The following is a 144,179-nucleotide window of genomic DNA, read 5'->3' as shown; positions in this document are numbered from 1 at the left end:
TCCAACTGTGGCAGTGAATATATTACCAGAGAAGCAATGTGTGTGGGTTGGATATAAAAAGGGAAAAAACTACTTTGGTAAATAGAGAGTGGGAGCGATGGTGAGACTGACTCCCGTGCCCTGGGTGACACTGCATCATACATTAAGTGTTATTGGGCATGGAGAAAGCATGGCAAAAAGCACGGCAAAAAGTGAGCCAACAAGGAGAGGAGCACTCCTGGACCTAGTACTGACAAACACAGGGGGACTGGTGGAGAACATTAAGGTAGGGGGCACCCTAGGTTGTAGTGATCATGAATTGATAGAGTTCAGGATCATGGGCACTACGCACAAAACAACAAGAAGTAAAATTACAACCTTGGATTTCAGGAGGGCTAACTTTGACCTCTTCAAGAAACTGCTTGGAGAGATCCTGTGGGCTAGGGCTCTGGAAGGCAAAGTGGCTCAAGAGAGCTGGTTGATATTCAAAGGCCACTTCCTCCAAGATCAGGATCGGTGCATCCCTAAGAGCAAGAAATTGGCCAAGGGATGCAGGAGACCTGCATGGTTGAGCAGGGAGCTTCTGAAAAAGCTCAAGTGGAAGAAGGAAATTTACAGTAAGTGGAAGAATGGACTGACCTCTTGGGAGGATTACAAGAATGCTGCCAGAGCGTGCAGGGATGAAACGAGGAAAGCCAAGGCCGCCTTGGAATTAAACCTGGGTAGGGATGTCAGGCTCAACAGGAAGGGCTTCTGCAAGTATATTGGAGGCAAAAAGAAGAACAGAGAAGTTGTGGGCCCACTGTTGAATGAGACAGGAGCCATGGTGATGGAGAAGGCGGAGTTACTGAATGCCTTCTTTGCTTCGATCTTTACTGCTCAGCCCAGCCCTCAGGAGTCCCAGGCTTTGTAGAAAGTAACGGGGGAAGAGGAAGACTTCTCCTGGGTTGAGGAGGATTGAGTGAGGGATCAATTAGGTCAATTAGATATTCACAAGTCCATGGGCCCCCATGGGATGCACCCGAGAGTGCTGAGGGAGGTGGCGGAAGTCATTGCTGGGCCACTCTCCATCATCTTTGAAAGGTCTTGGAGAACAGGCGAGGTGCCTGAGGACTGGAGGAAAGCCAACATCACTCCAGTCTTCAAAAAAGGCAAGAAGGAGGAGCCAGGGAACTACAGGCCAGTCAGCTTCACCTCCATCCCTGGAAAGATGATGGAACAGCTCGTTCTGGGCGTCATCTCAAGGCATGTGGAGGAAAAGAAAGCTATCAGAAGTGGATTCACCAAGGGGAAATCATGTCTGACTAATCTGATAGCCTTCTATGATGGCATGACTGGATGGATAGATGAGGGGAGGGCAGTCGATGTGGTCTACCTTGACTTAAGCAAGGCGTTCAACACGGTCTCCCACCGTGTCTTCCTCATAGGGAAACTTAGGAAGAGTGGGTTCGATGAATGGACAGTGGGGTGGATAGATAACTGGTTGAAAGACAGAGCTCAGAGGGTCGTGATTAGGGGCACAGAGTCTAGTTGGAGGTCAGTGACGAGTGGTGTTACCCAGGGGTCAGTACTGGGTCCAGTCCTCTTCAATCTATTCATCAATGGCCTGGATGAAGGGATACAGTGCACCCTCAGCAAGTTTGCTGATGACACAAAGCTTGGCGGGGGGGGGTGTGACTGACACACCGGAAGGCTGTGCCGCCATACAGAGAGACCTGGACAGGTTGGAGAGTTGGGCAGGGAGGAACCTTATGAAATTCAGTCAGGGCAAGTGTAGGGTGCTGCCCCTGGGGAGGAATAACCCCATGCACCAGTACAGGCTGGGGGAAGACCTGCTGGAGAGCATCTCTGTGGAAAGAGACCTGGGAGTCCTGGTGGACAACAGGATGACCGTGAGCCAGCAATGTGCCCTTGTGGCCAAAAAGGCCAATGGCATCCCAGGGTGCATCAAGAAGAGTGTGGCCAGCACATCGAGGGAGGTCATCCTCCTCTTCTACTCTGCCCTGGTGAGGCCGCACCTGGAGTACTGTGTCCAGTTCTGGGCTCCCCAGTTCAAGAAGGACAGGGAACTGCTGGAGAGGAGGCAGCAAAGGGCTACAAAGATGATTAGGGGACTGGAACATCTGTCTTATGAGGAAAGGCTGAGGGATTCGGGTCTCTTCAGTCTGGAAAAAAGACGGCTGAGGGGGGACCTTATCAACACTTATAAATACTTAAAGGATGGGTGTCAGGAGGATGGGGCCAGGCTCTTTTCAGTGGTGCCCGGCAACAGGACAAGAGGTAATGGGCACAAACTTGAGCATAGGAAGTTCCACCTAAACAGGAGAGGGAACTTCTTTCCTTTGAGGGTGGCAGAGCACTGGAACAGGCTGCCCAGAGAGGTGGTGGAGTCTCCATCTCTGGAGACATTCAAAACCTGCCTGGACGCGTTCCTGTGCAACCTGCTCTAGGTGACCCTGCTCTGGCAGGGGGGTTGGACTAGATGATCTCCAGAGGTCCTTTCCAACCCTATGATTCTATGATCCTATGAAATGGCAGGCATTCATAAAATGTTCAGGTTCTTCTGGCTTAAAAAGTGATCTCTGTTTAAGAGCCAGCACTCAGTCCATCCTTTAGTGGGTGTTTGGATACAGTCAAGCACCAGCACAGCTGGGGTGGGGAGGGGAAGGCAGAGCAGACACCTCCACAAAGTCAAATACTGTAAGGCATGTGGTAACACAAGGGGAACTCTGCCTGGGAATCCCTTTCTGGATCTGCGTGTCCCTCAGAGGGTAGCATGGGGGAAGCATGGGTGGCCCACGAGTGGGAGCAATAGTGACAGATTTTTTCCGTGAGCTCCATGCCCTGGTTCCTTCTGCTGTTTGGTAGCACAGACAGCTTTTGTAGGGATGCATGCAAAGAGTCAGAGCAGGCTGTAAGAAGCAAACTGGAGAGATGTCACAGTATGGTGTAGGGAAAATAAGGGCAGGACAAGGAGAGGATGAAGATCAGAAGCAACAAATGGCTGGGCATCCAAGCCTTCTTCCCAGCACTGGCCATGGAAGAGGCATCAGAAAAACTGGCAAAGTTAAGGTGAGAAAGTGGCATTATTGGTGTGGGATTGAGGTCTTTGTGCAGAAGAGATGCTGAGGTAAAGTGGATGTGAGATGAAAGAAGAGTCCGAAACTGGTCTTTTGCAACACAGGCCTTATGTTTTCACTGGGAGTGTCCTTATGGAGTCTGGCATCTCATGTTGAAAACAGGTCTTATAGAAAGGCATTCAACCTAACTACAGAGATGGAGAACCCACCATTGCCATGGGTATTTTGTTCCAGTAATTAATCATCTGTGCTCCCAAGAAGTCATGCCCCATTACTATGTTAGATTTGCTGGGCTTCACCTTCTGGTAATTAGTTTTTGTTATGCTTCTCTCTGCTAGATTAAAGATCCTTTTTGTATCCAGTATTTTCTCCCCATGTGGGTAATTATACCCTGTAGCCACACCACTTCTCAATCTTGTTTTTGATTAACTAAACTAGATTGAGCTCCTTAAGTCTTTCCCTGAAAGGCAGCAGGCTCTTTTGTTCTTTATCTACCCTCAGTCTTTGAGTTACATTTTGTGACTCTCCTCTCCAGCCTGTCCATTTTGTGGTACCTTTCTAACAAATGGGTGGTAGAACGTGATTCAGTGTTCTTCTGTCAGCAATGCTCATAGTGCATCATCAACCATGCCAGAACTTTTAATTTTAGTATTTTTATAGAAAACAGTATGCTATCATGGTTTTTATTTGTTTGTTTGCTTGCTTTAAAAAACCAAAAACAAAACCCAACATGCTAAACAACCCTCTGGACTCTGAACTCCTGCAGATACTCAGTTATCACCTATTAGCTGCTCCAGGTTGAGGGGCAGAGCTGGCTGTAAAGCTGCTGACGTGCCAGCAGGCAAAGATTTGCTGCAGCATAGGGCACCCTGCTCCTCAGTGCCTCAGGCACTCAGCAAGGACTGTGGGGCTGCCTGATGCACCTAGAGAGGTTTTGAGCTCTGTATTTCTCCCCAGGGAGAGGCAGAGGATTCCACATTCAGAACATACTTCTTCTTCTTCAAGCCTCCTAGCTTACTACTCATGCACAGGAGATGAAGTCTTTTCCATGCATGATTCACTATTCCTTTACAGTTATACACCAAAACTGCTTTAGCTCTGCTGGCCCCAAACAGCTCACGTTCAGCTCTTTATGAATGTTACTACTTTTGGGGGTTTGTTCTATGTCTGACACAGACTTTATAAGCTTCTGTATTGGGTTTTGCATGGCAAGGTTTTGGTAGCAGGAGAGCTACAGTGGTGGCTTCTGTGAGAAGCTGCTAGAAGCTTCCCCCATGTCCAATAGAGCCAATGCCAGCCAGCTCCAAGGTGGACCCACCGCTGGCCAAGGCAGAGCCCATCAGAGACGGTGGTAGCGCCTCTGGGATAACATAGTTAAGAAGGGGAAAAAAAACCCCTGCACAACACCAGCAGCAGTCAGAAGAGAGGAGTGGTGAGTGCAACAGCTCTGCAGACACCAAGGTCAGTGAAGAAGGAAGGGGAGGAGGTGCTCCAGGCACCAGAGCAGAGATTCCCCTGCAGCCTGTGGTGAAGACCATGGTGAGGCAGGCTGTTCCCCTGCAGTCCATAGAGGTTAACAGTGGAGCAGATATCCACCTGCAGCCCATGGAGGACCCCACACCAGAGCAGGTGGATGCTCAAAGGAGGCTGTGACCTCATGGGAAGCCTGCACTGGAGGAGGCTCCTGATAGGAACTGTGGACCCGTGGAGAGAAGAGCCCATGCTGGAGCAGGTCTTCTGTCAGGACTTGTGACCCCATGGAAGACCCACACTGGAGCAGTCTGTGGAAGGGACCCATGCTGGAGAAGTTCATGAGGAACTGCAGCCTGTGGGAAGGAATCACATTGCAGAATTTAATGGAGGACTGTCTCTCATGGGAGGGACCCCATTCTAGAGCAGGGAAAGAGTGTGAAGAGTCCTTCCCCTGAGGAGGAAGGAGCAGCAGAAACAATATGTGTTGAACTGGATGCAGCCCCTATTCCCTGCCCCCCTGCGCAGCTTGGGAGGAGGAGGTAGACAAACCGTGAGTGAAGTTGAGCCTGGGAAGAAGGGAAGGGTCAGGGGAAGGTGGCTTTTTAAGATTTGGTTTTATTTCTCATTATTCTACTCTGTTTTGATGGGTAAAAAATTAAATTAATTTTCCTGAGTTGAGCCTGTTTTGCCTGTGACGGTAATTGCTGAGTGATCTCCCTGCCCTTATCTTGACCCACCAGCCTTTTGCTATATTTTCTCTCTCCGTCCAGCTGAGGAGGGGAGTGATAGAGTGGCTTTGGTGGGCACCTGGCATCCAGCCAGGGCCAACTGGCCACAGCTTCACAGAGAAACCAGGGCTAGTTCTTTTTGTTTGTGTCAATAATCTAGTCTTCAGCTTGTGATATGGAATCACTCAAGCATCTGACAAATAATAAGTTCACTCCACAGTATTAACCAGAGTAATTTGAACACATTAACTGTTTTCTATTCCAGATTCATTAGTTATATATAAGATGTCATCCTATAGCTTTTGTTAATACATTACCTTCAAATATAGAGGGTGTCTAGGCACAAATGAGCTGCTGTTGCAGATATATTGTTATTTTTTGGGATATTTTTGCCTTTGGAGTACTGGATTTCAATACTTTAATGTTGTACTACGGCAAAAGGCTTATGCTAAGGTATGAAAATACAGTCATCACAGTGGATATTCTTCAGGTAAACCTTATCTACAGCAGCAATCACCTAATTCTGATATAATTAAAAATAGACAGAAAGAGAAAAATATTCTCACTAACAGGTTTTTTGTTGATGACATGCGCTGAGGGAAACATCAGAATAAACAGATTTAAGCATGGTTAGGAGCTTAGATCGTATATTATTTCTTTCGGTTTATAACACAAAAGGAAGGGCTCTTTCTGCCAAGCTTGACTGATTGCTTGTGACGGGATTTGGAGGGATGCCTTTAGAACAAATGGAGGTTTTTCTCTTCAGTGTTGCCAGTCTGGGTGCCTCAACTGGGCATCAGTGAAATGTGACACAAAGCTCCCTTGATCATAGAGCAGGCTTGTGAAGGGGGGCGAGATGAACAGTTTTGAGACAGAGCAGGGAAGACGCTCCTGCACTAAGGAAAAAAAGAAAGCCATCCTGTGCTGTACATCAACTGTTCCATGTATGCCATAAAGCCCATCAGGAGCTGTGGCTGGTTGTGTCAACATGATGACCAGTGACACAGGGCATGTCTCCGTGGAGAGGTGTGAGGTGTGAGCCAGGTAAGCACAGCCCTGGTAGCACAGCTGGAAGTAGTGCCTTGTACTAAGAGGTGCCCACTGAAAGACAGAGCAAGCAGAATTACTCCCCCACCGTACAGATGGCAAGCTGATATCCAGATGGCAATGGCCAAAAAAATCCAAATAGCAGCATAGAAAAACTTCATGGTCAAGCAGGGTCTTGAATGTGGGTCTTCCAAGCCCCATGGAGGGGCTGCTGGAGGGGTGGGAGTGGGTGGTGGGAGCGGCGAGGCAGGACTGTCAGGAGCAGTTGAAGCGACTGCAAGACAATAAATTCAGCAGTTGAAAGGAACCGAGGACACACGGACCAAAGCTATGCTGTACTTAATCTGCTTAGATGCTCCCTTTGCTGTGAGCCAGCACCAGGGCATGTGAGACTCACACACTCCTACCCGCCAGCATCAAGAACGCTTTTACGACCACAGTCAACTCCCCTAGGCCGTCAGACACAGTTGTCTAGAATAATCAGATAATAGAGGGGACAGGGAAAGAAAGAGAAAGAAAAGAAAACAAGGTAAAGAAAGGAAATGAGAAAGCTCTTTGATCAAAGCCTTCTATGGATAGGATTTGTTATTATTATTCTAATACCTTTTACCACAGCAGTGGGCCTTTCTCAAGCAGGAGATGCCAGCTGGGACAAAACAGGTGCAAAGCTGGTTCACTTTACAACATGGATTCTTGCCTAATAGGGGCTGAACTCCAGCCATCAAATGCATTTGAATTAGAGTCTCAGATTTGTCCCTGAAATATCAGACCACTCTGTGATTCAGCCAGCTATGCCCATCTTCCAGGTAAAGCCTTTTACTCCATCTGTCGGTCTAAGCAGGCTGATCCAGGACCTGCTCTCTTCCTGTGGCTAATTTGTTGCTCCCATAGGAAGCAGATTGGGGGAGGCGGGGGGGAGTACAAACACCGGAAGGTTTCTGCAGAACGGCTTTGGAAGGGGAGCGCACCCACCCCTACCTCCCCAACCACCTCCCTCTAACAGAGGCAGCATTTCCATGCTTTACTCTAGTAAGATGAGAAGTGAGGTTGAGTTTTCAGGGCAGTCTCCAAAGACCTTGGATGAGCATCCACAGCTTTCTTGGGGTCTAAAGAAAGTCATCGCTGAGGTGGATTCCTGGAAACTGAGACAGTTTTGTCCAGCACAAGCTATCTCATAGCAGGGGGAAGATTGTCATTAATACTGCTTCTGCCAGAGCCTGGTGAGACCATTGCCTCAGCAATTTTCCAACAGGCAGGAAAGGGATTGTCAGCTATAACAACATCAGGCGTGAAGAAGCATCATCCAGGATGTAGGGAAACAGCTGCTGGGTTTCATGAGGTCTGAGAGAGAAGAAGCATTTTTTTCAGCAGGATTCAAGTGACCCCGCAGAGCAAAGGGCAAGACCCCCAGGCGACAAGCTGGTGGGTTGCAGCAGCGATATCAGTAAAACAAATTGTCATCAGCTGACCTTAGCTTCCTGTCGCGTTATCTTTCTGAGCTGAGTGACGCCGTCCCATCAAATGAGGGCAGGAGAAGGAGGGCAGAAGCATCCAGGGCTGCAAACTGCATCTCACTCGGACCTTCCAAGCTAAGATGTTGGTGCTCCTTCTGGATAGAAAAGCGTATTCTCATTTTGCAAATGATAATTTTAAATAGCTTTCCTTAAGCCACGGAGCAAACTCTGGCCATAGCTTTCACTCACCTTTAATTGCACACTTTAACCATTATTATTAAATAGTACTAGGGAAAAGCTAGATACCCTGGCTGGGACAGGAGACCTATTATGTTACATTTTCTGGTAAGTTTATGACATGAGCTATAATAATTTTAGGACTCAGTGGATGAGATGGAAAAAAGGAAAAAGGATATATTCTTATTAGGAGCTAGATAAAGGAATGTCCTGACTAAAACCAGTTTTTGCATAACTGAAATTTTGCCATGAGAAATTTCGAGTTTGACAACAAATTCCAATTTTCCACTGAGAAAATGCAAATGACAGCTGTAGAGCTGCCCGCCTGGCAGGCGTGTGTCAACTTTGTTTTCTGTCTTCAGGGAGGCAGTTGAATCAACAAGAACCATTTCGACAGGCAGAAAGTCAGCAAGCCAAACAATAAAGTAAAAAATTCTGTTTAAAGTTTTCTAAAGACTGTGTATGTGTGGGAATCCTACTTAGATTTTCACTTTTACAGAAAGCATTTGTATTTAATTCCTCCCTTCCAAGTAACTGGGGAGCACGACAGCACTGAGCTTTGTATATGGTGCAACAAGTGAAGAAGTGAGGCACAGAAGAGACTGCAAGCCAGAACTTCCCAAGTGACACTGGCTGCGGAGCCTGGCACACATTTTCAGAAGTGTTTTTGAGCTTTTACCTGAACACCAAAATAGCCAGCCACATCTTAAAATGAAAAACGGTAAAATAATAGATTAATTTAGATCAGAAGGGACAATTCTGTGTCACCTTGTCCAACTCCTTGCTCCAAGTGGGACCAACTAACAAATTAGGTGAGGTTGCTCAGGACCTTATCTACCTGAGCTTTGAAAATCTCACAGATTGCACAGTCCCTCTGGGCCACTCTTGCAGTGCTTTCACCACATGTATGGTGAAAAAAATTCCTTATAGTAAATTGAAATTTCTGTTGTTGCAAATTGTGACCTTTGCCTCTTGTCCTTTTGCTGTACACCCCCTTTATAAGTAGTAGTAGTAGACATGAGTTAGATCCTCCTCAGCCTTACCTTCTCTGGGACATCATTCAGGCAAAATTGGAGGGGAAAAGCACTCCAAGCTCAAGTACCAGCTGTTCAGAAGTATGTGTAGAAATAAAATGAAAACTCCACTTCTGGCTCAGAATGCTATTTTAGTGCAGGACACTGCCTAATCAAACATGGTTTATGATGATTGCTCCAGTCCAGCTAACCTTAACCTGATTTAAAGGTGTGTAATATAACAGGGAGTGGAAAAGTAGCATCACTGATCGAGTCTGTGATTCCCTGTCAGGTTAGTAGACATTAATCACCATGACTGTTATGTTCTCTGCTCCTTAGTTTAAAGTATACTCTTTGCACTCTGGTGTAAGTCTATGAACTGTTAATCTCCTCCTGGTAGGTATTTTTGGCCCAATCTGTACAAAACCACCATGGTGCTTTACTGGGGTTGAGCACGCCAGCTATTTTTCAGTAGCCAACCACTGGTTTACCAGTGACTCCAGCGACAACACACAGGAAAGCGAGGCTAAAAAAGGAAAAGCACAGCATTGTCAGAACTGTTGGGTGGATGTGAGGCTGATCAGAGGCAAAAAAGTTCTTAACAAGTGCGAAGGTTTGCAACGTGAGAGTGATAACTAGCGCAGGGGCAGTGAAAAGGCACGTCCTAAAGACAGGGTGATCAGGGCCACTCTGGCCATGCAGCATACCACGCTCTCGCACTTGCTCTTTCCCCCTTCCCTCTCCTTCTCTCTATCTCCCCAAAGACAAATCTAACCTCATGTTTTCACAGGAGCACTGCCAGCAGAGACCCCCAAAAGGACAAGCCAAACCAGCACATCTCTGGAGTACTCAGAATACTCTCACGTGGCATTTTGCTAGGCTGAACGAGGCATCAATCCATTACTTAATCTTGCTGCCAGTCCAAGATTGTTCCCTGCAGTATATTTTACAGTGCTTTGTCCGGGCTGGTTTTAAAACATCCAGGTGATGAGACTTCCACCGGTTTACTTGGGAGAGCTATTTTACAGGCTAACAGACATCACCATTAGCACTATTTCTTGTCACATGCATCAGCAGCTCTCCCATAAATAATTGCTAACACTACAGCTATTCTACAGGCCCAGGGAAGGTGAAGGAATACAAACAGCGAGTCAATATTCAAGTGAATAAAGGAATAAAAAGATAATGCAGGAACGTTGGGTTATGGACACTTGAATAAGTGACAGTGAGGTAACCAGTTACCTCCACATTCATCCCTGAATAAATGTGAGGTAATCTGAGAGAGCTCAGGCACAGAGAGGAACCGGGCTGCTCAGGCTGCCGAGTTCAGCTGTGCCAGGATATAGCAGAGTTGGCTACAGACGCCCCCATTCCCCTGTAAGTAAATTACCTCACATGTATCATGGGGTAAAAGTATAAGGAGAGCTACTGCAGAGCAGCTTAAAGTGTTCCCTGTTACTTCTATTACATCTAAGGAAATGGACATATGACCAAGTGAGTAATATCTTATTTAATGCACCTTAGATTATTTTATTGAAAAGCTATTTCCTGCTCTTCAACTTCTCCTTCTGCAGAGGTCAGCACCTGACACAATGGGTGAAACCTTACAATCCTGTATGCAGACAGGTCTGAAACGTTCTGTATAAATGAAAAAAAACCCTATCCCTCCTGGCCCCTGCTGGCAAATCAGCACCTTTGGTAAGCAGCAGTCTATTCTGCATGGCTACTAATTCAGCACTGATAATGGCTGTGACACCAGCAGATGCTTTTCAAAACTCCTCACTGCAATATTTCACTCAATGTCCCCCTTTGGCAAGTAATTCAATAGTTTTACTGTAACACACTGGGCAATGCCACCTCCTTTTCCTTTGTTCCTTATTACAAGTCCATGTATCTCAACTCTTAAACAAAGAAAACCTGCTGAATACACCCTGCAGACAGCATTTCTCTTAGAATACAGCCTCCCCCTGAAACAATTAGCAGGCGGAGGCGTACAGCGCCAGTGATAATCTCATTGAATGACACGCACCACAACAGCTTTAAAGACAAGCTGATGCCTCTCTCACAGAAACCAGCAGCAAGCTATTTGGGGAGGATTCAGCAAATACAGAGCAGCCCATGGTCTCTGGCTTTAGAGAGACGCCATCTGACCTCAGGAGTCTGTCCCCTCTTTTGATCAATGTGGAATGGTTCCTTAGCTGTTTTCTTGTAAGGGGACCAGCATAGTTTAAGCAGTCCTGGAGCAATGCTTCCCCAGGGATCTTCTTCCACATCTTACTAGAAAGGAAGAAGTTTTTCTTAACATTCAAACTTCACAAGTTTTCCTTCTCTAAAGTTCATCCTATTATGCAATGCCCCATTGTACTAAGCCTGCACAAAGTCTCTTCCTCTTGGGATTTTCCTTGAATTTATTTGGAGGTGATTATCATATCTCCTCTTAGTTGTTGCTTTGCCAAGATGTACATAGCTTGCTCTTTTAATCTTTCCATATCAATCAAGCCTTCCCGCTACCTAATAATAATTGTGCCTCCTCTCTGAACTCCCTCCAGCTTTTCAGTATCTTTCTAGTGACATAGTGCTCAGCACGGCACAGGAGATGCCAGCGGCATTTGCAGCTGTGTAGAGAAGGTGCTTCATTCATCTGCTCTGCTGCAGAGCACCTCAAACTAGATTGCCCACCTGCCCTACCGCCTCTCATTGCAACACTTCCAAGAGCAAAGGGAAAGCAGGTTTCAGTGCTGGAGAGCTGTCAAACTGGTGGAAAGTTCCTCTGGATATGTTATACCATGTTTCCCCGTAAGAAATGGCACTGTACCCCTCAAGGAACATGTGCTGCCTATTTCTGGGAGGGTACTGACAGCATCATTCTGAACACAGATTAGTTGTTGCACCTCTGCTTTGGTCAGACTTTCTGTGGCAGCACAATCAGAGCCCCAGACGATCAATGATGCAAAGTTTCTGCACAGAAAACAAAAATTATTTTGACTTTTTTAAAGCTGTACGCCACATTATGAAATCTTTTCTGATATACTTATTTACTACTTAATCTAACAAAAAAAAAGTTTGTGAATCATACTTAAGTCAAAGCATTCAATTACCAAGCCAAATTCCTGAAAACCTGAGCATGTGCCCAGTTTAGCATCAAAATGTGTTTGGTATTATAGGAAGAGCTATCAAAGAGAACATACAAAAATGCTTTATCATACTTCTACCACTATTTAGCAAGCAGTTCTCTATTAGGGCTGAGAGGACAACAGATGTCTTTGGTTTCTGCAAGCACTGCCATCTATCAAGTAATTGGTCTGTCCAAGAAGGGAATTCTGTGTCACTAATTGCAGTTCATATCCGAAAAGAGAATCACAAACAGAAGTCATAGGCAAAAGACAAAGAGAAGAGAAAAATGAGAGAACGACAAAGGAAAAATACGAAAAGAGCCTTCAGGTTTGCAAAGGTTTGAACACGCATAAAGGCGGAGATAGAAGAAAATGTATGAAAGCTGGGGTAAAATGGTATTTTGCTGTCTCAGAAGCAGCACAGACAATGTTTAAAGTTGGGTTCAGAGTTCTCCATCTTCACAGTGCTGAATCCACCAGAAGCAGATAGTTACCACAACACGGGTAATATAATACTTTGCCTAATGACTGATTACACAACGCTATAGTTTTAGTCAATAAACCAATTCTGCTGGGTCAATTTGCTTTTTTTCAGGTTTTCTTTCAAACTGTTAACAAAGAGTTAGCATTCACCACGTGAGATCTGTAATTAAGACTGAGTGCATTTCCAAGCGATACGGTCTCATACAACTTAGAATACCCGGCTTCTTAGAGAAATCAACTATTTGGCCTGTATTGCAAAGGGAATGAAATTAAATGGACAACGTGGCATCTTCTTAAGATCCGGAACAGTCATTCTTTCTGAATATTTTTCCCTAAATATTCCAAGCAATATTTAGTAGTTGCATTACTTAAAAAAACCCCAAATAATAAAATAATTCTCTGTCCTTGCACCTCACTTTTTCCTGAATGTTTTTGTTTTTCCTTTTTATTCATCCCTACTAGGATTTGAAACTTCCCCCTCTCCCCCGGATTCAGTATTGAATGTGAATTTCATTAATGCGCTGCTTATTTTTCTTCCAGACCAATTAATGAGGGTGATAAATGAGATAGGACATAACACCAATCCCTGTGGCACCCCAGTAGCTACCTCCCCCAAATTAAAACACTGCCATTTATCATTACCATTTGCTAATGTTCTTTCTGCCAATTTGTAGACCCTGTGGCAGTACTCCTACTGAAGCCAATCTGAATTAATTATTCAAGTACATTCATGGGAGATGCAATATCAAATACTTTATGGAAAACCAAAATGCAGTATACTAACTGAATTTCCAGTAAGCACTACTACTTTAATTCTTTTAAAGCCTTTTATATCTGTTTGTGGAGATTTATTCTTTTATTATTTGTACTTTAGTGGCGCCTGAAGGATCCAACCAGGCTGAAGACCCATTGTCATGTTTATTACTAAAATTTTATCTCCAGCTGTTTAGTGATTCTCCTTCCTCCTCCTGTCTCTCATATTTGCTTCATTTTCACCCCAAGGATAGAATTTAAATTAATGGAACTGTAATTTCTAGGATCGCTGACAATTCCTTTTTTAGGAAATCAGGTACATTTTCTATATTTTGCAATAGTTGCTGCTTCCACTTTGTCTCTTTCAAAAACCCCTTTATTATGAGTCATGTTTGCATGAAAACAGGCTTCTCTCTCTCTTTCTCTAGCATGCATCTGCTCCTGCTGTGCATTCCCCACTGGAGTCCGTATCACTGATAATCCTGTGCCTGAGAAGCCTCAGTAAGTTGTATGGAGATGACTGATGTCACACTTGGAGGATTAAGTAGGGAATAAGCAGCAGGAGCACATCATCCCTCAGGAAATTGAGACCCCATCTTGTCTGTGCCAGAAAATGCCAAAGACAGATTTAAAAAAAAAAGTCATGGTGCTTCTTGATACAAGAAAAAAAGCCTCTATATGCCAAACTGAAAATATACTGGCTTAAAAGGAAAGGGAGAGGAATGGATATTTGAACAAGCCCAGTTACATCCTGAGGCCAAGGACAGATGATCTGTATGAACAGACCTCAGACACCTTTGGAAGAATCACAAGGGGACACTTTGCCTGTAAATTTACAATTTCCTTACTTTTTGGATGTTCTGGTGGGTTTATTTTATTCGGTTGGGTTTTATTTTTTTCTTTTTTCTTTTTTTTTTTTTTTTCCATTTCTTTTAAATAAAGGAGACTAGCTTCTTCACGGTCTTCCCCGTGTTCCCTTTCCTGGGCCAAGCAGGTGGCAATGCCTGACAGAGACTCCATCTTCTCTCTCACTCAGGAGACAGCGCACCCCGGGCTGGAGAATATTTCAAGGAAACACTGCAGAATCTTCTCCTTGGTCAAAGACCAGAGCTTGGAGGAAATATTTTCCCCTACCCACTAAACCCACAGGATCTACCTTACTAAACTAATCTTTCCGTTCCACTCACGCAACAGCAGTCTTCCCAGCACTGCTGAAAGTGTGTCCCACTGTTCCTTTGTAAGGAAACCATTTCATGGTGTCAAAAAATCACAAAGCAGTTGCACTCTGAATTTTTGTAAGATCCTTTATTTCTCACAGGACAAGGAACAAAGGTTTTCAGTCCTACTGTGTTCCTATAGATGCTGCGGAGCTGCTTCCTTAAACAAGGTACTTAGTGCTGTGATGGCATGCTCCTTCGCAGTGCTTGAGGAAACTTGGCTACTCAGCAGCATCTTGCCTGAGTTAGAGCTCTGAGATAGTGCTGGTGCAGGAACCAGATTCAAACCTAGCCCATTCTGACTCCTGGAATGGTGCGTTACTGCCTTTTATTACTCCTCCAAAATAAAGAGAAGTGTTTAGTACCCCTCTTTCAAATAATCTTCATTATAACCAACAGCTGCATTTGTTTTCCTCTCTGCTGACAATTATATGCAGGCTACTGGCCAAAGGAGGCTTTCTTAAGCTCTATACCCATTAAGTAGGCTTGGGCTTCTGCATCTAAAACTGAATTTAACACCTCTCCATTTCAGCAAAGTTGTGGATGTCCCATCCCCGGAAGCGTTAAAGGTCAGGTTGGATGGGATACTGTGCAACTTGATCTAGTAGAAGGATGTCCTGCCCATGGCCGGGGGTTAGACTAGACGATCTTGAAAGGTCCCTTTCAACCCAAAATGGTCTATGATTCTATGACTGAGTTTAGGTTTCTTTGCTGTAGAGGGAACCAAAATAGGGGCATCTGAGTGTGAGCTACAGTTGAGAAAAGCTCTTAACTTTTTCTAACCTGGAGCATACAGTCAGAGTAAACCCATTTCTTTTGATGCTGTAAGCAGGCTGTTTACCCAGAGGGGTTCAAAGCTAGTTTCTGCCAGCTTCTCCCTCATCCTGGTATTATTCAGGAGTCAATAATTCAATTCAAAACAATGCAGTGACAATGAGGTGGAATTGTTTTAATGGTGTTTACTTGTTCTTAATGACGAGCGGTATCCCTGTCTCCCTGGTACAGATAGAAGCAGATGATAAAGAAGGGAGAAACTACACAGTAATGCAGACAGTAAAATCAAAGAAGAGACACTCCTCTTAAGATGAAAGAGACTCCTGCTAGTTTCTGAAAATTCACAAATGTAGGATTTTTACTGCCGCAGTTGAGGTCTTTCTGCCAACAAGGACCTAACCGTAAAACCAAAGAAAAATTCCCCAATTCAGAGCAGTTCAGAACCCTTTTCTGTACAATCATTCTACCACTTAAAGAAAATTTTTGGCCAAAACAGGATAATTGTCTGCTTCCTGTCTCTTTCTCTTTCATTCCAGATTTTGTATTCCCAAATGTGTCATTTTTTCCCCATCTCAGTCGGAGAAAATGACTGTAAAGGGAATGCACTTATGTTCCTTGCCTCAAGAGAGGAGGCAAAGAAGGAAAGGGGTGGAAAAGTGGTGTCTACCATGATTTACACAAGTCCTGAAGGTGTGCCAGTTTGAGCAGCTCAGCAGGGCACAGGAAGCCAGATGGCCAGCTGCAGTGTAAGGGCCCAGGATGTCCTCACAGCCCACCATGCACCCTCCTCCAAGGGTGTGAGGAGAGACAGAGTAGTACCAGTTTTAAGTCTCTGCCTGCCTATTTTGGTCAGCTCTCAAAAGACAACCAAAAAAGGATTTAGTGCAAGCCAGGATGTGCTTCTACCTTTCCATTTTCTTAAACACACTGCATTGATATTTTGCAGTTTCTACTGCCAACTGTTGAGACCACAATGACTGTCATTGCTGCTTCTCCATATTCATGCTCTATTAATTATTTATCTGTGATTGCTGCTGTGCTCTATGTGCCTGTTTGGGTCTCAGAACCCTATCCTAAAGGGGAAGCAGATGTGTTTTTGAGGAGTTTTGTGAGGAGGGTGGGATTACAAGAAACTGCCTGCATATGAGAGACTGTAATGGCAAGATGTGCTGTGGTTATTGCTTCTGAAACATATAGCTATCTGGGCTTGTGGTTCCAGCAAAGGTTGTTTGCTGGTGTCCCTGCAGGCTGAGAAGCAGCAGGTCTCAATGTTTTTCCTTGCTTTCTGTGAAATGCTGGGAAGGAGCTGGGGGCCACCACCCCTGTGAGTGATGTAGAGGGAGAGGTTTTGGAGACAAAATAGCAGGATCTCCTTGGCAGCTATCCAAGAGTCCAAAATACTCCTGGTAATACATGCTAGGCCAGGCCTATGTGAAGAGGTAATGCTTTTGGCAAAATGGTATATGTAAGAGAATTCAATACCATCAAGACTAGAGAGACATCTGGAAGGGAGGGTGCCTGCCCAGCGGAGTTCAAGCTGCCAATGCTGCACAGGAGGGTGCTTACATGAGGGCGCCGAGGAGCGTGGTGGGGGGTTCCGAGGGCACATCCTGACATTACAAGAACTCTTCATCCTCAGGTGAAGCACAGGAGAAAACCTAGAAATTGCCAAGTTACAAACAAATCAACGATGGCACAAATACATAGAAGAAAGCTAGAAGTGATGCATACATCTACCTTTATAATAGAAGCCTAGGGAGACAGGAATATTTAGATTTAAATTAATATAAAGAAATAAAAGACATATTGGAAATCTGGTGGAAGGAGAAGCAGATGGCCAATGTAATACCAATTTGAAAAATTATACTGGAAAGACAAAATGGGCTCTATAGATGAAGGGATGGTACTACAGCCTAAAAGAAGCTCTGAGTCAAATCAGATTAACAATCAAGCAAACCTTGTCAGCAATTAATAGAAACTCTGTGAATCAAACTCCAGTCCCATGTAGGAAAAATACAGCAATAAGGCTGCTTTATAGTCTGGCTGATGAAGATGGTGATAAAGATTGACACACTGAGGGAGAACAAGGAAGGCAGGAATGAACAAAATAAAAGAAGACTACAATTGCCCTCATATATGGGGTAAACTTTCCCGTGGGGTGTGATGTGTGGGCTGAACTTTCAGACACTGCCAATTTCTGTTTTATGGAAGTACTAGACAGCGAAACGAGAAAAGAATAGAAGAGAAGTCCTGACCAATGCACAGGACTTGGTGACCATCACAGAGCTGTCGGGAACAGTGGCAGTACTATATTTAAGTCCAACACCCTATTCTTCTTGCAAGAGACAAGAGGCCTACTACTGTAATTGAATTTTAAAAAAGCTGAACTACACAAAACCAAAGTGATCTTGTTAAAAAGAAGCTAAAATGAATGGTTAAAGTACAAAAATATTTCTTTGGACAGCAGTGAGGCTGTTCAAAAATACCATGCTGGATGATCAGAACAACTGCATACTACCTTTCAATAAATGTTTAAGGAAGACCAAAAGATAACAGGCCTAGCTTAACAGAAGTGTAAGTGAGCTTTCTTAGGAACAAGAAGACGTTCTTCAAAAAACACAAAGCTATGTTCTACTATAAAAAACACCAAACACCCAAACCCCAAAGGAACAATAGTCCGAGAATGATAAAATTCAGTAAGGGACGCCAAAAAAAATGGATTGTGCTTCAACTTGAAAAAACCAGAGACACTAATTATAAATCATGTTGCTACATCTTAGGGGCTAGGAGACCTCTAGGGTGTTTGTAAGGCCAAGAAAAGTTCATGTAGCAGGAGGCTTCAAAGACAACAAAATCGTAGCAGAAAAAACTTAAATCTGCCTGACTGCACTAAACATGAAGATCTTGGGTAAGTTTCCACAACAGAACTTTTTTGGTTCATCTTTCCATGTTGATGTGTGAAGGTAGTTGATATCTGGTGGCTATAGTCCATGTACGCTTCTGAACGGCATTCTACAAGGTCCTCAGTGACAAAAATCCTAATGTATCATGGGATAAAAGCAAACGTCCTCATGTGGACATGTCATAAGTCATAAGTCATGGTCATAAGACAGGAAAGAGAGGGTAAGAGTAAATACTTTTTTGTAGAGAAGGTGGGTGTCAGTGGAATTTCACACAGATCGGTGTTCAGACCCATGCTGTTAATGAGTCCATAAATGATCTAGATGTTTGCTAGTGCTACATTATTCTAAGTAATAAAAGACGTGACTGTGAAACACCGCAAAAGCCTCTCACTGCAGCAAGCAACTGGGTGTAAAGTAACAGCATTGAAAGCAATGCATACTTGGAAAAAATCCTAATTTTACATGTATAATGATGGGTTCTGAGCTGTCTATTACCATCAGGAATGAGATCTTCAGGTAATAGTAGATAGTACTACAAAAATGTCAGTTCAGGGTACAACAGTAGCCAAAAGCAATCAAGATGTCAGAAATTTTGAGGCTGGGATAGCAATCACAATATCTTTATGCCACTAGAAAATCCATTGTGCCTCTGTAGTTTAGAGGCTGAGTGGAGTCTCTGGTCTCTTGGTCTCAGAACATAGCAGAATCAGAGAAGGTGCTACCAAAGTCAGAAAAATAACAAAAGACATCAAATAGCTTTCCCTTTGAGCTATACAAAATATACTAGGACTCTTCAATCTAGAGAAAAGACAGTGGTGAAAAAGTATAATGTAGATTTGTTAAACACAGGAGGCATGGAGGAGTCCTGGCTATTTATTGGTTACTGTAGAAAGCAAACAAGTACTACACCTTACGATGCAAACTTCATAACCTTGGTGCATATCAGGTGTTCACTGAAATAATGAAAAAGTCCAGTAACACAACTTTTACAGTAGAATTAACATTAATTACTGCAGAACCGCTTGAGACGAAAACATTGTGTATGCCTAGATGTCATGATTTTATATCATAAAAGCAGACAACTTAAATGACTTTGTAAGTTCCCAAAGATGTCTATATATGCAGCAAATTGGACTGCCTACCTGGGACTTAGCTTATGAGGAATTACATGGTGAAATAATATTCAAGCAACATTGTAGGAGGAGCTGATATGTTGCACTGGTTTACTTCATAGGCTGAATCCCTGGAAGTCCAGCCAAGCTGAGCTGAAAGCATTCCAGGTTGCCAATTAACACTAGTTAGTTTAATATTATTTTGCATTATGGACTTCCAATTGCAGTATAAATTGAGGCAAGGTAGCAGACGCCGTACGGTTCATTGCATGGTTTTGCAAGTGCACAGCTTGAAATGGACTCTCCTAATACTAAATATTCAGTGACTGTGTCTAGTAAACAAATCCATCGGCTATACTTGTTTATAGAGGATTGAGAGTCCAATTAAAGTTTCCACAGAGAAACGTGCCCCTGCACATACAGACAGGCACACAAACAGAGGAAGTCTGGGAGTTTTTCTGATTCCTGGGATGAATTTGCTATGTGCCTCTTGCACTCAAATAACAGGTGGGATGTACAGGGCACACTCACAAATGAGAAATGCGGTTCCAGCTGAACTGAACCTTATAAAGTACTTGGGAATATGAGTGATACCTGCAACAGCATTTGCAATGGCTTAAGGAAAGGAAGCTGGAGTGGTGAGCTTACAAGAAATAGAGGTGAGGAGGCCAGGGCCTGTCTGTCCTAAAGCAGTGACTCTCACAAGGTAGCTCTTACTGGAATCCATGTTTTAAACCCGTTGTTTTACAGATAGAAGAAAGCATGCCAGGGAAAGCCATTCTCCTGTAGCTGGTTACAACAGCAGCAGCTTAAGCCAATGGGACTGACTCGGTATTCCGCAGCAGGAGAGAAGGACTCCGGGGTCTGTGGTTCAAGTATTTTGTGTGTGGACTTTCTGTCTGTGCTAGAAGGACTTGGCTACAAGCTTGTCAACCTTTCCCAAAACATGAGTCATGGCTGCTCCCATTCTCCCGTCTGTAATTGCTTGTTCATCCCTCTGGAAATATCTATAAATCCAGCACAGGCATTGCCATTAACACATCATATGCCTCTTCCAACTCTGTACTTTGTCTTTCCATATGAAATATCCAACAGAGCCTGATACAGAACCTGTTCCTTCTCCAAGTCCTTCTCAATTACTTGGTACTAGCTAGGCTGAATGCATGTGAAACCCCAACTGCTGCAGGGATGATCCTTCTATATGTGGGGATATATAAAAAGGTTTCCAGTGCTTACACAGGGTGTGTTAAATAAAATATGGTCTTCAGTTCAGGCAGCTGACCGACTGACTGTTAAGGCTTCATCTAACTCAAGGCTTGGGCTCACACTGGAACCTGAACTCCTCAGCTGACAGTATTTACTTATAGGCTGTAATGTGGCAACTTGCTCTATAGGTGAGAAAATGTAGGCAAAGCTCAAGAACGCTTCAGCCCTCCAGCCTTACATCTTCACATGCAGTATTGACCTGGGTGTCTTGAGACACTTAGCTTCACACAGCTCTCAAAGCTTGTAAAAGCCACCCTGTGCTTTCCTTCAGAGAGCTGCTCCTAAGGTCAAAGTCTTATACTAGTGGTCACAAGTGGGTGACCAAACTAAATGAAACCTGTCTTGGAGGAGGCTGAAGAACAGGTTCAGAGGAACAAGAATAACCTGTGAATATTGTCATTTCACATGGCAGTGCCCGACAGTCCTAGGAGAGGCTATGTACTTGCCCCCTTGAGTTTATATGTACAGAAGGCTTTGCAGGTAACTGAGAAGAGAAGGAAAGTTAGCTTCATCTTTACATGATACATTTTTTAATGAGATTATTATGGAGAGAACACTTGAATAAGAAGCTAAGGTCACACATCTAGAGGTATCTGAGTCAGAATAGCGAAGGCTACAAGTAAGAACTGTGTGTTTAATATACTATAATTATAACTGCAAATTGTACTTCAGCTCAAGGCTTTACAGCAAAGCTGTAAAAAGTAAAATCAATTTTAATCTTTAAGGGCACTTTGCTATATTCTTCTTCTTCAAGGCTAAACCCAACTAGGTCAGTCCAGGTAGGAGTTGAAAAAATATGAGCTCTTTCTCCCTGAGCAATAAATATTATCTTCAGTATCAGAAGCTGGATTGCTACCAAGTACACTGCATGGCTCCTTGGGGAAGCTCAGTCCTGGGTCTGTGCATCTATCGGAGCTGAAAAAAAGCATCCAGGGTGGGGGGGAAAGTGCACTAGATCAATAGAGAAGACAATCTTTCACCCACGACCTTTGATGATTATCAGGTAGCAGGAAATGTTGCTGCTTTCTTGGTTTTAATTTGGGTCCATTTACTCTTGCTGTGGATGTACCCTTGGGTGGAAAGTTGCTTATGTGAAACTTATATGAAGTTGCCTATGTGAAACTTATGTGAAACCCTCTTCAGAACCCAACTGAGGAAAGCTCTCTTGATTGGAATTGATGCTAAACCCACGATTGCGCATTGCAAACCCACTAGCCTCTGGTACAAAATCCTCTTGCAGGTCTACTACAGTGAGGGTCAGAAAGCTGAGCTCAGAGTTCAGTGCTCTCTCTGTCCTTGTTTTACACTGGAGATGAGGGAACAGGAACTCAGGCATAATTAAACTTCCTAAGTAAGTTTGTCCTCCTGTACTACTTCATGTGTGGTAGCTTTCATCCTATATGAAAATGGGCATGTTGCTATGGTTTCGGGAATAAAGGATGGCCACCCTTATTCCCTTCTGCTACTGCTTCTGTCTTCTTTTACTCCACTAAAAAGTAAAAACGAATTCTTGAGGTAGAAAGATCATATTTCATCACAATAAGTATTTTATTAGAGATAAGCAAAAAGTCTTCCCAGAAAGCTCAGACGTGCTTATTCGGGCCTCCAGTGGCCATTTAAGAATGCACTTGCTAGTAACTCAGTATTATTAGAGTTGGTTGCATAATATTCAGTGGATAATTTATTTGACAAATGTTACAATTTTTTGAAAACAAATTACTCATCTAGTTTAAAAAATATTATTCACGAAGATATTGGACAGAGTGAGTTATTAAATATATTCATCAAATAAGTTGCTCAAGTTTTGCAATATATCTGAATAAATTATTCATTTTATTCATTATTCATTGAGTTCTAATTATTATTTTAAGCACTTATATAGCAATATTAGTGCACTGGTGTAGTAGTCACCAGCGCACTAGTAGTGCAGTGACCAGTCACCAGTGCACCAGTACACCAGTCACCATAGTAGTAGTCAGTAACAAAAATGACAGGTCTTCTGCTGGATCTGTGCTATAACTAAGGCTGGAATAAAGCATGTGAAAAATGGGTTTCACCCCTATTGAAAGGGGAGATAACTATTAATTTGATGAGCTTTGGATTAGAGGTGACAGATTTGCGCTTATGCTCCTAGTTCCTAGAATCAAAGAACTCCAGAAGTCTTTTTCCCTGTATGATTGGGACAAACACTTTATTCAGATTCAACAAAGCTAAGTACCAGGTCCTGCACTTGGGTCACAACAAGCCCATGCAACGCTACAGGCTTGGGGAAGAGTGGCTGGAGAGCTGCTTGGTGGAAAAGGACCTGGGGGTGCTGGTTAACAGACGGCTGAATACAAGCCGTCAGTGTGTCCAGGTGGCCAAGAAGGCCAATAGCATCCTGGCTTGTATCAGAAATAGTGTGGCCAGCAGGTCTAGGGAAGTGATCACTCCCCTATACGCAGCAGTGGTGAGGCCCCCACCTCAAATACTGTGTTCAGTTTTGGGCCCCTCACTACAAGAAAGACCTTGAGGTGCTGGAGCGTGCCCAGAGAAGGGCAACAAACCTGAAGGGTGTACAGCACAAGCCTTATGAGGAGAAGCTGAGGGAACTGGGGTTGTTTAGCCTGGAGAAAAGGAGGTTGAGGGGAGACCTTATTGCTCTCTATGACTACCTGAAAGAAGGCTGTAGCGAGGTGGGGGTCAGTCTCTTCTCCCAAGTAACAAGTGATAGGACAAGAGGAAATGGCCTCAAGTTGCACCAGGGGAGGTTTAGATTGGATATTAGGAAAAATTTCTTCACCGAAAGGGTTGTCAAGCATTGGAAGAGGCTGCCCAGGGAAGTGTTTGAGTCGCCATCCCTGGAGGTATTTAAAAGATGTGTAGTTGTGGTGCTTACGGATGTGGTTTAGGGGTGGACTCGGCAGTGATAGGTTAACAGTTGGATTCTATGATCTTAAAGGTCTTTTCCAACCTAAATGATTCTATGGAAATTAAAACTGGCGCAGTAATGTCAACCTGAATATGCCAGCAGCATCAACCAGCAGCTTGGAGGACTCTGTTGGAGTGTAATTGCAAACCTACATGTTTGGGAGCAGATGGGGAAAACTTTATTAATCTTAGCTACCTGGGGACATTATTGCAAATCAGATCCCATTGTAGTCCATTAGTTGCCTCCAAGGGATGGGCTGCTGGAAGTAAGAGGATTCAGCCATGAACTGCATAGCCAGAGGGGTCACAGAGTGCTAAGCTGACTCTCCTATGCTTTCCCCTAGCACTGCTGTCCCACCAGGGCTTTGAGCGCCTGGCTCCACAAAAGGCTATGGGAGAAGAAGAGTGGCTGGTAATACATACAGCACACCTGCTTGTCAAAAAAGTATCAAGGTTTCTTTTTTGAAAAGAAAGCTCTTCTTTCAAAGAGCTGATGAGTTACGCTTTGCTGTAGACTTCTTAAGTTCTCGTCTACTCTTTTAGTGGAGAGGCAAGCCAATGAAGTAGAGAACGAGGAACCAGAAATTGTCATGCTGTACTCCCTAAATGGGGCTTTATCAAAGTGAGGCTAAAATTCTTCCCAAGACTCATCTTTGAAACCAACACCAGATAAGATCCATCCTGGATCTCTGCAGCTTTCTGAAAAGAGGGTCAGTTCTTCTGAAAGAACAATATGTAATTCAAAACCTAGTGAATTTGAGTGGAATAGACAAAATTTAATGTTGCAAATGCTCAATTTTATTTTTCAAGCAAATGGTTATTTTCCTTGCTTTTTTCTAACATTGTTGGCATTCGTTTTCTCTAATTTTCTCCATGAGAAACTAGCACATGTACATATATGTGGACATACTGTCCTCTTTTGAGTCTTGCAAATCTTTCACTTTTGCTATTAATTGGAAACCAGAACTTGTGAAACAGCATCTAATGTTACTGAAGTGAGAAACTTCACGGCACAAAGCAGGCTTAAAAATTATTTTTTCAATGACATGGTGCATATCTGAAAAGCCCAGATTGTCATTTTTGGATAATGCCTTGTGGAATAGTTTGCACTAAGTGGAGCTGTCTCCATGGTCCAGCACGTCTCTCCTGTGTCCCAGTTGGGGAAAGTCTTATTATAACCCTGAATACAGAAGGCAATTTACTTGAGACTAGACTGGAAACTTAGAAATGCATCAGGGAGATAAGTTACATCCACAAAATGCAAATCAGGAGAGGAGAATCAGCACACACACCCCCGTATATATATTTATTTATTTTCTGGCCTGAAAGCTTCCTGCTAAACATGAAGGCAATCTTTGAGCACTGAACTGTAATTCTGCTGGGCTGCCTTCTTGTTGATAAAACTTGAAAAAGCAATTTACTCTCTTGGGCCTGTTTAAGAATTTACAGTGCAGAAAAGGGAGGGGTAGAAAGACAAGCCACATCCTCCTACCTCTCTCAAATTCCTGCCTGTTTTTTTAAGAAATGAGATGGAAGGGGGGGAAGTGATACACACCCACCCACACACATTAACCAAGGGAATGACAGTGTTTCCCTTCCTCCTGCATTGTCTTCCTGCCCCTTATTTAGAGTACACTTTGCTCTTCAAGAGGAGAAGCAGGGCAAACATCAGAGCCTCTCCAGGACTGTCTGCAAAGCTGTGAGCTCCAAGGTCACAGAGAACAGACACCTCTGCCCGATCCCCTCCCCTTGCACACATACACACACTCACAACATATTTGCAAATGATAGCACGGAGTCCTGCAAGCGCTTCCATTAAGACAAACACCAGTATTTCTCAGAAGAGCTGTTGGGATAGCTTGGCTGCCAATCGATGCCCTGAGGTAGGAAAAAAACCCAGGATTTGTGAGGATGGGACCCTGAAGTCTTCTGGGGAGGGCAGGGGTTCCTCTGCCTTTTAAAGTTCATTATACTAGAAGGGATTAAAGAATATTAGAGGTTTTTCAAACAGCTCTACTATGCAGAGCTAGCAGCCAGGAAAGAGTACCAGGTTTCCAAGGGACCCTTCTGTGCTGCTTCAACACAGTGGTTCTTTCAACCTAAAGTACAAAAAACTGCCACACACCCAAACCTGAAGTGTCTCCTTAGTTGGTCAAGGGATATGCTCCTTTTTCCTTAGCAGTTCCCTGAAGCTGCTGCACCACTACTTCCAACTTTCTGTCAGGGAAGAGAATTCCTACCGTGAACTAGGACTAGCACACTTGCAAACAGGCCTCTCAGTTATTAAGTGCTGTGGTCAGTCTGGAGCCTGAACCTAGGTTTAACTCCAACATGAGGCTCCAGGATTTGGGTAAACACATTGGCCTTGATTCAGGTGACATGATAGACACTTCATACATCATAATAGGTGTCATGTTGCTCTAGAATTGGTGGATTCACATCCTAAAAGAGCTCCTCTCTGTAAGATGACTCTAGAGAGGTAAGACCAAGATGCCTGCTCTCTGGAAACGCTCCCTTTGATGTGTTCAGCACTTTAAGAGAATCTCCTGACACTGCTTCTTGTGCCAGCGACCAGAAGGGGTGCTCTCTTGTGCTCCCTGAGCCAACAACCCTGCTCCTGCTGGGTTGCGTTGGACAGCATGGCCAATCTGTCTGCTTCTATTCTAGACACCTAATTTTCCCAGAGGCTTCTCTGGGAAAGCAATACAGGTTCTACTCTCCAAGCATTAGATGTTCAATCTGCATCTAACCCGGTAATTATCCTTGCTTTTTGCAAACAGGCTGGTTTTGTGCGCAGATGGTGGGAAGTGGGACAGAGGGGCTGTGCCTGTGTGAAACGACAGGAATTGGCACGACTGCAGATGGAGAGCCAGCCTGTAGGGGGAACAGTGATTCATGGCTCTGTTTCACACTGAGTGCCTCTTTAAGATTTATTTCTTAATATCATTTACAGACATAATATAAAAAAAATCGAAACACTGAAACCCTGAGAGACATTAATTGAGTGACATGAGACAAGTGCACAGCTTAGAAGGAAATGTTACAGGTGCTCTTTAATCCTTCCCATACATTTGCTCTTTTCTTAATTTAGGAAGAGGGATGGAGAAGGAACTTGACCTGGGCTGTAACAAACTCTTCAGAAGTAACTGTCCTGCATGGGATAAAGATTTCTCTTCAGGGTTCCTTTAGGACCCAGGTTTTAAAACCAGAACAAAATCCTAAATCCCATGGCAATGACATCAATACAAAGCCCTTGTGATTTATAGGGTTAATGTCAAATTGCACGAATTGCCACCTGAGGCACAAGGTCTTGCCTTGCATTTATACTCTGTATTGATTTTGTATGATCAGGCTGGAGGCACTGCTCTGGGACGTGTCCTTCAGTCCTCCGGCCCAAAGCCACTTTTCCTTCTAGCAGACCTGCCTGAAGCTTGAGACACTAGGGCACCTTCCAAGAAAACAGGAGAAACGTTCTGGCCTGCACCTCTCCCCTTCATGAAACAAGTGCTAAAAGCTCAGGGAGAGATATTGCTTACAGGCAACTGAGTTGGCTAGCACAGTAACCCTGTGACTACTCTGTATCTTAAAAGTGCTTTGGAAAAAATCTCAGGTAAATAAAAAAGACTACAGAAGGTTAAATCCTCTTTTTGTATCCCAGACATCCCAAGGAAGATGGGTGCTGTTTATTATAAAGTAATGCTGGCAGGCTCCATGCCAAGGAGTACAAGAAACCGTTTAGTGAACTGAAAGCATTGCCAATATGTTTTGGGAAAAGGGACTTTGTCTGGAGTCAAACCGAATGCCTGGTCCTTTGGGATGAGAAGTGTCAGCTAAGTAATGGTGGATGAGTTATGGCAGCTAAAAATAAAGGGTGATCTAGAGGAAGTGATGGAATGAGGAGGATTTGGTGTTGGAGGAATTCTCCAGCTTCCCTTTCTCATCTTCATGAGCCCAACAAGCTCTGCTTGATCCACAGGGCCAGCGCTCCAATTCTTATTAGTTCCTTCTAATGCAGCATCTTCAGAGACCCCGGCACGTAGTTGCTTCTTTGGTGTGCCGCGCTCCAGTCGCAGCCTTCCTCCCCTGCTGCATGCTCCTGTCTGTAAAACCTAGCTTGCAAAGACACCAGGGAGCTTCATATCCCCTCCAGCCTTGAACTTAATATCATGGAGGCTCTGCAAGCTCTCCTCCCACTGAGATTTCATCATATCTGGTGTGCTGCCCAGTCACTTTTCTTTCCTTCTACTGGTGTTAGCTCTGCCTCAGCTAGGATATGGGCTCATTCTGTTAAGGATCCATGTGGCTTAAAATTGCTTCTTTGTCCATCATGTCAGCAATTCAGAAGTTATTGTATGTTTATTTTGGCCTGATGAACCTCAAATATGCTTGGGCTTTAAAGGAAACATTTTATTCATTTGAAATATTGACTAAAAGCATGCCTATAAAACCCAACAACATTCAAAACTAGATGAGCCAAAGCAAAACTGTCCAACAGAAAGGATATGAAATTACTGCTGAGCATTCACATTAAAATCACGAACACCAGGAAATGCAATGCTTGGGCTGAAACAATGTTTTCAAGCAGCAGCCAGACCTGGGGAGAGCGGGAGGATTTGCCAGCTCATGATTGACTTCTACGAAGATGTAAAAGGCACAGAGACGACAGCTGCTCATATCTAAACACAAATTAACTGCAGCAGTGCCGAAAATAGTAGCATGGAGAAATGTGCTCCTAACCTTCCTTCTCATCTCCACCTTTCCCTCCATTCCTCCCCTCTCAGGTGAAGAACTTCGCATGCTTATACCCACAGGCTGTGCAGGATGCGATGAACATACCACATGACATGTCACACTCCACTTCTCAGACAGCAGGTATGCACGTCCGTTCACATCATGTCCAAATGTTTACTTTCCCTACCTCATCTTGGGCCACAGCATTTGTGAATTTGGCTGTGGTTTGGCTTGTCTGACCAGAAAACTCAAGGCATGGGTTCTGCTGAATCAGAAGAAAAGTGGATCCACAGGCCACACTGACACAGACAGAGATGCCATTTCTAGGAAGGCTGTAACCTCATGCTGCCCAGAATTTTGGGTGCCTTATGGAAAGTCTAATTTTTCTAGAAATACTTAATTTACAAGTCCCAGAATTTTTAAATAACTACTTGGAGACAATATATATTTCAGTCACTCCATTGCTTTGTGCTGACACTGAGACATCTGTCGGTGTTGGTGGAGCATGATACGTTTTTACGATGTCTAGACCTATTGTACAGATACATTCTTTTAAAGCTTATAGCTCACGTGGATAAATGATTCATCTGACAAATGAAGCGATGAAGTTCAGCCTTTTTGCAAAAAGTAGTCCCTTTGCTAGAGCTGTACTTGTTATTCGTTAATAGTAGATGAAGAGTACCAACATATTTGTGTCTGAATGGTTCATCGCAAAGAAGCGTGTGCAACATTGGCTGACCGTGGTCAGCAGTGCCAAGCAAGAAACATGCAGCGTTATTTTTCAGTCTCTCTGTCAAATTGTCTGGAGCAACACCCAGCTCCATTTTACCTGTTGAAGGCTGGGTCTCCAGTTTTGTGATATTTGCAACGTGGTGGCCATCACAGCTGATTGAGAGTATTCACCAAGTACATTGAACTCTGGGACAGAGACTCTCACTGGTTTTCTACAGAACTTAGCACAAAGATAGGGAACTCGAGTCTCTGCACCTACTGTTTGCAATGGGGGAAAATACTGTATAAAGCTGCATGCTCTTCTGACTCCCCCTGCACCTGCTCGGTGAGTGGGAAACAGGCTTTTAAAATGGCTGAAATAATAGAAATCTTTTCATCCTCTGGATTTTAAGGCAGACAATCTTTAGAGAATGACAGAGAATTTTCACCTCTGTTTAAAAAGTCTTTTTTTTTTTTATATGTGAGCTAGAAACATGGGTTTAAGTGAAGAAAGAGGGATTCACATCCTAGATTACCCAAAGCCTCCACTTCTGGTAGAGGAGTTCAGGTCCCTGTCCTGCTTGGTTCACCAGAATTTTGAAGCTGTGTTACATCCCAGATCAACACCCAATTAATGGGATTATTGGGCTGTTTTGTGTTGGATAGTCTCACCCACCTGATGAATATAGCTTTAATCCTCGATTTAAGTCTTTCCAGAACAAAGTTTTGTCAAAATTTGTCAATAAATTTCCTCAAAGTTTAAGTCCCACAAATCAGTATTTGCAAGCAAGAAGCAACAAAATATTTTGCTGGGTGGCTGTTGGAGCGAACAGGTAATCTTCCACACTAACATTCAGAAAACATTTGGTATTTCTGTGAATAAGGTAGTAAAAGTATCAGGTACTTGAATAGGAGGATCCTATGAATAACAACAGAGAGAATTAGCATATTTCCTTAGGGCTATCTTTGCAACCTCTCTTGGTATAACTCAATCAGCTCAAATCAACTCTCTAAAGAATGCCGCCTCTGTCAACCACATGAGAGAAGTGGTTAGATAATTTTGCACGGGTGTGCTATTGAACTGAAGTTCACATTGATGTTAGAAGGTCAAAAAAAAAAAAAAAGGCACAAAAAAATGCAAGCAGCAGGTAGGATTGGCAAAACCAGCTGCGCACATGGAGCCAAAAGGACTGCAAGGCAACGCTGTGTACTGCAGAGACACACACTGGTCGTATGGCATGCAATGGGTTAAAAACAATAAATAAGAAAGGGCACATGGCAAAAGGCACTACACGCAGAAATGAAATTCCGTTCTTTTCTGCATGTCTGCAGGATACAAGTCGGGGGGTGTACACGGGGTACACATGCTGAACTCTAAGATTATGCACAGCAGTCCAGTAGCATATTTGCTCTGCTGCCTGCTGGTCTGGATCACAACCTGATGATGTGAGTTTCCAGCCCTAACATCGTCCATGCATTTGCCATGGCTTATATGCCTGATATTTCTTTCCAATAATAACTTCCCTTTAGGCACGGTTATTAAGACCTCTGTCACTGTGAAATAGCTTGTGTTCAGTGAGGCAGTCTTTTTAATGGGATGTGATGCTGTATAGCAGAGTTTCATCTACGACGTTCAAGAAGGTAAATGATAGATTGTTTACTCCCCTAATCCATCTAATTATGGCAGTTTACAGAAAATTGGAGAAAAAGAATTTGTGCCGTAGGTGATGCTGAGAGAGATCTGAGAGCATGTTGATTTAAAAGGCCATAAAGGCATTTTCTAAAATATATACAGAGTAGCTTGTTGATCTCACTATAAGAGGCAGCACTGATAATTCAATCCCCCCTGGGAGATGGCCTGTTACTAGATACTGTAAAAATTTCTAGCCTCTTTTATCTTCCTTTGAAGGGTGGGAAGTTCAAGAGGGAAGCTGCAAAGGTGTCCTTATAAAGCTACATTCGAGCATGGAAGGGAGAAGGCGTGGAAGGGGAGTTACTTCAATAAAAGCAGAATTGCAGGGCTGGGGCCTCCCACCTGCTGCCATGTGAGCCTTCTCCCATGCCCCCTGCCCTGGCAGCAGCACAGCAGCCATGTGGAGGAGCGTGGCCTTCGATGTCCCACCAACACTTCCTGGTCACAAGGCACTTCACAGAGCAGAGGGAGGAGGACTGGTATTTCTTTCCTCACTGGGAGCTACTGTGACTGAAGAGAATGAGCTGTTCTGGGAGCTCTGGTGCAAGTAAAGCATCCTGTCTGGAAGGATATCTTTCCTTGGCTGCTGATCTTGGTGTTTAAGGAGGTACGAAGTCTGTCTGGAGCTTTTTGCCAGGTGTCCCGTGAAGACTGGGGGTTGCCAGGGGTTTCAGCTCACGGGACACAAAAGGGTCTCTACCTCAGACTCTACGGGTACAGAACAACCTGTTTCAGTGAAGCTGGTTGGCATCTCTGTCAGTCTGGGCTAAAATTCAGCACCGTGTTCCAAAATTATTGCTTAGTGCAAGAGGAGAGGATACTCACACAAAGCATGGCTATGTAACCTTCTAATAGGAAAAAAGATCAAAATGCATCTTGTTTTAGTTTGCTATGTAAACTGTTGAAATTTAGGACATGCAGCATTTTTCTAAAACACTGTCTCTTCTGCAGCTTTATTACTTTCTATACAGTAATCAAATCTGCTAATTTGTGGGTTTATTTTCTTCCTCTGTTGCTTTTTGCATCTCTCAACATTTTAAAAAGGCTTTTTAGTTCTCCCCACCCCCTTCCACTACCCCTACTTGCCATTATTAAGTGAGGTCAGGTGCTTTTAGAACTAATTCCATCTAATTATCTACAAAATAATTAACATTTCTAATAGAAGCTGCCTGTGTTGGTTTTCATTGGGGTGCAGGAGAGGAACAAGGTAAAGAGTTTGACAATTAAAGCTTCATTATTATGTTCTCCCCTTTACATTCTCTGTTTAATAAATCCTTCACTGCAGAAATGGATACACCAGAGCTCCTTTGAGATGAACATTGTGAAGAGCTCAAGATTATTTTTTCATCTGTTTTGCACTCTTTACAAGGTGAAGGGGGGTGTAGGGAAGGAAGAAGAAATTTGAAAAATTAGAGAAAGTAGTAATATAGAAAAGGTTCTTTCTTCTTGCAACCTGCTTGCCAGATGGCCTGCCAGACACAGGTACCAGGCTGAGAGAGAGAATTGTTATATCTTCTTGTAAATCAGAACTCAAAAATATGTAGTCTGTGGAATATGCATGTGAGAGATGCCATTTTGGTTACCAGGGACTGAAACAGGGGCGTCCAGAAACACAAGGAGGAAGGGCTCCAGCATGCATTGCCATGACATGTAGCTCTCAAATCCTAAAAAGAAAACTCCTGCTAAATCTGTAGCAAGTGGCAGATGCAGATATTGCCTCTCCTACTCTGAGGTTGCAAAAGACCAACATGTCATTGCATAGCTTGCAAGGCAGTTGCAATGACGTGAAGAGGGAGGGGGTGCAGGAATGTTTTGCTTTTAGGTAGCACTGTTAACTGGGTTAGGAAATTGTGTACATCAGTGAAGATATAGAAGTTTACACCTGGGTGCAAAATACCTTTAAGTTCATGCCTGAACTGAACTACACTTGCAGAATGTGGTGGCCTTTCTTCCCTCTCTCCTTCCTCCCAGTCAGTTAAAGGCGTTTGGGTGCTCTGCAAAGCCCCAGTTCAGGAGGCACTCATCCTGCAGACAGTAAACCCTATGTTCCCTCTCTTGGTGATGCGGTATCATCATGTTCTCCCCTTTGACCTGAAGGCTTTGTCCCTTCAGCCATAAACTGCAAAGTCAGTAATTGCGTGAGGAAGTAGGGACAGAGAGGAAATAAAGAGACTCTCCAAAGTTCAGCTTTATGATGGGATTTAGAAGCCTAGAAGGTATTGGTAGGCTATGTGATTATGGCCCTTGGAATCCCAGCTTCCAAATAAATCTCTGTGCCTAGTCTTTGGAAAAGGCAGGCCCCACTGAAGAGAGGTTTAAGGGGCTTAAATGAAAGTGCTGAGCAAGAAATCGTCTAGACGCAGCCTCGAGAAGACATCAGCCAAGGGTGTTGCATGAAATTCAGTCTGCCTGCAAATATTTTAGTGAGTTGTAGTCTAACTTTCATTCTAGGATGGCAAACATGGGGAGTATTCATAGGAAAAAGAGCATTTATTTTTCCATGCTACCTATAGAAAAAAACACCATGAGGGGGAAAAAAGCTGATAGCTCACTGTGAGGTTAACGGGAAGGTAAGAGGAGAGCAAATGTGTTGATGGAAAAGCCTACTGTCCCCTACAAATTCCAGCTGCTCACCGTCTTCTTTTCCTCTAGTTCCTGAGCAGTGAAAGTAAACACAGTAAAAATCAGCAGCTGGGACTTCGTTTGCAAGGCAACAGCACCGAGCAGAATTCTCCCCTCCATATTTTATAATTTATCTGAAGGCTACAGACATCTGTTCGGATGGCCAAGGGGAAAAAAAGCATGAGGGATTTGGGCTAAATTCAGCACCACTTAGGAAAGATGCACCTGGCCTGCCATTTGTTATGTTCTCTCCTCTCTGCTTTATGATTTATATTTTATAAATCCTTTCCATTGTGGAAAAATCCTTTCCCCTGCTTCCCTCCTTCTGTTGCAGTTTGATCAGATTGTAAAGGTTCAAAGTGTACTCCTGTTACTTTAATTAAAGTCATTTCCCTCTGCCCTCCCTATTAGAACAGATGTATGGGAAATCCCCAGGCACCTCCTCCCTGGGCAAAATTGGACGCAAAAATGCAAAACTGCATTAAGACAAATTCCCTGTGCTAATTGCTTTTCTCTGCGCAGCAGGCATATGCGGGAGAGAAGGTGTTTCTCTGTGCTAGCAAGTCTGTTTTACTCTCTGTAATGATTTTATGGTGGCTACCTGAACTCCTTCTCACACCATCTTGCCGCTTGCCAAAAAGGCTTGAGATAATAAAAGCTACAAGTCACATCTGGCATGATTTGGTACCTTTACTGCCTCTGCCATCCATATCCTGGGGATCCTGTGTCACTGGCTGGCTCACTGAATTTACCATTCCGGTTTCAGTGGAGAATCATGCCTGGTGCGTGGAGGTTATTTAGGCATCCTTATCCCACAACTAGGTTTAAGGTGAGAGAAGGAGAATATAGCCTGAGATAAAACCAGACTTGCAGTATTAAGTGATAAGATGAGGCAGGAAAATACATTTCTATGATTGCGCTCAACAGGAAAGTGCCAGCTCATGCATTTTAGCCAGCTAGTGAGTTAGCTAATTAGCCTATATGAGCCTGTCCTGGAGAGCATTTAGAGATATATCTTTCCTGCTATTGGACTTAGCTCCCCCTCGTCTTCAACCTTGCTTAATGGAGATTTATTCTCCATATGTTGTTTATAATCCCCCATTCAGTCTTGATGCTAATTTCCCTCTCTTGCAGCTTCTTTATCAGCACTGCAGATATTATGCTGTATGTGCCTTTCCTGTCTGCTCTAAAAGGATAGACCTTACAGGCAGGAAAAAACATATCTCTACAGAGGGTTGTTTCACCCTGGCTAGAACATGTCAAAAGGCCTAAGCACAAACACCAACTGACCCAGGCAGCAAAACAGCTGCATGGCCAGCAAAGAGTACTTTAGCCAGTCAAAGCATCATTGGCAGGCTGTGGAGGACAGCAAAGAGTTGTGTGGCATGGAGTATAAAGCTCTGCGGGTTTTGAGGCAGTAAAGCCTAGTTATGTGCAGAGGTTAGAAGGGAACTACAAGATTGTGGATTTTGGCCTTGCTTGAAGATATGTTGTGTATGCTGTGTCTGTACCGGCCTGTTGTGTAGTCGTGGCTGTGCTCCCCAGGTGATATTCCCAACCTGTGCACGCTCAGTAACTCTGCATGCATGCTGGACTCTATGTTAGTGAAACCTCAAAAACACCCAACTCTAGCAGCCGTGTCCAGCAAATGCCGCGCTTTATGTGTGAATAGAGCTGCTCTTGGTTCACAGCCAAACACCTCTCCAGAAAGGTACATCCTTTTGAGCATTATTGGATCCCAGAGTCAAACTGCTCCCTAGCCCTCCACCTCATCAGAAATGCAGAGGAGTGTAACTCCATCTTCTTCCCCACAATCCTATGCAGATTTATAATTAAAAAAAAAAAAGAAAAAAGGACAGCAGCATTAACAAAGACCTTTCTCCCTTCTCTGTAAATTTTTTTCTAGAGACAGTTTTCCTCTCTAATTTTACATGGCACGCTGGGACTTACCATCTGTTTCCGAGAGCCCTCAGATGAGCAGAGTACAGGCCATGTCTTATAGCAGAAGAGGAAATCTTTGAGCACCACACAGACTTCTGACAGAGCAAGGTTTTGGAGAACAATTTAATTTAAAATTATAAACACTTCTATCTGTCCCTAAGTACTTCCCACAGAACAGGCAAGTCTTGCACTGTCAATTCCCAATTCCAGCTCCTGCTCCCCACAGGACAACCGAAGCCTGTCATTCTTGGGAAAACTCCCATTTCCCTCTTCTTCCCAGCTTTTCTGATGTAAATACTGATTACACACCAGTCTCCTACCCACCTCTGTGCTGCATTCAGATAGTCACTGAAACCTAGATTCCCAGCCTTCCCATGACACCCTTAGTCAACGTACCATTCCTCAAGGTCCTAAAAATTTCGAGGTTGTGTCTAAATCACTTTAAAGTCTTCCCATTTTCTTATTACAGGGAGATCAGGCTGGACTGATCTATGGTCCCTAAGCCAAAGTCAGCACGACCAGCTCTCAGTCTGTACATTTGGAAATTCAAGAAAATTTAGACATTCCTTCAAGCTTATATATTTCATATTTAAAACATCTGGGATTGTAAGCAAGCATCCAGGACAGCACACAAAGCAATCATTTTTAATTAAGACTTATAAATTAATAATATTATTCAAATGTTGAAATCCAATAGCCTGAAGACAACTGCCATACTAATGCATAAATATAGTGAAAAATCCAGACATACGTGGTACAACAAAATTAACCCAATGGGAAAAGGTAGTGAACAGGCAAGGGTAATGACCACCCAATGGATAGACATTATATGGGATTCCAGCAACAAGCACAAAAACGCCTTTTAAAAGAATCCAAAGACAGAAAAAAAGAAGAAATACATTTAGTTATGAATTTTTCATTAGAAATCCCTTGGTCTAAAATTGATAAACCTTTCACTGCTGCCAAAAATTTCATAACCATTCTGTGCTACATCAGTGACTCCAGGTCAATAATATCAGGCCACAAAACCTCATTGTTGGACATGGGTAGGTGCCTGTGTGCTATTTTTAAACCTGGAAAATATCTGTAAGTAAATCTTAATTTTCTGTTCAAGCCAATTGTCATTCTTGAATAAGGGAAACACATTCAAAAGTGTATGTTTAACAGTGAAGGGAATACAGATGGGGGCATGTTCTGGAGCAAGCACTGTTGACAGATTTACAGGATAACTGATGAGATTTTGGAAAGCAGGTTGCAGAGGATACAAAGGACACCTTGTGCCTGTGAGGGTTGTGAGCACTGATGCGTATGCTGTCAAGGTTTGCACAGCTTGCTTGTGTGTACATTTGCCTTTCCACACTGTACTGGAGGTGAGAAGAGCCTGAGCTGGCATGAAGACATGCAGCTTAAACATGACACAAAAGAGAGTTAGTGATCATATATTTTCTGGAGGATGCTACAAGCTTTGGGCGTTTCTGGGGCTTTACAAGCTAATTTAATTGCTTCTTCTTATGAATTTGCTTCTTGCATTTTTTTTCTTTGGTTTTGTTTCATGCTTGGTCAGAGAGGGATACTTTTTTTAAGTAAGAAACAAACATAATAAATTGGAGCTTTCTGAGTAATGACGGTATCTGGGGGCTGTATTTGATGAAAAGGAAAGTCCTAGTGGGAACAGGAAGAAAAGACTCACTTGCACAAGTGTGTAGATTTTTAGAGATTTGCCACCTCCTTGAGAAATGTTTTGTGCCAAGAAAAGGGCTGTGTGCCGCATTGGTTTTGCCTGAATGTCACTGTATAGGTAAAGATCATAGAGAGTCATTGAAAGCCGCGCTATCCATTTTAATGCAGGGACCACAAGAGTGAATGATGCTTCTGAAAAGCCCAGCTCCTAGGGCTGAGAGAACATCTGCCTTGACAAAGACAAAACTGGCTACTTCTATCAGCACCTGAATGAATGATGCCAAGTTTCTTACAAGCCTGTGGGATTGCACTTGGATTCTCTGCTGTCTCATATGTCAGCCTTAGTAGCAGAGCTAGGAAATTCCTTACGTTTCTTCCTCGTGCACGTAGCTTGGACTCCTGCAATGGATGATGATATTATTAACCTTCTGGTAACCATTGCTCCTTCCTTTTCCCAAGTGCCCATTCTCACAAAATTTAATGGAAAGTAACATAACGTCTGAAGACTGATAATGCTTTCACACCTGGCTGAAATTGGACAAAAGCTCTTCCAGTCCTACTCATCTCTCCCAGAGATTCCCCAAGGTTGGTGTGTGCCATTTTTAGGAGGGCCAACAATGATGGGCAGAGGCAAACCTTCTGGTCCAGCAAACTGAGCAGTCACTGCAGCTGGTGGCAGCAGGAATCCCAGCTCTCAAGGGCTCTCTCTTACTTAGCACTGCTCCTTCCTGTCTTCCCTCCCCATGCTGAGGAATGTAGACCACAAATTCTCAGCCATTGAAAAATTCAGTTTTTCCTACTCTGCTGAAAGCCATTTAGTGAAAAATTTGACTGTGCTCTACACAAAGCACATTCCTTTACTATAGCAGAAGTGTTGGATATCGACATTGCGGAAGCTAGTCTTCCCAATCACAGCACCTCACCCTCCTGCTATCAACCCTAAATAATCCCTGTAAAAGATGGTTTCCTTCTCAGAGTTGTGCACTTAAAATGTTCCTCTTCTCGAAGTACCCAGTCATGATGCTTAGTTTCAGTCCTTAATGTGCAGCTAGAACTCAAGAAGTGAAGTCCAGAGAGTGCCATGTTAAGCTAGAGAGGGTCACAAGACAGACTTCACTAAAGAAAAAGAGAGCCACTTAGCTCCTTTTAGGATAATGGTTTACAGTTATGCTTATTTTTTCACCGGAGTATCCACATCAACTGAACTGTAGTACAAGAGGACAGGACACTTACAGACCTTGGACCTCTCAAGATTTTGCGGCTGTTTTGGGGATACAGATTAGATAGTGCTCCTAAAACCCGTAAGTGATTTTTGGAAAATACAGTCTTTATACTTTCATGATTAGTGTGCATGCAAAGCTCTTCTTCAGGAATTCAGATGGCCCATACTTATTTTTTGAAAAATTAGTAGGGAAAATAGAATGTTAAATATGCCTCAAAAGTGAACATCCTGTTGTTTCTTATCATACTTTGACTGCACATTCTTTGAGGCAGGGGACCATGCTTTTCTGGCGTGTTTATACAATGTGATCACCCAATTACTCTTCTACATCAAGTGCTACTGGTTATGCAAGAGGTAAGAATAGCAATTGAAATCAAGGTCCTAATGGAAATCAGTCCATAAGAAAACCACTTCTGTCCCAGATAAAGTGATTTCTCTAGGCTGGCTCTCACTGAAGACATAGGTATCTGGTGGTCGTTTTCCAGGTGCTATGATACGGTGTTACTTTGCAGAATTTCACCAGATGCAAATATAGAAGAACTAGTAAAACTAGACTACCTTTGAATCCATTCATCAAAACGTCAGATCATCCCATGCAGAGCCAGGAAAACCTATAAATATTGCAGCTAGGTGAGCTACTCTGTTAGAAATATTACATGTGGTTCTCTTGTCCAAGTTAGGAGTTAACTTCCAACCAGCAGCAGATTTACATTTGCATGGACATGGGCTAAAGAAGAGGAGAAAACAGACTAATAGTTACTATAAGATATCCCCTTCTTGGCTGTAGAATTGATCAAGTATCTATTGCTTATTGTATTGGGAAGGAAAAAGTGTAAGGAATGTTCTCTTAAATGGTTTAACTTATTCTGTGGGCTTGCAGTTGTTTGCCTGGTAGCTCAATTTGTATAGTGTGACCCTCTGTTTTTGGAATTGCTGGTTAAATAATTTTTAAGCATATTAAATTGGGATGGCCACATTTTTTAAGGTGTTTTCTTGTTGTCTGAGAAATATCTATGCTGAACTTACAGACATTCTTCATCTTCACCAATATCTTCAGTTTTGGAAGGTAATTGAGTACTCACAAACAAATGTGTGAGTTGGCTTTACAAATCACAGTGCATTGTATTTACACGGTACTCTTACTCATTTTTGTTATTTTAAAGTTGTTGCCTAGTCAGCTCTGATAACATACTCCTTGAAAAAAAGAATGCTTATCCCAGTGCAATTTATTAGACCCATGTGACCTCATTTGATCTTTGACTTTTCCCCAGCTGTCCAGGCCCAAAGGGTTTGTATCAGAAAGTCAACAAGAAACTTGTAAGAAACTAAAGTTTGAGGGTCTTGCAGAAAGCCTGTGGGCACATGCAGTTTGCACTGTTGTAGAGGGAACTGAAGGAACTAACTGATATTGCATGAGGAGCAGAGGGAGTCTGATCTATTTCTCTTGATTTTCTTAGCAGTGAGGAAGTTGGACAGAAAAGAGCCACTTGGATTATTTAATCTAGGCTGCATCCACCACTGACAACCAGGCTATAATTCCATGTTATAGACTGAATGATCAAGCACCAACTTTGTTAAGGTTGAGGTTTTTTCCTTTCCCCCATCACATGGTTGACTAGGGACCATCCTCTGAATCCGTTTGGTCTTGTATTGACATCCTTTAGGCAGACAGTAGTCTCCCTTCCAATGTTTATCCACATGATGTATTGCTAGGCAGACATCACATTCTTTATCATCCTTAAATAAGAGCTAAATAAGCCAAGCTTGATTCCTCTCTTACCCAGGGGAAGGCTTCAGTGTTTCCCTCTTGCTTTATCAGTCTGTTTCTGTGCCTAGATTTAAATTAATCCATCCTCAGCATAGCTCACCAGAACTGGACACTCTGCCAAGCCACAGTCTTTGGTATTAACCTTCCCTCAGTACGTCTTGAGATCACAGCTCTTTATTCCTCTTACATTGGTGGGTCATAGACAGCCTGTATTTATCAGTTATCTACCAGATTTCCCTTATTTTGAACTGTTGACTTTAGTGTGTGACTTTATATCTTACACTATTTTTCTTGGTGATTTCAACTTTAACAGGTTCTCTTTTATCCACGCTCTAGTCTTTAAGTTTATTGCATGCAATGCTTCCCCACCTTTCTTTTTATATGTATCTGTCCTACACAGAATATGTCCCTCAGGACAAGCATCAATGGGGAGATATTAGGGTGGAGACAAGAAAATCAAGAACAAGACCCTCTGGGCCCCTTGGGAATCGCAGATCTATATCTTCCCTTGGAAGACAAATAAGAGCCGATTTGTTGGCTTTTGCTAACTCTCATTTGTTTCAACACATGATTTATCACTGGGGTCTCCTCTCACATCTCTGAAACAAATGCCAGATGCTTTCCAGGCTTGCTTATTTCTCCAGCCACTTCAGATTCAGCCAGCATCAATTCCAATATCTCAGGGAGGGCCCTGTTTGTGCAGCCTGACAATAAAATCTATGTCTTTATTCACAGCATTTAGTGAATTCATAAAATGGGGTCGATGGCATCCTAATGGTTATTTCATCTCTGGGTCAGTTTTAAGCAGATCTTCAGAATACAGATGGATGCAAGCCCTAGGGAAGCCAAGACCCCTATTACTGTGGTGGCACAGTGAAGAAGGGGCATGCAAATTAGCAAACTGGGCAAGGAATCTGATTAAGCAAATGGTGTGTAGGCACCAATTTTGACTTTCCCCTACAAAAAGGTGGACAGAAGAAGGGTTTTGCCCCAAGAAGGTGAAAAGCTGGGATTTAAGTGTGGGAGAAGACTGAGATGGGGCTCAGAGCTGTAGTCACTTTGAATTTCCTCAAAGGGAGCAGACATAGCTGTGATTTTGGCTATGAATTTTCCCTCCCTCCCCATGGCTGGAACATGGCAAAATGTGCAGCCTTTAGAAGAAGAGACTGAGATGATGAGTTTCTAGGGGTGACAATAGAGAACTCAGAGCGTGTAGCTCACTTGGAGTGTTGTGTATCCTCTTCAGGACATGTCATGCAGGTGCGCCTATGATGCTGTGCAGTCAAATTGTGTTGCCAGACTTCCCCTGGGTCCCAAAGCATTCTGTGCTGGCTGCTGGAGTGCTCCTGCTGCAGGGGAAGCCCCCTTTCCACAGCTAGCACTGTGGTAGCTGTGGGTGCTACCGCCTCTGTCAGACCTCCTGACCAGTTTTGCACAGAGGTGCAGGTTTGAGATGAAAGGAAAGAAAGGAACATAGGGGAAAAATAAAGCCTCCTAGGGGGTGAAGGCAGATAAAGATGATTTCAGTTGTATGAAGACTCCTCATGACTATTCCTACATGCTTCCTTTATGCTATTGATCTGATAGCACATCTTATGTGTGTTTTTAAAAAAAAAAATACACCATCAAATGTAGCATTGATTTTTGGAGGGAAAATAGGAAGGAAAAGCAAAAGGCAAGACATCAAAACAGGCAGTCGCTCCTGAAGGAAAGATTTCTAGAAGGCAAGTATCAGGCAAGCTTCCACTTTGCCCACAGTTTTGAATTGAGTGAACAAACCCCTGTGATGACATCACTAATTTATCAGGCATTTTCAGCTTGGGAGATGACAATGCGCCAAGCCAGAGGCTACACAAAAGCACGCAAGGTGCAAGCCAGCAAGTGGGAAACTTCTAGCAGGGTGTCACTGAGCACAGTCTCTGCTGTTCCACAACTTCTTAGCCACCCCACTGTCCTCTCTAGGCCACTGTCCCCATGTTTGACCACTATCATTCCACTAAGAATATTTTTTTCCCCAGTGTCTAACCAGAATTTCCTTTGTAGCCTCACAAGTGCTGAATAGAGTAGAAAAATCTCCTCCCTTGACCTGCGAGCTACACTCTAGCTAATCCAGTCCAGTGTCAGGTTGACCTTTTCAACAAGGAAGCGCAACTGATTTGCGCTCAACTTGTTCACCGAGATGCCCACAACACCCTCCTTAGAGCAGAACTGAATTTCTCAGAGAAATCAGGAACTTTTACCATTTGGGGTACATCTCTCTGAAGTGAACATGGAAATTTTAAGTAGGTGATAATCACCTCTTTCAAGTACGCCCTGGGGATTTAAGCCCAGGCTCCCCAAAAAAGAGGAATTCCTGTGTTCTTCTCCATGCCATGAGGAAATCTTTCAAGAAACTTTGTTTGTTATGTTGCTTCCCTCACAGATCCTCAGGATTTATAGCTTTACATGCTTTTATGCAGGGGGAAAGAAAAGGAAGCGTCATTAGCATATTTTTAAAGACATTGGAGTGCTTTTTGATCTCCATTACTGAGAAATTGAGTCATCTTTACTCTATATAAATTCTGTCTCTGAGAGCTTTTGTTCAAATGATATTTGCTACTTACTGAAATTTGATTTAGTGAGGTGGTATACATAGAAGAGATGGAAGGGAAATATTAGCATTTCATTGGAAATTTTAATACAGACATTAAATGGCACCAAAACCCAGACAACCTGGTGCTTTTATTAACTTAGACTCCTAGTTATTAAGTGTTTTTCTTCTACTGTTGCTCCTTCTTTTCCTGCTTTCTTAATCCTCTAGCTCTACAAATCACACCCATTTTCTCCTGTGAGGGATATCTAAATGGTATCATCCATGATTTTTTCCACAGTACACAAAGTGGATTTGTGGACAATGTGGTGTGCATTAAAAAAAAAGAAAAACAAATAGCAATGTCTACGTCCAAGCAGAAAGCAGATGAGCCTTTCCCACGTGGCTGTAGTGGGATGGTGTGCACCATACTGATGAGATGTGAGACTGCCACTGAGCCTCCGTCAAGGTAAACTCTGTTACTTGCACTTCTGCTCTTAGACCTTCATCCAGTCCTGTTGGTCCCAGCTTGCAGTAAGGATCCCAGCCAGAGGTTCCTTTTCATCTTCATGTGTTGGAACACTCACCCAAGAACACCTCTCCTTTGCAAAGCGCACAATGAATCGTGAAGCCAAAGGTGATTTGTCTGAATGGCTTTGAGAATGTTACTAAAGTAATGCATAACAATGATGAACATTTCATTCCCTATTCCTTAATCAATGCTTAAACCGTTGTTTAATCTTGGTAACCATAACTTATTTTTAGCCTGAAAGATGATAAAAATGTGGGGTTTTATGCAGTGAAACAGCAACATCTGGCCAATACCAACAGGGAACAGGTTCATAGATCACACGTGTGTAAGACCATTGGAAGTCACCAAGTCTGACATCAGATTAGAGATATGGAACTTCTCCGAGCAATTCCTGCTTGAACTGAGGAAAAAAAATGAGCTTTACTTAAAAATTGTCAGAAGTGAAGAAATTATCATCAGCCTTGGTCACTGCTCCCAGTTGATAACGATTCTCAATCTTCCAAACTACCATCTTATTTTCAACCTGATTGTATCCACTCCCTGCTTCCCAGCCATCAGAATTTGGTATTTGTATGAAACTTGGCAAGAAGTCCCTATGCAGGTATTTCTTCTTTATCTCAAAACCAAATCCATTGCTTTTCTGTTTCAAGCTTCTAGGAAGAAAAACATTGTTTGACTCAAACAAAAAGAGCCCTCTTCTCTTTGTTAGTCCTTTTTGAATTATTTCTTGCTGGTCTGACAGGACTCAAGATAAATTCTCTATTGACTGTGCCCTGATTCATTGATCTTTACAGCAGGCTCACCCAGAACCTGTTGCCATCACCGGTAAGCAGTCACACAGCCAAATAACACATTTACACCACTGACGAAACTCAGCTCGGTAACTACTCCCGAGGGAGACAGTGATTTGGAGTCTGATACAATGGAGAAGGATATTCCACTTGCAAATAGTTTCCAGCTGTTCATTAAGATGTGTATGCTAAACAGAACTAAAACTGAAAAGATGCTGAAATGGGAAAGCAAAAGAAGTAAAAAAATAAAAGTACTGGTGGGAAAAAAAAGTGTCAGTCAAATAAAAAAGAATCAGGACTATTGTTACACATTCTTTGCAAAAGTGCTGCTTCTCTAAGAAGCAAAAAAAACCCCACAAACCACACAAAAGCAAAATATGAAGAAGTCTGAACGAAAGAATTAACAGGTTCAGATCAGTTCTCCAGTGCTGTATAATTCTCCATCACTCACTATCACTGTATTTACACCTCCCACACAGCCTTTCCCTTGCCTCTTGTTTTGTGCTGTAATGGAAATGCACTGTTGGATTTCTACTGTTGACTTTATACGTTGTTTATTAAGTGTGTGGAACATATTTTGAAAGAAACATGTCCCAGGGTACATCAAGACATGTCAGACTGTGATAGGTTTTCTCATAGTGTGCTAAGCTGGTGAAGCAGAATAACTTGCTTATGGTGAAGACTAAAATGATTGATCTGTTTGGTGGCTTGAAATGTGTTGATTATAGGGTGTTATAGGCTTATGTAGGTGTATGGGCAACTTTCTAGTTAGTATTTCACCATATTGAATAGCAGCTAACATAAGCAACAGGGATATTTTTAGTATGTACAATAATTTATGTTTGAACTCTAGCACACTAAAATCCCCTATTTCCTGTCTAAGGGACCTATTTCTAATCACCTACCAATAGCCTCTGTTGATATCCACACACCTTTTAGGAAAAAAAAAGAGAATTAATACATGATAATTGTACTTCTGAGGTGAAATAAAAATCAGATTGAAAAGACGACATTTTTGAGGCATTATGAAATGAAGGTAATTAACCCTTAACCACTTTCCACTTAAGTAATTAACTGCTTACCCCTAAAATATTTATAAAAGAAATATGGTGGAGTCTCTGATGATCTGCAGACTTTAAATGACACTCAAAAGCCTTTCTAAGAAGTAACTTCCAGATAATCAAGTAGCTATGGACTGGCTGTAGGAAACGCAAGGAGAAATTTCATAAGTTAAGTAGGAGATTAGCAGATCAAATAATATTATCTGTAATTCTATCATTCAGAGCTTTCGCAGAATCAAAGAACTTTCTTTTGCAGCTCTCCAACCACCTAAAGAAATGAATAAATTAAACTTAATCATGGACACATCACCCTCTCCTTTCTCAGCTGGGCAAACTGAGGCACAGTGAAGTTACAGGGCTGGTATTTGTAGAAGTGGGCTGGAGTGCTGGGTGCCATCTTTTCAGGGTACTCTGTCTTTGATGCACAGAGAGGGATTCGATGTCTCGTAGTAAGCTGTCTGAGCTCCTGTGCTCCACCTGCTCAGTGGAAAAATACTTGACAGCAGGAGACTGACATCCCCACATTTTCCCTTTTATTCTTATCTTGCAGTGATACGCAGAGGTTAGCACATTGCTCCATGTGTTGGCAACTATGATTCCAGATGACTGCATGAATCTGCCAGGGTGCTTCTCGGCCCCCTGGAAAGAGAGACTCTGTGTTCAATGGGTGGATCAAAAATCCACCTAGTAGACTGGGGAAGGCCAGAGAGAGTAATGAAAAGTAGGAGTGAATTGCGAGGTGCTGAAAATGTTGCTTCTGCTGCCAAAATCTAAGACGATCTTCCCCTTCTCCCCCTGCCTTTTACCCAACAGCAATCCACATATCCGTAACACATCATGCTGTGACAATAATTAACCACCAACCTCTACAAATGCAGAAAAGAGGAATAACGTGATAACCTGGAGCCCTGTCTAGTCCCATGCTTTGGCCTCTCAGCCTGTCTCACAGTGCTGTCCCCCAGCATAGACAGACATAGGCTGCTTGTATAATATTTTTGGCCTTCTCCCCTTAGTGGCTGCTCTAGCCAAGTTTTCTAAGTAGTGATCAATGATTACCAGACCAGCAAACGGGACATACACACCCAACAGCAGATGGCAGTGACTGTACTCAAGCGTGACAGCTCTTTGCACAAAGAACTGGCTGCAGAGGGAAGCAGACTGTTCAAGCCACCTAGATTCAACTCTCCCTCTGCCCTGGGCCTCAAGTAGAAAGCATTTTGCTACCTGCTAAGACATCTGAACATCCTACTGAAGGTCTGGAGCATTCTCTGCTGTATGCTAGAAATGTGCCTGGGAAACAGAGGAGTTTCTCTGGCTTCTGATTTCTGGGACTCCATAGATGGCCTATAGGTGGCCCTTCAGCTGTGTGAATCCATAGCGTCCAACGTATGTGAGCAGGAAAAATGGGAAGCCTGGCCTCTGTAGCACTATCCCCTATTCAGCCCAGAGATAAACTGTCAGAATTAGCCTTATTTGTGATTATAGAGGAAGCACTATCCTTTGAAGGACCCTAAAGACTTGAGAGCTGCCAAAGGCTGTTTATGTACTCCACAGTTTCCTATTTGTCCATATATCCTACTTCCAAAACCTCCTGGAAATTCCCAAGAGCCATCTTTAGCATTTGCTTCCATGTTTCTCTGAAGGGGGGTAACTGAGCTCACCGCTAAGAGAACTGTTTTAGGACATTTTAGCTAGGACAGTTAGGACATAACTGTGTTAGGACATTTTGAGACCCATCCAGCCCCATTTTATCTAATCATACCCTTCTTGAATGTGGTAGATAATTCCTCCTCTGCTAGTACTTAATAGCTGTGAATACAGAGGAAGCATTTTTGCTTGTTTGTTTATATTGGGCGGTAGATTCAGTAATGGGCTAGAGCCCCGTTATACAGGGAGTTGTAAAAACAGCATTCACAATAAGCTCGTAGATGGTTATCATATCCCTCAGGCATTTGGCATGTTATTCTTTAAGCGGAGGAGAGTTTAAAGGCAGACCAATTTAATCTACACTATAATTCATACCTTTAGATAATTTTGATTAACTCCCATAAATAAGGAAGTTCCAGAGCATCCCCATGGAAACAGACTCTGCAGCAACTTGTCTGCACCCACCTCATAAGAAGATGTCCAGAACAGTAGCCAGTATTCCCAGTATGCTCTCAGCACCCCCTCACAGCGAACCTCTGGTTCTGTCCTGTGACACAGCGTCCCCATTTGTGCTGCCCCATGTTTGCATAGGTCTTTTCTCATATTAGCAAATGACATATAAGTTTGTATTACAAAGATTGGTGCAAATTTCATGAGTATGCTATCCTAAATTGAGATAGCCTTTCTCCTTCTCATACCTGCAAGAAACTGAAGACTTGTAAGTGCACTACATACTCACATTATTTAAATCGATATGTTGTCATTTTCCATTAACATTTGCTTTCAGCTCCAGCATTGCTCTTTTCCAAACCTATTGGAAGCACTTTCGTGCATGAGCTTTCCAAAAGCACTGTAACAAACTTTACAAAACCCATGCAAAAATACTTGGTGTGGTTCATCTCCTCATGGGCCTAAACTCATTTTGACGAAGAAACTGGTGAGTTAATCTAGGTGCGTGCTTACAGCATAGCATTTGGGAACCCTGGAGGGAGAAGGTGGAATTATGGAGAAAAGTCATGAACTTGCAACAGCCCTACACTTTGCATATTGCCAAGTGGAATGGAAGGCCCAGGGGATGCTGGTTTGGTTGAAGATGAGCGTGAGTTAGATTGCGAGGCAGGTCTGATCTTACCTTGCTGACGCCTTATAAGACAGTAAGTAGATCAGAGAGGCACGTCTTCTCGTTGGAATTCAGTCTCTGCCTTCAAAGAATTCATTTAAAAAAAAATATATGTCTGCCTCATATAGCACCTCCTATGACAGAGACACCATCTACCGAGGAAACTATTAGGACCCACTGCAACAGAAGCAATCATCTATCTGCAAAACAGGAACATAATGCAAAACAGACTGAGAATCCCTACTGTAGAATTAACTGAATTGGATGCAAACTTTTTTTTTTTTTTTGTCTGCATAAAGCACTCAGAGTTTGTGATCCGTCTGTATTATATGTAGCAGTAGCATGTTATCCAAAGGTAGATTAAGTTAAACTTCTCCACCCAAGTGGCCATTCCTTATAACTAGAAAACAATCCCAAGGTTAAGGGAATTGAATATAAGATTTACTGCTCACATTTAGACCATAGTTTTAACTCTCGTGAAAGCAATAACAGAGAATGATTCAATTGGAGAACTGAAATGAACATTTATTGCAGAGACACATTTCCATTTTAGAGGGAAAAAAATGTCTTCAAAAAAACTTTTATAACAAAGCTTACTAGCCCACATTTAAAGTAGACTGTCAAAAGAATCATAAACAGCTATAACATTGCTATTATCAGAGTATGTAAGTAACAGTAGTATGTAAGAGCTCAAGTTGTGCCTACAATACTGTTCCACTAGATACAATAAAAACAAACAATGGAGATGCTCTTTTTCCAAAACCTACACTTTAGTGCTTTTCTCTGATGGAGTGCCTAGTTAATGATTTGGGACATATCAAAACTACCCGGTTGGTCTCTTAAGCTGGAGTAAATTTAGTGGTTTAATATTGCGTTATTGCCCTAGATCTTGTCCCAACATGAAAACCTAGACCCAGACTCCTTCTGTTTCCACCAGGAGGAACAGGCAGATGATCTATGCTTCTTAGCAGAACATCTAGCTACTTATCAAAACAGGGATAATATGCAAGAAATGAAAAAGAAAAGCCATCAGCCAATGTCTTATCTCAGTTATAAAATTGCTTTTGAAATTTGCATTTTTTGGTCTTCCAGAAATATTCAGAGGGTGGAGAAAAGAAAAGAAGAATGCAGTTGGAATGTCCATCTTTAACAACTCTCAGACCTTGGAAAAATTTTTTCTTCTGGCTCTGAAGTACATTTCACTATTCCGTTTAAAAATGCCTTTAACAATGTATTTCTACTAATAACCAGAACAGGGTTCCACTTGTAAGCCAGGGTCCTTTTGGAAAACTACTGTGTTAAATATTTACCTCCAAATACTTCACATTTCTTTTAGCTTTTTCTCAACAAACTACCCCTGTGTCATCCTCCTTGTTTTGGCTTTATAGAAACAGTATGCACACTTTTTCCTAGCTTGATGCCTAGGTCACTTTTGCTGTCAGAATCTATTTATTGAATAAAACTGATTTTTTTCCCTTCTCAAGATACAGTGAAAAATGTGCAAGAACTCCCAGTACAGGGATGTTGGTTACTAGGAAACACGGTCTCCAGAGAGCAGAGTAGGAGCGCAAGCCTTGGACTACAAAGATTTATTTTGGGGAGGATCTTACAACAAGGTTTGGAATTAAAATAATAGTAATCTAAAAAAATGCCTTTCCTGAAGGACAAGTTTAAAGACAGAAATGGATATCTGTAAGAGTCTTATTACAGTCTTCTCCTCTTGTCCTAAGAGGATGTTTTATGTAATGGTCCAAACTTCGTGGATTTCTCTCAAGAAAGAAATTGAAAAACACTCCTGATCTCAGATCTCTGCACAGTCATGACACATACAAGACCCCTTTCTCTACATGGGCTTGTGCTGGTTAATGTCTTCAACCGCAAGGGGTGAACAGGTGCTTGAATATGGCTGTGGAATATGATCTTTGTCAATATTTATGATTTTCTTAATTATTGTCAGTTAATTGGCAAAATAAGACCACTAGGATAGAGTTAAAAAAAACCAACAATCAAACCCCACAAACAAACAAACAAAACAAACAAAATGAAACCAAAAAACAACCTCAAAAAAAGAAAACTCGTCCAAGAACGTGGCAATATTCTGTACAGTTTGTCCGATGTTTGCATTTTGTGCCCACTCACAAATGGGAATATAAATTAGGTGGAGCCTTTTGGGAGGAGAGACAACATCTCTCAGGGAAGAGATGCTCGAGCCCAGGGTGTGTGGCAGAAAAAGAAAATAAGGATCATACGAAAGAGTTCATGCAGAGACATTGAGGCAGTTGAGAGGAACATCAGAAAGACTCACAGCCAGGCCGTAGACATGATGGAAGGAGACACTTTCCAGGGACCAGAAAATACTGCAGGATCAGATGTAAATCTGGAAGTTATTGCACAGATTGAAACCAAGCACTGAAGCAAGTGCTGCCTGCAAAACCACAGTGATCAGGGGGACACTTGTGTATAAGCATTATTTCTAGGCTCCTAGTCACTGAGTTAACAACTTAATTAATAGCCTAATAAAACCTAAGTTCTTTAAGTTTAAAAGATTTTTAGTCTTCTTTGGAACGGCTTCCTACAAGGAGAAGTTCTGAGCACAGTTGTACCTGCCTGACTAGTAGCCCTGTCACACTTATGCATTTGAGATATATTCTCCAAGGATTTTCCCAAATGGCTCCCTGGCTCTCCTATGAGAAAGCATGCAACACTCAGCGGGCTATATTGGCTGAAGTTCCTCTACGTGGCCTGGAAAATAAGCAAAATAGGAAACAATCCAGCCAGGAGTCACTGAAGAAAAACTTAATCCAAAACATTTACCGCACTGGAGCAAGACCCAAAGTACCAATGTCTCTGTATTATTTATTTAGATTGACATATTTTCAGAAGAGAGTTGCAGGGGAAACGCTTCTCTTTTAGTCTTTTGTAGATTCGCCCATCCATCACCAAACAGCATGGTACATGTTCCAAGGAGATTTGAAGAGAATGAGGAGTCTCATGTTCAAGTGGCATGAATACCATCACAGTAATAAGTAAATTCCTCTTGGACCATTCCTAGAGAGACTGTCAATTGATAACCTATTATATCTGGTCTGCAAGGACCCTGTAAGAAAGCACTGCCTCTGGCTATTTGTCTTAGATGTAATTAGTGTGTGTGGAATGCTCTCATGTTCCAAAACACAGAGCAGAGGTAACTGCAAGAGCCAGCTGGAGCATGGCCCTACGAAGTTGGTGCCAGGCAGTTTGAAACAAACACTAGTCTTTCCCACCCAGCAGTTTGCAGTGCTGAACACATCACAGGCAGGCAGGCAGCCAGAAGCAGACTCATGGAGGTATACACATATGATGATATGATGTGCTAGATACCAGAAGAGGAGGTAGTCTTAATCTTGACAAGTTGTTCTGAGGTGAACAGAAGAATAACAAGCTCTCCTACTTCTAGTTCCAAAAGATACAAAGAAGGTAGTGGAAAAAAAGAAAGCGAAGAAAGCTTTTAGGTCTGTCAGAACCAAGATAAGAGTGCTGAAAACGTTCATGGCCTCTTTTGGGAATAGAGCTTTGAAGCCTCCAGCATAGGAAGGCCGCATGCAGTCCTTACTGATTTAGGAGACTGAAATGCCTCTAGAAGGACAAGAGCTTCTCTTGGACTCTAACATCAGAGGAGTACTGGAGGAGTTGCCCAGGTAATAGGGAAGGTGTGTTTCTACAAAATATTGAAGACGGGTCATCCACCCGCATATTGAAAAAAAAACAAGCCCCCAGGAATATTGTGGGACATCAATAGATCAAGGATGACTATGCTTGGGTCTATTGCGGTGCAGTTTTTCTCATGGATACTCACAAATATGCTTTCTTGGTTTAGTCAAGGTAGCAAATTGTGCAGAAAACCTGAAGGTTCTGCAGCTGACCAAAGAGGCTAGGAAAGAAAACGTCCCTAAGAGAGAGAGATTCATGAACAAAGACAGAGAATAAGTCAGTGTCCCATATGCTCATCTCCTGCGGTGTCCAAGAAAAGGGCCTTAGCTAGTACATACTCAAAACTGAAAAGCTACAGAATCATGCAATCAACTTGCTAAATTACAGCTTTGATATTAAAAGTGAAGGGCTCCTTTCCTAAGCCTTCAGTCTGATATTTCATTCATTCGTTTCCAAGCTTGAATTTGAGGACTGCCAATCTGGAGAGAGCAACATCATGGCATTTGAAATTTGATGATTACTTGACCCTGCTAAATAGCTCTTGGGACAATAAATCACGAATATCAGCATAGTGGAATAATTTTTCAAACTCTCTTGTCTATGGATCCAAACCAAGAATTGTCACATTTTACATCAACTCAACCACAGCAAATAGCTGTGAAACCTGGGCAGCATCCATTAAAAGCATTCAACACGATCAATGTTAGTTAAGCGTGAGAAAAATTTAGGAGTAGTGGCTGATCCATGGTTTACACCACCAAAATCAGGTTGTACTTACTAGGGGACTCTTGGTTTAGTAGAACTGGAAAAGCTATTTTAGGGGATTCTGGAAGCTTGAACTGCTCCCTGTGTCCATCAGACATGGAATCATGTACCTGGCAGGACACATAAATGTGAAATAAAAATCTTCTTAGGTGCTAAAATACAACGGGAGATCAAGGGAAGGCTCTACCAGCTTACACTTGTGACAGCTTACTGCAGTCAACTGACATGGACAGTGGCCTCTGAGCAATGTGTTTGCTGGTCACTGTGAAGGTCTGGCATTTGCTTGGTGTTGTGGGTGGACCCTGGCCAGCAGCTAAACACTCATACAGCCACTCACTTATGCCTCCTGTGAGACAGAGAGAAAATAGAAAGAAGGCGAGAAGACTTGTGGATCAAGATAAAGACAGTTTAATAGGTGAAGCAAAGATGGGCGCACAAACAAAGCAAAGGAGGAATTTGTTCACTGCTTCCCATCAGCAGGCAGATGTTTATCCGCTTCCTGGAAAGCAGGGCCTCTGCATGCTAATGATTGCCCTGGAAGACAAACTCCATACAAGCATTCTCCCCTTCCTCCTCTTCTCCTCGAGCTTTTATTGCTGATAATGGCGTGATGTGGTATGGAATATCCTTTTGGTCAGTTTCGGTCCAATGTCCTGCCTGCATCCCCTCCCAATTTATTAGCTGCCCCAGCCTCCTCACTGCAGGGGACAGAATGGGAAAAAGAAAAATCCTTGGTGTTGTGCAAGCACTGCAGCAATAGCTAAACATTGGCATGTTATCAACACTGTTTTAATCAGAAATCCAAAACACAGCACTGTACAGACTGCTATGAAGAAAATGAACTCCATCCCAACCAGACCAGTACACACGGATTCCTGTGTAGATTGTACTGAGCAGGGGAAATAAGAAGAGAACAACAGAAATTGCAGCTGTCAATAGGAACTAGTGGGGAGCAAAGTTTTAACATCTTCAGTCCTATACCAGACTTTATGGTGAGAGGCCCAGTAGAGCCTACTGGGTGATACTTAATTACAGGATACGGACTTCAGGCCTTGCAACTGGAATAACACCACATTCAACCAGTGTAACAAGCTACAGAATCAGGGATGTAGAGTAGGACATGCTGAAAAAAGTCCATTAGTAACATCTGTATTAACTTCAGTAAGTGAGTGCATTTTGTAAACAACTGCATGTGGTATTCTAATTTTGCACTTGTTTCTGTGCTAGGAGGAAATTTCTAGATCATGGACAAGAAAGCCCTGCAGATACAATCCAGCAGAGCATAAGATCTGTTCATTTGCTGGAAGTTCTTTCCCAGAGATAGAGTTTACTGTATCAGCATCTACAGTTCTTCCCCCATCTTCACCAGTTCAGACTAGACAATATTCTGGGCATCTTGTCTTAGTGATAGCATCAAGAAGTTAAAAAAACCTTGACAATTTATTGTTAAGGCCCTGTCATTGACTTAGCAGCTTGGTATGAGAACAAATCCAGTGTTATAGTAGCAGAAAAAGTTTGGAAATTGTGAGAATTTAACATCAAAGTCTTATCAACCTTGTCAGTCACCTGCTTTGTCCTCCCAGGAGGAATCAGAGTAAGGTGGCGTGAGTCCAAGAACAAACTACTTTTGAAACTTTGTCCTAGACAAGGACAAGTGCCAGATTGTTCAGCTGGAGGTGTCTGCTGTACTGCACAGATATTTGACATGTCCTCAAGTGTGGGAGAAGTAAAAAAGGTGCATAATATTTTATCTAATGCACTAACCTCTTTGTCTTTTAGTTTTCTTTTCCTACTTCACCTAGCTTTTTGGTGTCCAAGATATCTACATCTTTCCTGTTTTGTTGCCTACGTGCGCTAATAAAAAGGCCACCAGAAGTCACCGGTTCATCAGGGAAATGTCTTCCTACAGTCCCACAGAAAGTTTCTTATGTGGAGTTTATGAATAGCCTGAGTGACTCCCTCAACAGTGACTCCCCATCAGCCACCCCTGAAACATGAAGTGGCTTCTCTCCCTTGGCTTTATCATTCATGTACCAGCAAAATCTTGTCTTAGTTCTTTAAATCTAGCCCTTTTCCCTAGCACTGCTTTTTTTCCCTATTTACGCAAAATGTTCACAGGAAAACCCCACAGCCTCAAAACCCAAGACAGCTTCCTATCTGAGAGTTTTATCTAAGATCCAGTGTTCATGATATCAGGGTTATTTAATACTTAACCATACAAATTTGTAAGAAAAATTTGATAAACCTTGGAGAAGCCACTACTAGTCATTAGGAAAAAGACACCGAAGACCGCTTCCAATTAATTCAGAGAAGTTCAGAGTGACCAGCCTTAACAGACTGGAAATAACCATAAAACCCAGGGGAACATTCTGACACAGAGATGCAAGTTAGGCATAGGTAAGTGATCAACAAAGATTTAGGCCAGTTATACGTGACCAAGACCTGAAACCGAGAGAAGGGCTTCCATTTGGGGCAGCTGACAGGAACCTCCTTTTCCAAATGCACTGTGCTCCTCTTCTAATTTTTTAAAAGGTGCCTGGGCTGCTTAGCTGAGTCACGGTAATTGTTCATGCATATTCCTGCCCTGTGGCAAATGCGAGTTAATGTGCGATCTCTCAGCCTTCACATATTGAGGTACAGCTCAACTTATCTTTCATTAGCTGCAGGCTAACCATGCACACAGACCATGGCAAGGGAACATCTGATGCTATTACCTTGTTCATGAAACCGAAAGCTTCTGCTCAGGCACTTAGAAATAAAGGCAAGCTGACAACTGTCAATAGTCGTTAGTAACTACATTTTCAGGGATAATGATGGGGTGAAGATGTCAGATGTCACAGTAGTAAAGTCTCGAGTGAGCCACACGTTTAGATAAATCATCAAAAATGGATCAAAACTACCTGTTTGAATGTGAACTGTTTACGGATGCCTGAATCTATGAAGCTCATCTTACATAACCAGTTTTGAAAGTACTTTGGACCTTGAAAAAGCTTGTTGATTTTTCCAGGTGGTTCCAAACCTCTCAAATAATAGATCAACACAATCTCCCCTGTACCCTTGGCACTCATGCTAAGAAAAGGCAGAGGTTTTGAAAATGTAACCTAGGTGAATGCTTACTGAACTATGTGAGCCCCTAGTGAGTCCAGGACGGGATGCGGCACTGGCCCCACAGCTCTCTTACAGGCTAATGAAATTGCATCATTAAACAGTGATAGACTGAGCATGCCCTGAAGATCACTTTAAACCAGGCCTGGTGAGACCATTAGCAAACACCAGCTGTGTCCTTAGGCTGTACCATTACCTTCCTCTAGGGAGCAGACATGGATGATGCTCTGCCAAGTAGGGTCAAATGCTGTATGACTGGTGTCCTGAGAGTCTTGGACATTTCCTAAGCAAGGCTGAAGGATATTTTGCATACGGCTATCATTGCAGAATAATCTCTCCGAGCACTTATTCACACTCTTTCACTTGCTATACTAGTTCTTCTGCAGGGGAAGGGGATGTTTTGGTGGGACAGAGTTGGGATAACAAGTATGAATCTGCTTCTCATTTGATACGATGATTGTGGAATGTGGGTTGTGGAATACAGCTTCCCTGTGCATTGCTGATCACTGGCTATTGCAATAGCCTTGTGATTGCTGCAATATAACAGCAGTCCTTTTAATTTATACTTACAAGGAGCTGTCTGTCCTCACACTGTCTGATGTTTAGGGAAAAGTCCTTTCTTACCTTTTCCTCCTTCCTTCCAAATATGCTCCATGCCTCTCAGCCGCAGTCACGCAGATGAGGACCCTCCCTCCAGGTGGAATATCTGCAGGGACCAACTGCAAGCAAAAAGATGGATCTTTTTGATGGCAGCAATGAATCAATAAGGAAATGGATCCCTTAAGCATTGTCCCTTTGCACAATTTAATCGCTCTCCTCAAGTCCCTTTGCTGTTCACTTCAGCCAGGAAGCCCCACCAGGGCTCAGATGCTGCTTGAAATACATTCAGAAATTTTTCATCAAGGGCAAGGGCTCTGGCAGCTGATTTATTTTTCTTCACAATCTGTTTTCACCAAAGTTTCATTAGAAGTGCAGCCTCCACATCTATGAGACAATGGTTCAAGCCTGCTCAGATGATTCAAATGACAGTAGGGCTTATCGAGCTGACCATTGCAGAGGGAATTTCGAGGGACGCTGGAGTTAGAGAGCTCTTCCGATTGCAACGCCGTTGCTCTGTTCTGTGCTATTATTCCCTGCTGCACTTGAGGCAAGAAGGTTCACGTCCAAGAAAGCAATACAAAACCGTATTCTGCCCCTGCCCCCCCCCCAAAAAAAAAAGCAAAGCACAGCGGTATTCCCAAAGATCCCCCTTGCTTAGGCCTAAAAACTGAAAAACTGCCAAGATAACTAAGAAGGGTTCTTCAGCTGGGACCTCCTCAGCTGTATCAGAGAGCATGAACTGGATAGTTGTCATGAGGGTCCCCCAGGTAAGGAACTTGTTTGCATGGGAACTTGGAGTTCAGTAGGGACTCCAAGGGCTGCTGCCTTAGAAACAACAGCAGCAGCTGCAGTCTCTGTCTCTTCCCATTTCTTTTGGAAATGGGGATGAGTTGATATAGCTTTAAAGGAAGACACCATCCAAGCAGTTTCAGTTTTCACCATTTATGAGGATATAAATGAGCAGGTGGTCAAAGAGCTTTAAGATTGCCTCTCTAATTTCAGCTGACTGAGATGAGGTTTGAAGTCAGTCCACTTCAAAGCCATTTTAACTTCTTTCACGCTATTCCTTGCCCAAATTACTTGGAAGAAAACAGTCAGAAACAGTTTAGGTGTTTTTTTCAAAATGCAACTATATTTCTTCTCCAGTCCTTGGAGGATCCTAAATCTTTGTGACAATTGCAAACAATTACACAATTTTTCTGAAAAAATTGAAAAAATTCACTTTCATTTTCTTATAAGAGAATCATATGCTTTTATGGTTAAATAGTTTTGAAGAAACATTGACTTGTTATTGCAGTCTACCAGCCCTAGTATAATATTTTCTCTACTCATTTAAATCCTTTCCTAAAAACATCTAGGTAAACAAGGGTTCATCAGCTTCAAGTATTTCTTTTAGATCTGCAATAGGAAGTCATTCCTGTGTGCTTACTTATAACACCGATAATCTAAAGCAATTCATTTCTGTGAATTTCAGCTTTTCTCCAGGCTTTGTCACCAAAGACTGAGATCGACTGCATGAAGGCATTTAAAGGATGCAATCAGTCCCTTTTTCCTCAAGGACACCATACAGCAGCTGCCCAAACAGCAACAGTTGCACTGTGTACAATTACAAAACAAAATCCATACCAAGCTGCATACCTGATAACTGGAGCATGGCACAAACAGGTAGAAATGATTTTTTTCTAGCTGCTAAAGAGTAACCTTACATATCAGCACAAGGCCAGTGAAATCAGTAAAAGTATGCTGATTTATACTAGCTGAGAAATCAGTCTGGATGCAAACTTGACCAATGTGTGAAACTTTTTAGTACTGATATTCTTTATGCATTAGGTAGTTCACCTCCTCAATGCCAATAAGCCCTAACCAGTACAGTGACTGGGTCGTTTCCCAGAAAGACTTTTCCCAAAAAACTTTCCACAGAAAAAGTTTTATGCCTGTGTTATGGGACAAAGCTAATCTAAAGGCAGAATATGAGTCTTCCTTGGATGGAGAATCCTTTAAACACATGAAAAAAGTTATGGGATTTACAGTCTGCCTAGATCATCCATGCCAGGGTCATGGCCAGGGAAACAGCTGAGCCATCATTGTACCAGAAGATCCTGCTGCTGCTGGGAAGGACAGCCACAAGAGTTTTGCTGAGTGGGATGAAGACTGAGGAGAGCTCCAAAGCCGATCCAAGCCACAGGAGTGCCCTTCATTTCCATTCCCTGGTGACAGAGAAAAAGGGTTTCACAAATATTTTAAAACAGAGGAGGCTGGCAGCTGCTTTAGCATGTCAGCAAGTCTCCCACCTGGAGGGACAAGCCACACCAAGCAAGGGTATGGTCCACACAGCAGTAAGGTGGAGTTTTGTCTCCCTGAGCCACCTCTGTGCTTCAGAAGAAGGCACTGCATTAAAAAAGGGCAGCAGCATCAGTTCTGCATCAATGCAGGGCTCTCCAAAAGAGGATAAATATCCATGAGAGGAAATTCAGGAATTTTCTGGAACAGGCAAGAGGATCTGAGACAAAGAGCCTAAATTTACAAATAAAACATCAGAGTAAAGTTAATTTTTGGCAAGGGAAGTTCATCCTCCACCTTAGCTGTGTATTAATTAACCAGGCCTTTTACTTTAGGGAATAGAATATTACCCTTTGCTGTTTGCAGCACTTTCTCCTAACCCAGTCTCTTTGTATATCCTGAACCTGTCGAGCAACCAAAGCTTTAAATTGACTGCTAATTTTGTGTTGGGTCAAATTAATTTTGAAACCAGATTAATTAAAGCAGATGAAGCTTTGTTTATCCATTATTCATGAAGCTCATTGGAACAGGAGAGAGTGCATTAGCTTTATTTAGGATATTACTTTGCTTTAATGAACTCTTTTTTTTTTTTTCCCTCTTAATGCTCCTTTTGAGCAGGAGTTCAGCTTTGTGTTGTTGGCTTTTTTTTTTTTCCTTTGGTGATCTAGTGCAAATAATGTAATTAGCAGATTTCCTTGCTCCGAAAAAGCTGCAGCTGACAATGTCCAGCAGTGACTGTGTCTCATCATAGTTCTGCGGATGGAGAGAAGAGCACGTGTGCATACTGAGCAAGGCTCTCCCACTCGTCTCGTCCTGCTGCAGTTGGAGGCTGTAGAGAGGGGTGGATGTGTTCACTCAGCATCCGAGCCAGAAAATCCACAGACGGTCAGAAGAGGCTGATGGATAAATAAACTTGAACCACGTAACTGCGAGCGTTTGAGCGTCACTGTGGATGATCTGGGGAAGAGTTCTTTTCCCCACAGAGCAATGATTTATAAAAGCCAAGCTAGACATGAGGGGGTGTGAAGTATGTGCTAGAAAATATTACTGGAGCTATTACAGTGCTCTTTGCACAAATGGTTTATCCCCTCTGGATATGGTTTAGTTCTAGTAGCTCTGTCTAAAACGATGTATTGAGACCTGAGATACTACTTGTCTCAGAAACTAATGGCATTTATAAGCAAGTGGAAGACTTGAACTCCTCAGAGTAAAGAGAATAAAAATAGAGCTTTGCTCAAAACTTGCAGTAACATCATATTTGTAAATAAAATTAGCTAAGCAAAGGTAAGTTTACACAAAGGAAAGGTTGTCTTCACAAAGTGGACTGGTCCAAATTAAACAAAATAGCAAGATGCCAATTAAACAAGATACAAAGAGAGATCTGTGTGCAAAGATAAAACAATAGTTTGCAAATTTGGAAGGCAAAACATTTAACACTGCTAAAAACCAATTATTTTCCCTACAGAACAGAAAACTGATTGACAGATCTCATTGCCACAGGATATTAATGGGAACTGATGAAATTAAAGACAGAAGTGGTTGCCCATGTGACTTAGGAAGATATCCAGGTACAATAGCGAGAACACTATAAGGGATCCGAATTTATATTTCAGGTTGTGAAACAACAACAAAACATTAGGATTAAGCTTTCATAGAAAAAAATATCTGTTTTCCTCTTACATAGCTTGCCTGAAGAATATGATATTAGCCACTGCAAAAAACCCAGGATAATAAATCACACATAGCAATCACTTGATCCTCTTAACTGTGGTATCCGAATATCTCATGATCTCCATGTATTTATCCTCACAATCCACTTACGGCTGTGGGGAAATGATTTGTGTTTTAAAAATGAGGAACTGAGTGGAAACGCTGTGATCCTCAGAAGTGTTTAGGCACCTTGTTACTGCAGCTTTGCACAAAGCTGCAAGAATAAGGAACCGATCTTAGGACTCAATGTCTATTCCCCTAGTCACTCCTTTGTGCTCTTTTTAAGATTAGGTGGTCCAAAGTAACTATTGTAGCAATTATTTTTTGTGTCTATCAACAAAAAAAGTATTTTTCATTTGCTTCTGAAGAGAAGAATGGTTGCTAAGCAAAAGAGTACCTAGCAAGGGGAATGTGAAGTGGTTAGAAAGATCAAGGCAAGAAATCAGAATGATGAAGTGAGAGCTTATGTTCCCTTTATTCATGGCACTTTTACTAGTGCTGTATTTTTAGATAGCTAAAGTGCTGTTGTAACATCACCACGGAAAGTACCAGGACCTGGAGAAGAGGCAGAAAAGGACAAAAAGCTGTAAAGTACGGAAGAGGTGGGATAAAACTTACACTAAAGCTGCTAGATAGACTCATGGATGTTGAAGACTAAACCTCGTTTAATGGGACTATATATCTGTTTTAGTTATTGTTATGGTCAATGTTATCCAATAAACTTCTATTAAGTAGATTAGTACTGGAGGGCATACTTCCTGTTTATGAGCTGGTAATTACCACATCTTGAGCTAAATAAACTTGGAACCTGGAGGCTGAAATTATTATGGGAAATAAATTCCTTCAGCCCAGGCTTTTGTTAGCTCAGGATACGGTAAAACCAAGCTAAGCGGGAAACACCACAGTACATATACAAATATATGCTCACCTCTGCTCCAGCAGAGCTCCACTTGCTCTCACACCATTTCCAGACACTGGCACAAAAAAAAAAGCTAGACTCAAGCTAGGTTTATTTAGGAAGTGCGTTGGCCGTCCCTCTGCACAAGTTGCAACAATATTTTTCATCTGACAGAACAGGATTTAAGGAGTGCAGCCCTCTGCTCAGCAGGCTGTCCATCTGCCCTGCTTGGCGACAAGAAGGGGTGGTGAGGCTGATGGCCATTTGACTGCACAAAGAGGGACTATTTTTAACAACCTGTAAAGCTATTTGAAGGGAATTGACTTTGAAACAAGTCAGAGCCACTATATGGGTTGAACAGAAGTGGGTCAAAGTCACTGCCTAACACGTCTACATTTCATCTACCTCATGGTCCATTTTTGGTCAAACCATCTTCTATCACCTAAGAGTGGGGTGAAACCTGGGGTGAAGTGTTGGCTGTTCTGAAGTCAAGAGGAGTTTTACTGCTGCTTTTAATGGATGTGAGGGTTAACTCTGTGTTTCCGGCTGGGAGAAATACGAGCAAGCAGTGCTCTGGCTGGCAGGGGCAGCAGGCAGGACCAGAAAAAATAGACTTCTCACAACAGTGAAAAGTAACTGCACTATCTCTATGTAAATCCCAGCACATTGATTGGCTGATGGCTGTAAATAGCCAATTAGGCTGCACATGTTTGCAGATTAATAAATAGCCATTCCGCTGTGGCTAAGCTGCATAGCAATCCGCAGTGTGGCTCGCTGAGAACATTCCACCGCTGCTGACTTTAATTGTTATTAGTTTGCATTATATGTTAAATAGGGGAATATTTTAATGTAATAGCTGTAAGCGCTAAAGCTGAGTGAATAATTCATAGCAAATTATTTATTCAATAAATTTAGCCTCTTTTACTCTTCAATTTTTCAGGAACAAGTTTATTATTTTCTCAAAAGAGTGGTTATTATTCAGAATTACTTTCTAATCAGTTTATCAGAATGTTTCTTGCTCTGCAAATCCCCTGGGTAGGCTATTTTTTACTAAATCAGTAAGCCACGCAGCACCATTGCCTTTCTTGTTTTGATGTGTGTTACACTTTAGCAGAAGTTTCCAGTGAGGATTTAGGTTTAACTTAAGCCAGCCTGGTTCCTCTTGCTCCCAGTGTCCCTGATGGAAAGTATGACGCATGTCCTGCCACGACACTTCTATCTTCTACGAAGGCTGGCCAAGGAAAGTGGTCAATGCTCTGGAAGCTGAGGCAAGTTTAGGACTGAGAATTTCTAAGTTACTGTGATGAAGAATACATGTAACTGTGTCATTGTCTCGTCCCTTCCCCCCCTGCCCCTGATTTTCAGACAGAGGGGGCAGAGCATAAGAGGTGCAACACAGATCACTTCAGGATCAAGGATGAGTATGAAAAAGCCATTACAGACCATCCACCAATAAATGGCATCTGCCTCACTAAGTGTCAAAGGACCCCAAAACATATGCTGTTGTAATTTTTTAATTATTATTATTATTATCTTTTTTTTTAATAGTTCGTGGTTAAAGGAAAGCAGGTGAGGAGACCCAAGAAAGAGGAGGGAACAACCCACATCCCCATGCATCATTGCATTGAGCCTCCCTCTGCGCACCTCTCCTGGCCCGGCACTTTAGAGGTGAGCAGGTTATAGCTCTGCTTTTCACCTTCAGCTGGCTTCCCTTGAGCCTATTTGCAGCAATGCTTAGATAATTTTGTTGCAGCCATTTGTGCCTCAGATCTGCGCCTCACGCCAGGTGTCTGCCTCAGGTATTTACACGTGTACGTGAGACCTGAGAAAAGCAGAGCTAATCAGTGAGCCTTGATGATTAATAAGCCTTGCAATCTCACAATGCTTCACGTCGCTCCCTTGTCTTCCCTCCAAGTTTCCCAGGGATCGCTCCTACTGCTCCTGGTGAGGTGTGCTCCACCTCAAGGGCTCTGGTTCAGAGCAGCCTCTCTGTTCCTCACAAATCTGCGAGGCAGAGCTGCATCCCTCCTCTTTCCAATTACTGGGCGGTCATCAGCATAATGCTGTTCGTCATCGGCATGGAGGGGGGTCTACTGTTTACTGAAGACCAAGTGGGAAAGCAAATAGTTTGGGTAAGCTCTGCTGACAGTAGAGTACAGCTTTATTTAGTAGAATTCGTTTCATACAAATGGCATCCCGAGGTACTTATCAAAGTTAAATAATACATAATAGCAGAGGGAGAGAGAAATTAAGAGGCACAGGCATGGGAGCAGAGATGTTTTCAGATGAGATTTGAAAATAGATGGGGAAGCGGTGAGGCAGAAAGAAACAACAGAAAAAAAAAGACTGTTCCAGATGGTGGGAGATACAAGGGGAAAAAGCTTTTGCAACGGCTGTGGTTTGAGCGTAATTAGGCACAGAGAGATGACCAGTGCCATTTGGAGAGAAAAATAGGAACAGAGGAGAAGGAAGAGGAGTTCCAGGAGATGTACTGGGAAAAGGTCAGAGAAGGCAAATAAAGAAATGAATGGGGACCTGTGGGAGCTTCCTCTGTAAATGTCACAATGGTGATTTGGAAAGCCAATGCACCTGCAAAAAGACTGATGTGTTCAAGGATGTCTGGAGTAAGTTGACATGGAGAATTTGAGCAGAAAGGAAAGTCAGGCACTGCCGTATCAGGAGGAGAATTTCCTCCAAACAGCTGCACCTTTCTAACTTTCTGCAATGGATTCAGACTCAAAAGGTCAAATCCAAGGAGGTGCTGTGTAATCTATTGCCTTCCCCATTCCTTCCTGCCAAAGTCTATGTTGTTTTCTCCTTCCTGGGTTGCAAGCAGCAATTCCATTGGGCCGTTGCTGCATGGTTTTTTTTGACAAAACTGATTTCTTTTTATCCAGTTACCTAGGAGAAGGAGCCAAAGTGCTGTTAGAGATATAGTGGATTATGGCAGTCAAAAGAATTAGGTGTTTTCTATCCCCTGTGACCTGAAGTTGTCTCCATTCTGCTGGGCGGAAGAAATATCAAGGCAAGGTACATATCTCTAATGCTAACATGGATAAAGAAAGGAATGCTGCAGGAGGACACTCTGGTGACTAGGCTGCTTCTGTGTGACCGATAATCCTGAGACAAGGCTGTACTATGGCTAGATTTGGTTGTGAAGTAAGAAATGCAATGCAGATCTCCCGTTGTGGCAGCTCTTGGGCTTCTGACCCATGAACTCTCCTCTACCAGATGTATAGTGGTCATGCTGTTGACACAGAAATTAAGGACCCCTTCAGGGGGGCCTTTAGGCGGTCTCCTTCAGGGCAGCAATATAAGCTTGCCCACTGGTTTGTGGGTAGTCTGAACCTCCTGTGGGTAGCTCTGTGGACCCTGCTGTATGCTAGAGTGTCTTCAGGGCTGCTCACTATTATATTAGGGTGGAGGGAACATTTTCACCATTGGAAGAATCCTGAGAGTGTGTATATATTAGGGGCAGGTGGCATATTCTTACTCCGCTACTTTATTCTGTCTTCTCCTGGAACGTGCTTTTGCAGCAAGACACCTAATCTCTACCTAAGGTTTCTCTGGTGTTCTGTAGGTCTAAATGCATCTTCTGGAAACACTTTGACCTGTGTGTTGGGTTCATACCGTGGGAATATGAAAGAAGACAAGGCCTGTCTTTTAAAACCAAAGAATGGCACAGACTATTTCAGAAGATTTTGCTCAAGCAAGCAGCTCTTCTGGAAGTGCCAGTTAAGTAACCATGCAAAGCTAGAAAAAGGCTGGAACATGAAGCCCACTGCGCATTTTTGTGCCATGAGATAAGACAAAGCTGGCTTGAATCTGTTTGTAGTTTGATTTTTTGTTTGTTTGTTTAATTCCCATCTTCATCAGTCAGGCAGAAGTGGGATCTGTAAAGAAATGTCAGAATCTAGCTCTTTCCAGATGCTAAGTGTCTGAAGGCCAGATGAAGAGCAGGATAAACAAAATCTGGGCCTGTAACTGTATCCTGGTTTGAGGTAAAACAGAACCAACTTTCTGTTCAGTAATTTTATTTCTTAGCTAGGCATCTTCTAACTCTCTGAAATTAACAGCATGTTGTGTCTGAAATGGTTCGCTCAGAGTGATAAGACAGTTTGTGCCAAGGAATGGTATGCAGAGAGGCTCTTGATAATACTTATTGCTATAACAACCAAGGTCAGCTAATTGCCCTGTTGGAGGGTCAGAAGCGGAAAAGCGTAGAGGGGTCCCACCTGCAGGGAGGAGCGGACAGGACAGGTGACCCAAAATTGACCAACAGGGGTATTCCATCCCATCTGCCCCATGCTCAGTATAAAAGCTGAGCGATCAACGGGTCAGCTCTTCCTTCAATGGCCGACGTCCGAGGAGGACCCTGTCTGTTCATCTGCCTTTGATCCCGATCTGTGTGTTCCTGACTCCAACTCTGGAACCCGGTTCCCACCCATCGCTGAGTCCAGCCTGGAACTTCCCCCGTGCCTGCCAGTGACATCATCCTGGGAGCTTAATACAGTTTTGTATATACTGTATCTATTTCATTATTTTCCTTTTTATTTTATTATTAATATTTCATTAAAGTAGTTTAGTTTCTTCTAAACTTGTAAATCTCTCTTTATCTCTCCTCCTCCTCTCTGGGCATGAGAGGCTGGGGGGGAGCATCTGCCGCCGGCCATTGGCCGATTTGGCCAAAACCATGACAAACTGGTATTTCCTCAACAAGTCAGAAGGAGGAGAGCAAAAGAGAGATTGCAGCACATCTGAATGTAAAAAGCAAGGCAAGTCAGGTCATCATAGTGACAGCGGCATCCACTGACGGCAGCAGGAGACCTTTCAAACAAAGCTAGTGGTAGGAGGAGGGTAAGGAATTGCCTGGTTAGGTCAGGAATTCAGAGTGTGGGTGTTGGTCTGGCAGGAGAGGTCACAAATCATTCAGGAGAAAGCACATGCTGGGAAAAGACATAAAACTCTGAAGCTACTTCATGTGCAGCCCTAGCCTCTGTAGGGGATCCTGGTGGTCTCTCCACATTCCTGTTAGAGCTACCAAAGCCCAGAACACAGAAGGAAGACACAGCCGTGGCAGTGAGGGTATTGCTCCAGCAGCCCCTCCAGGAGCCTGTAGAGAGCGAAGCTACAGAGAAGCTCTAGGCTCTGGTCCTACATGCAGGGCATAACATGGTCTTTTTTTAAATTTGTTTCAAGCTTTTTCTATTTGTAGCCTCTGTGTCTGAAAATCAGAGGGCAACCTAAAGGCCACAGAAATGAAAGAGAGGGGAGAGGAGATATTCATTTTGCCAAGACAGAAATGAGAGAGCCTCCCCCTTAGGACATATCTGATGTCAAAGTATAAGGGGAAGCAGCTATGTAGATCTCCATATTTATTTATTGTTTAGTGCAGAATTCCCAATAAGAAACAGTCTTGTATTCAAAGATTATCAGAAGTATTTCCAAATATTTGTTCACGGACATAGGGACTTCTAGCAATATTAATATTTAGGATAAGTAATTTTCATAATAGTTTAGCTACCCCAAACCTACCTCACTATTTCATACAGTACCAAACTGGTCTACAGTGTTGCCATGTAATATGCAAAAACTTGCAAGAACGATTTTTTTTGTTTTACTCTCATAGAAAATTGTTGTGGTATGCTGGGAACAAGGCAGAATGGTGGGAAAACCTTGCATTGTGACGAGCCACAAACATTTTGCTGCTAAAGAGAGGGATGGAAAAGCTGCTGTTGATCTCGATGGGGTTGACTATTCATACACACCTGACTGCCACCCTTAACTTAAACATCCTTAGAACAGCTTTAGCTGATATTGGACAGCCTCTTCTCAACCCACAACACCCACAACTTTGGCAAGGACAAGAACAAACTATGGAGCACGAAGAAGGATCCACTTCTCTGTGGGGCTAAAGCTTCTCCCTTCTTAGAGGTTTTTGAGGTGATCAAACTTCCAGGTTCCCTGCTCAGGGCAAGTATATGAATGACATGTAATAAAGGGAAACACGAGAAATCCTCTTATCTCCAGCTCCTTGCAAAGAGGAATACGGCTCTCTGTTTTTAAGCAGCCTATGATTCTTGGATTTGAAACAATAAATGGCATGCTGTTGGTGCAAAAAATTTATGTGTCAATAAGCCAATTTCTGTAATTATTAGGGCAGCCTGCTTTCCTAGGAGGTATTAATATCTTATTTAAAACTCTTTACTAAAAAGTTTGCATTGTGTTTACCCTATTAAATGGCACCAATGAAAAGCTTGGTTTACTTTTTACCAAGCCATAGCAGATAAAATTTCCCTATGCACTCTCTTAAATGAAGGGTCTTTAACCTTCTTACATTCTTCCCTGCTGCTAAGAGAGGAACTGAGATAGATAGTGCTCCTAAATGCCAGCAACTCCAACAGCTACAGAGCATTAAATGAAACCTCTCCGTGATTTCCACTCCTGCGTGCAAGACAGACATGCCGGTACCTGGCCAGCCTTCCCCGGGCTCACCAGTGACCACTTGGATCTTTGTAGTCCCATGCTTTCCTCAGCGCTCTCACATCACTGCTGAGACTTCCCATCACTGGCAGTCCACAGCAAAAAGTGGCACCAGGTATCTTCCAAATAGCTCCCCTGACCCTCCATAGGAGCAGAAGCTAACCCACAAAAATGGTGGGTTACATCGCATACAAGAAAGTCTTAAGCCTTGTGATTATTTGCAAGAAGCATACTCATGTTGACCATTTTCATGCTGTCAGTAATACAGGGACATTTTCTTGGTCATGGTCTTGTCAGCTTCAATCACACTGGGAGGTGAAGCAAGTTTAAGCTGCAATTTGATTATCTGCTTACAATACCGTATCATGAAGATCTCCATGGTGTTTTGTCACAGCTTGCAGTAACTCCGTACACTCCTGGCTTAGGGTCAGTGTTATACAGCTGTTTGCCATGGCCTCAAACACTGTTTGTGTTAGTGAAGAATTGAAGAGAGCAGGAAGGGGCAGAGCCGCAGTCCTGGGTGAGAGGCTGATGAACCAGGAGTGACATATGAGCCACAGAGTTAAGAAAACATTGGATAAAGCACAGCTAGCACATTCCCAGAGTGCTTCAGAGCCTCTATAGCATGGACACACGGCAGAATGTGACACAGCACAGAAACTGACATGTTTTGTAAGATTAGTTTAAACAGAGCATTACTGAGCCATGTGGCTCTTTTAGGGACAGATACCTGTTCATGGAGACAGGTCACCTGGTCAGTAAGGACAAGTGTGGTATCCTGATGACGCTACTTGGTTCAACCTCAGAGCAGAAGAAAGGATGACTAAAAGTGAGAAGAAATGGAACATGGGCCCCTCCCTTCCCCCAAAAGGTAACTAGTGCCTCATTGCTGACTTTATTATTTTATTAATCTTCCTGTCACCAGCTGATATCAACTTCTTCTGCCCCATCAAGTCTTTTACCAGCAAGACTGAGCTACGACTTGGTGTCTGTCTCTAAGCTTTTCCTTGTCCTTCCAATGTGAAGAAGAGAATTGAGATCTTTCCAATTTACCTCTGTTTGTATGTTTTGTGACTGCTTTATTTTGCTTCAGTCAAAATCCTCCTTAAAAATACAAGCACTGCTTCCTTTCCATTTAGGAGCATGAGGCAGCAGCTGACTGGCCCTGGGCACAATTACACTCCAATAGCTGAAGACGGGAGTCAGTGGCAGCCTCATCCTCCCCCCAGCTTTCATGAGGAAAAAATCATTTAGCAGCTCAGCATGGAGGGCTCTGCACAGCCTCCCCCTTCCCTGTGAAGAAAGAGGCATTTGAAATGGCAGCACATGCATTTCAGCTGTTTCCTCTTTCATTTACTGCTGAGTTTCCCCGTGCCCTCTGCAAAAACATTTTTCCCCATCTGTGTGTACTCCCACCACACTCAGGCGGCTAGCACAAAACAGACACACGTTTTGCTCTGTTTGTCAGGCACTTGTTTTCTTTTTTTTTTTTTAATGTCTTTAGTTTTCTAGGATGGACTGGTTAATCAGGGGATCCGTACTGTGTGACTGAGCTAATCATAGAATCGCAGAATCATAGAGTGGTTTGTGTCAGAAGGGCCCTTTAAAGGTCACCTAATCCAATCTCCCTGCCATGGGCAGGGACATCTTCCACTAGATCAAATTGCTCGAAGCCCAGTCCATCCTGGCCTTGAACACTTCCAGGGATGGGGCATCCACAGCTTCTCTGGGCAACCAATTAGCTTCATAGTCACCAGAGAACATGTTGCTCAGTGATCACCCAAAGCCAAAGAAACCAACTGAAGTTTGATACATTCAGCATCAAACTGTTTGAAAGAAAAGACCCAAGTATCTTGTTCCACCATCTGGTGAAAAGTTATGGGTCTCTGAATGATCCTTTTCCAACCAAACCTATCTGTCAATCAAACAGGAAAGTAATACAGTAGAACTAATAACACACCAATTTACCACACTAACCACAGAAGCTCAGGGGTCTTCATGGTGCCATTTGTGGTCACCGGAGCCTGGGAGTCTCCCCTGAGACATTTGCATAACAGCTACCACTAGCATGGGCTGTGTTAGCTACTACACTTGCTGCAGCTGCCTGGCGTCCAGGTCCCTTTTGCCCCAAACTAAACACTTCATATGTCCCCCCCGGAAGAGAAGGATCATGTTTTTTCACATGCATGTGCCTGTCCGGGATGGAGTGACAATCTTCTATGACTACCCTCACAACCATTCAGGAAAGATGTTTCCTGTAGTGGATATGCACAATACTTTTAAGAAACATTTATGCCAAGGATCCCATATCTTGTTAAGCATCTTGCACTATTTTAACATGTCTCATTAAAAGTATCTGCAGTATCTAATGTCTCTGAGCTGTTTGATAGACGTCTAAAAATTGTAATGCCTGGATTTTTAGAAACCAGATATTACCACACGACAACCGACAGCACCAAGTGTGCTTTTGTAATCTGAAATTTAAATGCAGATGAACTGATTTCCAGCCTTTTCAACAGGCTACTATTTTGACACATTTTTCCACCACCTTATCATATTGGAAAAAAACAGGAGTCACAGTCACATGAAAAGACTGTGTTCCAGTGCAAGCTATTTAAACTCACACTGCTGAACAGTGGTTTGCCACCAAATTACTGAAGCAGATATATCATGTTAGACAAAATAACTCAAGCACCTCTTCTGTCTCTTGCAGATCCAAAAGGTGGCTCCAATAGTGCTGCATGCAGTGTACCCAGAAGATGGTGTTTACTGTCTCTAGGACACACTACAAGGCACCCTTCCAGCCTGAACTGATGCAGGATGACTGTCTCAAGAATGGGGGAGGCTTGTGTTATTACTGAGTGGGTGCTTGAGCAGGTGTGCTTGTTTCTACAAAAACGTGAAGAACTTTAGTGGAGGGGTTCAGGCAGCACCCTCTGCAAAGAGAAAAGAATGAGAGATGGGAAAAGAAACTGGGCTTTGCTTAGCATATCTGAGACTGGGAACGCTGCCTGCCTGGGCTTGAGCCTGCTGTCTGGATTGGGGCTAAAGAACCGGAGATGCGTGTGTTCAGAGTGGATGTGTTGCCAGTACGGTTTTATCTAGGCCTTGGCAGTCCCAGAGATCATCAGTAAAAATTAAGTCTACTGCTGGACTGGCAGCCATGCACCACAGACAGGCTCTAGGAGCCTGGTGCAAATGACACAGGTGAGGTTTTTGTTGCAGGGATCACGGTGATGATGGGCCAAGTCCTGTGAGGGAAGATAGTCTTACCAGGTATTTGTATATACTCTGATGCTGGCTGGGACTTCTAGGAGTGCTGATAACGATGACAAGCTCCGTCGGAATTTACGCACACTGCACAGTTGCCTATAATCTGTTCTGTAGAGAAAGCCTTATGGATCTCTGCCAGCATAGAGGGGACTGAAAGGCAGCCTGGGTCCCTTAAGCTAAAGTGAAGCTAAAGCTTAAGGGAAGCAGAAAAGTTTAAAAATATGTCTGCTTTATCTTTTCCTTCTTTTTTTTTTTTTTTAGTGCAATTTAGTTAGATTGTTATGCTAAAAACTCATCTGGGGGCAAGAGAAGGGAACAGAACAGGACATAGCCTATTTTCTGACTGAAATTGTTAATCTGATGGGAACTTCTGAAAGATAACAACGTAATGGACAAAACAAATGCACCGAATCTTTTTAGGCCATGGACATCAATCATGTGGTCTCTCTGAATATTTGTACTGACAAGTAAGATACCCACCGTCAATCATGAGAGGGTGTGCAGTGGAACAGCACTGTAATGGAGTGGTGCTTGGTCCACGCTCAAGTCTGTGCTGAGGGCTGGGAATCAGGTGGAGAAGCAGTGCCCTTGTCAGGTCTGTTATTAAGAACCCTCCTCTGTCCCTGGAGGCTGCCATGAAATGGTTTTGCCTCCTGCTATCAGGGAACAGATTAATACACAACGTGCTATAGTGCTTCTTCTTGTTAAGGAAATACGTAAGTAATTTAAGTAATTTAATGGTACTTTGTTCCATGCATGGTGACAATGAGAGAGGCTGGAGAATGCAATTCAGTGGAGCAGAGACAGGGAGTGCAAGTCCAGTCTTTGTGTACAGGCTACTTCCATTTGCAGCACAGTCTGCAAAGCCATAAGCACTTCCCGTCTCTAAGGAATACCATGTAAAACTGGAAGCCGCACACACAATGTTTCAGGGCAGTCTATCCTGCAGGCTTCCATATTTAGGTGGTCAGACTAGATGATCATTGTAGGCCCCTTCCAACTGGAACTATTCTATTCTATTCTATTCTATTCTATTCTATTCTATTCTATTCTATTCTATTCTATTCTATTCTATTCTATTCTATTTCTGTTCTATGTTAAGTGTCTGATGTAGGCATATATTTTTACTTTAATTATTTTTCAAGTCTTTTCAGTACTGGACAAGTACCTTACTCTTTTGTTTATGGGGCAGGAAGCATGGTGGATGGCTGTACCTCAGATGAAACAAGTCATCTCACTCATAGCTTCCTCAGGGAGGCATGCACAGCACAGGCTAAGCAAGCACAGGCTCTGAGGTTTCTCCCATGATGCTTCCTCACAGGTGCACTAGTCCCCTCTGAGTGGCCATCAAAGCAACAGCACTTTTCTCCTCCTCTGTGTAAACAGAAAGGAGTGGTTCCTACAAGGTAGGTCTGAAAGTAGAGGTGCATATGCAAGAAAGGATACCGAGTGCCTGGTTTTAACCTTTCTTCATGCCTATGCGGGAGACATAAGAAATCAGTCAATGATGTAGCTTTACATGCCAGTCTCACGTTGATCAGGCCAAGGGAGATGAATTCCTCCTATGGATGATGAGCTGGGATACCAAGGAAAGGCTGTGAAGGGACACTGAGGCAGGATGAACACAGTTCTGCTCCCCCCCCTCCCAGCAGTTCTATCTGCAGTTCATCTTCCACCTCACTGTTTCTGACAAGATCTGTCTAGACTAGTCATGGTCCTGGCCTGACTAGCAGTGCATACATACGTGGAAAAACCACAGTGTAAGTAAGTTGTCTTAACCACAGTCAGATGTCTAGCTGTTGCACCTGCTTTGTCCGTGGTCTATAAAGAAACTGGAATGCAAATGCCTTTGTAAGCACAGATGTTTGCATGGAGCACCTTATGTAGAAGACATCCTACATATTACAATGTTGGGGAGGCGTGTGAATATTTGGATAGAGGACAGTCTGATTTAAAAAGTATATATATATAAAAGTTTCTCATGCCCTAAAATGTCTACAACAACATTAAATGCCTACATTTACAGGGACAAATCACACCTTATCATACAGTTTACAGGAAGACTCATTGGGATCTTTGTAGTCTCCGCTGAGTATACTACAAAAGCAGCACACATACAGCAAAGAATATATAGAAAGATATCTAAGGGAGCCACATTTTACAGTGAAATTTCTAGTTCTTTCATGACTGAATTTAATAGAATAAAACTGAGCTCTTTGATTATGAACATCCTTGTGTAGGATCACAATGCTACCTGGAGTGGCAAAGACTGGATCTCATTTATCAAATGCTTGCAAAACAGCTATGATTTAACTTTTTTTTTCAAAGAAATTGTAAAACTTCTTATGGCTGAAGTAGTACAAGGTCATGCAAATCTTCAAAATTAATTTTATCCTGCTAAAATGAGCAGAATAGCTGTATCGGAACGGCTGGACATGAAGTCCACTGTTCATGGACAAATCTTTTTTAGTCTTTCATATATGTAGACTATTAGTATTAGAATAGAAGTATCTTCTGAGATAAATACCTGTCTTCCAGCCTCTTGTCGTAAATAGTCATACATGTAATGTAACCATATACACAGCCAATCCAGCCCTCCACTTCCCATACGTGTTGAGTCTTTGTTTAATAATGATGGAAGTTCTCCCTGGATATACTATTCAAACTATCTCCTACTTCTGTTCACCTTAAAATTGTTTCTTCTAGAATATATCCATTACCAGCAGAGCCAACTGCCTTTAGCTGTTTGTTGCCTGCCTTTTTATTCAGGCACAAGGGTAGATTGGTTGAGAAAGTCCTTCTTCCCATTCTGTTCTACAGAACTGAGAAAAGGAGTCTCTTATTCAAAGGCCCCTTTGAGTTGAGCAGATGATAGGCAATTCAGGCTCAGTATTCCAGTCTTTCATGAAGACAGACTGATGCTAAAGCAAACGATTTCTCCTATGCCTCTTAAAAGGAAAGAGGTAATCTTCCCCATTCAACCTTATGTGTAGGCATGTTTGATTTGCCTTCTGACTGCACTAAAACCATCTTTAAACAGTGTATAATGAGCACAGTGTGGCTCTGCTGTCTTGTAATGCACGATTAGTTTGCTAACAACTTGTTTGAGTAGGCATGTGTGTGGCTTCATGTCTTTAAGATTATGCCTGAGCAGGAATAAAAAAAAAAATAAAATCACAATTCTCCTCCTGTTACTCCTACTCTAGCCTTCCTCTGGAGCATTCTCTCTCTCTTATGTCTGTCTTAATTAGATCATGCCAGTCCTAATTTGAGAATGCAGATTTTAAGCAGGGAGAGAGGAAGGAAACACACAGACAATATACTAATTTTAGACAGAGACAAATGTGTCTTTTCCCATTAGGGAGAGGGAAGGAAGGAAAGGAAAGTAAAACAACAAAAAAAAAAACAATAGAAGAAAACCTGCAGATGAAAATTGTACATTGTATCTGAAGTGGTGACTCTATCAAAGAGCACTAGGAAATTCATCTGGAGAGATGTCTACAGCCGAGACAATGCTCTGTTACCAGCCCTAATGGCCCTCTAGCTCTTCTCACTCAAGATATGCTACAGAATAACATTGCACATTTCCATTCAAGTACACCCCAAACATTTTTATAACACTTGGAAACTACAGGAGAACACAGCATGCATTTAGACTCTATACTTTCTCCCCTGCCCATCCATGCTAAAGTTTGACGTTACCTGTGGCTATTGTCTTCTAAAGGATTTCTCCACTGTAGGTAATTGTATGTGTGTGTTTAGGATAAATACAAAGTTCAGGGTTCCAGACTGTCGGAATTCTTTTGTGTATACATGGATTAGAGGATGATGCCTAGCACACGCTGGATGTAAACAGCAGCTCCCCACCAGGCAGATTTTTGTTACGGCCTGGAGGAGGGGGGAAAGCCCACAGAGTGATAAATAAGAATTTGTGGCAGGTCTTGAATTGGTTTTGAATAAATCCATTCTGTGATTGTGTGCATGAGGAAGGATTTTTAAGATGTGCAGTGATCGCCGTTTATTACTGTAAATTATTTATCTATTCCTTTCTGTGGCTGCCTCCTCGTACTGATGTAAATTATGCACATGTGGAATTTGGATCTGAGAAATACACAAACAAAGAGGATTATAGTTTAGTCTCCCCAAATGGTTCTTCCTTCAGATTCACCTTGCATTCTTCTACCTCATCTCTTGTCACAGAATTATCAGCTCTGAGATAGGATATTCCATGCTGACAAACCTGGGTGAATGTCTGGAGATGGAGTTGCAGTCCGGCTTATTAATAAGAGAGATGACATTCAGGAACATTTGTAAAAGTCTATTATTTTTGCAGATTACCTGTGCAGAATAAACTTCACTGGTGGGGGTGGGGAATGAGGCAGTATGTCATCTAATTTCAGTGATCTGGTCTGACATCCCCTGTTTTTGGATAGCAGTTTTGTCCTTGCCCGCAGACAAATTATCCAGCCATGTAGTATGGTGCATTGAGCTGGTGATGTCTACTTTTGCCCAGGTCAAAGAAGAAGCCACACAGGAGAGCCTACCTGATTCAAAGAGCAAATACAGCATTGTCAGAAGCACCAAAAGCAGGTGCAGTACGGGTGGGTAGTGCCTTGTCATGGAAGTGACAAAGTATGCAATGTAGGTCTTCTATGAAATGCTGTGGTGCAGTCACTTGCCAGCACAGTCAGATGGGAGGTACATGGGTTAGATACAGGTTCAATGCAGTGTGGCTATGGCCAGTGTACTGCAGCTGGAGCTAGACCTCGGTGGCATAAACATGGCCCACTTCGCACCGTTTGGTTTTACACCAGGAACCCTTCTTGCCAGTGGATGCCAATGGGAGGCTGGGTGTAATTTCACAGAAGAGATAGGTAAGGTAGAAATAGTGCCTCCCGTAGACCAACAGGTCCTAGATTTCTCTGGTTCTCTTCTATTTAAGAGGCTGGCTTTCCTGTTTAGCCCCAGCTGAGTTCACACAGGGAAGAGGCAATGGAATAAAAGTGAGTTTCAGCAACTTGCATGCTAGTTAGCAAAAACTCAGCCCATGGTTAAAGCACCCTGCCAGAGACTCAGTGGTAGATTCTCTGGAGGCCATTGCACAGCCAGGAGAAGCTGGGTCACAGCAAACCCTGCAGCATCAGCAATTCTCTTCTTCTTTAGCGAAGTAGTTCAATTAGGCTTCTTTTCAGCTGCTGGAGTTTTGTGAAGGGGCTACAGCGGAAAACTGCTCAAGAGTGTTCATCTGGCTTTTCTTCGATTTGTAGTTCAGCAGACTTGTCAGATTCCCAGGTAGCAGCAGTTTCTTGTGCTGTTGGTAAGGAACAAGTGACCTTGCTGCAGTTGCTTGTACCCTTCTCAAACCCTAAGAATATACCAGCCTAACACCCTCTGCGTGGGATTTCACCTCTGAGGTCACTCCCAAACATGAGTTGTCTGCTTATTAAATAAAATACTCACAAATGGCAGATTACAAGAACAGAAGTCAGAACATCAAACTTGAAAGCAAGTCCCAATACCCCCTCAGTTTCCTGTGGGTTTTGCAGTCTTTTCTGTTGGAAGGTTGTTATGTGTCAAGCAAGGTACAAGAACAACTTTAATGTTCTCAGCAAAGTTCATCATAAAAGCTGTTTATATACCCGATAATCCAAAAGGGAGGAAGGAAGAAGGGGAGAGAGGAGAGGAAAGGATGGAGTGCATAAAGGAAAAGACAGTGTCTATGTTTTCCTCCTCCTTTCTCCTTTTTGTAAGTTTTCACCAACTCATTTGCAAACTCCTGCAATTTTTCTTATACAAAGACAACAGTTTTCTTCATACTCAAATGGCAATGCTTTTGAAACAGAAGGCTTTCCCTACTCTGACAGAACAGTGGTCAGGAACTGCCTTGTTAAAACACCATAGAGGGCTTGAGCTAAGCAAATCAATTTTGTGTCAAGTCTCTCAGATGTGCAGGGTCAGAAGAAGAGGAGAACTCAAACCCAAAATGGTAGAAGCCATTAGAAAACAGGAGGACAGAATGGGGTCCAGGCTGTGGTATTACAGAGCCTGACAAAAAAGAACATTAAGCGGAACAGACATGGTCTGTGTTGGCCTGGTGTCCCAACCTGTATCTTCTGTCCAGGACCAGCTGAAGTCACTGCTTTGCTGTGTGGACTGTACTGTACCGGTCCCTGACTACACTCACAGTAACAATTCTAAGCTGGCTTCTAAAAATAAACCTCAATGATCTGGCATGAACCCTGGTTTCCCATCCTGTGAGCACTGAAGGACTACTCCTTTGACCGTTTATTCCGACCTCTGAAATACTCAGAAATGTTTTTTCTGCCCTCAAAATGGGTCAGAAGAAAAAACCCTGACTAATAGAGTATCTTTCTAAAATGTACCTAATCTGACTTGAAAGAGCCCAAGCAAAGACAATGCCACTTCTTTGTCCAGTAAGTTACTTTAATATTTAGCTGACCTCATCACTAGAAAATGGCAGGGTTTCCTCAATGTCCAAAGTGAATCTGTTCCAGACGGTACTTCCTATTTAGCTCCACCATGACAATTTTTTTCTGTGCGTGAGCACCCTTATGAAAAGATCCGGAGAACGTGTCATTGACTGACCCACTGTGACACACTGTCACCCCTGGGTATGTGAAGGAAAGAGTAAAGTAACTGATAAACTATCATCCTTCCCCTGTTATATCACATTATGTGCAACAAGGTATGCAATGAGGATTTCCCAGGTGGGAAACTGCTTCTGGGTCTTTGCCTTCTTGGGTAAAACAGAGTCGTTCAGCTCCTCAGGTTTCCCATCGTGTCACTGCCACTGGGTCATTTCTGTGACTTTCTTCAAGTAGCTTTTGACATTTGCAGCATCTTTTCATGAAGAGTGTGCACAAAGGCAATACTATTCCGGTGTGAAATAATCTTAGGAAAAGTGAAAGGAGGCTCTATGGCAGACCACAAAAACACTGTCCCTCTAGTCTCAATGCTAAAACTACATCAGTGATAAGGCACTGGGACTCAGACCCTCCTGCCAAAATCAAAAGCAAAGCTGTCAGCCTGGGGATTCTCTCAAAAAGAAAGTAAAATATGTTAACTTTCTGAGCCTGTCAGTTCCTTTGCTTGGACTACGCAAGCACTGTGAAAGAAAGACCTAGCGACTTCTGCCAATTTAATTTCTGACAGGTACCTCCTGTAAGAGAATTGGACACACAGTGGGTTTTCTGACTTCTGTTTTGGGTGTTATTACATGGGCTATGTTTCGCCAAGACCTAGCTGAGTCCACGTTTTACAGCTAGTTATCCTGCTCATGCTTTTAATTTTGCCTTGTAGTTTTGGCTTAAAGCACACTATGCTAAATCAAAAGAAACAAACCACACCTAGCAAGACTGCACTATTGCCTTTGTTTTCCTTCCAAAGCTGAAAAGTGACCTTGCATTCTATGTGTTTTCCCTCCTCTGTCCTTTTCGTAAGGAATAAGCAGCAGATGAGCCTCAGACTTTTCTCCTCTGAGCTGTGCTGAAATCTGCCTCTCTTAACGAGCAGCCTTTTGATTCTTCTAAACACACCGCAGCTCGGCCCCTGTTTTCCTTGACACTTTGCCAAGCCTATTACACATGTCTGAGCAGCCAGGGAAATGGAAGAATTATGATTTCCATTTGGCTTCTACTACTGCTTAGTCTAATTTTCACTGGCTTTGAAATACAACAATTGCTTTTCTTTTATTTTTCCTTGTCATTTTGCCATTTTCCTTTTCTTTTTCTCTCTGAAAAAATGAACAATAAAAATTTGCTCAAATGAAATCCCCTTTCCCTACACCGGTTTTTCATAAAATAACGACTTACTTGCTCCAGAACAAGATTTCATTATCTGAAGAGTCTTTTTGCAGGAAGAAGTGTGCTAATGAAGTCATATGTAATCAGAACATATGGAATTGCCTTACCATTATCTCCGTTTCAACTGCTTTGGAAGGAGGGTGACAGCAGGGTATCTGTGCGTGTGTAGGGAGGCAGTAGCCATGGTTCACAGAGCGTTCCTGTACCATGTGAGTAGGAAAGCATGTACCTCTGAAGCAAAGCATTTGCTTTTCAGAAGGGCCTATGCAGGCTGGAGGAATAAGTCAATGGGAACCTTATGAAATTAATAAGAACAAATGCAAAGTCGGGCATCCAGCAAGAAATAGTCTCTTGCAACAATACAGGCTAGGGACTTGACTAGCTGGGGAGCAGCTCAGCATGTGCTTGGAGGGGAACATTTCTGGACACAAGCATTTCAGGAAGTTTCTGGAATTGCTAGGGATAATTTATGCATGGATGTGTTGGACAAGCCCACAGAATGGATGCTCTGATTTGTATGCTGCTCAAGGGTAGAGAACAAATGATCAGGAAAACGAAAGCAGTCTTACGATGAAAGCTGCAGTGATCATAAGGTGGTAGCATGCAAGTTCTCAAGTGATGTGGAGAAGGCAAGCAGCAACATTACCACCCTGCACTTCATGAAAGCATACTTCAGCTTTTTCAGGGAACTCATAGAAGGATTGCTTGGGAGGCAGCTTACCAGGGCAAAGGGCCCTGGGAGAGCTGGCTGGTCTTCTAAGACAGCCTCTTAAATCCCAAGAATGGTCCATTCCAATTCACAGGAAAATGAGAAAGTGGGGTAGGAGGGTGGCCTGGCTGCAGTGGGAATTTCTGACAGAGCCCAAACAAGAAAATGAAACATACGGAAGATGAAAATGGAGACAAATGCTCCAGGAAGAATACAGAAGAGCAGCATGCAGACAGGATGAGGAAGTCCAAAACTTGCCTGAAATTGAAACTATTGATGTATCTGGAGAGACCCATTTTACTAGCAAATTCTTCTCTGAGGCTTCCCAGAGTGTTGTGCACAGGATAGAGTCTGGAGAGGAGGGAGGGGGAGTAGTATTACCTGCAGCAGACAAAGACGGAGATAAGGACCACGTAAGCAAAGTGAACATACACAACCTGTAGGTCCTGATGGGGTGGTTGAGCAGGCTGACCAATGTCTTTGCAAGGCTACTCTCTACCGTCTTTGAAAGATCCTGGTGATCAAAAAAGTTCTTTAAGATCGCAATAAGATAAGCAGCACACCTGTTTCTTTAAGCAAAGGGAGGAAAAAAGATCCAGGGAACTGCAGGTCTGCCCTCAGTCTCTGGAAAGATTATGGAGCAAATCGTCCTGGAAGCCATGCCCAGGCATAGGAAGAAAAAGGTCACTGAGAACAGCCAGCACAAATTTACCAAGGACAAGTTATCCCAAACTGATTGTTTTCTCTGATGATATATAACTGACTACAGATGAGGGGAGAGCACTCAATGTTGCTCACCCTGACTTCAGTGATGCTTTTGACAGTTTCCAATAACAACTTTACAGAGAAATATGGTTTTGATGGATGACTTAAAAACCATATGAAAAACTACCCAGACTGCTGAGTTCAGTTTAGGTGTCGGCTGTTCGAAGACTAGTTGACAGCCAGTTACCAGCTATGATCCTTGAGGGTCAATAATGGGGCAGATGCTGTGTAATATTTTCATTAGTGGCCTCAGCAATGGGTCAGAATGAACTCTTGCTGAGTTTGCAGACGATAGTAAATTGTGTATAGCACTTGAAACACTGGAGAACAGAGCTGTCATTCAGAAGGACTTTGATAAACTGGAGGAAGGGTCAGACAGAAGCTTCCTGAAGAACAGTAAGGGCAAATGCTTCATTCTACATTTGGAACATGACAAGCCCCTGCAACAGCACAGTCTGGGGACTAACTGGCTCGGTGGCAGCCTTGCAGAAAAGAACAGCAAGGACAAGATAAATCAGCAACATATGGTAGTGAAGGATAACCACTTTATAGGTAAGATTGTAGGGAGCCTGGTTTGTTTCACCAGTAGAAGAGGAAGGGCAACTTGAAGTCTTCCAATAACTAAAATGAGATTGTAGAGAAGTCAGTGCTGGACTGTTCTCAGAGGTGCCCAAAAAAAGGACAAGAATCAAGTCGCAGCAAGGGAAATTCCAGCTGGACTGAAAAAAAAATTTCACAGTGAAAGTGCCCAGGTGCTGGAACAGCTTTCCTAAAGAGGTTGTGTGATCTCTGTGGTCTCCATGATCTCTGTCCTTGGAGCTACTCAAGACTTTGACTTGACATCTCCACAAGCAACCCAATTCTAGTTTGCATTCCAAACTAAATAATCAAATGCATCTATGATTTTCAATGCTGATGAAATTTTCGTGTCCTTGAAGGACAGGCATTTATATGGAATTACCTCAGCTGTGCTCTTCTAGTTCTCAACCCACAAAATACTGCCTCTGGCATACTGGGTGGGACTTCCTAAAAGTGTGTAAGAGGTTTCCGTGAAAGAAAGATCAAAACCAAATTAAGGGATTTGAAAAGATCCACCAGTTCTTCGTACTAAAAGCAAACTCAAAGGACCATATTCCATATGAGAATCTTTTCTACATACTTGATTTTATCTTCCTCTGCATCCAGTGGATGTTCAAAGGAAGGAGACATGTATGCACTTCTCTTATGCTATGGATTCCACTTGAGTGGACATGACATCATAATGAGAGGCCAAATTGCTGGATCTTAACATCATTATGTCCCTTGTCAAAATGTCACACGAGCCTCAAGTGCTGAAAAGAGCCTGGGATGACAGAAGTCAAGCTTGCTGGTTCTTTGCTATTGCCACCAGCAAACAAAACCCCTAGAGATTTTTTGTAAGGATTGTGTTCTGATCTAACTACTGTCACACTCTGACAGACTACCAGCTGGTTACAAGTTATTCCTCTAAGAAATTGTGGGTAATTCTGCTTGAGCAAAGAGTTCAGTACAATAGAACTGGATCAGCAGCTGGACTGATGCAGTTGGTGCTGAGGCTTCTCTTCTCCACTACATGCAGTCTGAAGCTCCCCTGGTCTGAAGGCCTGAGTGTCCGTCATTAATATTTGTTGAAACTGTCCAAAGAGAAGCCCTCCCACAAACCTTTGCTTCCTTGCTTATGAGTCCATCTATGAAGCACCACACTATCCTTTTGCATTTCACGCAGAAGATGGTGATATACTAATGTTCCTGTCAGTTGTAAGGCCTCACATATTTAAAGAAGCCTTATTCTGCCTCTGCTTGTGCATTGCCAAGTGACATCATAATGCAGCTGTCTAAACTCCCCAATTCTAGTTCATTCAATGTTCAAAAAAGGTGTCACAGCATGGAGTAAGAGAGATGACAACAGCAGTCTTTATCCTACAGCAGCTACTCTGGGAGAACAATTAAGAATACTTACATTGCCTGTCTTCCCCCGGCATGGAGAAATACTGGAAGCCCTTGCCACTGTGACTGCTTTGGCTGCAGTTCTGGGTGTGGGAGGCAAACTCTGACTGGTGAAACTGAATTGTCCTTAGGACACAGGACAACCAGCAGTGAAATCTTTCAGATGTGGTGGGGCATGTTTGAGGTCCTCAGCCATGACCTAGCACTATGTCTTCATCACGATTGGACTAATCTTTGTGAGCGTGTAGCTGTGTTAGAGAGTGACTGTTGCCCTGTGGAGTCAACACTTAACTCTTACTAATGGAGTAATTTGGTGTAGGCAAGACCATCACAGGCAGAAAGGTGAATGATACTTCAGGGATATTCTTCAAGCTACCTTTTTTCAAGCGAGTGAGAAACATCAACAAGAATAGTCAGGAGTTTAGTCAGATGCAATTAGATGAGACGAGTGCAGATGAACACACAGAGTTTTGAACATTAAGTGACATTAATCCTCTTGGAGTAATGTAACCAGTTCCCCAAAACAGGTGGAGGTAGTGCTATCTCAGATTTACTAAGGGGTTGTCCTATTACAAGGACAGATACTGCTTTTGTAGTGACCATAATTGCTCTGAGGAAGACGAAGCTGCAGCATCAGAGAAAAAAAAGTCATGGAAGAAAAAAAGAGAAGGACAAATAAAGGTTCTGGTCATTGGGCTGTGCCATCAGGAGGATCACAGAAGATGCCAGACATGCAGCCTAATCCCATGCCTAGGCTCAGGAGGGAACTGAAAAGTTCATGTTTCGTAAGTGTATGGGACTACTGCTCTACTGTTACTGAGCAGCAGCCATATGAGGTCACTGGTGAAGGATCAGTGGCTAGGAAATTATTTGACCCACACTGGTGCACTGCAGATGGACTGTGACAGTTATCTGACTTCAGGTCATTGTCAGACAGCCAAATGCGCAAGTCCTCTAGAAGGAGATGAAGGATTTAAATCTCTCCTGATGGCCTCTGACTCCTTATAACTTTATCAAGTGTGCAAGCACTCTGCAGCAATCAGGAACATAACAGAAGGCATGTGTGGACCAATCTCATGCCTCAATGTCTACATGAGACACCCACCCGTGGTGCAGACAAGTCCCCCTTGGGATTCCCAACTATCTGATGTTAATCAAGAATCAAACCACGTTCTGGGATGGGCTGCCTGCCTGAGTGCCCACAATAGTGCTGCTGTGCACCCTTAAAGAGAGGATATTAATGGCAACCTATTGGGTGTAGGCAGTGTTTTGCAGCTTTGGCAACTACATTTTCATCAGCGGGGGGAGACGTGTGATTCTCAATACATGCATTTAGTCTCCTTACCAAGCAGGGATAGCTGCTTTTCCAGGTCCTCAGAGACTCCTTTGCCTGTTACAGAGAAATACTGTGTCTAGCAGTGTCTTTGGGGGCCTGTAATCACCAGTACTTAAAATCTATACTGTATGTCCATCACAACATTACATGTTAAAATAAAAAGGCTAAAAAAAAAATCTAGGTGGGATGGCATGATAAAGAATTAGACAGCAGTGTGGGAGAAGGAACAACCAGACAGGCAACCTCTATGAAAAAGTAAACTCACAAGTCACCTATTAGTCTGTTTCACTGCTCCTGGTTTATTAGCATTATATTTGTGTGGAGCTGGTGGGTGCTTTGTGTGTGAAAGTGTTGCTGTGCAACAGCAAAAACTTGCCACAATTTAAAATTCACCAAACTTACATGAGAAGAGGAGGGAAAGAGCAACCTGTTCTCAGGAAGAATTTTATTCATCTGACTTCATCCTAGGCAATTAATTTCTTGTAAGAAGAGACCTATTTTGCTCCACAGGGGAGGCAAAAAATATCCATGCCATAAAATATGGTGAAAGCTGAAGGAAATTGAGCTGAATTCACAAAAAAAGCCAAGCAAAAGGGTCAAGTGAAATTGGTCCATAAAGTGTTCATTTCTAGCCTTTCTGCAGAGCTTCAACCAGCACAGCAAAAGCTCTGATGCCCCATTACCCCTATTTCAAATTCTCTCTTCTCAGCAACTCAGTTCCCACAACGGTGACAGGAAGCTTTTCTCAACAATCAAAAAAAAAAAAAAGGAAAAAACCCAACAGAAGCCAAACAGACCAAATACCAAATTTACCCAGTTCAGTCCAGCCTACCCAAGGGTAAACAAAAACAGGTTTTTTTTGTTTCTGCCTTGCAGGGAGCAGCATTTCATGACTAAAGATTTTCTCCTGAAACAAAACAAAACAAAGAGTATATTTGATGCTCCATTTTCTATCTTTTTCTCCCCCATTTTTTGAAAAGAAAAATCAGATCAACATAGCTGCCCTTCCTAGATACCATAGACATACCCTGCCAAGATAAGCAGCCCTTCTCCTATCTGAGCAAATATTATTTAACTTTCTACAATCCAAACAGATGAATCAGGGCTGGAGCTGCAAATAAGGACTTGAAATCCTTTCTGTCCCATAAGAGGGGTCATTTCTTGACTATAAGAGTGGAGTTCCTGTGACCAGTGTGTAGAGCCACTGAGGGTTAGAAGATGTCAGCCTGAACTGAGCCTTTAATACCTCTTTACGTAGCAAGCTGGGGACTTACCTTTGCGATTTTGCTGTGGTAACTGACAGTCATCTGGTACATGATTATTCAGAGGACACCTCTAACGGTCTTATCCATTTGGATTCAAGTCAAGAAAATACCATAGTTCATGTCCGTGCCTATGGATATTCACTTTTCTCACAAAGTCCCCTTTGCAACATAGACCACATTTATCAGCAAGCACAAATGAGCTATTCATGCAGAAAATGCCGGGGACAACAGGTTCAGTAAGGCCTAGGAAAGCTATCTTGTCAAGGTTAGTAATTCATGAAAAAACTACGAGGCAGGGATGAGCTGCCTGCAACAGGAGAGATTAGAGTTAGCTGGAGTAACCTTCTTTTTAGACCTCTGAGGGTAAAAACCTTAGGCAAAAGAAGGCTTTAGACATGGCATTACATTTTAACCACAGCAGATTTTTTTCTTATTTTGGATATGGCCAGAGGGTCCTGTAGTATGTATTTATTTCTATTTATTGCAACTGCGTGCTACGTCGACCTGTTAGTTAACTCTATTATTTAATTGTGTTAGGGCAACAAATGCATGTGCTGGCACATTATTACCAGCGCTTTAATTCAGAATACATGTTGACATGGTTTTGACCTGTGTCAACCAGCACTGTAAGATAAAACCAGGTCACATTTCAGGGGATAGCACAAGCTGCAGGCTTTTCCTGGTTCAAAGCAATACTGCTTCAGCTTGTTCCCTCTGGTCTGGTCTGCAGCTGTAATCCCAGCAGGCCTATGCTTGGTACTTCACAAATACATTCTCAACATTGAGCTACAAAAAGTCACCTCCCTCCTTCTTCGCTAGCGTCTGAGACAAGAACAGACCAATACATACAATATAGTCAAGGATTAAGAGGGGACCATAGTCTCCCCATACACACAGTAATGGCATGAAGACAGGGGGTGTGACCAAGAAGTTTGGTGGCACCTGCTGGCTGTGTGTTTGGCCACGGGTGTTGTGTTCTAGATACAAGAGGCCATGAGAGCGGAACTGAGCCAAAGTTTGCTCCAGCTGAGGACTGTCCATGCAGCTAGCTCAACATGGAGAAGCAAGCTCTGCATGGGGTAGACAGGCAGCTGTACCCACAAGCTGCTTCTGAGCTAGGACATGATCCCTACACACCGACAAAGAAATGGTATGACCACTCCTACAAATACCCAGCCACAGGAGCTTCAATTGGCAGCAAGTTGGGCGGCTCAGCAAAGGAGAGCTGGACTCAACCATCAGTATGATATTGTAACTTCCAGGAAATCCCATGTATAGAGGAGAGCTGCAGTGGGTCAGCTCAGGCAACAAGGAAATTCCTCTGTCAGAGCCAGACCCCCTCCCATCAGTAGCCCATTTAGTGTTGCCTAATTAGAGCTGCAACCAAGTACAGAAATTCAATAGATACTGTCTCCCCTGCTTGGCTCTGCATTTCAGGGAGCATGTCTCTTGCAGTAAGGCACCGTGCACCTTATGTGACAGTCTGCACGGCTTCACAGAAGAAGCTTTCTCCATTGCTTAGCCAGAGTGCCCAGTGTTCCCTTCGTCTGGTCTGAAGAGTATCAGTTAAGAGAAACATCCTCAGACCTGATATGTGGATCAATGAATACATACATCTGCTTTTCTTCCAGGCAGATCTGTGCAGTGACACCATCTCTGAAGGATTCTCACACCCCTCACATCTTCTTGTAGCTCTTGCTATACACAGAGCAGCTACCTGAGTGCCAGCCACAGTTGGAAGGCCTTTAGATAACAGCATGAAAAAAGCCAGAGTGTGACTAAGTCAGGAGAAGAGAAAATAAGGTGTGAAGCAGAGCACAGGCTTGGAAGTGTTTTCTTCTTCCAAAATGTAAGAAAATACAGTGGTTTACCAGCATGCTGCTCCTTTTCGTGGCAAAGGGGGAAGCCACTCAGTGATTTCTCTCCCTGGAGTGGCAGTCAATACCATGCTTCCACATCAGGCTCATCTTCCACCCATGGGACTTCTTATGAGCAGCCTGTGGCTCATCAGTGTAAGCAGGTCTGGACCCCATGGCCAACAGCACACTCTGATTCCACATGCAGACTTGCAATCTAGGCAGCATATTGCCTAGTTTCAAAGCTGTTCAGAGCGCAGCTAGAAACAGCATCTCACATTACAGAGCAACACCTTTCTGGTGTGGGGCTTTTTTCCAGGCGGGTTCAAAAAGTGGAAAATTTTTCCATAAGTTTTCCATCTCAGTTTTAAATACAGAAGTGTGCATAGCAATGTCCAATGATGAAGGAAACATGAAGAAAATGGGTGCAGAGATATTTTTTCTGAATGGGTACCAGTAGCAGCAAGGGCTACGTGCTAAACCCAAATCACTGTATGTTAACACTTGACTTCCGTCTCACAAACAGTGGAGTTTAAGAGCTAGGTTTTACTTGTGGACTCATGGAGATAGTCCAAGAGATAAAGTTCGAAAGGTGCAAGATTTACATTTAAGGTCCAGTTCTGGATGGTAGAAGCTGAGCTGTGGTATACAGACCTGGGGTCAGAGATTCCCTGCAATGCCCAGAGGTGTTAGTTAAGCTATTCTAAATGCCAAACTACTGTCTAATTACTGATATTAATAGAATAATGGAATAACTTACATTTGAAGGGACTTCTGGAGGTCACCTGGTCCAATCCTCACTTAAAGCAGGGCCAACTTTGATCAGATTGCTCAAGGCCCTGCCCAGACTAGTTCAAAGTACCTCCAAGGGAGTGTATGAAACGAAAGGCAGACCCATGCTGTGGGATATGAATTAGCATTTCAGAAACTGTGTTTGGGAGAGCAGGGGAAGGAATAAAGGGTATGAGTAAGAAAAAAACAACATGGTTTTGATAAAAGAATTGCTTGATACATGTGAAGGGTGGGGTCAATTTTATTTGCTCAATGGAGAAGTAGCTTTTTGAAATTTGGGAAACCATTTTTGTGGCCAATAGCATATCACTAAGCATAAACAAAGCCTCAGGCTAGCATGCAGCCTGCTCTTTTGCCATTTCTTCCAAACCCCATTGTCTAAGAGAAAGGAGAAAAAAGATACTTTGATAAAAGAATAGATTTGGAGTTCTTCCCATTTGTTGTTTGTTTGAGTGATTTTGAGTGATTCATCTGTTGGGGCTACAGGAATGGTAGAATTCTCTGTACATTACCTCAGCACATGAAGTTGGTTTTCTCCTTGATGGCATTGGAAGTTCATTATGAAAAGCTTGGTAGAAGGTAGCATTTTCAAATATTTTCTCCCAGAAAAGTCTAAACTTACAGTAGAAAAAGTAGAAAACCGTGTTACATCACAAGTGACTTCATTATGGTCCTGCAATCTTTTTCTCAGGACTCATCTCATAGCTGCTGGTGACACTGAGGATTCAAGTTCTTTAGTGCTGCCCCCTTGCAAGAAGCATTAGATAAGATGCTAAACATAATAACAGAAAATCTCAAACAACCATCAGTACCAGAAATACGGTGGAGGATCTATCCAGAAGTGTGCTAAAGCAGTCATTTAAGTTGTTTCATCCAGCAGGCAACAACTTTTTCTACAGACATCATTCTGAACGAGAGTGGCCTACGTTTTGGCTCATTTATAGTTCAGTGGGGGGTGCAAGAAATTGCCCCAGTTTTTCAGAGTTGGACTGGGGGGTTTAACATGGCAACTGTTGCTACAGAACAAAGACTATTTGAAAGAGGGTTAAATTCAGAGGAGGTTGCGCTACGGAAAGGGGACTTTTCTTTGCAAGTGCTCTCACTCATTATCAGTAGAAACATCGGTTCTAACTGTCCATCTTTCCATACAGCAACAGGCTTAAATCTTCACCACAATTTGCCTCACAGTATGCAGTCCTCTTCTATCTCCTCCTGTAACTGATCACAAATCAAACTTTAGCATAATTGAAAGAATAACTCTAAAACATTGACCATTTTTCCTTATAGGATGTAGAAGTTTAAAGGATGGCAAGTTTATACGCAGCAGTAAGTTCTCCAACCTCCCATTAAGTCATTCATCTCCAGTCTATTCCTCCAGCAAGTGTTAACTACGCAGATGATCCATGTATGCCACTGTGCTCATTTGCTATGTGCCTTGTAAGGCATTTGTCTCTTCCTGCTAACAACAAGTCTTCTAGCATTTCAAGGAACAGACACCAGGAAAACTGAGGGCAGAGGCTAAGACTGTGACCATTCAATTCATCACTTGGGAGCTTAATACTAAAAATCTAACCCACACATCAAAAAAGTGATCCTTAACAGAAACAGACCAAACCCCAGGAGTTACAAGTTCCAAAAGTTTGCTTAAAAAATAAAATCTACAGCTACATTCCACTTTCATGATTTTTTTCTTCCACAGAAAATGTCAGAAGTAACTAGCAAGTATTGAAAACTGCCTTGCACATTTTATTTCCACCCTCAGCCATTTGGATACTGGTCCATATGTCTGCCAGTAATTACTTGTAAACCTTCCAAGATGCAAGGGATACAAAGAAGAAACAGGTAGAGAAAGAAGGCATAACGATAAAAAGCTTACTTGGCCCACCTTGGATTTAGAAATTAAATTTTCCTTAGTCATAGCATGCAGTGAAGTCACTGTTTTCCATGACAACTGCACAACCAGAGGGATTGCATAGCTTTATCCAGACCTTATTCATACCCAATAGTTGTGGTGGATTTGTCGTTTCAATTATACATGCTCTGAGAGTAGAAAGCTGAATTCATAATGAACTTCCAATGCCATCAAGGAGAAAACCAACTTCATGTGCTGAGGTAATGTACAGAGAATTTTTGCCTTATGCCTGCCTACAAAACCGTTTCCAAAGACAGCAGGAGGGTGATAAGTCTCATATGTATAGAAAAACAACAGTACACTTACTGTTTCTCTCATACCCATCCGTTTTTGCAAATTGCCTCTATAAAACACACTCCTCCACTTCCCTGAATAGCCAGTTGAGCCTTCCTTTCCTTCTCCCAGGTAACCTAACCAACTCCCCCACTTCTTCACCCCTTGTCAGTTAATCATGATGACCCAGTAGCTCCACAATGCACTCTAGAGATACACATCACTTCAAGAATGGTGCTCAAATGTGTCTAGCAGAAAATCCATTTTAGCCTCCAGATAAGACTGAAAGATTTTAAATATTGGAAAGGTGTCATCTTCTGATTATAACCCCTCCTCTTAGAGCCCCACTTTCTCTCTGGTATGGTTCCCCCTACTTCTCTTATTCACCTTCAACGGCAAGCATAATCCCAGTTACTCTATTGAGGTAGAACTGAGTGAGTGACAGACAAGCATAAAGTAACTGTATCAGGTCAAAGTCGAATTTGAGATTATTTCACTTTCCAGACAAAAATCCATTTTCATAACTAAGGTTATTGACAGCATATATGATCTGCCAAAAAAATGAAGTAGATCCCAGAATAAGCTAGACAAATCTTTGCAGCTACATCTCTTCTAATAGCCCCATTTAAGGTGTAAGCTTGAAAACAACTACCTTCACATGTTCAAAATATGTTCTACATTTGTCCTAGAGTTTGTTTATTGAGGGAGGAGGGAAGGAGGATAAAAAGCACTTTCAAAAATGCTTTCCATTCCTGAAGACACCTCCCATACTGTTACTCATTCCGCAAGACGTACAGTGTTTTCCTTCTTTTTACCTAGTGAAAGCAAACTTATCACTTCTCATTTTTCTCTGGAAGTTTTACTGCCCAGAAATGTGACAGTTTAATGAGGCACTTTGGACAGCCATTATGCTATTGACAGAAGAAAATAATAACAGTACCTTATACATGTGAAGTACCAAAATAATGCGCACTAACTAGCTAGCTTTAATTCTCACTACATACTCTTTAGCTTAATGAGTACCCCCTTATCTCCCCATCTTAGAGAAAAAGGACAAAAGCAGCACAAAAGAGATGAAACCTCATGAATCACAGTTGTAACAAATTTGAAATATAGCTTGAATTTGAACTCAGGACACTGATGGTACCACCAGGCTTCCAAATACATGATTCCCCTAGGGGAAAGAAGAAAAATTAAAAAAAAAAAAACCAAACAATTCTCTTGGTCATTTTGAAATCCAGGGAAAAGGCTTCCTGGCCCCATAAGGAGAGGACTGAATAGCAACATGTGCAGAAAGCCTTTTGTTTTCACACTGTAAGCTTTGATTCTCAGCTTGGTCAGTCTGATGTCAAGCAAAAGACCTTTTCGCTTTAACAATTGCTTGGTGGCCTGCACAAAACAAATTGGTTGTTATCTTGATCTTACGTGGAATGGAAATTGAACAAGATAACCAGTACAGCCGTGAGAACAATTTACAGTGATTTATATACCCAGTGAATCAAAACGTTTTTCTCCTTGCAAAAAAGTCAAGGCTTGCGCTAAAGAGGGATCCATTGGAATGGAATACACCCCATTCTTTCCCAAATGTAGATCTGCTAGGTGTGTGAAGATTTATGGCTATGCAACGCAGTATAAACATAAGCAATGCAAGTTTCATCTGTCTTTACCAATGAACTTGACAGCCACTTTAGAGAGGAGCAATGAGTTTATATTAATTTCAATAGAGCCTGGAATTAGGCATCCAACAAGAATTATTCTGATGGTGTTGATATTCAGTATTTCATGACTGATCAAAGATGTCAAAAGGATAAAGGGAGTCTCCCTCTGAAGATCTATGGGTAAGGTTTGTTCCTTCAAGAGCATAAAATTAAAGCATCAAGATTAAAGTGGCAGGTGTTTACTTTTTACGCAGAAGTTCTGCAAAGCACTTTGAAATATTTGTGCTCCCTTCCTTTAACTGGAGCTGAGATAAGCTTCCAAATCTTGAAATCGAATTTCCATCCTCTGGAGGGCTTTAGAGCACCATCCATTTTTCACACTGTAAAGAGAGGGTGCCTCTATCAATCCGTTTTTAATAGCTGTGATTAGTTGTATTTCTTGATTCAACAACTACCTCTAATTTCCTTTGGAAGGAAGAGGCAAGAAAGAGTAAAGAAAATGTCATAAGAACCTTAGAGCCTTTCATGGGCCACAAGAACCTTGCATCAACATGGCTTTTAATCTCCCAGTACCTTAATTTTCTATAGGTCGAATTAAGGTGCTCAATGCTTTCCCACCCTACCTCCCAAAGGAGAAATTACAAGCTTCAGTGTGCAAGAAGCACCAACCTCCCTTTCCTTTTTCGTCCACCTGAGCCTGGCCTCTGTTAAAGAAATCCTGCCTGTTATGTTAGGGCTACACCTATAATAGTATGTTCAAGTATGCCCAGAAACGTTCAAGGGCTGGAGCATGGCTGGCCATGATAATAAATGGTCAAGGAGGCTACTCCCTAGCAAGCCTTGGCCTGTGCAGCTGGTTTCCAGGCATAGCCGATTTGACTCTAGCCAGGCTTCTTGCAAAGGATGTAAAACCTGGAAGCAGTCTCCTAGGAAGGTTAAGTGTCTCATCTCTTTGTGAAGGGGGTAGAGATGCTTCAAACTGGGCAACTCGCAGTTCATTTGTGTGTGTTCACGAACGCTGGATGTAGAAAGAGTTAGTCAATTGCTGTTTTCAAACATGGGAAAGTCTAAGAGTTTAAATCAGTACATTAAAAACATTTTTTTTCCAATAATAAATAATTCAGTTGCTCTTACTCAATTTCATTTTTGCTCTTCTGAGTTACCATTTTCTAAGTGTAATGCAATAAAGAAGTGGTAAAAGAAGTGGTAAGATTAAGGCTTGACACTTGGTCTTAAAGTGGTGTTGTGGTTTGGGCCAATGACAAGACAACAGATGCTCTCCCCCACCTCTTGCTCTAAGGAGAGGAAGAGGAGAGATAAAGAGATTTGTGAGTTTAGAAAAAAAATAAACTACTTTAATGAAAAAATTAATAATAAAATAAAAAGGATATACTGAAATAGATACAAGATATACAAATATACACAAAACTGTACCAAGCTTTCAGGGAGATGTCACTGCTAGGCACTGTGAAAGGTCCTAGACGGGACTCAGTGACAAATGGGAACTGGAACACACTGACCAGGATCAAAAATCAGATAAGCTGACGGGGTCCTCCTCAGACATCAGTCATTGGAGAAAGAGGTCCACCGAAGAAGCAGTCCATTGCAGAAGATCCAAAGAAGAAGAACCCTTGGAAAACAGTCCTTAAAGAGGAATCCACCAAAAAGAAACCAACTCAATCCCCCCTTGATCCCTCAGTTTATATACTGAGCATGGCAGAGGGGACAGAACACCCGATTGGTCAGTTTGTGTCCCCTGACCTGTCCACAGGTGTAGCCCTTCCACAGGGTGAACAACCAGCCAGCTGACCCTGTTTGCCATGGCAACAAGCATGAGCAAGGCCCTCTCCCCAAACAGAAGGTTGCGTCTGCTCCACCCCGAACCAGGACAAGTGGTCAGACTAGCATTTTACCAAAAAGATATTCACTTATTTTGAGACATGATTGCAGTGGTGTTGAGGCCTTCAGGTCAAAGAGATTCAAGACTGAAAGTGATTTCAGTCCTACTACATTTATGTTAAATGGGATGAGAACAAATTCAGAATGTGCCAAAAGGTGCTAATTTTAGTAGCCTTGCCCATCCAAAAGAGCAAACAGCTGCCAGTTAACCAAATGTATTCTTTCTTTATCAGTCATCAGCACAATGAAAGGAAGGATGAAACAATTTGTCTGCCAAAACAGACATACTGAGGCTGCAGGCACATTCAGTACAACCCAAGGGCAAGCCCCAGACTTAGCAATCACAGCCTGCCACTTCCACTATTCAGGAAAGCTCTGGTGACTACCCGTGACAAACTGGAAAGGATTCGGAGGAAAATGCAAGTCTATTTCAATAAGAGGATATGTTGCCTTCTAGCAAAAGGATTAAATATGTTATTTGTACCTAGGTCAATAAAAGAGTTAGAATCATAAGATGATAGAATGATTTGGGTTGGAACGGACCATAAAGATTGTCCCTGCCATGGGCAGGGATACCTCCCACTAGACGAGGTTGCTCAAAGCCCCATCCAGCCTGGCCTTGAACACAACTTTGCTCACCACCCTCAGAGTAAAGAATTTCTTCCTTATATCTAATCTAAATCTCCCCTCTTTCTGTTTAAAACCTTTATCCCTTGTCCTATCACTACACTCCCTGATAACGAGTCCCTGCTCATCCTTCCCAGTAGGCCCCCTTTAAGTACTGGAAGGCTGCTATAAGGTCTCCCCAGAATCTTCTCTTCTTGAAGTTGCTAGATCATGACCTGAAAGTACCTACTCGGGGAATGGGAAAAGGTTCTGACAGTAGGAGGTAAAGTCATATGTCCAAATACCCGACTAAAGCTAGACAAATTCAGATCAGAAATCAGGTGTACTTTCAGAACATTGTGATCAGGGGGACAATTTACCGAAGGATGTATGGATAATCTATCAGTTGAAATTAAGATGATGTAGCTTTAAAGATAAGAGGTAGGTCAGACAGAAACAACAATTCTGATGCACAAATTTCTAGACGTACATCTGTGCTACAGCAGGCCTAATGTTAGGATAAAAAGTAAGACTTATAAATGACCAAGTAAAGGCAAGTCTCTCCACCCTCAACAAAAAGACAAACACTGACTGCCACTGGACTTTTATACCAAAATATCTGGGATAAGAGACCCTTAAAGAACAATCCACCTGACAAAATACAGGCATCTAGTATCATGGTAACCAACATCATTGTGCGACCATTTTCTGTCATCTTTGAAAAGTGGTGCCAACCTGGAAACATGCAATGACTGGGAAAAATACCCAAATATGTCCCCATCTCTAAAATAAAGGCTAAAGTAAGAGGATTTAGGGAATTATAGAATTATAATTCAGTCAACCCCCTTTTAGTTCAGAAGGAGACAGTAAAGTAGACAGAGACAGACTCTTCTCAGTCATGCCCAATTACAGTAAAAGAAACTATGGGCACAAACTGAAATACAGGAAATTCCACTTAAGCATAAGAAGAGAACAACTTTACTGTGAGGACAGGTAAGCACTGGGGCATCTTCCCTAACAGAGGTTGTGGGGCCTATATCCTTGGGGATATTCAAAACCCAGCTGGACATGAATCCGAACAACCTGTTCTGGGTGACCCTGCTTGAGCAGGGTTGGGGGTGGACTAGATGATCTCCAAAGGTCCTTTCCAACCTCAGCTATTCTGTGATTCCTTAACTCAGATCCAGCATGTTAGAGAAAGACAGCCAAGGCTTATCTGGCCCTTGGAGTATTATGTCTCTCTGCTCATCTATGTGGGCACCTGAGAAGCTGCCAAGGGAGACCCTAGCCAAAGAAGGAATGACTACAGAGCTCCGGAGGTGGGAGTGAAGGGCATGGGAACCTAACTGGTATTTTCTTCAATCCTGCTGATGAAGGAGAAAGATAAATGTAGGATCAGGTATTTTACAAGTCAATAGCTGGTAGTAGAGCTAGTGTTGCAGGCAGGGTTTCAGCTTTTTTGAGTACAGGACTCTCCTCTGAGAACAACGATTGCTCAGGAGACATGGGATCCACCTGACAAAGCAGGATAAGAACATCTTTGCCAAAAGGCTTTCTAACCTAACAAGGAAAACTTTAAGCCAGATTATTGGAGGGGTGAAGCGCAAAGAGAAGCAGGGGTGCAGGTATGTGCCTATAAGGGAGTGCTCAAGGGACAGTATGATTGAGGGAGGACGATCTCTTTCAAGAGAAATTGTGACTGGGGGACAATTAAAGTGTATATGCACAAACGCACACAGCATGGAACAAAGGATTTGTTTGCGCACATGAAAAATGCCATACCATACATAACTCCTCCATACCCAAAATGGCCTTATTTTTCCATGCGGGTCTTTGCTGAAGGAAGAATATTTGTTTGAACATCTTTTTTGCAGATATAAATAGCAGCCTATTGCAGTTATGATATGAAAGTGTGTAGAGAAACACGGGGGGAGGGCAGGCAAGAAGCATACTTGCTATTTGCATCGAGTTGTGTGTTCTGAGCAAGTTACCCTGCTGAAAACATCTTTGAACTAAGTCACTAGGTACACATGCATTCTGCCTCCATACGATACCTCCCTTGGAGAAACTGGTAAACTGCATTCCTTCTAAAAGCTTTGGGCTTCTGCTTTGGGAAGGCACACTGCTTATACAGAGGTACGTAACTTTGGGCTAGATGACTCATGCCTGTAAAAACACATACTTGAAATGCAGATGAAGAGAAATTTAATCCAAACTAGAGTAGATTTACTTGTTCTCATAAGCCTTCATTTTAAGAGTGGTGATACAGCTCAATCCCTTCCAGGCTTCTGGTTTTGCCAGTGTTTAAGCAATTGCCTTTTATGAATATATTATATATCAAAAGGTAATAGGCACAAGGTTAGCTTAAAGAGTGCAGTATTGTTCCTGGCTATCAGGCTCAGTTTGGAGGCAGGAATTTCCAAGCTGGAATTGTTCTGGCATCACCATTGGCAGCGATGACTACAGCAATTCCTAGCTGGCCATGCACGTATACGGAAAAGTGTTAGGAAAATTATTCAGGCAACATCTGTGTCCTACTTTGAAGTAGCTTGCGTACAGCTCTGCACACATCTGTTTAGGAACCTCATCTAAAGGCATTTCCATCTTTTTCTGTTTATTAGAGAAAGAAAAAACTCTTCTTGGATGCCTTCTTCTCTTGGTGTTCTTGTAGCTTCCTCTATGTTTCCCTTAATATTAATTTGTCTACAGCACCATACTGAGTCATGAATATACTATTTTTCTGAAATAAAATATGAAAGCCAATTACTAGTGCTTTTGATTTACTTGAAGAAAACCTGCAGCACTTTTTTTTTTTTTCTTCAACTGACATGTTCTGAACTCTTAAAAATAATGGAGCTCTTTGAACTGTGTTTGAGGTCAAAAAAATATGTAAAAGTAAAGTAAAAAGAAAAGTAAAGTAAAAAGTAAAGTAAAAAATAAATAACAAAATCTTTGCCTGCACCACTTTGGTGTTGTCAAATCAACAGACGCTAATGCTTGTACAGTCAACTTTTCCTTGGGATTTGAGAATTTGTGTGGAAGAGAAAGATCATACCAGTTTAAAGACGTAAGGGAATGTTTCACTTCAGAATCCATGGCTTATGCGCCCATTTTTTGAGCTTTGGAAAAAAGCAGGTGCATTCATAATGATCCACGTTTACTAATACACTTTACTAGAAAACCAAAGACATCAGAAATCCAATGGGCAATTCTACAGTCAGACATTTCTTTAGATGCAGATGGCTATAATTTCCGCCTTGGACAGCTACTGCCCTTGCCTTGCAATCTGGCCACCTTGCAGAACAGAGCTCCAAGACCAACCATACCTACAGCTGTAACTAAAGCAGCCTAAAGACTATGGGAGGAGAAATACATGCATTGCTAAACACAGTATCAGCTTTTCCATCAGCAATCATCCTGAAGCGCTGACTTTGATACAAATGGCACAGTCCAGAAACATCAATTGCCTCTTAACATTTAGCTTGACTGTAGCACTTACATGGCCATCTTTCAGTCTATTCGATTGCTGAAAAATTTAAATGGAATTAACCTACTAGTAGCAATCAGCCACAGACTGAGACAGTAGGGCTACAGTTTCCTAATTTTTTTCTCAGTTAAAAACCTCCAGTCTATCTCCTGACAATTCCCGCAATGGGTTTTGTATTATGACGAATGAAAAACCTGCCATGATATGGGGAAAAAATAAATAAATGCAAAATAAATTGCATTTAACATCAAAGCAAATTCAAGGGCTACTGCACAATGTGTATTATTCATTTTCATATTTAATTCATTAAACTTCATCTTTCTTTAATTTAAATAAACCTTACACTATCTATTTTGCCTACTTTCCCAGAGCATTGCAGGTATTCCAGATGTGTCAGAAAACTTACACGCACTTTGCTGCTCCATACAGATGCCCTTGAAGTCACACACAATTGCGTAACACACAGAAGCATGAAATATGTATATTTTAATGCATTTTAGAGAAAGTGATGAAAAAGTACTGTCCCTTTATTACTTTTAATATTGCTTTTCTCATTTTGCTTCTCCTTCCTTTCCCAGACTTTCTTTCCCACTACCATCTGCTATATCTCCCGTTTTTCACCACAACCCTTCTCTCCCTTACGTTGTTCTATACTTAATATAGATTACAAATTTTCCAGGGTCTAGAGAGCAGTATCCCCTCCAGAAAAAGAACCACTCAACCCCACACAGCCTAAGGATTCTTCCTCCTTGAGTTTTTTTTCTCCTCTTTAATAAACCCTTCCCTGAATTTTCCCCCTTGCTTCTTCCTCACGGCAATTGCCCTTGATTCTTTTTTCAGCAGTAAAGCTTAAATCTCTAAGCCTCTACCAGCGCAGTTAAAAAAAACCACCAAACCAAACCACAAAAAACCTGCTATCATTACTTTAGTATATAAGGTGTCCATGCTAAAAATAGCACTACTTGATTAAAGGACAGATAACTGAGATGCTCATCTGTAGGATTAGTGTCTCAAGAGTAGGCAGGATCAACATAAGGTAGACAATAATCCATCCCTGAGTTTTGGTATTACTGTTGCAGAAAATGTGATAAAGTGAGAATATATTATTTCCCTTGTGACAATACAATCAAAAAGGAGAAAGATCTGTAAAGGGAATGGTCATCCTTGAAGGCAAGGTGCACATGCTGTACTTTTTCTCTGGTACATGGATTGAAAGAGATATGTTGTCTCAAGTTAAAATCTACAAGTCTTTTTAGGAAGATGGACACCCATGCAGATTCAGCCAGCCTGTCTCTAATGTGCTGCCTACCCTGGGAGAGGCAAACCCCCACTGACACAATGGAAAGCTGGGAAAATACTGAACACGTCCTTGGTACCAGGTTCAAATTCATGATGTGGTTCAGCATTTCCCAGGGGATTTCTTACAGCCTTTTTTCTGCGGTGTGCTGTCAGAAGAGCTTACCCCACGCAGGAGGCCATACAACCCAGGTCTTCTCACCTCATCTGCAAAACTACAGTACAGCTTTCTCCTCCCTTTCATAAGTAGTTTAACAATGCTTATTATAACTGTTTATAATAGGGACTGTTATTCCCTGCTTACAGTGAAAAACATAAGTCAGGAACCTTTCCAGTTTTAAAATGAGCGAGTGATGTGTAAGCAGATGGCCGTCTACTGAACTGCACCCCAAGGTGCTAACAGACTAGAGATGAACCACTCTCTACTTTGGGGAGTTACCCGACTCTTGTATCAGTCTTCACCACAAAGGGGCAAGTCAGCCCACAAGGATGAGAACAATCTACTTTCCTCACAGAAGACCTAGCTAGTGGGGGATCACGATGAGTTTGGACCCCAGGTATGGAACATCTCTTCATTTCCCACCACCTCTAAATTGCTCTCTAGCTCTGAAACTATTAGGAAAGCAATTATTATGTGGGTAAATCAACCTTTTCAAGACAGGTCTAATAGCAAGGACTGTGAATTGACGGGTTCAGCTTCATACAGTTCCCAGTACACTGCATGCCAAACAGAACAGCTTTCCCCATTGCTGTTGGTGAAGATGTTCAGTGAAGTCATGTATGCTCCTGGAACAAGGCTGCAAACCCTTTGGCTGTGCAGCAGGCACACCTTGCAACTCTCTTTTTTTTTTTTAGATTCATTGCAGCTCCATAGAAGACTAAACTGGTGACTCAGGGGAGGAACGAAGAGGAACAAGTCATGATAACTCCTTGAAAGAACAGCTTTGGAAGCAGGGAGTGAGAAGACAAGCATTTTTATCCTCAATATGCCATGTAGAAGGTCACAAGGGATTTTAAGGAAAAACGCCAGGCACGGAGTACCTCCTCCTGCTTCCTGGATGGCATCGCTTCAGTGGACCAGGCCCCTGCAGTGCCCAAAATAGGGAACCACTGGGTTGAAAAGTGTGCTCTCATACAGAAAAGGGGAAAAGCTGTTTTTCAGTCACAGAAAATACCACATTGAATAAAGCCTTTCAGCTAACTCTTAGATTCAGTCACCCTTGGAAATGGCCATAAGCACAGTTTGGCTAATACCATCCAAATAAAGCACAGTGATCAGTGACCTTTGCCAGGTGTTTTCTAAAGGTACCATTACTGCAATTTCTGACCCTTTAGCAATGACATACAGATCTTGCAAGAAGCCACAGACACTTTTCATTGTAGCATCCATTGCAACCCGTATTAAAAAAAAGCTGTCAAAGAAAGCAGTGGTCACAAGCATCAAAAGAAAGGGCTGGGGGCTAGAAATAAGAGGAAGCCTTTCATAAGTCACAAGGAGCGGCAAAGTGTTTGCTACCTTTTTGTTTTCTACTGACTTTGATAAGGAGGGCTTTTTTTGCTATCATGACTTTGGAAAATTCTAGACATGAGGTCTCAGAAGGACAGACAAGCTCTGCTTTTGTTAGAGAGGTATGGAAGTATAAAAGCCTTCTTCCTCCTCTCTTCAGGCAGGCGCCACTTAGTGAGACCTTCTCTTTAGAAAGAATAGGGAAAAACTGTCATTCCACAAGCACAGAATTTACCATCACCTATTTTTTTCCTTTGTGTTTATAACTTATAATGACAAAACCATGAGCTGTGATTAAAGTTTTGCACTTGGGACATTAAGATCTCTCCCACAGCACTTACGAGGTCAGGTTATGCCTGACCTCCCAGCCTTCCTGCAGTCAAGGAGATTCCAGGGTCTGCTGCAAGCAAGTGTATGTCCAAAAGCTGGTATGGAACTAACTGTTTATGACCTCAGGACCTGCCAAAGTTAGTAACGGCTGTCAACGTGTTACCAGAATTATTGGGTAGGGTCACATAAGAAGGCATATCCTAATTTGAGCATTCAAATCTAATCCCAAGAACAAACCAGGCTTAGAAACAACCCAAAGAAAAGAACAGTCGTACAGCTGTAATTCCTACCTTTCATGTTTTTTGCTTGTTCTCTCCTTCACCACACCATAAATCACTCTGAACTGAGTACGGTATATTTATTTACAATACCTTCTTCGGTTTTTTTTGTTATACATGGGCTGTATCAAGCTCAGGAGCTGAATCGCACCCAGAGACCTAAACCCAAGCCATTTGTTTGCAGCTCTAGCTTATCGGAGGAAAGCTGCTGCAAAGGTCCCTCACCTCAGCTATTTCAGGATTCTAGTTATCTATACCATAGGCATCTCATCTTTCACTTCCCCATAAATCATCTAGCTTGCTTCATAGTGCACTAAAAATACTGGAAATCACATTTGTTTTCTCATTCAATTCTTTATTCACACAGGAAGAGCGACCATCAGCTTTAAGTTCATATTGTCTTCAAAGGACTAGAGAAGCAGAGAAGAAGTGAGAAAGATTCTAGAATTCACTTTCAATTAAAAACTAGGAGGGTTTCCCCTGTTCTACCAGAGAATTATCACTGCTCAGATCCTCTCTAGCCATACAGAAAATGGATCCTTACAGCTGCTTACACCAGACTGCTTTCCAGCTACCAGTTAACTTTAAAAAGTAGTCTCAACTTAAAAAAACAAACCACCCAACCAAACAACAACAAACAAAAAAACCCCTAAACCCTAACAAATAATAAATTCTCTGATATCTTGGTCTTTCTGCTATTCATAGCCTAGCCTACAATCCCTCATACACCACAGCACACGTCTGTCTGTGAAAATGTGCTCGAGGGCCAGCAGCTGCTTTTATGTGTGTTTTGGTATTACTGATTAGGCCTACAGACCCCACTGGTTTGGGACTCAAACACCTATGGCTCCAGGAGACCTCAGCAGGGACTTAACTCTTTGTTTGCTGGAGCTGCTGTTGGTCTTCTCTTTCTCATGAAATAGCCATCCCTTACTGTGATATTACTTCTTTTTTTCAATTGTGGCTTTGTCTTTAGTATGCTCATAAATATCTCTTAAGAAGGTGGAAACATAAGCAACAAATTCTTTATAAAAAGTATCTTTTTAAAAGCTGTATATTTGTGGCACAGACTACATCTATCAGACTATCTGATGGATTTAGTGAAATTAATGCAAATAAAGTTTAGTCCAGGGCTAAACTATCAGTTTTGGCCTGATGAATGAAGTTGTACACGTTGCTGTCACCTCTATGCCTCAATTTCCCCATATATAAAATAGCAATGAGCTATTAAACTCACTTATGAAGAAAGCATTAGTGAAAAATCCTACCATGTAAAAAGCTTGGTATTATTGAAGCAAAGGGAATTTTTTAAATTGAGAGGTCTGTGTTTAAAGGCTTGTAAAGAATTAAAAGATGCTGAAATTCCTTCCATTTGCGTAGATCTCATTTGCTAGAAGATGAAAGGAAGACAAAGGAGTAATCAGGCATATACAGTAAGTTGGGCTGTAGAAGTGGTGGGGGCCAGGTGCCTGCATTCCTTTTCCAATTGCGTAAGGATTACGGACAAACTTTGACGTGTATCAGGTTTACTAAGCAGAGGAAAACGCAGTGAATTTCTTACAGCTGACATGATCTCCTATCAACCATGTGCTCTACTGCACTCCAAACCGGAATTCCCACAGTATTTATGCACCTAAAAATACACACTGCTGCCTAATGGTGCTCTCAAAAGTGCAAATGAAGTGCTTACATCGCACTGAAATCACCTGTCTCTTTATGCGCTGTACAAAAACCTAGTAAGTGCCTACCTTCACCTGCAGGCACCTAAAACAGCTTAGAAAATGAGGCATTAAGTGAGTCAGGAGTCCAAATCCCATCAAATCGTCAAGACTATGGGGGCCACATTCAGACTGCCCGAAGTAACAGTCAAAGATGGATTGAGATACCTGCTCTGGGTTCTTAGCTTGAAGCAGGAGTGGAGCAGGGGCTAGTCCCAGACGTTTTACTGTAAGGTCCTCATATTATGGCTGTTACTGCTGCTATCCATTCATCACGTATCCAGGGGTCTCACAACTCTGAATAGCTTGGGACTGTCTCACGAATTACTGTCACGGTCAGGAGCAGCAGGCTAGGTCTGCAGCGCACCAGGTTTGCAGCAGGCTGGGTTTCCAGCACACAAACCAGCTTCACCTGACATGCGATCATGGCTCTGAATACCTCTGAACATGGGGCATGGGCTTTTGTATACCTATGCACGTTTCTTGGGACAGAAGAGCCAGCCAAATAGGAAGGAACAGTGCTGTGGGAACACATGCTCCAGCTCTGCACGGAAAGGTTCCTGTGGAGGTTCACTGAATCTCTGTTATCACTTAGGCGCTTTTGAAGGCATTATGCAGGATGGATGCTGGATGCACTTGGACTGGGTGTCTTTCCCTCAGCTGCCTTTTCACAGACAGAATTGTCTTTTCCACCCCTCCATCCCCCTCCCACTGCCTTTCATTTCCCTCCACCACTCCTGCTGGTCGCTTTGTGGAATTTAGAAACTCGCTAGAAAGAAAAAGCTTTTATTTTCTAAATTCCAGCGCTGTATGCAGCTCAAATCAGTGTCCATTCAGAGTATGTTTATGAAGAATTTTCGTTTGATTTGCAGCTTGTGTAAGCATGCATCAGCCTTGCAAAATAGAAAAGATTGCTTATTGTTCTACATGCGTAGAGCAAGACTGCAAGACAACTTCCTCCTGTGCATGTACAGAAAAATATATGGGCACAATTAATTTTCGTTCATTCTGTATTATTATCTAGTCTTTGTGTTATACTGGTTTTGAAAATAAAGTAAGCAGTTTCCAGACCCCTTGCAGAAGATTTAATCTCTATTCCAGTCTGTTTGTGTTGTTTGTTTATTTTTGACAGTTTTCTCTGGCGGGACAGTGAAAATACACTTGGCAGTTTCAAGTTTAATTTATAAATCATTATAGAACTTTCCTATGCAATCTAACAGGAACCGGTAATTTTCCTCTATGTCTTGGGATCACCCTGTAGAAGATGCTAATGCACAGTTGCTCTGCTGTGATAGATTTAGTCTGTTGGATGACTGAAGCAACTTGCATAAATAAAGGTCTGTATCTTTGATGTAGCTACAGTATCAATGCAAAGGGAGATTTACGCCAATTTTGTGGCTTCCTGATTCTTGGGACATTCAGTTACTGGGAAAATTCCTGTCAGAAAGTTAAAACTGGAAATGACCAGCCTAATCACAGCAGCCTCCCATTCTCTCTTTCTGTGGGGTAAAAAATTGAGAAAGCAAATGACGTGTGTATCAGCTGGTTCTTCATAAAATGGGTAAGTAAGCAGTGGGATTCTTTGTGGGAGTTAATAATGGATGCTGAAAGTTTACACAGGCTGAGAAAGCAATGAAATCCTGGAAACCAGGCACATATTCTGAGGAAATGCCTCTATGTATTTAGTTGTTGTTACAATCTTCCCTTGGGACCTGCTATTGACTATGTTCAGTGACAATAGAGCCTTTGATCTGACTTGGCATGGATGTTCTTATGAAGAAGGAGAACTTCCTAGAAGAAAATCTGAAAAACTTGCAGAAGGAGCTGCAAGCTTTTGTGAGTTCAATGCGGTAGCCCAGTGGGAGGGAATAGGGCATCTTGCTAATTAATGAGCTGAATTGTCAGGCAACTTTAATCTCTCAATGGGCTAGTCAACCCCATTAATCAGCTCAACCCTGCATGGGTCTCCTCTAACACTGCTGTTAGTGCCACATCGTATTAATATTAAAAATTCCAATTAAATGGCACTTTGCAAGTCTGTCTTTCCCACGTGCAAATGAAACCTGAAGTCACAGTGGTTGTTGTCTCTCTTTTATAGGATTTTGTGGTTATTGTTCTTTAACACCTGTTTTGGAGTGGAGTATATTTGCTCAAAACCTCATTATAATCCGCAACATGCAGCAAACACTACCTTGCAGTTGTCCCGTTGTTTTATTTTAATTTATTTTTATAATGAGTATAACAATTAAAAAGACAACATTTTGATGAACACCCAGGCCTCTCAGAACATCCAAGTATTTAATCTCCAGGTGTTGTCAGAATCTTTTTTAAGTACAGGTCCACTATTTTCATGCTTTTTCATTCACTTGAGAGCTTAAACTCAAAATGATGCTCACTTAAAAATAGCACAGTCAGCCTGGTTTGTAAATTGTGTAATCTGCTTTCAGGAGGCAGGGAAAACAAAGAGGAAGAGAGGAGAGAAGAGCTGCTTTCACCAAAAAAAAAAAAAAAAAAAAAAACAAACAAATAAGATGGGCTAGGTTCATTTCCAGACTGCATGCAGATTTGATTAGAAGTCATCAGCTGAAACCTGGACAGTGTTTATGGGTCCAGAGTACAGCTTAAATTTTTTGTTTATTTGCTGGAGGGGTGAGATTTTGCTGCAAATATCTTAATCAAAGCCCTCTGCCTCACACATCCTTCAGGAGAAGTTAATCAGTAGATGAAATCCAAATCTTTCAAATAATCTTTGAATCTATGAGAACATCCGTTAAAAGCCTCATGCTGCCCTGTGTCACCCTAAAATCTTTCTAACAGGACTCCTTTTACTAGTTCACAGAGCAGCATCCTGGCATGGAAAAAGGCAAGACATTCACGTCTTAGATTATTCCTCTCAGGATCTTTATTCTAGTATTCATAGATTAACTGCTGTATATTAAATTTCTATCTTAATTATGAGTTCTGGCTCAGACTACTCAGTAACTAAACTTTATGATGTTGGATTTAAGAAATACAGTAATTGTGTATTACTGAGATTAAAAATTATAGTCACTGATTTTTTTAAAATCTCTTCGTGCTCTGTCACTGGCTGTGATTTGTTATGTGCATTCCTTAGTTGTGAGCTGCCTGGGACTGAGAATATATTTTGCTATTTGTGTCCAAAGAGTTCTCCACCGAGCAATTTGTGTACACCACAGGGAAGCTGGGGTGTACATCCAGGAAATCTCTGGGGAACTTATTATGGAGATCAACAGCATTTTGAAAATGTCATTTCTTTTGTGGTCATGTAACTACTCGCTCACCTGGCCAGGGTCATGTCCTCAGTCAGCAGAGGTCTCAGAAGCCAGCCAGCTAGGCAGACAGCGCTGCACCCAATCTTTGACAAGTATCAACAATACTTGCCCCCTATTGTGGAAACCACAGAATTAGCAGAAATGTATCCATCTGGGTTCAGGGCTGCCTGCTGCACAACGGGAAATGCTATCACAGAGCCAGAAGAGAGGAAGGATGCAAAGAATGCAAGCAGCAGTAAATGAGAAAAAATTGTTGGGTCAGTCTGACTGGCTCTGTGCTGTAGCTGTGGAAGGCAAGTCATATAACTCCCGCTGATTTCAGCAGCACAAAATGGGGCTTTTCCTGCTTTCCTAAGGCAATAGGAAAAAGAGAGAAACCTACACTAACTACAGAGATGCTGCAACTGCATGAGGGTCCTTTAATTCCGTATGGTTTGTTTCTATGAAAAGAGAGGCAAAATCTGAAACCATTCTTTGTCCACCACACTGAGTGACCAGTTGTTTGTATTAGCCTTGTAGTCAGTTCTTCTCTGTGCCCTTTGACATGCCAGCACTGTCAGCCCAGCAGGAGCCCAAAGCCGTTCCCAAGTTCATCTACCATCCACATTGTCTGTTTACAAGCTTCCCCTCTGACATGGCCTCTGGTCAAGCCACAGAGACTGAGGCAGGGGACGGATTTAGGAGTTTCTCAGCAGTGGTGTCTCAGCAGTTTGGGACCACAGGACAAAATTTTCTATAATCCACTTTACCAGTAAGTTTCTGAAACCTGTTGTTTGTGTTTCTCAAGCACAGTGTGGCTTTGAGATCAAACTTCAGACAGGTTGCTACTGGCAGCAGGGCCAGTAAGTAGATCCGTCATGGATTTTTAGTGCGGACATGGCCCCTGGTGCAGTGGTGAAGCAAGCAAAAAGTGGTAGACCGAGTGTCACTAAGACCTAGAGATTGCAGGAAAGAGGGAAGACACCCTTGAAGAACATCCCACAAAAATTCCCACAGGGAAACACCTTTACACCCTGTGAGCGCCTGGTTCAACCTGCAGCCTCCAACCACAGCTAGTCTCTCTGATCATCTTTTCCCTAGCGTGACTGGGAATAGCTTTTCAGGAAGCAAACATGGCCTGGAAATATGGATACCTCCTTCCGTCCTGGCAAATCGCCTAATAAACCAAGTCTTGATCTGATCCCTACTCTTTCTACTTTCAGGGTACTAGTCTCCTCCTCACTCTGAACTTCTGTAAGTGGTCGCTGTTGCTACCACTGTGCTGGCTCTTCCATCAGGAGGGTCCCACTACTGCAGTGTAGACCCCACAGCCAGTAAGGCCGGATCACCCTGCCAAAACAAGGGCCTCAGCCAAACCCAGTGGAAAGAATGTAAAGAAAGTCTTGCTGGGTTGCATAGGCTTTGGGGACCAAAATTCTGTTGCTCTTGAGCTCTTCAAATAGCTTCACTCATTGCAAAGTGAAAAGGAAAAAGTGAGATGACGGAATCTGATTAACGTAATACTGCCCAAATTAATGCGTGTTTGAGCTAGACACACCTTTAAGAAGACACCAGTTTTGGTTTAGAAATAGGATCCTACCAGCCCACAACATGCAGTAGTCAAAGGAGAATATTAGCTCCAAAGGGGAAGGAGAATAATGGAGTGGAATAAGAAAGTTCACGTAAAATGTATCACATCTTCAACTAATGTAAAACAACTCAGAATCTCCGAAACCAAAAGAACTATACTGATTTATGCTATTGTAGGAATCTGACTCCAGACTTTGTCTTTGTTTTTAAGGAAAGCTTTGCACTTCATTGTAATGCTGCTGTTGAAAGAACAGGTGGGGGGTTACATTTGTGGAGCTATGATGAAGTGTGCTGTACTTTGTACCTGATAAGAATAACGTGTTGATTTATTAGGTGGGTAGAAGAGAAGACTTATGTCCTTAATGATGCATTTCCCCTGCTTTTATGTATTTGGTGTTTTGGCAAATGACAACTCTGTAACTAATGCAACTTTGCTTAATTACAGCCCATTTTCTTCAAAACCAGTGGGGACATGAATTTTCAAGGGAATTACCTTCATGGAAAACATGAAGGGACAAAAACAAACTGCTGCCTAACTAAAAGGACAAAGAAATGGTAGTAAAAAACAAATTGAAAGAATGCAAGATGTCAAGTCAGCTCCTGGTATTGCCACTGAGAAACCAATTCCTCTCAATGATTTTGAAGGAGTAAGGATTATTAACACAATTAATGCGGGGTTTTTTTTACATTTAAAAATCCAGTTAATGATTCAAAGATATTTGACATGGTACCATTTACTAATTTGGATTAAATATGTGTTTTCTGTAGGATTCATGGTATGCCAGATACATTCAAAACACGAATGGACAATGCAGAAGCAGTAAAAAAACTATCTGTCCAGGTACAATTAGCAATCCAACTGTATTAACACAGGCTTCTTCATAGGCAACCTAGGAATACTCAGAACCCAGAATAATGTCTATCGGCTGAAATACATTCTTTCTTGCTCAGATACCTATAGTTACTTATAAGTGAGCCTAACTGTCTCCAAAGTGCTGGCTCTGAGTTCTGAATCGCAGAGAAAACAGCCTCCCTAAGAAGAATTCCAAGGATGCAAAGGAAAAATATGCAAGGACACAAGAGAATTTTGAGTTATGCTCAAGTAAACTTGATTCGCTGTAACGTTGCTGCAGATGAAGCTCTTCAAGAGCGGTGTAAGAGCAGACAAGACCTGGTGGATGAGCTCTGTCAGGCAGGATACATCATTTGAGGAAACCTATGGTGATGATTTCAAGCAGTATTCACTTCAGATCAGCTGGTGACTTGCTGGCAACACCAAGAGGTTGTGTGGGTTTCTTACAGAGGAGGGAGTGTTTTCACTTTGCAGAGCCCACTTGGAGCACGGATTTCATCCATAAAGCCACAGACAGCATGTGCAAGTGTGGATTCTTTTTGTTCTTTTCCTCTCTTTTGGCAGAAATAGAAGGCATTTTTCTTGACATTACTCTTTGTCAAGTATAACAAAGTCCTATGGAAAACACTGTATCATTTCAGACATTGAAATACAGCAACAAGGCTTGATAGACAGAAAACCAACAACTGGTACATGATTAAATTATTACAATCAATCATGTTAAGGGATCTGAGACAGTGCTGGCTAGCTGTTATCTGATGCATGTCAATACAGCTCTGTTTGAGCTGTTTTTTTATTAACATGAAGGTCCTCCTTCTCCCTCCTGGCAGTGTCAAGTAACACAGCTCTGGCAGTGCAGAGGGGGGTCTGTACAGACTCTGAGGGTCTGTCTCTCCAGTAGGGGTCCTCTGGTGCTCCTGGTCAGTGGGGCTTGTATATTTTCTGCCTCAGTTTCCATAAAACCCTCCTGGTTTCAGCTGTGATTGTGTTCCTGAAATTCACTTGTCATGCTAAATTTTTCATGCTTTGTCGCTGACCAAAGATAAATCTTTATCTGATGTCTAAAATGTGTTACAGAATTCTCAAATCTACAGTTCATTTAATCAACATTAAAGATATATTTGGTTACTTTAATTAAAAACTGTTGTTATGTAGCACTCAGGCATTTAGCTAGAGCACTTTACTTCATCATGCTGGAGTGATTACTCCGGGTTTTCATCCAGGGTGTCTAGGATAGGTATTGTATTATTCATATTATAGCTAATCACCTTCTGGCAAGTATAAAACCTCACATTTGCTAACACTCACTCCACAAGAAGTTTCTACTAGACACTCTCCTTGTGACTACAGAGTTCTCAGGGGTCGCAAGGGAAAGCAAGGGAGTGATGTTTTGTCTAGACTGTTGTGTAGGCAGACGCTGATATTTGCCCATAGGCTGAAGTAGGAAGATGCAAGCCAAGTCTGATTCACGAACTGCGAGTGTGTTACCGGGGCCCCAGACCCGAGGTGATGTCCCAGACCTCTTGCAAAGATGTATTAGTTGGAGGGCAGCAAGCCTGCTAAGCTGCTGTGATTATCAGCGATTTAATCCTACATGACCTGTGAGTGATGAGGTCACTCTGATCCCTCAAAGAGGAACGAGCAGGCTGGGTTCAGTGGGTAAAACATGCAGCTCTTAGAGCTGGGCTGTGGGCTTGCAAAATTTCTCACCGGGCACAACTGAAGGAAGGTATGGACAATACCAGGGAGCTGATGTTACCTATTTAGGAACCCTCTCTGACCCCGCGGGAATCGTTGAAATCCTGGGAAACCCCCCATCAGATTTAGGATTCTGGTTAGCAGGCAGGCACTGCTGCCTAAGAATGAAAAATCCATGCGAGGCACGGAGAGGAAAAGTTAATGTAATATTAAAACTAGAAATATCCATTCTGTCAAATGAAATGCCCTGCTGTTTGATCCCATTTACTGGAGTAAGGCTTTATATCAAGGCATCTTGGGTTTTAAATTACTTGTCAGATATAATTTTGCAGTGTGGACATGAAATGTGGGACTGTCCTTTAACGGAAGAAAAGAGCAGCTCAGCTCGAAGTGTCTGACTAATACTGAGCCACTTGTGTAACGGTTCCAGATCTGGCAGCCAGCCACAGCTATGAATGGGGGTTTGGAAAGTGGCTGTGGATACTGATAGCAAAGTCCAGTGCTGACTCAGGTATCTCCACCTCCCTTGGAAGGCATCCCTGCTTTGCATCAGACTCTGTCAGGAGGACCCAGAAAGCAGAGCACCTCCGCACTTCCTTTAGGATTCCGTGATGGCACCTGCAGAGAGCTCCTTCCAGGGAGGAGACACCGTGTTTGTGCAGGAGAGGACTTCTGCACTTCTGATGCAGATAGAGGAACAGGATTCAAGTAACCACACATTGTTGTGGGTTTTCTGACTTACTTCAGAAGTCACCGGCCTGTGAGCATAATAGCGCAAAACCACCTTTCCTTTCCTTTCTTGTGGAACAACACTTCTGAATACGTGTTCAAACTTACTTCAAGAGGTTTTCTTCCTCTTACAAGCCATTTGTCTACCTTATTTTATTATCCAGTCATATTGTATCCTTGCTAACAGTGTGCCTGTTGGGATGTGAAGGCAGCATTAGAGTCTATGTTTCTATTGTTGTACTTTCTGTCTGTCTCTGCCTGAATTTTCATGCTAGAAGAAATTTTAAGGGTGATTATCTACCTAACTGATGTGATGGGAAGATTCAATCATTCTGTTCTTTAAATTAAAAGCCTTGAATACCAAGAATAGAAGGCAGTCCCCATGGGCAATTTTTAATTAAGTTTTCTCTCATTGGTTATCATCCGTACCACACTGATGTCTAGAGGTCTCAATGCAGATCCGGGCTGCATTGTGCAAGGTGCTGTATGAATCTGGGGAAAGGGATTAATCTCAGCTGATTTTAGCCATCTGAAAGTAAAGCATCCATGCTGAGTTGGTTGAAAGGGTTTTATGCCTTACAGCATAAAAGACAACAGCAAACTAGCCCATTCTAGGATACATATTTCGGAAAGGTGGGATGAGTCTCCTGGGAATACCTCTCTCCATTAGCTGTAGCAACCTAAACAGGAAGCTTTGGTGCCTTGGTCTCAGGATGCTCAGGCGAGAATCACCCCTAGTGTCTGGCATTTTTCACCTCAGCAGGAGACAGCCCTTAGCCCAAATGAACTCCAATTTCTGCTGCAAACAATGGGGCAAGAGGGCCATTAGAAAAACAGTACCAAGTGGTGAAACGATTTGTATGTTTTAAAGTAGGGAGGGAAGCAGACCTCAGACCTCCTGGTCTTAGCCTCAGCCCAGCGCTGAGTCACCAAGGACTTCCACAAGTATGCAAGGTGGAGATTCAAACCCTAGCTGCCTGGCTCAGTCTGGTCTGAGAGCTGGTCTACCCCAGCTGAGGTGGGATCCCAAAGGCCGCTACTTGCAAAGGTTTCTACACAATCGTGTCTTACTTTCCGCAAGAAGGAAGCAGAACTTGAGGGAGCCTTGCAGATCTTTGCTAAGGTCTTTGATTCTCTCCCTATAGGAAGCTCTTCACACCAAAATTACTTTTTGGCATGTTGCGCTCTCTGTGATTGTCCAAATGAAGCCTCTGATTTTGTCACAGTCTGATATCTGCACCAGGTACTCCATCCTCAAGAGCCTGTCCTTGACGGCTTTTTAATCAGATGAATGGTCAATTACAGAGTTGGATTGAGTGAGTTAAGCACAATGGATCATTTTTTTCATTTTTACTCTCTCTTTCTATTTACACATTGTCTGGGAATAGATGAGGATTTCCTCAAATGTATTTGTTATTTGAAATGATTCATGCATTTTGCTAGCAAATAATTCTTAGCCTGTAGATTGTTCACCAGCAATTTGTTGAGGATATTTGGAATGCATGCAATGTTGGTTAGATACATAATTCACTTCATATTGTTACTGTGCCCTGATTGTATAATTTATATAACAAAGTACAGGGCAAATTATGAATTTTACAATTGCTTGCACAATGAGAAATTTACTCGCAGTGAATATTTGCAGATTCAGTCTCAACATTCATTTTTCATGAGCATTCATTCTGGCAAAGCTGCTTTGCTAAAATATTTCTGTAAAGCAAACACCAAAAGAATCTTAAACACTGACAAAAGTGTGCGGGAGGAACAAACAGGCATTCATGGAAAGTGCTTGCTGGATTCATTCAGGACTACTGCTGTGTTGTTTTGCCCAGTCCTTCATCTCATTGCTGGTCTGAAGATTGAAGTGGAAATGGAAGAAAGTGAGAAAAACTGAATGTCAGTGTGAGCGCATCACTGGCTCAGTGATTGAGGACTCCAAGTCATGTACAGGATGGCTGAAACAGAGACTATCCCCAGCTATCTTCTCTGCCTTTTGGAAAGGTCTCCCCTCCCCACTAACCTTGCTTTCCTATTAATTTAACCAACATATGCATTCATCCCCCCCCCCTCTTTTTTTTTTTGGTATTAATTTCTCCTCTTGTACCCTGCAGCAGCGACAGCTGGTCCCAAGCCACCGCAGGGACTCCATGGCTGCCTTCGGGCTCCCCGACAGTACAGGTGGCACTTCTGTGCCTGCACAGACCCCAGGCTCAGGAAGAGTTCAAGAAAAGAAAGGGAGAGGCATCCGGCTCCCCGCCGTTGCTGAGTGAACCTCTAAGCATGATGGGACAGCCAGCAAACCAGACTCACGCCACGCTGCCAAGTGCAGCGCGGCGCTGACAGCTTTGGAGCAATCCCTTGAGAAATTGGAGGTTGCCGGCTTGGGATTTGTTTTTTTAATTTCCTCACAGTTGAGCTCTACCGAGTTATTCAAGCGAAGTATGGCAAAGCTTGAAAGCCCTGAAGACATTATTTATTTATTTTTACAAATCCTGCAATAAATCAGTTTAGTTGTTTTGAGGTTGTTTTATAATCTTGGAGAATTTTTGCTGGTTTTTTCCACTCCTTTTAGCTGGAGCATCCCTTGGTTCTAAGCCTCAGAGTAGCCTAGGTAACACGGTGGCTAAAAATCATGGCATTCACTTGAAATGCTAAGTTCTCCCACCTGCTGCTGGACTCCTGCTAACCCGTGGAGAGGCAGAGTGGAAAGGCTGGAAGAGCTATTGTATTGATCCACCAGTAAACTAGAGTCAAGATTTTCAATCAAACTTTGCCATTTGTCTATGTGTGCCCATGTATGTCCATGAAATGCACAGGCCCAATGCTGAGCTACCAAAAAAAGCGGCCCGTGTCCTCCATCTATAGTCAACTCCCAGTGTTGCTAATTCTGAGCATGATTTTACAAGCCCATGCCCAGGAAACCCAGTCCTGCCCTGCTGCTTCCTCCGGCTCCGGGGGGTTTATTCTTTCTGGATTCTTTCCTTCTGCAAAGCTGGTGGTATGAATACAATTAATTTTTATTGTGAGCACTGGAGCCTTATTTGACCCTATCTTTGCAGAGTGCAGATATTCTCAGCTAAATTCCCCCTTAGCGTAACAGTACTGAAATTGGGGGAGTTGCATCAACATTGCAGTTGGTTGTATTTGTCCATCTGGACAACTGAAACATATATCATGTGCCTTTATGGGCTTGCCACCACACACAAGGTTTCATACTTACATTGCATGTGCCCTTGCATCAGCAATACTCCCCCCATGGCAGAATGCATGGCACGGCACACGCCATCACTGATGAGGTGGTTGGTGCAGAAACAGATTGCCACATCCTTAATGGAGGTATATGGGCATGTCTGCTCCAGACATGGAAGTGAGAGAGGACAAAATCTCTTTTGCCAGCTTGCGTGGAGCAGTGGCAGCCTCCCTGTGCCGTGGCTGCTCTCTCTGTACACGCCCGGCTGCAGACTTTAATTAACTTCCCTGACTGAGCAGAGCCGTTGCTAATGAAGCAGCTAATTCTGAGAGCAGGGGGCATGTTCCATCATTTAGTGCATTCGTGTGATTCCAGCATCCCATAATACCCCATTTTCCTCATCAGTTGGTTCCTTTTCTACTTTTTATAACTCTAGCTCTCTCCTTTCCCACATGGGTGTCTGTGTTCTGGTTTCAATTACATTTCTGCAAAAATCTATCTGAGCTGGGTACAAAGCTGCAGTTCAAGATTTACCAATATCTAATCTCAGGAGAAAAGTGCCATGTGAAGTGGAAAACCCCAAACTGAATTTATGTGCTCACTTGGAATTAACACAAGCCTCTGAATGAGATTTCTCTCCTTCCTCAGAATGGATTCTGTCCATAACTACTCTGACAAAAATAAAATAAACTAGCTTTTTTTCTTGTTGTTGTTCGACATTTGCTATTGTCAAGACACGACTATTTTCGCCAGGGAGCAAAGGTGGTGCATCCAACTGGAGGTTTAATATCTGATATAGCCTCTGGCTCGTCTCCAAATAGATGTAAACCTCACCAATGTGGCATCTTGAGTTTGTGGGTTGTTTTTTTACTGCATCTTATCCTTAAGCCAGCTTGTCCTAGAAACTTCAGATGAAGTTTAGTTGAAAGGTCTTGGAATCAATTTTGAGAGAAGGAAAAGCTCAGAGGGAAAGTACTTCTTGGAAACTTAAAAACTTCAAAATGACCCAGACTCCAGAAGATATTGAAAGAGTGAGCAAGGGCTGAAGGAAGCCCATAGTTCCAGCTGAAAAGATGTGGTTAAGGTGTTGTCTTTCAGTCAAAGAGGAACAAACTTTCTCCCAGGCAACCTCACCACCTCCATTTCTGCTTATTGCACTCTGTCAGCCATTGCCTCTCTCAGGCAGCTCTGAGAAGCTCCTCACTGTTACTGACAATGTGGGAACATCCAATGCAATGTCCATTTTTTGGGAGCTTGGGCAAAAAGGAGGACCTCACCACTCGTTCTGCTTGTGTGTCAGGGACAAAAAGGACAGTGGGGAACAAGTTAGAACTGATTACCATTGTCAGCACCCAGTAGCAGGCATTAGGTAGCCTTTCGGAATCCACATCACTGTGAAACCTCTTTTGGCACCTTTATGGGACATGGTCTGGAGAAAAACTCCTGCAGACCCCTCACCCTTCTTTATCACTGCGCTCCCTTTCAGCCAGGGAAGAGGGCAAGGAGAAGCAAGCTGCTACTGAGTCGAGGGAATATAAAATGTTTTGTCCAGCAAGGGAAGGGACTGAGAAAAGCTGCAGCTGGTTGTGGGGAACAAGCTGGATCCCAAAGCAAGGAAAGAAGAGAAGCCTGAGTTGGAGGAGGTCCACAGGCAGCAGGAAGGGAGGCAGTAATAGAGCTAGCTATTTGCTCAATTAATTATCATTCGTTTAATTTGTAATCTAGAAATGAAATGATTTTTTGTGATTCATTCAGAGGAAATTTCCCGAGGTGCCGAGTGCAGTTTACTAAAATGAAAGATGATATCCTGCGATTAGAAAGATGATTATTGCACTCTGGGATGAGGGGGTTGTTATGGCAAGGCGCAGCTTAGCAGTACATCTCTCTAGTCTTAAACCCTACGCACTTAGCCGTCAATGTTGTACACGCTGCTGGAGGGGGGCTGGCTGGGGTAGCTCTCCCGCCATTTGGCGGGTTGTGCGAGACCAACATCTCCATGCTTTCTCAAGCAATGCCCTGACTCCCTTCATCTGATTTCTGAAGGTGAAGACACTGCATGAGAGGGCAGGAAAGACAGGAAAAGTGGGAAGTGTGAAAAATGTGAGAAAAGCGAGGAGGGGGCAAACAGAAGGTGAAGCAGTCAAGGCTGTGGCAGGGAAGAGCTCCTCTGTGCCAGAGGCAGAGGAGGGGTCAAATGTCATGTCCATCACAACTGCCAGGCAGAGATGAAGGCTTTTGCGTGTATGAAGGACTTGACAACCTTTTGCAAACTGGGATCATCCTTCAGATAGAGGATCAACCGAGGAACAGGACAAGAAAGTCCAAAAAAGATGATTTGAGGAATGTCTTTTATATGTTGTGATTTAGAGCTCAACCCCACTATTATTGTTGGTTTTGCTGTTGTTGTTATTATTAAGAAAGGAGGAAGACCTAACTCAGGAGATTTTAATGATCTTTTATCAAGAATTGATGGAGACCTTATAAGAAAAAGAACCTAAACAACAGCTAAAAAAGCAAGATCCTGATGTTGGTGTTGGTTTAAAGCTTAGTGATGCTAAAGAAATAAAAATACAAGTGCCAATAATGAAGTGAAAACAAACATGAAATGCAGTGTCATCTTATTAACCATTACCAAAACTGCAATTTTTTACTTTTAACTGTGTATTGATTATATTGATTCCAGCCTTCTTTAAAGTAGTACTCTGTTCAAAGACACTTATGTATTTTGCCAATTTCTCATTAGAGGAACGACATACTGAAAGCAAATATTGCCTCTGGTATATGGAAGTTACAAGGTATACTGCAAGCTTGTGGTTTTGTCCTGCACATTTTAATGTAAACGGAGAAGTATTGCTGCTAAGTCAGAAATAGGAGGTATTTTTAGCTGCTGAGTATCAATAAATCAGTGAGTTCCCTATCTCTCATGAAAGCATGAAGAATACAGAAATATCAGGCTGTATTAAAAAGGTGATATCTATGAAAAACAGCTGTAGGAATAGAAAACACTAACAGATCCTACACCATTTGAGCTTCAGCTTTGTTTCACTTGTAGACCAGGGATGTTTGTGAGCTGGATCGCAGAGAGTCCTCTAGTGACAGAATAAGATACTGCAAGTGCATATGGGATCCTGAAGGATTTAATAATCATTCCTGATTAGAAAAATAGCAAGGTCATGATTATTATAAAAGAGATAGGCTAGTCAGTAACTTTCAGAGATGGACTGACATCCTGACCTGGCTTGAGATAAAACAGAACCAACTTTCTGTTCAGTAATTTTACTTCTTAGCTAGGCCTCTTCTAACTCTCTGAAATTAACAGCATCTTGTGCAGAAAACTTCATTCTCAGCGTGATAAGACAAATGTTTATAGTTTGTGCCAAGGAACGGTACATAGAGAGGCTCTTGCTTATACTTACTGCTATAACAACCAAGGTCAGCTAATTTCAGTATTTGTCCCATTGGAACACCAGAAATGGAAAAGTGTAGAGTCCCACTTGTGGGAAGAAGTGGATAGGTGACCCAAAACTGCCCAACAGGGGTATTCCATCCCATCTGCCCCATGCTCAGTATAAAAGCTGAGCGATCAAAAGGTCAGCTCACTTTCTTCAATGGCCGATGTCCGAGGAGGACCCTGTCTGTTCACCTGCCTTTGATACCAATCCATATATTCCTGACTCCAGATCCGGAATCTGGTTCCCACCTGTCACTGAGTTCAGTCCGGGACTTCCCCAGTGCCTGTTGGTGACATCATCCTGGGAGCTTGATACAGTTTTGTATATATTATTGTATTTATTTCATATTTCCTTTTAATTGTATCATTTATATTTCATTAAAGTAGTTTAGTTCCTTTTAAACTCATAAATCTCTTTATCTCTTTTCCTCCTGTCTTTGGATTTAGAGGTGGGGGGAAAGCATCTGTCTCATCATGGGCCAATTTGGCCAAAACAGCGACACATCCTTAGGCAGAATTCCAAGTGCCCATTTTCTACCCGGGATCAAAAATCATTTCGTGACAATAGACCTGCACTCTGTGTATCAGAGCACCATTTTCACCTGGACAGAACAATTTTTTACTCCCATTTTAAGTGAATTTAGCACAGTACCAGAAACTACACGGGGGAAAGGCAGAGACAAGCTGAACCCATTATTATTTACTATTTACATCATTACACTTCAAAGCTGCAGTAAATTGAGAGATCAGGGTTTCGTCTGGCTAGGCACTGGACAAACACAGACAAAAAGGCAGTATGTCTTTTTCCTTTTTTTTATTTTTCCCCCTCTCAGTGTTCCTTCTGGGAAATACGCAGAGTAATAACCAAGAGCCCTATCTCTAACCTCTCTGACAGTCAGGATTTTTTGATCTTACCTAAGTCCAGTGCTTGGAAACCTGAAGCTCTGGATTTATCCAAATGAAGTGAGGGAAAAGTGCCTGTGCATACATTACCCACAGGATGAGCAAAATAGTGTAAGGTTTGTGAGGGAATGTGTATCTACCTGTGTCAGTGTTTTCTGGCTGGAAGACATGGGCACCACAGCTACTGCCACCCAGTTGGAGCTACACCTTCCAGTTTTACCAGTGCTGATGCTCTTAATTCCCAAATATTTTCACAATCACTCCCCACACTAAAGGAGGACACAAATTTCTCTTCAAGGTAACCGTAAATGACATAGGAAAGAAACTTCCCAGAGAGCCATCACATGCTTCACACGATGTAGGGACATCTCAGAAGAAAGAAAGAAGAGCTGGGCTGGGTCTGAGCAACGCTGAGCCTGGCTGAGCCTCCTTTCTCTGATGTGGCCAAGAGGGGATGAACGGGATAAAAGAAACAGAGCCAGCACACTGTGATGCCCACACACGTCAATGAATGTCCTGAGACTTTTTAAGGCAGAAGTTGCACCCAGATGATTGTCTTCAATAGCCATTAGTACACCTGCGCTACACAGAGAATGCACAGACATCCTTGTCCAAACTCCACCTCCTCTACTAGGCAAAGTTTCCACTCTTTGGTTGTACTTGCTGCCTCTGAAAACTTTTCTTAACACCCAAGATAAATGGGACACAATAAAGCACAGCTTTTATAGCACTTCTCATGCAAAATGGACCCTTAAGCACTTTGCCGAGTTAAATCACACAGTTACAGAATTAAATAATGTAAATTTAATTTTTTTCGGCATTAATGTATTACTCCTTGTTTTATTGCCAGTGTCCAATTTGAATAATTCTTTCCCTTCTCTTTTAGTGCTATTATTTAATATTTATATAACAGTTCTGATCGGAGGTCTCAATTAGACTGATCTAGGTGCTGTACAGACTGAGTAGTCACACATTGTGCTCTTCAAGAACAGATGCTGCAGAGACGAATTTTGCTTTTACTGAGGTCAGTGGCAAAACTTTAATTGGTTTCACAGAAGTCCTTCAAGAGACCTCGTCCAAGTATGGATACCTGATGATCCTGTCATCCATAGTCTGACCGCAGGTGGGCCACTTTGTGGTTTTAAAGCACCCAAGCTGATTGATTTTCTGGATATTGTACTTGGAGTTTAAGCAATTCTCAGCTCATGCTCAAGGCACAAGCTAGGTCTTTGGTGTGCACCGTGCCAACGAACTGAGGTCTGGTGAAAACCTGCTGAGGAGACAGAGATGAGCTCTTTGAAAGTCTGATCAGGATGATGTGTGCAAAGGACTCCTAAAAATCAGGGTGTCAGTGGCTGCAGAGCCCTGGCAGAAAGCTTTCAGGAGGCAAATAATGAGCATTAATATGCTTAGCCTCTGTGTAGCTAAGTGGCCAGAGGCACAAAGAAATGTGGAGATCTACTTGCTAGGGGCCTGGGCGCCAGTGTGTGGTGGAGAGGAGTGACTAGCTCTGGTTCAGACATATGTACAAGCCTCAGTGCTTGAATTAAGCCCATGCTTTAATTCCATGATTATTTCTGGAGTGATAACTTTTGGCTCCCTGCAGTTTGCTAGCTGAGCTGCAGACTCCTGAAAAAATCACTTCAAGTGTACTGACCTTTCTATTCTGAGCCAGCTTTCACCAGCCCCTTAGAAACAGCAGCGAGCCCCAGGGGACCACAGCCCGCAGGCTACAAAACGCTGCCCTAGATACTCCTCGGGCTGTTCTGAAGCATCAGCTTCCCCAAGGACACAGGAAACCCAACCTTAGCACCACCCTTCTGGAGAGGCAGACCCATACAGAAAAGAAACCTTTTGGATGGCTACAGTGAAGTAGTCTTTCATGGGCAGTTGTCTGCAGCCAAGAGACAATATACTGAGCACCAAACCCGATTCCTTACAGTAAAAGCTCCTCTCAATTTATTTCATCTTTTCGCATATTGGATAACAGCCAAGTCCCATGCCCAGTGGCCTCTCACAGACCTTATCTACCTCTTCTTCCTCGTGTCCTTCACCAAAATCTGGCCAAAAGCTTTTCAGCAGAAGATTTTTTTTTCCTTTTGTCATTCCAATGAAACACAAGTGTGTCAGGAGACTGTATTGATTTTCTAACACAGTCTGAGGGAAAACAGGTTTCCTGTCAGCTTCCTTTTCTCCTGGCCACCCACCCACGAAATGCTGCAGAACAAAACATCTACTAGCTCTGGGAATTTCAAAGGGAAACTGCTCAGACCAGGCAGAGCTCTCCTGAGCAGGCACCTCAAAACCCTGGTGTTAGGTCCCCAAGTGACTAGGGAAGCACTGCTGATTTTACTAAGAAAAATCGCAATACAGTAAAATTTCAGGAGTCTTGTCCCACAGTAGTCATGGGGCTTGACCTTAAACGATTGCCCTGTCCTGTTAATCTTCTCTACATGATGCTCCTTAATGGCTGATCGTTCCTATAACACAGTTGCACTATTCTTTATGGACTTCCACAGCTTGCTCCCTTTTTCAGTGATGGGAAGATCCCCTTCCTCCCCACTATTGCCCCGTCCAGGCAGTTTTTCATCAAAGCCCTCTCATATCATTATTCTGTTCTTCTCTATGAAAGCTCTTCTTCCAAAAGATCTGTGCCAGAAAAACACTTTCAATAAGCTCGTTTCCCCACATTGCTCCAGACAAACCTTTGAAACACACCAAGATCCTGTAGAAAAGCAGAGAGCGGAATGAACACGCATTTTCCTGTGGAAGCTCTCACCCTTGCTGCTCTCTGCAGATCCTCTGTGGATGTCTATAGCATTTCCCTGGAGGCTGCTGTCTGAATGACAAACAAGGGAAGGGACAAGACACATCTGAAAAGAACACAAGCTCCCAGAAAACCCTTAAGGGCCTTTCCACTGCTGCAGAGAAATACCCTCCGGGAATCAAAAGGAAACCTCTGAACACCCAAACAGAAGTTCCCTCTGAGGCTTTCAAATCAAGCAAGGCTTCCCTTAAATTTAAGGTTGCCTTTAACTCAGCTTGATGTGGTTTTCCAAGCTCGGGGGCTCTTTGTGCTCCAGCCATCAGAAGACAATTCAGAGGCATATGGCCCAGAGCAGCCTCCACTTCCCCAGCGAGGGAAATACAGGGAGTCCTTTCCCAGAGCATCCCAAGCAGCTTTATCCAAGGGAGCCTTTCTCAGCTGACTTTGATTGCTTCAGGGCCTACATCAATGCAGCACTCAAACGGGGTACTGAACGTTATGTGTGTATTGGAAGTCCTAAATAAGTCAGAACAGCAGCAGTCCCTCAGTGTGGACAATCGTGGCTATGACAGACTTTGATATGATTGGTTTTACAAAGAACCATACTTGTTGGTTTTGAGAGCAAGCTGAGTTTCTGAGATTGAAGTCACACTCTGAAATTAAAGTTCTGGAGGGGTTTTTTTGTTAGTTTTTTTTGGGTTGTGGTTTTTGGTTTGGTTTTTTTTTGGTTTGTTTTGTTATTTTTTTTTTTAAATGTGGATCTATAAATGAAATTTCCAACTCCAGCAAGTAAATTAAAGAACCTGTGGAAAGGGTGTGCCCAACTGGCTTGTCTCACCTTGTTGACCCGAATCTGGGTTCTTTTAACCTTGTGTGCAAGAAGCCAATACACACACACACACACAGGTGAGATACTTGTTTACTTCGTTTCTGTGCAGCCGTGGGTACTAGGTCGTGCACCCACCAAGCTGGCACATCTCAGGTTGGCACACGGTAAATATTTGTATATTTTTGAGCAACAGTTAAGCAACACTTATCAGTACTTTCTGTAGTTACACTCAGCCACCCTCATTCCCATTATTTCTTGCTTTTCCTCATCTCTATTTAAAGTCACAGCATCCTCTCTTTTTAGTACCATGCTCTGTGAGGAGGGGGCTTTTGTTAGTAGGAGGCTGTCCCTACCCGAAGGCGGGTTTTTTACTATGTTAATTAGGATAGTTCACTCATAGTTCAAGTGACTTATTTGGCCTTGTTAGCAGTTCTGGTCCCCTTGAGCTTAGGTTGGTATTCCCTTATTTTGGCTAATTTATGGTATCATCCTGTTCTTTCTCCAGGGCCACATCTTGCTAACTATTTACAGTGGTTAATTGTACCCTTTACTTCTAGTATTTCTCCAACAGCTTGTGCAAACGGCCAGGACACTCTTCCTCCTAGTTGCTTTTTCTTAAGTGGTCTGTTTTCCACCTTTTCCCCAGGAAAATATTCTACAACAATATTGCAGTTTAATGCATCTTGCTGTTGGGGCACAGGTTTCCTAATAACCCACTTTTTTTTTTTTTCCCCTTTTCTTTCTTCTGTTCTCATCCAACCTTTCCTAGTAATATTACTGCCTCTCTGAGACACTGTTACAAACCTCCTCTCTCACTGCCTGAAGCTGAAGGAGAGTGACAGAAACGGGTCCTGGTGTATGTGGCAGGTCCTGTGGGACAGCCTCTGTAGGAGAGCGTTCAGGAAACACACAGATGGCAGCAAGCACCAGCTGGTCTTTGTTGCCCTCTTCCCTCTGGACCACATCTTTGTTTCAACCTTCCCAGGAGACCAGGAAAGATTCAGATGCACTATTTCTAGTATTTCAGGCTCCGCAGCTCATGGTGGTGTTGCTCTGACTGTTAAGTCAAGCAATGTCTTTATATCTAATTTCCTTTCCATTATAACCTATAATAGGGCAACATCATGGTTCCTATTGCCGCACTCTCAGTCACGTATAGTATCTGATCTGCAGAAAATAAAGACATAATGCCATCTCTGACTTGGTTGCCTTCTCTCCTTAATACTTTAATAGATGCCTAATGTAGCTTTTATGTTCGAGAAGAGTTCATTAGTTTATAAATTAGCAGCCTGAAGTGAATTTTGCTACCACTGAGTGACTTTCCATTTCTAGCAATATGTCTGTTTGGATTTGTCTTTTTTTTAGGATTAGTGTTTATGAAATATAAGTGAGATGAATCACTCAGCTACATAAACTATTGAGACATCCATGATAATTTCTTCCTCTTATAGTCTGTTCTTCCACCCACACCTCCCGCCACTTTGAAACTCAAAACCCATCCCATCATTTTACCTTCAGCCAGAAGAAAATATATCTTTTCCTCTAGGAAATCAGTTGGGCTTGGGAGAACAAACTGATGGTGACACTGTGCACTTTCTTTGAGAGAAGCTCAGCAGCTGCATTTAGGGGGCCTTAGGTGATTTGCAAGGTGTGAGGCTAAAAGATCAATGTCTCCAGCCTCTTCAGGCGTGAAAAGATATCCTAAAACCTGAATGCTCAGGAGAAACTTAAAGGAAGTAGATTCAATTAAAAAAAAATAATAAATCTAATGAGACAAATCTATGCATTTGTCTGGCATTATAGGCACCAGTTTGATATCGCTGACAGCCCATCTTCAGGTTCTATTCATGTCCTCAGAGCTTAATTAGTGTTATGAACTCCATTCCTATCCACGTGAGAAGCTCTCAGGTTAGAATGACAAAAAGTACAGAAAAGAAATGGGGAAGTTTTACTGAATTTCAGCAATTTAGCCATAATGTCTTCTGGGTAATTTTTTTCTTCTGGGTAATTACATGGAGAAAATGAGGCAGAGGAACTATCCAAGGCAGCAAAGGGTTAAGAGCAAAAGGTGCACTGCTCTGTTAAGTGTGTTCTCAGACTAGTCCTGCTGCCCATGTCAGCGGTTTGCTGGAACAAAACCAGTGGGAACCATGAAACCCTAGTACATCAGTACTGCACCTACCTTCCTTCGAAACACGGAGGGTGCCAGATGCCAACCCTGTGCAAGTGCTAGCTTTGGAAATGCTTGAGGGAGATGCAGTGTGTAAAAATCTCCCAGAGGTTTTTGCCTAATTAAAACGACTGCTCCCATACACCTGCCAAACCTCTTTTCTCTGCTGGTCTCAGTGGGTCAGATTGTCTCTCAGACAGTTTCTGTAGCACAGCTGGCCTCTTTTGCTGGCTTGAATGGCAACAAATAAAATCCTCCCTCCTCAGCTGTAGAGAAATAGCAAGCAATAGTGTCCCTGTGGTGAGGGGAAATGAGCCGTCATGGCCCAGACTTCCCATCCTGGGCGGTTGATGCCATGTATTTCCAGCTCCATAGAACATGCTTTGGCCATCCTGGGAAACAGAAGAGACAAAGAGACCATGCCTAGGGATTGATCTCACTCGTGTTTAACCACCTGAAAGGCATCTAGTATAGGTCTCAATCCTTCTGTAGTCAGCAGACAGTGATTACCACCTCCTACCACTTGCCAAATTCTCCCCTGTGCCCTCCACAGCTGCTACAGCCAGGGATGAACTGCCTTCAGAAAGTGGAAGCACTGTTCAGAGGGAAATGGGTGACTTCATGAAACAGCATTAAGTATAAGCAGATGGAGGAACCCTGGAGAAACAGCTTTTTAATTAATCTGAATTCTTTCTACTGTCAAAAATGTATGAAGATGTCATTAGGGTGCCAGAAAACCCAGCATAAAAATCCAGTGAAGTCCAGCTCTGGTTTTTGTCTCCGTAACTACGTTGATGTCACAGAAGGTAGTCTTGGACAACGTATTTGTGCTGGTTTTGGCTGAGGTAGAGTTAATTTTCTTCATAGTAGCTAGTATAGGGCTATGTTTTGGATTTGTGATGGAAACTGTTGGTAATACAGGGATGTTTTATTTATTGCTGAGCAGTGCTTGCAGAGTTAAGCCCTTTGCTGCCGCTCACATTGCCCCACCCACAAGTAGGCTTGGAGCTCACAAAAAGTTGTTAGGGAACACAGCTTGGACAGCTGACCTCAACTGACCACAGGGATATTCCATGCCATATGATGTCATGCTCAGTACATAAAGCTAGGATAAGAAGAAGGAAGGGGGACAACGTTTGGAGTGATGGCATTTGTCTTCCCAAGTAACCGTTACACGTGATGGAGCCCTGCTTTCCTGGAGGTGGCTGAACACCTGCCTACCACTGATGGGAAATTGTGAATGAACTCCTGGTTTTGCTTCGCTCATGCACATGGCTTTTGCTTTACCTATTATACTGTCATTATCTCAACCCACAAGTTTTCTCACTGGAACTTTTCTGATTCTCTACCCCATCCCAACTTGGGGGAGTGAGTGAGTGGCTGCGGAGTGCTTAGTTGCTGGCTGGGGCTAAACCACAACAATAGTAGTTAAAGCTTTTAAGAGCCTGAGTAGATACTGGGTTGTTTTGTGTTTTTTTTTTCCCTCACTAAAACTACTGCCTCCTAAAAAAAAAAATCCAGAGCGATAAGTCTCAAAATCATACAAAAAGATGATTTTCCTTTTAAATATTTAGACAACCTGCCCCAGCATGTTCTGGAGTGCGCATGAGTGTGACTTTGTAGCTCTGCATGCCTCAGGGATGTTGCAGGCAGGAAACAAAAGATGATGTGACTTCAACTGAGTAACAGTTCCCTGGAAATTCACAGTTTATTAATCCTTCTTGCTTCAAGATTATCAAAAGGGAGGATGCTTGTTTGCTTGTGCTTTCTGTTCAAAAGTCAGAGTGTAGATCTGGGACAAGACATCAGTTGGACATCACTTCACTCTCTGTGGCTGGCATTTCTATGGATAGTCGCCGAGTTTGAAAGAGTTAGTAGCTAGAACCATACTAGGCAAAGTACAAATATAGCTGTCCTGCTCTTAACATCTGCCTGGTATCCACTTCCAGCCACTGTCACAAACAGCACATACACTGAACAATCCTTTGGTCCAACTGGTACAGCCATGTTTAGGTGTAGATACACACAACAACTAGTGCATGCATACTTTTGCAGTGCATTTACTGCATATAACTATATAAAAGCCATTTCTATACTGCCACCTCTAAGGAAAGGTTCAAACTTTGGGTGCAGCACCACATTAATGTGGCTCTATATCTCTTTAATCAGGCCTGCTTTATGTCCAGCCAAACTAAAGGGAACATATATGTAACTACACACATTGCTATAGGCATACCTTACGATAATCAACATTAACATTTCTGGGCTTCTTTCACCTAGAAATTTTGTTCAAAGTAGAACATGACAAACTAAGGAAGTGTGGCATATACTAAATATTAGGAAACATTTTCTCACAGTAAAACCAATAAGGAATGTAGTGCTAGGGAGTGGTGAAACAGACCAAGATATTGGCTTTTGAGGCTTTGTGGTGCTCATTGTGGCTTGGGCTGGATTAGCCAATGACAAGACAACAGATGCTCTCCCCCACCTCTCACTCAAAGGAAAGAAAGAAGAGAGATAAAGAGATTTACAAGTTAAAAAACTAAACTGATGAAAAATTAATAATAAAACAAAAAGAGATATAATGAAATAGATACAATATAAACAAATATATACAAAACCAGATCAAGTTCCTAGGAAGATGTCGCTAGCAGGCTCTGGGAAAGTTCCAGGCTGGACTCAGTGACAAATGGGAACTGGAACACACTGACCGGGATCAAAAGGCAGATGAGCTGGCAGGGTCCTCCTCAGACATCAGTCATCAAAGAAAACAAGCCACAGCAGAGGAAGACAAGAACAAAGAACCAAACTGACCCCTTTGCTCCCTCAGCTTTTATACTGAGCAGGCAGATGGGATGGAACATCTGATTGGTCAGTCACACCTGACCTGTCCACTCCTCCCCACAGGTGTGACCCCTCCATGGGGTAAACAACCAACTCAGCTGACCCTGGTTGCCACAACAACAAGTATAAGCAAGAGCCTCTCTCACTAGACAGAAAGCAGGCCCTGCTCCACCCCAATCCAGGACAATTGGGTGTTTGGAAAGCACACTAGATAGCATCCATCAAAAATGGCTTAAATCCTAGGAATGGGTCCTGAATGGGCAAGATGGCTTTTAGAGGCCCCTCCTAACCTTACTTTCTCTGGATGTGTTACAAATTGTTATTTTATAAATTATATAATTGTTATAAAGTGGTTGAGTGTGTCTACTCAGTGATCGGTCAGGCTCTACTCAGAGTTTTCATTAACATCTGGGATGCGCTCAGATGCAACAATAAGGGATATATCTAACAGAACAAGGCTAGCACCAAACCAGAAGAGTTGCAAGCACCCTGAAAGACAGGGATGCAATGATAAGGGTGTTGACAAACTTGAGATACTGGTATGAAATCAGCAAGTGCAAATCAGTAAAGACGCAGGAAAGGAAGGCAAATGGATGGCAAAACAAAACGGGGAGTAACTGGGCAGGCAGCAGGACAGCAAGAAAGTATGAAAGCACTAAAGTGGCTCTTAAACTAAGTCTACAGCCTGGTGCATTTGATCGCGGGATAGGCTTCCTCTGTGAAAGAAGCACCAGAAGAAGCACTAACAAGGCCCAGAAGGCCATTTGCACTAGGGGCTGGGGGAGGGAATGAGCTGGAGTGGCATGGGAAGGTGCTTTGAGGAGAATAGTAAGAAATTCAAAATGCGTAGCAAACCTTGAAAGCAAGGAAGAGCGGATGTAGTCAGAGATGGGGAGATGCATAAATCTTTCAGCCTGCAAAAAGCTGTTAAAAGGGTGATATGAGAGAGGGACAGCTGAGAGAACTATCAGAGAGTGAAGGGCGAAAATTGTTTTTCCTTATATTTACACACACACTTAGTTGATGGGTTGCTAGCATGTACTCTGTATATTCTCTCCTTCCTAAGAATTTTCTTGTCTTCTCACAAGAAAGCATCTCAATTTGCGGCAAATATGGTGAGAAGCTCTAAACTTCCACTTGGAAAGCTTATCAAGCAGGACCCTGGGAATACTAAACCTACCTTTTCTCTCTGCTGCTTACTCCCTGGCATCTCTGAAGGGAGACAAGGATGAGGTAGTGGATGAAATGTTGGCAGTCAGGAGCAGCCAGCTCTGTGGTGTCCACAGCTGACCACCCACTCACTACAAAGATGAGTTAAAGAGTTGGGGGGGCTCGATCTCTCATCCTGCCTTGAATGTGAAGTTGTCTCCCCTTGCAGCCCTCGGTAGCGGGGTAAACTCTTAGGGGCTGCCTGTACACAGCTCTGGGCAACAACACCTACCACAGTGAGGTAGCTATTTATAAGTGGGTGTCTGAACATTACAGACAAAAGAGGTGAAGCTTTGCAAGAACTGCCCATTGCTCAGGAAGCTCATGAAGTGCAGACTGTCTTGCTCTTCCTCCTCGAGGCATATGAGGCATGCCTCGAGGCATCGTTTGTTGTGAGCTGACACCTAGCTCTTGGGTGACTTAGACACAACCTCTCCATATGTAACTTTCCTCCCCCCAGTGTAGTCACCTCTGCTGACTCTTTCCCAGTGCAAACCTGTTGCTTCCTACAAAGTCTGTTCATGCAAACTGGCAGGGGAGGGGCTTTATTGAGAAACCAGTAAGTTTAAGACAGAAAGGGGCTTGCATTTTCCTATGAATCTTCAGCCAGCAATACCAAATCTTCTAGTTTTTCTGACAGGCTTCTATCTTTTAGAAGCATTTTTAGGTGAAGATAATGCTGTTTGGACTGAAAGCAGTAGAAGGATAATGCAAAATATCCACTTATGTTGTACTTAGCACCTTGTATCAAAATCCTTAAGCCCATCTTCTGCCTCAAAGTCTGATTTCTGGGAACAGAACAGATAAAGTTGGAGAAATATGGAAGGAAACCTTTCTCCACCTCTCTTTACTCATCCCAGTAGCCAAACACAACTCTTGGGTCTGTTCAGGTATTTCTCTTTCACCAGAGCTTCAATTATTGCCTCCTTCATGTTACATCAGCAGTGACATGTCTCTGTCATAACATCTAATCAGTTGTTGGTATGCAGCAGCCCATGTGAAAGAAGTAGCTGACACTATCCAGCCTCCTCGCAACCTCTGATCTCATGCTTCAACACTGCATATCACGCACAAAGCAGAACTTGCTTTTACACAGGGCCTTCAGCCACAAACTTCTTGCAGAGATCAACAGTAATAAACACTCTTTGTGACTTAGTGAATAAATATATCAAAGCCTTTGAGATGGGATAGGGTTTAAAAGTGACAAAGATCAAAGCCCAAGGGGCAAATAATTCTGCTTGAAAAGTCAGGATGTTTGTCTAAGTACTGGGGAAGATTTTGCACCAACAAGAAACGCATACACAACTGTTATTTGCTGACACTTCCAGAAGATTTCAGAAACCTTATTAGATAGACAGGAAAAGAAACAAGAAATACAGAGGGAAGCAATGTTGACAGACGTAAACAGGAAAAAAAATCAATAATATTGTTTTATTTAACCTGTGGTGTTTTCATAGAAGGACTACGTGGCTCAGGCATGAGCTAGCTAGCTGTAGAGTCTTTACCTCCAGTCCTGGACAGCCTGGTTGCTGTCAGAAGTTGGTACAGTTGGATGGCTGCAATGGAATCCAGGAGAAAATCCACGTCACAAGCTCCCATTAGACTGGAGGCGTCACATGTGATGCATTAGAGAAACGGAAGTTGTGTCTGAAGTGATGGACTTACCCAGGAGCTCAGAAGATCTCCTTATAGATACCCCAGCCACAAGATGACTCCACAATGGTGGAGTCCCAGCTGAGTGTTGGACTCCTGCCCACCCTCCTGGTCTCTGTGAGAAGGAAATCCAGACACATGGACTACAAAGAGCTATGGCATGGTCTGGTCAGGTCCCCAAGGCAACCACCTGGAATACCAGGAACATGGGCCTTGAATCAGTTTCCCACTCTGTTCAAATGCAACCTCAGGCACTAGGGTTAATCCCTACATCCTGACACTACTTCTGCTAATCATTTGCTGAAGCCTGAGGCACTCCCGGACCTGCAGATCAGTTCCCTGATCTGTTTTGGGACGATAGTGAACCAGACATCATGTATACAGACCTTTTATTTCTGGAGATGGACCAGGTTAGATCTGAGATGGAGTGGCTCAGGCCTGAGAGAAGGCTGTGTTTCCTCCTCTTCCAGGAAAGCACCTGTCTCCTAAGGTTGCTGAGAAAGGGAAGAATTAAGGACAGCCTATGATGTACCCGCTTTGTTTGTTTGCATAGATGCTCCAGGAGCCAGACAACTGAGCCAGAGCACTGAACTCAGACTAACATATACCAACCGCCCTTCAGCAGAGTTTAGGAACAAGGCCCCGGGATGGAGTTAATGCAATTCCCATACAACAACAACCCATGTGTTTCTACTCCACGTTTTAAGCTCTGTGTTGTCATACCTGCATTGCTAGCAGCACCTGGCCTTTTTTTTAGCTAGCTCAAGCACTGAGCAACAGACCAGCCCCTCGTCTGTCTCCTTCCTCTGATGCAACCAGAGGGCAGGCTAGCAATGGAGGCAAAGTGGGACTTTCTCCTTCTGCTCTCCTCAGTGAGGATAAGGAAGTGAAGCAGTTTTTCCTGCACAACTTTCCTGGTAGCCAGCCCACTTGCTGGTCTGTCTCTCCTGGGGAGGGAGAGTGAAGACCAGGACCCCAGCATATACTCAGATGCAGTCCTGAAGAAATCCTCGCTCTCCCAGGTCCAAAAGAATACCTCATTTATAATGAGGAGTATTTAAATATGCCATTTTAAGGGCATTAAAATCTTAATTCATCTTCTTTAAGTTTATTCCTTTTAAGTTCATGGTAGAAAGATTAATATTATAACTGGCAGGTTTTATGGCTTGCGGACATACCGTCAGCAGATGATCTCACAGCTAAGGCTGAAGGTTCAGGCACTTAAACTGGCTTGACCGTATATGGGTAACTCATCACACAGCACTCGGCACCCAGCCTGAGGGTAGGCAGCACCCTGTCGCTGGAACTGCTGCTTCCAGGAAGATGAAAGCATGGAGCAGCACAGAACTGAGCACACAAATACCATGTTGTTTGTGAGAGAAAATATGTGTGTATGTGTACTGGAAATGGTGGGCACCTTTTTTTCACTCCCAAGGCTTCCAAGATTTGATGCAGCCCTTGACAATTGCTTCTTCTACTCTCCCACCCATTGAGTTGATAAAACGAACACCCTGCATGTGTTTGCTGCCACAGCTGAGGAATACCTAGTGCAGAGGGGTTATCACTGCTTAAAGCTGGGAGGCTGTCCCTAAAGCCTCCCACCCACTCGTCGTTTGAAGGAGCTTGGAAGGCTTCTCTCCAGTCTGACCGCAGTGCGCTGGGACCACATCCAGGTGTGACGCTGCACCAAAGTGAGTCTTCAGCTTGGGGTCTGGAGACACTGGGCTGCTCCTGGTGCCAGGGTTAGTTGCTTCTGGGCATGCCTAGGTATCTCTGCATAGTGTGGCATCATGCCAGGTAGGCTTACCCAAAAAAAAGGATGATTCAGTTCCTCAGTCAGCTGTAGCTGTTTGTAGTCACCTGTATGCCAAAGGCTGGCGTGTGGAAGCCATTAACGCTTCCTGCAAATACAGTAACACCTTCTGCTTTTTAAACGGCACCTTTCTGACACAGATCTAAATGTGCTCATGACAGGGTGAAAACTCTCAGCCCTTTGCCAGGCAGGCAGCAGCAGTTCTGCTACACAGAAAAGTGAGAGCAAAGGGAAACGAAAAGCCAGGTCTTCAGAGGCATTTAGGGTGTCTAAAGAGCACTTAGCACCTTCTCTCATTCACTGCCTGGAGGTAGGTGTGAAAATCCCAGTGTCTATTGATTACCCTTAGGTGTCTTGACATCCTTGAAAGTCTGGCTCTTGACTTCCTACTGATTATATGAATTCATATATGACATATGTGGCAACTCCAGGCGTAAAACTGGGGTGACAGAGTGCCTGGTTCTGTGCTTCAGGCCTCTGCAGCCCTCTCTCCTTAAAGATATGGATGGCAATTTACCCACAACAATGGTGTTCATTAGGCCCCGTGTCCTGTCTGAGGTTCACCTTGGGGAAATTATGTTCTGGATAGTCAGAATACCCTCCCTCTTCTTTAACAAATGGATACAGTATTGTTATGTTATTATTACATACTGATTTATAAAGCACCTTTCACATACATCACAGTACTGTATGATCTAATTACAAAACACCTGAGACTGAATAAGAAGTATCCAGGCAAGAAAATTGCTTGAAGGCTGACCTTTAATGCACTAAAAGAACCAGAGGTTTGGAGTGCATGGGAGACCCAAGATGAGGAAATCCATCAAGCCTGCCTGTATATAGGAGCAAGAGCCTGGGTACCAGCAAAACCGTACAATTAGGAAGTGGCCAGGTGGAAGAATTATGAATAAAATGGAGAAGTCTGCATTAATCACTGCCTCCTCCATGCTTCAAAGCCCATGGAAATCAAGAGGAGCGGTGCTCTTGACTTTGCTGGGCCCTCTGTTGTCCTCAGGCTGAATAGTATGGGTTGCTGGTATCAAAGTCCTGCTGTGTCACATCCCATATTCAGTGTGTGTGCAATGATTACTATCCAAATATGTTTGCAACCAGTTTGAGGAAAAATATAAAATATAATTAAAGTACTTCTTTTTATATTCTGGCTGGATTTTTATTTGTCTCAATTCTGAAGATTACAATTAACTTTCCTGAAGTCACCTCCTCAATCTTTATAATTAAACCTCATTTAAATATTTTGGTCACTTTCAGGAACTAATTATAGTGACTTATAGTTGGGAAGATACTTTCATCTTAAGCCTCTGTTTGCAGGTGCTTAGAACTTTTGGAAAATAATATCCTTTGGGCTTAGAACTTATGTTTGCAGAGACCAAAGCTGACCTGGGGATGGAAAACAATTGTGTATGAGGCCTTTCCCCCCACTTTTCTGACATGCAAGAAGATATGAAATGGTAATTTTCCTTCTGCTTCTTTCTTTATTACCTTCACACCTACAGAATTACAGAATCTTAGTGGTTGGAAGGGACCTTTGAGATCATCGAGTCCAACCACATAAAAAAAAAACCAAACCCACAAAAAAAAAGCACCCACCAACTAAACTCCACACCCACAACCCCACACACAACACCCCACCACAAACCAATAATCTTGGGCACTAGAGCATGCCCTGAAGAGCCATGTCTACACGTTTCTTAAATACCTCCAGGGATGGTGACTCCACCACCTCCCTGGGCAGGCTGTTCCAGTGCCTGACCACTCTTTCAGTAAAGTAATTCTTCCTAATATCTAATCTAAATCTCCCTTGCTGCAGCTTCATACCATTTCCTCTGGTCCTGTCGTTATTCCCTTGGGAGAAGAGGCCAACCCCCACCTCTCTACAGTTTCCTTTCAGGTAGTTGTAGAGGGCAATGAGGTCTCCCCTCAGTCTCCTCTTCTCCAAACTAAACATGCCCAGTTCCCTCAGCCTCTCTTCATAGGACTTGTTCTCCAGACCCCTCACCAGCTTGGTGGCTCTCCTCTGGACACGCTCCAGCGCTTCAATGTCTTTCCTGTAGTGAGGGGCCCAAAACTGAACACAGTACTCGAGGTGAGGCCTCACCAGTGCTGAGTACAGAGGCACAATGACTTCCCTACTCCTGCTGGCCACGCTGTTCCTGATACAAGCCAGGATGCTATTGGCCTTCTTGGCCACCTGGGCACACTGCTGGCTCATGTTAAGCTGGCTGTCCACTAACACTCCCGGGTCCTTTTCTGCCGGGCAGCTTTCCAGCCACTCAGCCCAAGCCTGTAGCGTTGCCTGGGGTTGTTGTGACCAAAATGCAGGACCCGGCACTTGGCCTTATTAAACCTCATCCCATTGGCCTTGGCCCATTGATCCAACCTGTCTAGATCCCTCTGTAAAGCCTTCCGACCGTCAAGCAGATCAACACTCCCACCTAGTTTGGTGTCATCCGCAAACTTACTGAGGGTGCATTCAATCCCCTTGTCTAGATCATCAATAAAGATATTGAACAAGACTGGCCCCAAAACTGAGCCCTGAGGGACACCACTGATGACCGGCCGCCAACCAGATTTTGCTCTATTAATCACAACTCGCTGGGCACGGCCATCCAGCCAGTTTTTTATCCAGCGGAGGGTACACTTGTCTATGCCATGATTCTCCAGTTTCTCCAGGAGAATGCTTATTGGGAATATATCCCATTATTTCTACCAGTGTTTAAGGAAGACTTCTCAGAAGCCTGAAGAAGTGAGGAGGAACATATCTCAGTAATAAATGTCCTGTGCTTTTTGGCTTTTTAATACAGGATTTTTTTTTTCTTGGTGTTTGAGGTATTTAAACGATAACAAACCTATAACAAAACAAAAAGATAATTTCATGCAGAAGGACTGGAAGAGTTCCCCTCTTCACCACCACAAAACTTTCATCATTTTGGATTTGAACCGAAGACTGTTAATCCTGTCAACTTTATTTCAGTTGATTTCAGCAAGCCTCAGATCCTATGTCATGAATAGATCACTTAACCTGAAGGCTGTATCAATCAAAAGAGGTTAAATCACCTGTCTTTGTAGGTCACAATAAAGTTTAAAAGCCATGTTTGTACTAGTTCTCGGCTCTTTAGAGACGTCTCCAGCAAAAGCAAAGAGCTTCATGATGGATACCTGCCTTGGTATCTGCCTTTGTTGCTTCAACTGCCTGGCCTATCCTTACGTATCCCTTTTAATTAAATAACACTCGGCTTGGTTTAGTAGAGATAATAAAAGATGATGAGGATAGTACAAGGTATCTTTACCTTGCCAGGCTGACTTGGGGAAGCTGCAAATCCAATCTGTGTGTCTAAAAACCACTTCTGTTTTGGGGCTGGAGGGAAAAAGCCATCTTTGTCTTTCCTAACATTCTCCTCTAGGGAAAATTAAAGATGTCTAGGGTTTACTTTCTTCTCCTTCTGCCATCCCATCTTTCACTTTCTGGCTTCTTTAACTTCCAGTCTCCTTTAAATTGCATTAAAGGAATAGGAGAAACCATTGCTTTTCTCTTTTCGCCTTGGAGCTAAAAGCTTTCTCTTTTCTTCACAGTGCTTGTTAAATGTGATAGACAGAGTGAAAGCTTCATAAATCATAAACAAGCAGAGGACCTAAATAAAAGTCACTGCAAACTGAGGAAAAGAGAGGCCCCAGCATGCACACTGGGGCCAGCATCAAGCATGCAGTGCTTATTTTAAACAACATTAGCAGGAGGCAGAGGGTATGCCTGTTTTGTGTTTTAGCCAGGAACCAAAACAAAAGCCAGTGGGCCATGAAAATCAGTTAAGAAACACCTCTGCAATGTTACGGCCAGAGATAGATGCAGATTTCCCTTTTCCAGTTTTGCCCATCCCTCTGCCATGACCACCTCCTTTTCTCTTTGTGCCTCCTTATAGCATGGAAAGGCTCCTCCATTTTTCACCAAGGGGTAACTTGCTCTGAGTTCTGCTGAAGTGCAGCAGCAGCAGCATCCAGAGCACTCCAGCAGTGAGCACTCCAGACTGTGATGGTAGCAGATCAACCTGTGCTTGGGGTTAGGGTAAGGATGTTGGGATTCTGGCAGGGAAGAAGTTTGTTTCAGAACATCCTTCTTTTCCTCGTGCCTGCTTGCAAAGATATGAGATGTATAAGTGGGTGATATAGCTGAAAAAAAAATGCAAAAGTAGTCCATGTTCCCTCAAAGGGAAGCATTCATTGGTGATAAGGAAACAGAGCAAATTAATGCAGAATCAGAAAATCAGCTCCCATCTGCCTTGCTGGTGGGGCCCAGTCTTCCCACGGTCAGTTTCTGCTCTGTAGAAGACAAACCGGGGTCCACTCCTCCATCTCTCGGAGCAAGTCTGCACAAAGAAGGGAAGAGCCAGCCCCTGCCCACTGCAGCTCGGGTAGAGCTGGCATACTTGGTCAGTCAAGAATGTGTGTAGTGAGCAGGTTGGTGTCCCTACTTCTATCTTAAAAATGAAGGTGCTGCTGATTGTGTTTTTCTGAAAAGACTTCTCTTTGTGAGGAAGTTTTTCTTGAGGTCAATGGAGCACTTTCCTTTCCTGATGCAGAAAGATTCAGTCTGAGTTTGTGCTCGTAATGCTGCGCTCCTTCTTCTCGCTCTCAAGTGGGACTTCATTCTTTCATTCATGGTGCTCTTAGAGGTGGGAACTTTCCAGACTTAGGTTTGGAAAATACCTTGTCAGGGCCTGGCACTACAGAGTCTCAGCAATAACACAAAGTACTGTCTGCTTGTTCCAGTTTTTTTTTTTCCTCATAATCAGCCTTTAAATCTATGACAAGAGTTTTCTTTTCACAGTGTGGTTATCAAACTTCTTGAATTACCCTCCTGTGAGCAGTTTTATAATTTTGGGCAGAATGGTTTGTACCTTTTTATCAGTCCAATATTATCCGTGATATTGTTCATTCTTATACAGTATTCTAGTCAGTTAAACAGGATAGATTTACATTGACAGAAGTCACATTGCTTTGTTCCCTATGTTCTAGGCATATTTATATTTTTAACTTCAATAATTAAGCTATTATCTACTGCACTAAAGCATATTTGCCTAAAATTCCGTGGATCCCATTGAGTTGTTTTTAAGAAGACAAAACCATGTATCAGTTGATTTTCCTGGAGTTCAGGAAGGTAGTTGTCTTAAAGAAACGGTACCCTTCATTAGCACACAAATCAACATCATGTTGTGTTCCTTTGGCAGTGTTTTAAAAATACTCAACTAAGTTAATTCAGTACAGTTTAAAATCTTGGGTCAACTGGTAGACAATATTTGGGCTTGTTTTTATGGTCCTCTTCCTGATAACTTTTTCTGCTGGTGCTTTGCTTTTACCACCTAAAAAGACAGGCCACAAAGTAGCTCTCTTTTCCCATCACATCCTGGGGCAACCATGGGAAAAGAAACTTTTAGTCCTTTGCAGTCAGTTTCCCTTTCCCTTCCCTCTTCATCCTTTTGCAATTTTAACAAACCTGCTTGCTCCCCCACAGGCTGCCTATTTCAGATACACTCTGGAAATTGCGTGTCTCAATTTTGCTCCTAGAAATCTTGACTTGACAAATGCTGCTCTTTCCTGGCATCCAATACAACCTTTAATAACTGACGAGAGGGGCTAACCTTTGGTCTGGGGAGTACAAAGTTATAAATCAGTTGCTGTTCCAAAGGGCTGAGTTTGCATCAGGTGTTTCACTTTTTTCCTTTAGAAATAAAAAAACAAAATGACAAAACAAAACCAGAACAGATAATCAAATACAACTGTGGCTGGGAGGAAACAAGACATTTGTAACAGCTTTTAAAGCATTAAAAAGCAAGCATGCTAGGAACGAATTCTGTGTTTGTGTTCTGAGGCTAAAACATGACAGTTCTGAAAGAAGAGATTTACTGAATCAGGTTTGATGCCTTAAAATAATGAGAAGGTAGGAACTTCTAGGAGAGGAGGGGGAACAGAATTAGGGTGTGTGGCCTCGTTTAGAGAAAACATAAATGTGCACAGAGCAGAAAGGAATTGAACATTTAAGCCTTAGTTTATTTTCATGGAGGAAAATGCTCTGTAGTGTTAAACATTTATCAGGAAGGCTCTTACTGATGCGGTCGTGCTGACCCCAGAAGCAGCTTGGGTTCAGAAGTTTTAGTCATGACAACAGGATGCTGAATTGGGCCCTGTAGCAAGAGAGGACACTGCCTCCCGGGGAAGGGCAGGAGGGACAGCAGCAGGGGAGGAGGATGAGGAGGAAAAAGAGGAGGAGGAGGAGGGCTGCGTGCTCAATGCCAGCAGAGGCAGAGACCCTAGCTAGGGCTCAGACTGGGTGCAAGATTGCGGTGCTAAACCCATGTAGGTGTCTCAGATCATACCAGGCAGCCAGGCTAGGCAAAGGCTCTGCCCCAGGCTTTAGACTGTACAGCCCATTCTATTTGAAATGCTTTGGTAAATGCCTGTAGCCAAGTCAGTTGTGTCCTCAGCTTCCTGGAGATCCCCACCAACAAACTAGGGAACAAAAGTAGGCATGTCATTGCATGAGGGAACCTGCGTCTGACCTGAGTTTCCCTGGAAAATAAATAAAACTTGTGATTTTATTAATATTTTTTTTTAGAAAGAGTTTTGGATTATTCTTTTTCCATTTCTCAACGCTTCCATTCCATTGCTCTGCAGTCCCCGTAAGAGAGAATGCAGTGATGGCTTTATGGAAATTAAGTGATATGTGTTCAATTTTCTTGTTTAGCACTGATAATCTTGACCCATATCTCCTTTGGTGCTATCATATCAACATGAGCATCTTTTTGCCTTTGCCAGCAGGGATATTTGAGGAGGCGAGGGGAGGCAATGGGTTTGCCAAGGTTCTTGTTCTGATAGCCCAATTCAGTTGTGGCACACACAATATTTTCACATTTTTCGTAAGGCCACAAAATACCTGTGGTTTGGTAGGAAAGAGAAATTGATGAAAGGAATGGTGGATAAGCACTGTCAGACTCTGGTTTTCCAGAAGCAGAGAGTCATTCAACTGTGGATAATGACCACAGCACAGACGACAAGATAAACACAGTATCTGAGATTGAAGTAGACACACAGCATTTAAAAACATCATCCCAACAATGCCAGCTGCTACATTCATTCATTAAACAGTGACAAAAATGCTATTTAAGGAGAGTAAAAAGCAAATCGGAGTTAAATGGACATATACAAGTGCCTCATACATCCACATGCGATCACACGTGCTGATACATTTACACATATTATCACATATGCTATTGACTACCCTACTCTTGTTAAGATAAAAGCGTGCTTTGCATGCATACATACATACATACATTCTCCCACAGAACTTGATTCAACACTGCAATGCACAGCACGCTTTTATGTTCAACACACGTAGGCTATAATCTTGACATTTCTGGGTGAAGTTGAGGAAGTGGGAACTAAACTTACAATGGTAAACTACGTAAATACTTTGAGTAGTTTAATGCAAATCATATTCCTAGAACCAGGGGTGATCCAACTAAGCCGAAGAAGTCCTGCAATAGGAGATACTTCAGCAAACTATTTACTATCTACAGTCAAGTCAATGTTCACTGAGCGTATGAAAAATATCTTGGAGGAGTTGTGTTTCACTCCTGTTTTGGATAGAAGTAGCTAACTTTCTGTTTCCTTATAAACACTGTATATTTCTCACCCTTGGTACAGTCATGCAATTCATATTCTGTCTCTGAAACAGATAATTTTTGTTACTTCAGAGGGATGATGCCAAGGTAGCCTATACTAAGGGTATCCCTTAGTAGCCTTTCCAAAAAACATACACCATACTTTCCATTTAGTATCCTAGGCCAAAAATATATATAACTCTTCAGTTTCCTTTATATGCTAGATACCTTAGTTACCTAATGATGACAAAAAGGTGCCTTCTGTCAACTAACTATATTGACTATCGCTGTTCCTCTGGCCTAGTTTTGGAGCAGCTTTGCCCGGAATGGGATAGTTAGTTTGGTTTTCCACTGTCGGTACTGAGTGATGACAGCAGAACTGAGGGTAGCTTGAGTAGCTAAGCATTCATCACAGTCTACTCCAGTGCTCAGGCAGTAGCCCTTTGAAGAGAAGAGCAACTCCAGAACACAATCTGGAGACAGAGGTGGGGGAAAAAAAATATCAGCAGCATTTCTTCATCTGATAGCAAAGGATGAACTTAGATGCCAGGCAGTCTGAATATAACTTGACGTTTACTAGAGAGCTGAAAGATTCAGCTTGCTTATTATCCAAAGCTACTAAACCCTACACAGTCAGTGGAGAGCAGCTGGGATTGTGCTCCTCTGACACCTCTGCTAGGTGCCTACAGCCCTTTGCCATTTGTATTATGTATATTAACACATTAAAAAATGTTATAGCTCAGCTGGAAGCTATTTGGCTTAGTAACATTTACTACAAGAAAGACAAGGTAAAATCCTATCCGTGGCCTGTGTGATGGCAGTAGATTAAACAAGATGATTCTCCATATCTGTTCATCTGTCAGGCTGTTCTCCTAAACGAACACCAGCCCTTCCAAATCCAGGATACAAGGATCTTTGGATACCATCCATGTTTGAACACAGAAGTTCTGGACAGACAATGACAGCCCTGTCTGTTTAACAGGAGAATACACTAGCACATATGATACATACACAAGATGTTTGTTGGGAACCATTCGGTCTTGGCTGGATGTAGGCTTTCAAGAAAACATAAATACAGTGTGCCTGTTTCCTTGGACTGGCATTCCAAGGAAAGGAAGCCCATGAGCATCATAACCAGCCATTCCCCCTGTACTGTTGTTGTGTACAATCCATACAACCATATGTTGAGGAGGTTGTCTCTTTCACTGTTGTCTGTTTCTTCTAGCGTACAAAAAGTTGCCTTTTCATAGGACCATAGGATAATTCAGGTTGGAAGACACCTCAGAAGGCTTCTCGTCCAACCTTCTGTTCAAAGCATGGTCAGCTCAAGGGTCAAAACAGATCGCTCGTGGCTGTACCCCTTCAGGCCTTCAAAACCTCAAGGGATGGGGAATTGGATGCACAGTCCCTCTGGATAGCTTGTTCCACTGCATGGCTGTCCTCAATGTGAGAAGTTTTTCCTTATATCTGATCTGAACCTCTCTTGTTTCAGCTTATGCCCACTGCATCTCCTCCTTGCATGCACCACTGTGAAGAGCCTGGTTCTGTATTCTTGATATGTAGGAATACTGGCAAAGAAGAATTGGCTGTATTTTATTTTCGCGGTGGACATAAATAAGCAGAGAATGAAGCTGAGCTGTGGAAAATACAATAAAAAATACTCTGGTGCTTTTTGTATCGATTGCAGATGATGTTAGTAGCTGTGAGCATAAGAAGGCTTTCAGCTGTTGTTTCTTAGGAAAACAATATGTGCTTATATTGCCCATAGAAAGCATGCCATGAGCTTTGTGCAATGCAACAGGGATGATGTAGTCATGTATTCCAGGGCATAAAGACAATATATACTATATATATAAATATATATATATATACACACAATGCTACTGCACTACTGTAGTCGTATCAATCAAGAAGAAATCACAGCATGCTTTACTCTGCCTTTTCTAAAGACAATGTGGGTACCTCAGACTTTTTGCTTGCTTTGAAAGGTGTCCTGCCAAGAACAATTTTGCTCACTGTTAGTCTAATGGAAAGCAGAGCTGGATGTCCCATCGTTTGTGCCACTACTCTGAGTACAGGAGGTATACACAGTATTTTGTAAGATGCCCTGGACAGACAATGCATTATAATCTAGCTCTGACAGATACTGCAATTAAATACTATTTCAAGAGCAAAATCACAAAATCACAGAATCACAGAATGGTTCAGGTTGGAAGGGACCTTAAAGATCATCTAGTTCCGACCCCCTTTCCCTGGGCAGGGACACCTCCCACTGGACCAGGCTGCTCAAAGCCTCATCCAGCCTGACCTTGAACACTTCCTGGGATGGGGCATCCACAACTTCCCTGGGCAACCTGTTCCAGTGCCTCACTACCCTCACAGTAAAGAATTTTTCCCTGATATCCAATCTAAATCTACCTCTCTCAAATTGAGGCCATTACCCCGTGTCCTATCATAACACTCCCTGATAAAGAGTCCCTCCCCATCCTTCCTGTAGGCCCCCTTTAGGTACTGGAAGGCTGCTATAAGGTCTCCTCAGAGCCTTCTCTTCTCCAGGCTGAACAACCCCAACTTTCTCAGCCTGTCCTCATAGCATAGGTACTCCAGCCCTCGGATCATCTTCGTGGCCCTCTGCTGAACCTGCTCCAACAGGTCCACGTCCTTCTTGTGGTGAGGACTCCAGAGCTGGACACAGTACTCCAGGTGGGGTCTCACCGGAGCAGAGTAGAGGGGCAGAATCACCTCCCTCGACCTGCTGGCCAGACTTCTTTTAATGCAGCCCAGGATGTGGTTGGCTCTCTGGGCTGCAAGTGCGCATTGCCTGCTCATGTTGAGCTTCTCGTCCACCAGCACCCCCGAGTCCTTCTCTTCAGGGTTGCTCTCAAGCCATTCTCCACCCAACCTGTATTTGTGCCTGGGATTGCCATGACCCAGGTGCAGGACCTTGCACCTGGCCTGGTTGAATTTCATGAGGTTCGTACAGGCCCACCTCTCAAGCCTGTCAAGGTCCCTCTGGATGGCATCCTTTCCCTCCAGCGTGTCGACCATGCCACTCAGCTTGGTATCATCAGCAAACTTGCTGAGGGTGCACTCGATCTCACTGTCCATGTCACCGACAAAGATGTTAAACAGCACTGGTCCCAGTACTGACCCCTGAGGAACGCCACTCATCACTGGTTTCCATGTGGACATTGAGCCATTGACTGCAACCCTTTGAGTGCGTCCATCTAGCCAGTTCCTTATCCACTGAGTGGTCCATCTATCAAATCCATGCTTTTCCAATTTAGAGACCAGGATGTCGTGCGGGACAGTGTCGAACGCTTTGCAAAATGGGCCTGAGTCTTCCTCGCCAAGGGCATTGCTCTTGTAGCTTTTTCATTGTTTCTGACTGAAGTACATCTTTGACAGAAATACCTACACCCACTCAGTGGAGAAAGGCTCATTGCCTCTGAGAAGTGATTTAGAGGATCTAAGGAAGACACTGAGAAGAGAGCAGCCTACAGGCAGTCAAACAAGCACTAATCGCAGGACCTGGGTGAACATATTAGGGCATCAGCATGCAGCCTTCAATCTATATTTGTCCACTCAAACGAGTGGCTTGAGGACTCAATTATTTTCTGTATGAACAATACTTATGTTCATAAGAGAAAAAAGAGTCCCTAGGCAAAGTGTGTACCTTGATCACAGAGTGTTTTGTGCTGGCTAGAAGGCAAATAAGGGGAGGGATAAGCATGGTGTCTTTTGGATCTGTGCTTGACAGACAAGTTCCTTGTCCTCTAATTGCTGTTTGCAATTTGCTGTTTGCTGTTTTGACACCTGAGGCAGCTGTGGAAATTCACAAGGATGAGAAAGGCTTTTATGTTGTGCAAGGGCATTCAGAGAAGCATTCAGCTAATGTTTTTAGGTGCAAAATCTAAAATAAATAAGAAGCTTATTTTGAACACATTAATGTGGGCAGCATGAGTCCAAAGAAGGAGCTATAATTTCTAGCCTGTCTGTGACTGACAGCTCTGGTGAGGGCCATCTGGACATCATATGTCCAGGCAAGTGTCCTCCATGCAGTGATGTGACACAGAGCATATTTTCAGCATCCATGACAAAGGCAATATATGTTTGCTCTACTTTCTCTTTTAAGCCAGCCTAAACAACTGCTATGGCACCTTGAGTCAAGAAAATAAATTTCTTTTCTCAGATCAGCTCTAAATTTTTGCACTTTCACCAGTTACCAGGTTAGGGATGAGGCAAATGGTATTCAGTTCCTTGCTCCAGGTGATGCTGTGCCAAACTGCTAAACTGCTCTATGCCTCACTTGTTCAATGTCTAAAATGGGGAATGCTATGTGAATAAAATCTATGATGGAAGAGAGCTATGATGGTGGCAAGTTTTATTATTCGGTTTTGCAATGCATTATGACATTTTCATTTTCTTTTTTTCTTCAGATGACACTCAGGTTGGAACAGCAACAGGGCTGTTCAGTGCCTTCATTGAGCTGTGCGGATGAAAGGCTACTGGCTTATTTAGCCTTTGTGTGCCACATCCATAGGAAGCTCCCAGGACTGCTTAGAGAGGAGAGATCGGTGTTTTCTGTACTCACCTTTCATTCCTCGGAGGACTGGGCTGGGCCTCATCCAGTGTAAGAGCAGAAGGAGAGGCAGAATTATCTGTTATTTGGGAAGAGGAGCTGCATGAAATTTAGAATCACTGAGCTCGGAAAAGACATCTGAAGGTCTCTAGACCAACTCACTGCTCAACGTGAAGCTAAGTTCCAGTTGGATCAGCGTCTTGTCTGGTCAATTTTTGCAAATTTCCTAGGGTGGAGGTTGCACACCCTCTGGAAAACCTGTTCTGATGCTTAACCACTCTAATTGTTAATTTTTTTTTTCCTTATATCTACTTGCACTTCCTTAGTTGGTACCAGGTGGCACATTCAGAGTGATGGGACTGTCAGTTATGTTTGACCGTCAGGACTTAAGAAGTGTTTTCTTCCTCCCCAGGTGTTTGTGCACTTCCAGGCTGTGTCCTGTGACTGGGAAGTTACATGTGTCCAGGACAGAAGAGTGTTACATTGAGCTAGAGCTGATCAGGCACCAGGACTCCAGATTCATCATGGATTCATCAGTTGTGTGCTCTCCAGCTAGAAGTGGCCCCTGTGCCTTGTACGAAAAGAGTAAGAGAAAAGATTGTGATGAGTTACCTTGGCCTGTAAAAAGCCCTCTCTGAATCTTGCTGCTTTCCATGAAGCTCCTATGTCACTCTGGGTCATATTCCTGACTGTTTCCTCTTGCACTGGCAGAGAAATGGGGTTTCCCCTCTCCTTTCTCCTCTGCTCCTCTTTCCCACCTTCTTGACACAAACAATTTTTTACAAATATTTGATTTCTGACATTTTTCTTCAATGTTTTCAAACATCAATTGAAACATTGGAAATTAATTCAGTTTTCAATGGCCAAATGCTGTAAGTTTTCAAGTTTCTAGTTTGGTAATTTGCAACCAGATGTGGAGGAAGGGAAATGAAAAGATCAGCAGAGCAGAGAACTCATACTGTAACATCCCTGAACATCCATAGAAATAAAAGTCAGGCTCGGCTCATTCCAGTTCAGCTGCGAGGGAATGAGCAGGAACTCTGACAG

The sequence above is a fragment of the Chroicocephalus ridibundus genome, chromosome 1 (assembly GCF_963924245.1).
Source record: "Chroicocephalus ridibundus chromosome 1, bChrRid1.1, whole genome shotgun sequence".
In the NCBI taxonomy this organism is placed as follows: domain Eukaryota; kingdom Metazoa; phylum Chordata; class Aves; order Charadriiformes; family Laridae; genus Chroicocephalus; species Chroicocephalus ridibundus.
This window is presented reverse-complemented; position numbering follows the sequence as displayed.